Raw genomic sequence first — 144,179 nt, 5'->3', positions numbered from 1 at the left:
GTGGTGGGAAGGACAGCTCAGTGCCGTCTTTACAACCCAAGGTGGATTGTTCTCAGGCTGTGTAACAGGAGGGAAATGAGTGGACTCTGGCCTTGGGACCCTGGCGTCCTCAACAGCTCTGAGGTTATATTTCATCTGTGGATCTGTGGTTGTGCCCAGTTTCACCTCCTTCATGAAGAAGAAAGAAAACAGCCTGCTCTTGAGGCCCTTACCCTCTGGTGTGGAAAGGCCACGCCAACTAATAAACAAGATGATTAAAGATGGAGGTTAAATACTGTGGAGAAGTTGAGGATACAGTAAAGATGCGGGCCAGGGCCTAAATTAGGGAAGGGGAGGGGACATGTAAGAATGGAAGGGTGACAGATCAGAAAAGTGCATTCCAGGCAGGAGGAACAGCAAATGAGAAGACCCTGAGCAGTAAGTGTACTTGGCTGCTGGAAGAACAGCAGGGAGGCCAGTTTTGGCTGAAGAGCAGCTGAGCAAGGGAGAGTGTGGCCCCCAGGGGAAGTTGGAGACATAGGGCTAGATCCCATAGGCCTTAAAAGCCACAGAAAGGAGTTAAGGTTTCATTCTAAATACGAGGAGAACCCACCAAGTGATCTTAAGGAGGGTTGATGTGGTACAACTTATTTTTTAAAAGACCATGCTGACCAAACACAAGCTCAACATTGAAGAAGGGAGCTGAGCTACAATTACTAAAAGATAACGGCGTCTCCTGGATTCCTGGGTGACACTCTATTTTAGCATTGTGTCATTATTTCAAAGGCTTTTAGGTGAACCTGTGGCTGTTTTATGTGCCACTAGGAGGCCACTGAGAATGAGCAGTATTATAGATTAAAACCATCACTAGACCTGAAAAAACACTCATCCTGCCCATACTCAGAAATGGTACCCATCGTCTGTCCTCACTAAGCCCATTCCTTCTTATTTCCTTTTATAGCGTATCTAGCATTGGCTTGTCTGTATAAATCATCTAGAGCCAACCCTTGGTTGTAACTTCTCTAGAATACTTGTTAGCTATATCACTTTGGCTTGAAATAGGATGATACTTTCTGGCCTGTCCCGGCTATGGCATCAGTCTGTCAACAGTGACTAAAATTAAAAAGGATGGCTTTCTTTTCGTCACTGCAGCTGCAGCCATGCTGTGCTCGGGCTTCAGAAGAGGCTTGCCTCCCGCGTACTGTGCTGTGGCAAAAAGAAGGCCTGGTTGGCCCCAGTGAGACCAATGAGATCACCCGCGCCCGTCAGCAGATCCGGAAACTGATCAAAGACGGACTGATCATCCGGAAGCCTGTGACTGTCCGTTCCCGTGCTCGGTGCCGGAAAAACCCTTTGGCCCGCCAGAAGGGCATTGGTAAGAGAAGAGGTAACGCTGGAATGCCTGAGAAGGTATTCTGCGCCAGAGACTGACCACCATGTCTCCCAGCCTGTACCTGAAAGTGAAGGGTTACGTGTTCATAAACAAGCGGATTCTCGTGGAACACATCCACAAGCTGAAGGCAGACAAGGCTTGCCAGAAGCTTCCAGCTGACCAGGCTGAGGCCCGCAGATCAAAGACCAAGGAAGCACACAAGGGCTGTGAAGAGTGGCTCCAGGCCAAGAAAGAGGAAATCATCAAGACTCTGTCCAAGGAGGAAGAGACCAAGAAATAAAACTCCCTCTCTTTCGTCTGTACCTAGTGGCTTTGGCAATAACACAGATCAGTTATTCACTAAAACAAACCTTTATCTGCCAAAAAGGGAAGGGGAGAGAGAGAGATGAGTATTGGCCTCCTGAAAGACAGGGACTTCTGCCTTCCAAAGAAGGACCGAATGTAAACAGGATGTGTTTGTTTTTAATTTTCTTTCAGGCTGAGAACATACTCACTAAAGATGGGTGGAGGAAGAATCTGCCCAGGAGAGCCCAGAGCTAATAGAAGGAGTAGGGAGGAATCTAAAAGACCAGGAAGGAAGTGGACCAACCTGTCCAGGGGAGAAGCTGGGATTACCAGGGAAATGAGCTATTTTGCATCATTAAGTGCAACCGATGTGTGAGGTGGGCAGGATTGGCCAGGAATCCAGTTGTATGAGGGCAGATTCCAGATTAGTGTTAAGGGGGACTTGGCTTAACAGAGAAAGCTTCAAAGGATATAAATTTAATACTTGTGTCTCTGCCTCACTCATTTCAAAAACACCCAAACAAGCAAACAAACAAAAAACAAACCCAACTTTTTTTTAAAGCATGAGTTTCCTCTCTTCTCTTGATGGAGTTTTCCCTTGGTTCCTCTCCCCAATTTACTTGTGTTTATTCTTGGTAATTAAAATGAGGATTGGCTTTTAAGATAAGTTGAAAATTTCCCTCTGTCCCCATTCAACCCAGCCTTGAGACACACACACACACACACACACACACAGGCACGCTCACCAGCAATCTTGAAAAGTCATGCCTAGGCCAAGCCCTACTGAATTTATAGAGTTCCAACTTATTCTTAGGTGTAGGAGCGACACTAACCAACTCAGGCCAAGGTTGTGAATGAATGAAATGTGAGGAGTTTAATCAGTGTAGACTGCCAATGTGAACTTCTTCTGCTATGTAAAACGTTTTCTTCAACTCGTCATTTAATCTTTCTCTGTGAGATAAATTAATCATTTAAACAATTCAGACCTAAAATAAACATGTAGCAGATAATCTAAATTTAGATAGAAAATGTGTTATCTGATTGGAAGTGGAATGTAACCAGTCTCTGGATTCAAAACATTTTATTTCTATTTTCTGGGCTATATCACCACGTTGGCGGGGAGCTCTTAGACCCATTCTGAATATTTTCAGATGGAAGAGGCAGTGTGCAGGGAAGGAATCTACAATCTGAGGAGACCAGAGATACCCTTAAGAAAGTCATATGGACACTGATATGAGGAATTCTTAATCTCAGGAAACAAACTGAGGGTTGCTGGAGTGGTGGGGGGTGGGAGGGATGGGGTGGCTGGGTGATGGACATTGGGGAGGTTATGTGCTATGGTGAGCACTGTGAATTGTGTAAGGCTGTTGAATCACAGACCTGTACCTCTGAAACAAATAATACATTATATGTTAAAAAAAAAAAGAAGAAGAAGATTGCAGGAGGGGAAGAATGAAGGGGGGGAAATTGGAGGGGGAGACGAACCATGAGAGACTATGGACTCTGAGAAACAAACTGAGGGTTCTAGAGGGGAGGGGCGTGGGGTGATGGGTTAGCCTGGTGATGGGTATTAAAGAGGGCACGTTCTGCATGGAGCACTGGGTGTTATAGGCAAACAATGAATCATGGAACACTACATCAAAAACTAATGATGTAATGTATGGTGATTAACATAACATAATAATAAAAAGAAAAAAGAAAGTCATATCGAAGAAGAAGGCAAGTATTTTAAGTGCAAGCATGTGTATGGTTGTTTTTCTTCTTCTCCTTCTTCTCCTTCTTCTCCTTCTTCTCCTTCTCCTTCTCCTTCTTCTTCTTCTTCTTTGGAAAGTAAAAAATTATCATAATGATGACCAAAACGGAGCCCAGCTCCATAAAGAATAATAAATAAATAATAAACGAATGAATAAATAAATGAAATCTGTTTTCTCTGAATCTCTTTGATTGGTCAAATTTGGATGCCAAGTTTAAATTTCCAGGTCTCTCCTGGCTGGTGGTCTGCTGAGAAGCTGCGCTCTGTTAATCCCTACTCTGTGTAGCTCACCTTGTAAGAAATCCAGAAATCTGTGTCACCCAACCACATTTCCTCTAAAACCCAAATGACCACCTGGCAGCCTGCCACCTGAGTTTTCCTCCCCACTAGCTGGGACCTCCAAATGACTGCTAAATCCAAATGTGTTGATCTCCTTCCACCCAGCTGAGCCACGCAAGTTTCCATGAAACTACAAAACTAAGAAACCCTTTCTGCCACTTGACAACAAGAAAGTAAAATCACAGATGCAATAAAAGGGAGGACTATAAACCAGCAAATGAAAACAGAAACATCAAGCATAATGAGAAGAGTGAAATTAGGCCTGGGGCGCAGTCACACAGGCCCGTCACATTCTTTATTGGCAAAAAGACTGGCTGAAGACCAGATCCGCCTCTCGGAATCACCGAAAGGTGAGGCTGGGGAGAAGGCCCAGAAGCACATCCTCAGCTCTCAGGATACGCCCAATGCCATGCTGGAGAGAATCTTAAAATATCTTTCATTCAAGCTGCCAATTCCAAACGTTGGAAGTGTTCTTTGTTTTCCTCGGCAGAAGGCTTTCACTTCCCTGGCAGCTCTTGTCACCCTTCCCGGGAGTGAGCTCTCAGGACGGGGTGCACCCCAGCGGCTCTCACACACACTAAAGGGCCCACAGTGACATCCCCTGGGTAGGAAAGAGCAAGTACCTCTGAAGCCTCGGGGGGATGGGCTCAGTATTCTCTTCCTCAGCGAAGAGTTTTTCTGAAATCAATCCTTCTTGTGCCCGTAATTAAAACACAAGCAGGAGGCTGGTTCTAGTTTCCTCATAAATAAACTGAAAATAATGAAATGTTAGGAACTGCCATTGACTGCCAAGTTTTATGGTTGTCCCCTGATTACTTTGGTACAACACAAATGTATGCATGTCTAAAATAATTATTTGATAACGGTGGGCATAGTTCCTACAATAATTAAGAACTTTAATCATGTATTGAAATATAGAAAAAGAGCTTGATAAATGTGTGCCCTCCTACCAACTAGGTAAGCAAAAGGATGCTGACTTTGTGTATTTTGCCGCTTACATGAATATTTATCATGAGCAGAGACTGGCCTGGCAAAAACAATTATGGAGAGTGGAAAGCCTGACAGGCCTATAAAACTGTGCGGTGTCATTCCTCAAAAGAGGCTGCAACCATCCTTTGGGGCCTGGGGTGGGGAGGGCATCAAGCCACAGGATAAAAGAAGGTAAACACTTGGGATGCTTCAATTTTACTGTATTTAAGGGTGTAGGGAGCACATTAGGTTTATATCAGAAATAAACATGGCAGTATGATAAAACAGAATGCAAATTTCTCAATATTACAAAGACATTTTGAGCTGGGACTTATAGCTACAGGGGCTTGCACAGGTCCCCCTTCATCTTAGGTGTTCTTTGTGCGACCACTGGTGAAGTGCTCATGTAGTATCAGGAAGCAATGACTCACCAAATACAAAAGGAGGCGTTTCTGATGTGCAAGTTTACTCTAGATTAGATTGGATAAATTTCATATCATGTATAAAAATATGAATAATAGGAATCTTTTTTTAAAAAGATTTTATTTATTTATTTGAGAGAGAGAGAGAGCACAAAGCAGGGAGAGCGGCAGGTGGAGAGGGAGAAACAGACTCCCCGCTGATCAGGGAGCCCGATGTGGGGCTCAATCCCAGGACCCTGGAATCATGACCCGAGCCGAAGGCAGATGCTTAACAACTGAGCGACCCAGGCGCCTCTGAATAATAGGAATCTTAAAGCACCTTCTAGATAGCAGGTCCTGAATGGGAGGCAATTTTGCACTCCCCACCCGCACCCCATGGGGTACATTTGTCAATGTCGGAGTAGGGGGTGACATTACTGTCATCTAGTGCTCAACATCCTACAATGCACAGGACAGCCCCCCACAACAAAGGATTTCCCAGCCTACAATGTCAATGGCGTTGAGGTTAGGAAAACCTGCTCCAGCCAATGTGTCTATACACACACAGGAAACAGGTGGTCAGAAGGTCAAAGTCAGGCCGAGGGGGTCGGGGCCCGCAGAAAGCCTACAAAGGCAGGCTCAGGGCAAGGGAACAAGGCATGTCCATCTGTACCAGGGCGGGAGACAAAAACGCCACCTCTGAGACATGGCTTTAGCTAGCTGCTGGGCCAGAGAGAACAGAGAAGCCTGGATTTAGAATTCAGGCCATAAATGGAGCTGTGATGTGGTGTTTGAAGACATGCTTTTTCGGGACTGTGGAAGTCGCTGTACACCTTTGATCAGAAATTTGCCACCTCCTCCAGGAAGCTGCCTTAAGCCCCCGAATGCAACTGACTCCCCCGCTCAGTGCTCGGGCTATAAATGTGAGGCCTTTATTACCTTACCAACCACGACATTCTGCCATTGGTTCCCAGAGTGAGCTGTGAGCTCCTCCAAGACAAGACTTGGGCCTTTTCAAGTATTTCTTTTTGGTCCATGGTATCATAGAACAAAACAATACCCATAAAATAGTTGTTTAATTGACATCAATGCTGTAGTCTCCTCCCAATATTAGAAATGCGGCCTGCACACATGTGAATAAAACACATTAAATGGGAAGGAAAAAAGGAAGTGATCTACTCTTTTCATCTGGGAAGATCATTTAGCAAAATCTTCAAAGACCTGTTTATACTTCTTTTTTGATGTTAACCATCTGTTTGACTGCCTTCCCCCCCTTCTTTGGCCTTTTTAGCATTTTCCAGTAGTAGTGCAGTTCATCTTGAAATTTCACTGGTGCACCTCATAAAAGGGTCACAGTCTTGGTTAACGTTGTTTTAGACACAAATGCCTGAAATCCGAGTAGAGAGCAGTCTGCCTTCTCTACACAACTAAGAATAAAAATAAATTAAAGCTCTATAATTCATTAATTTGCTAATAACTTTTCCCTGTAAAAAGTAGTTTGACTCTGTTCAGCTTTAATTAGAATAAAAAATTCATTTAGGCTTTCTCCTTCCTCTTCATATTTAAAATGAGTCATTCTGTAGACTGAGAAGGAATGAAGCATTTTGGGGATAAAAGGCAATTTTCCACGTTAAAGTACTCTGGGACGGTTCAGTACCTTCCTGTTCTTTAAATTCCCAAGATGTAAGAAACACATCTCAAGCAATCCAAACATCTTCAACTCCACTTACAAAACAAATCAAAGGATTATTCTTCACCTTATAAAATCACTTATCAAGCCAAGAGTCAACCCAAGATTGCTTTCATTCAGCAGCCCTTACTCTCAAACCCATTCAAATTCAGATGGTATTTACACATCTTTTCAGGAACCCCAAGAACTTTCTAAGAGCTAAGAAGGAATGATGAATGAACCCAACCCTTCATTTTGCAGGTGAGGAAACAGGCTCAGAAGTCAATATGAACTCTCAAAGCTTCATAATGGTAACAGCTAAGACTTATCAAGGGCCCATGGCTTCTCGCATCTTTATCACTTCCACCGGGTGTCTGAGCCACCATTATATGGAGGAGTCCTGCTTGTACCCTCCCTCCTGGGCACTCCCCGCCCCACAAAGGCCACTCCACACAGCAGCCAGAGGGATGCATCTATAACAGAGGAAAAACTATGTCACTCCTTTGCTCAGAAACTTCCAATGTCTTCCCCCCTCTCTCAAGTAAAAGCCAATCCTCACATGGTCTATGGGGCCTATTTTATTGGTAATTATTTATCTCTTCTGTCGAAGCACCCAACACTCTTCACATACTTCACCTGGGACTTTTTCCTTGCAGTTCCCTCCACCAGAAACCTCTTCTTCCAGACTTCCAAAGGACTCCCTCCCCCTTCCCTTTCTTCAGGGGTCTTATCAAACATCACTTTACCAGAGGTGGCTTCCCTGCCCACCCCTATGTAAATAACACCACTCCACCTCCTATCTCTCTCTCCCACCTTACTTTCTTTCCTATTTTTTTCTAGCACTTTTACTGCCTGACATATTATGTATTTTTTTTGTTGATGGACTGCCTTTCCCCACTAGAAGTTCAACAGACAAAATCCCTGCTGGATCCCCAGTGCCTGGTGCATGGCACGCACTGAGCATTTTTGCAGAGTGAGTGCTACTATGTGCCAGGTACTATTCTAAGGAAGGTCCAAGAACCCATTTACTTCACCTTCCCAACAAGAAGCCACTAGCATCAGCACTGTCATCTCTGATTCACAGGTGAAGAAATTAAGGCACAGAAAAGCTTAGACACTTGTCCAAGATCACTCAGCTAGTAAACTGTAGAGACAGGATTTGAACCCAGGGCACAGGCTCTTTAACCACCAAGATGTATTCTGTCACACTCAACTAATGACAAAAAAATGACTTCGATGGTTTTTCCCCATACCAGACTCTCAGAAACCGAGATATATCCAAGTGGGCTTTCAAAATGTCCATGGTTTCTTATAACTGCCTATATATTTTAAACAATCACTAAGGTGTGATTTTGAGCTAAGACTTGCAAACAAGATAAAAAATGTGAACCACAACTGTGTTGCATTTGAGTCTCTACTTCAGAGCATACAAAGGATAGGACTGTGGCATACAGATGTGTGCAGGTAATTCTCCCTACTGGACCGAGGTTACTACGATTAGCTCTGGTCCATAAGGGGAAAGCTAAGACCCAAAAGCTGCAGTGATGTTCCAGGCCACAAAGCCAGCAGCACTGGCCGGAAGGGAGCCTGTGAGGGCCCCTCTGGGACTGCAGCATGTCACACATGCTCCCTGCTTATTAGTGTAAAACACCCTGGTGATTCATGCAATGGAATGTTTAAACCAAGATGTCACCTAATAGAGGGTATGTTGATACAGCTTTATCTAAGAAGTTACATAATCGGGTGCCTGTGTGGCTCAGTCGTTAAGCGTCTGCCTTTTTCGGCTCAGGTCATGATCCCAGGGTCCTGGGATCGAGTCCCGCATCGGGCTCCCTGCTCCTTGGGAGCCTGCTTCTCCCTCTGCCTCTCTCTCTCTCTCTCTCTGTCTCTCATGAATAAATAAATAAAATCTTAAAAAAAAAAAAAAAAATACCAAAAAGGAATTTGTGCCTTGGACTAAAAGAGGGGTGTACCCCTGGGAATTACTCCACAGAGGATATAAGGAGTTTCCCAGTGAGAAACTTATTGGCCCACACTGAGCAGGTGACGTGTGAAAAACAGGGCCCAGGGGGGCTGAGGACTCACTGGGAGCGGTTCCGCTTGGTAAGACATAGCCAGACCCCTGTCCTGGAGAGCCTCCAGGGTCGCCCAGGCCTGCCCATCAGTCCACAAGGGAGAGAGAGGCCTATTCTGTATCTAGCCTCCTGGGATTTAAAAAAAAAAAGTCCTTACCCTGAGTCTTCCCTGCCTCTTGCTTTCGGGTCAAATATTTATTTACGCAAATCTAGAGCCCTCTCATTATCCTTCTACCCTAGAGGGCCGAACGAATCTTCTCTTCCACTTTGTTGGAATTTTCTGAAAGAAATCTGGAGCTCTGGAATACCGTCCCCACCCTCCAGTCCTCCCTCGACCTCGGCCTCCACCGTTCCACCTGCCCCAGGACGTGACAGAAGGAAGGAGGTTGGCTGGAAGGGAGGGGCGAAGGTGTCACAAGCACCTGTCACCTGGCAGGCCCTGGTCCTTACTTCCCCAGCCCCCAGGGCCCCCGCCCTCCCGCACGCCCCGGCTGCGACTGGCCCGTCCCTCCCCCTTTCAGCCTCCCGCCACCTTCCAATGGCCGAGGGGCAGGGCAAGCTGAGCAAGCCGCGGCAGCCCAGCCGGGTCCCCGCCCTGTTCCCGGTTCCCGAGCCGGGCCCCGGCGGCCTTTAAATGCCTCCCAGGGCCAGCGCGACGTGGCCCTGGTCACCTTTCTGCCTCGGGAGGCGACAGCAGCACCCCGAGGAAGAAAGCAGCCCCGACTCGGCAGCCCCGGTGCCGGCAGCGGCGGCCACCTCCGACCTCCCGACCCGCGCCGCCCTCCCGCTCCCTTCCCCCTCCACCCCAGCCCAGCCTGCCGGGTCGGCGCCTGGCCCCTGGCGTGCGCGCGCGTGCGCGCCCGAGTGTGTGTGGTGTGTGCGCGCGCCGGGCCAGCCTCGGACCCGCGCCCCCGCCCGGCGCAGGACCGCCCCGGGATCCCCGCCCGCGCGCCGCGTCCCACGTCCCCCGCCGCCGCCGCCGCCGGGCCGCCAGCCGTGCACCCCGGCGCGCCGTGCAAGAAGATGGCGGGATCGGTGGCCGACAGCGATACCGCGGTGGTGAGTGCGGAGGGGTGCACGCGAGGCGCCCCTCTCCCGCGGCCCCGCACGCCGCCGCCTGCTCAGCCTGGCTGCGGCGTAGACAAGGCTGAGGCCCAGCCCGGCGCCCCCGGCGTGGGAAGGCGCCCGGTACCTGTTAGCGAGCGCCGGCTGTGAGTGGCCGGCCTGGGGGGCAGGCGGGGTGCCCCGGGTGCACCGGAGAGAGGGTGCATGGGGGCGGACGGCGGCGTGGGGGTGACCGACTGCCCCCGCGGTGCCATTGCAGCCGGCGGCCAGGTGTGTGCACGTTGCACGTGTGAGTGTGCGCTTGTGCGAGTGTGTCTGGGGCGCGCGCCCCGCGGCCGCCTCCGACGTCCCGGGGATTCCCCCTTGGAAATGGGTCTGGCCCTCGGGCCCCCGAGAGAAGTTGAGAGCGGCCCTGCACCCCAGCCATGTCCCTCAGGACAGGCCTGGGCGACTGCGGGTCCAGAGGCGTTTGCGGTTGAAGAGGGGCCTCCCCTCCTCCGACGCGGGGCTCTGGCTCCCCGGCGTGCCTCGACCTGGATTTTGATCTAGATCTGAAGGTCTGGGGATCTTCAGAAGCTGAGCTACCGGGTGGGAAGGACGGGTTTTGTTCCCGGGCTTTCTGAGGTTATTCAGTGGGCTGTGGGGTGGCAGCAGCCGCAGACACTGCCTGTGTCCGGTGAAGGCTGCTGGATTCAGCCAGATCTGTGTAGGTGCTTCCCCACTCCCTCCCCTGCTCCTCCCAGCCCCCACGCCCCCTAAAACTAGAGCCTCTGGAAAGCCAATCTGTGTGCTGCTATTTTTAGAAACTAGATGATGGGCATTTAAACAACTCCTTGGGCTCTCCAGTTCAAGCCGACGTGTACTTCCCACGCCTGGTAAGTGATTTCGTTCCGGGCTCTGTGTCTCTGCCTGCACCCTTTTCCTTTCTAATTGCATGTTCTGATGGGTCAGGTCCTCGGGATCTGAGGGCTTGGCTCTGCCCCGACAGGCGGTACACCTCCTGTTTCTCTTGTCCTCCTTTGCAGATAGTTCCATTTTGTGGGCATATTAAAGGTGGCATGAGACCAGGCAAGAAGGTGCTGGTGATGGGCATTGTAGACCTCAACCCAGAGAGGTAAGCCAGAGAGTCCTTGTTACCCCCAAAGCTTATCAGGCAGTTACAAGGCCCTGCCCACTCTTGTTGTGGTTGCTTGCTCCTCCTCTTCTCCCTGTGGCCAGTGTTGCTAGTTGGAAGTGCCAAGAAAGTACCACGTTCCCATGAAAAGAATGTGTATGAATCCCAGCCATCATTTCTCCAGACAGCTATTTATATCAGAGATTATAAATATAGGCCCACATCATTTTCTCTTTGACCCTTGAGGAAGCCAAAGGATTTTTTTTAAGGGTTTTTAAACATGGTGCTTGGAGCAAGATCTACCAATATAAATGACAAGCAAATATTACAAGATATTATTTCCTCTGGTCAGTTTCTGGGGCTGTTTTTGAGAATTCTGAAATGGATTAAGACACAGATGTGTGGGTGGTTTGGGGTATCTGAAATCCCTAATGTTAGTCATGTTCAACTCCACCGAAGTTCTTACCACAGCCTCCTTTCGGTATTAAAATACCTGGCTTGGGGGCGCCTGGGTGGCTCAGTCATTAAGCGTCTGCCTTTGGCTCAGGTCATGATCCCAGGGTCCTGGGATCGAGCCCCGAATCTGGCTCCTGCCTCAGCGGGAAGCCTGCTTCTCCCTCTCCCACTCCCCCTGCTTGTGTTCCCTCTCTAGTTGTGTCTCTCTCTGTCAAATAAATTCTTAAAGAAAATTTTGAAAATAAAATAAATAAAATACCTGGCTTCACTGTAATCCTCCTCCTCCATACATAGTCTAATCTCCTATGTAAAGAGTAGTGGCCCATTCAAAGCAGACAAACCCCAAGGAGAAAGAGGAACTGTGGGAGCCTGGGTCGATGATAGCCAAACCCAGAATAAATGAAACGATGTTCTTTTCAGTTTTGCCATCAGCTTGACCTGTGGTGACTCCGAAGACCCTCCCGCCGATGTGGCCATTGAACTCAAAGCTGTGTTCACAGACCGGCAACTACTCAGAAATTCTTGTATATCTGGCGAAAGAGGTGAAGAACAGTCCACAATCCCTTACTTTCCATTCATCCCAGACCAGCCATTCAGGGTGAGTACCTCGAGCGCTTCCACTGCAGCCACTGGCGGGGTGATGGTGCTCTGCTCCTCTGGCGTACGCCAAGAATGCTTTAAGCAGCCACAATTTTTGCATGTCTAGGAAATTTGTCACCTGATGGTGAAAAAAAGAAAAATGATCAAAAGAGCTCTGTTTGCTGATATGAACTAATACTCACCATAGTAGCTCTTGGCTCTGTTTAGCCAGTAGATTTAGTAAATAAACCCACGTCCAGATTGTTAAGAACAAATACTTTTCTATGTAGTACTCAACCTAGTACTAGGCACGTAATCTATACCTGTCCCAAAATATCCTGATTGATTAATAAATAATAAGTGCTAGAAATTTCCTCATTTTTTTTCAACCTATAAGGAGCCCTAAACCTTATTAGTGGTGACTTTTTTTAAGAACAATAGTGATAATCTTTTCATTTTCTCTTGTTACTTTTGCTAATGAGGTCTGGTCCTTGTGTCTCCCTCTGGGTTAAGAAGCCTCAGTCTGTTGTATTGTCACCGGCTGTGTGGCTGGCAAATTCCTTCCCTTGGGCCCGGATGGGTATAACTTGGCTCTCCACCCTCTAGTGGGCAGGAAGCACAGCCCAGACTTCCCATCCAGCCAAGCAACATTCGTAGCACCTTCCTTATGAAGGGCAGTGCCAAGTAAGAGATGCAGGTAATGTGGGTAATGTGTTAGGAAAGGATTTATTGAAATACCAGGCCTGGTGAAGTTGTCTGTATTACACCTGTTAACATCCATCACAATAATAACAGCTCAGTGAGAAGCTCCGTGTTGCATATAAGCCTAATAAAAGCACAACTACCCTTAACCTGTTGCTCTTCATCTAGACATTTACAAGGGCCTTATGAAGAAGTAATAATTTTTCTTCTCATCATAACATGTGGTGGGGGCGGAAAAAGAATCCATGACTTTTAGTCAGTGATAGAATTGAGATTGTTGCCCTTCTAATCATAGTCTGGGGAAGGTCCCCGTACATATTACCCGTGCCCTCCGCCCTTCTCTAGAATAATGGCCCCTTAGGCTCCTCTTGACTATGACAGTTTCTTTCTTTCTTTTTTTTTTTTTTGACTGTGACAGTTTCTTAATGATGAATCTTAATGCGTAGCTCATGAGTATGAGTAACCAGAGCTTCTGTCTGCCAAGAGGAATATAATGCTCCCCAACAACCAAACTGAAATGAAATTGGCCCTTCTTGGTGATATAATTTTAGGAATAATATGAATTAAATGTGACTAATATCACAAATGAAGTCTCTTCTTACATGGTGGCCACCAATGCTTTTAATAAATACATAGCACAGAACCAGTGATTAAAATCTATGGTGAATTCCTTAAGGAAAAGAGGAAGAAAAAGCTTTTACCATATGGAATCAGCATTTGTGTTTGGCCTGACAAAGCCTTGTTAATTACACATCCTTGATCCAATGGTAATTACTTTGTAACCTTCTCTCTGCTTTAGTGTTTACCATGGTTGAGTGCCTGGACTGTTATTACATGCTACTAAGTGGGTGCCAGTTTATCTCTGCGAGGGTCTCCTCTGAGGGTGGGGTGGGTTCAGGGGATGACCGTGGAGGCCTTAAGTGCCATATAAATAAATCTGTGCTGCTTTATGTTACTTCCTGGAGTACAAAGAGAACGGAGAAGTGGTCAAGCATGAACAATTAAAATCTTTAAAGGATATTGAAGAGTGAAGAACAATGGTTCACAAGGTGTGTTCCTCATTCCAGCAATAGCAGCGTCATGTTAGAATGTGATGGAAATGCAGATTCTTAGATCTGACCCTTGACCTACTAAATCGAAAATTTTGGGGGGGTGGCGTCCAGCAGCCTGTGTTGTACTTCTGTATGATCCCAAGGTTCGAGAACCACTGAAGATGTTGCCTTTCTCTAAACTGAAGTATTGTGTGTGTGTTCTCCCCATCAGGGTTCACTGAAATTGTGAATTGAGCTTATGATTTTGTTTCTTCCAGGTGGAAATTCTCTGTGAGCACCCACGCTTCAGAGTGTTTGTGGATGGACACCAACTTTTTGATTTCTACCACCGCATTCAGACGTTATCTGCAATCGACACCATAAAGATCAACGGGGACCTCCAGATCACTAAGCTTGGCTGATGCTGTTTAAACCACCTCTATGTCACATAGGATCAGGTGCCACAACTGTCTGACTGTGGGTCTGGAAGCAGTGTCCTCGCCAGATCTGGAGACCTAAAAAGAAAACAAAAACAAAAAGCAGGCTTCACTGTCTCTTCTTTCTGTGCAGTTTAAACCCAAAACGACAACTTCAAACTGTGGTTTGCCCTTAGGAAGCTGTCAGAACAAAGACACCGAGCCAATATTTCCAGAACAAAGTAATACATTTATGCTGGATTTTATTCAGACTAAACTGACATGGATTTGTGATAATTTGTGATTTGGTAGCAAGTTATTCATCTTTTCAAAGCAAGGGGATACTTAGAAACAAAAGTGCTTGAGACTTACCACCACCGCCAACAAAGATGGTACACCGAGATCAACTCATTTCTGCACTGAAGTGAAGTGTGTAGCACAACCAACATTTTAGTCAGGGTATTTACATAGAATGTAGGTTGTTCAAGGTTTGGTTGGTTTTGTTTTGGATTTATTCTTGTTTTTTGGTTTTTGCACAGCATAACGTTAATTCAGATTTTTAAAGCTTTCTCGTAGTTATTTATTTATACTCAGTGTACGTATTAGAGAATGATTAATGTCTCAAAAACAGCAAGTTACGAACTTTTGAATGTACAGATATCTTAGGTCCAAAGGGGAAGATTACATATTACAGTCATGAAAGAATTGTATCTTCCATACCCCTAAACTTAGGATCTCTTGATATAAATTGCTGTAAGTGCTTTTGGGAAAAGTTTGCAACATTTTGATAAAACTGCTTTTCAAGTAATCGACGATTACATAAATTCTATTTATATCACGTTTTCTCTTTACTGTGAATTAGCACAGTATTGGCTTCCTTAAGACTAATTAACTACTTTTACCTAGGTCTTTATAACAGCTTGTTAAGTTGTTATTAAACTAATTGAAAACATGTAAGAGGTGATTGCGGAGACAATTTTTAAAATAACTATTATATAAACTTTCAAAAGTGTACTATGAAAATGATTCTGGAATGCAGTGTAAAGCAGAAGCAAATGGCCCCAAATAACTTACTTGGAAATAATTTATATCAACTTAAGCTGTTAGCTCATTGTATTACTTTTATTATGTGACCCTCACCAATATCTCTAAGCAGTGCCTTTGGAACTTCAGAGGAGAGGATGCTTCCTACTGTGTTAGCTGTGCTGAGACATTAGGATAAGGGGGGATCCAGATTAGGAAATGATCCAGTTAGTTTATCTGGAAGGTTAACTCCCAGAACTCCAGATCCCTGGAGTCCAGCCCATAGTGTGAATGTTTCAAATTAAGCTGTAGGGGTTTCCCTGCGTTTGTGGAGCTGATCGGACAGCAGAGCATCTCCAGGAGGAGGCAGTGGTGTGAATATCACCGCACGGCAAGGGATGGCTGGAGTCCTGGGTGCCGGGCTTCACAAACTGCACTGGCCCTGGAGAGAAGGACCCTTGGCACTGCTTTGGTCAGGTAGTGGGGAGGGACAAGGGGGAGCTGGGGTGGGGATGTATTTATATATAATTTAGGTTTTGTTTGTACAGCCTACTGCATTATGTTATGACATGTCCTTGTCCTGCTTTGCTTTTGAGTTTTTTTACACAACATGCAGAGGCACGGAAGTGGCCACGTCATTTTCATGTGTCGAGAATGTAGACAGTGTTTCAGTACCAAAGTCTAAGAAAAAAGCAAACTAAAATCGTGAATTTTTTTATAGGTGATATATTTGGTTACTTCTCAACTTTGAAACTATTTAGCACAGTTCCATTGTGTTATATAAGAAGATAACCTTATCCAACAAGACTGGCTGAGCGTTGAAAAGCTTTATGTACCAGCTGACTTAATCAGCCATATTCAGCCAAGAGGGCTGTTCTTTGGCTCCAGGTACTTTCAAGCCTGTGATTCACTTCTGGTGGTTTATAAAGCCGCTAGATTTTGAGGCGTGTTCGTGCGGACACTTCGAGGGTACCCTGAACCGTATTTGTAGGGGTTTTGGTGGAAGACCCCCCACGGGAGGTTTCCTTTGAGTGGCCCTCCATCCCCACACACTGCATAATTCAGCAGAAACCAGAGGAGCTGGGCTTGTGGCTAATTGGAAGTGACACTGTTCTACCTATCAGCTAACCGCTTAGCTGCCAAGCCCTTGGGCAGCTCAGTGTAAAGATACACGGTTAACCCTTCCTTTCTCTGGGAGGCCCAGTGGGAACCTCTTGGTTAAGCCTGTTGGAATTAATCTAAATGATGTGATGGTTTGATTCAGGTATAGCTCAATTAGCAGGGGGTAGGCTGTGTTACGCATTAGCTGTAAACTGGAAACAATGTTCTTGCCTCTCATTGGCATGTGAGGTCTAAGGTGGGAATTCAGGGTGGAAAGTGCAATTTAAAGCTTCACAGGAAAGCATTTCGGTATGTAAGGAGTTATTTCTGACCAGAGCCCTAATTTTGCAACATGACCAAAACCAAGGAGTATAAATAACAATCAGGCTCTGGGGGAATAAAAGGCAGGCTTTAGACAATCTGTCCATTTCTGCATCAAAATTGGAGTGAATGTATGTATCTACTTAAAAACTAATAGAAGTGACTTCTACTTTCTGGGCTGTCCCAGAATTGTCTTAAAATTATTATTTTTTTAAAATCAGAAACCCCATTTCAAATCTTGCCAACCTCAGTTCAAAACCCCCTAAGAAGTCGCTCTGGGAAATGATGGTGGCTTGTTAAAATGGCAAATCCTTTCATTTCTGTTAAGAAGGAAATATCCAAAAAGAGGGAGGGAGCCCTGTTGCCTTGAGAGAAACAGCCTTGGCATTTTCCGGCATTAATGTAGGAATAATGTTCTTATGATGACATATTTTCAAAGAAACACTTTCTTATTTACTGCGTGGTGTAAAATGTTGCTAAATGTGTTCTTACATTATTATGTCACTGCTGAAAGTTATTTGCACTATAATAAAGGAATTTTCTACAAAATGGTTTCCAGTTTATAAAATGCTAAATTTGGTGCCAGGTAGGGTATACTTAGCCTAAGCCATATGGTATGGCAGTGTTCCCTCGCTTTCATGTATACTCCCAAGACCAGTTGTTCATGTTTCCCACCTTCATAAACTGATCAAGGAAAGGAGAGTGTCTCGGAGACCTAATGAGTTTATGTTGTATGTGCAATGGGTTTTTTTTGCTGTTGTTGTTTAAAGATTTTATTTATTTATTTATTTATTTATTTATTTATTTGACAGAGAGCAAGACAGAGAGGGAACACAAGCAGGGGGAGTGGGAGAGGGAGAAGCAGGCTTCCCGCTGAGCAGGGAGCCCGATGTGGGACTCGATCCCAGGACCCTGGGATCATGACCTGAGCCGAAGGCAGACCCTTAACAACTGAGCCACCCAGGCGCCTCCAATGGGGTTTTTTTTAATACAGTTTATATGCAGTAAGTTAGCTTTATTTGGTGTACAATGGGTTTTAACACATGCATAGATTCCTGTAATTACCACCTCAATCAGGATAGAGAATTGTTCCATCACCCCCAAAAATTCCCTTGTGCTATCCTTTTGTAGTTAAACTTGTCCCCCATTCCTCACCCTAATCAGGTAACCACTGTTCTCTGCCCCCTCCCTGTAGTTTTGCCTTTTCCTGAGTGTCCTATAAAGAATATCATACAGTACCTAATCTTTTGAGGTTAGCTTTTTTCCATTTACATAATGCATTTGAGTTCCATGTGGTGTGTGTATCAATAGTTTTTATTGCTGAGTAGTGTTCTATTGTACAGATGTACCAATTTCTTAATCCATCCACCTGTTAAGGATACAGTGGTTTCCTAATAAATCATTAAATATAGTCTTAGCACATTGTATATACAAAAGCAAGATTGCATTTCCCCCATCTTCTCTTTCCTGTGGTTGGAATGATTAGGAAGGGAACTTGATTCCTTGGCTATTCTGCCTACAAGTAAAACTGTGGCTTATTGAAGTTTGCCTAGCTTCAGTTATGGGAGATGCGTAGAGAGTCACTTACTCACAGGCTGTCCTACTTATGTCTTAATTATTTTTATTCCCCTTTTTTTCCATTTTTATTTTTTAAGGATGCAAAGCTAGGAGACTGGTCTCTGTCAGGCTTTTGCAGTTGAGTAGAGGCAGGGTGGCACCTGTTAAGGTGGGGACAATTTGCTGATGCTGTTGGGCGGGGATGGGAGAGCTTCCCCTCCCCCACAGCCTAGCTAAGAGATCCCTTGTGGAATATGACATTATACTTGCTGCGTGACGGCACTGTGGATTAGATGGTGTGGAAGATAACCCTAACTGGAGCCTCCAAGTGCCTCAGACACGGAAGGCCTTCATTCATTCAACAGGTATTTATTGAGCTGTGTTAGTTGCTGTTCTAGGCACTTGGATACATCAATGAATAAACTGACAAAGCTCTCTGGTGGATTTAAAATTTAGTGTGCTTTGAGAATCACCCAGCAATGGCTTAGTCAGTTAGGTGTCCAGCTCTTGATTTTGGCTCAGGTGATGATCTCAGGGTTGTGAGATGGAGCCTCATGTTGGGCTCTGCACTGGGCATGGAGCCTGCTTAGGATTCTGTCTCCCTCCCTCTTCTCCCACATCCCCACCTGGCTCATGCTCTCTCTCCCTCTCTCTAAAAAATAAAGATTAAAAAAAAAAATCACCCAGGAAATCTGCTTAAAGGCAGAAGTCCAGCTTCTCCCTTGGGAGATTGTTTCAATAGGTCTGGAGTCAGTCCCAGGAATTTGTATTTTTAAGAAACATCCTGATGTTGCTCAGCCATCAAAAAGGATGAAATCTTACCATTTACATCGACGTGGATGGAACTGGAGGGTATTATGCAGAGCAAAGTAAGTCAATCAGAGAAAGACAATTATATGGTTTCACTTACATGTGGAATATAAGAAGTAGTGCAGAGGATCATAGGGGAAAGAAGGGAAAACTGAAAGGGAAGAAATCAGGGAGACAAGCCATGGGAGACTCTTAGATGTAGGAAGCAAACTGAGGGTTGCTGGAGGGGAGATGGATGATGGGCATTAGGGAGAGCACGAGATGTGTGAGCACTGGGTGTTATATGCAACTGATGAGTAACTGAACTCTACATCTGAAACTAATGAGGTACTGTATGTTGGCTAATTGAATTTAAATTAAAGAAAAAAAAGAAACATCCTGGATATCATCAGTGGTCCTGGATCCTAAATTAAGCAACTCTGCCTTGGTGAATTCCATTCGCTGTCAAACTGTTGGACTGTATGGGGTTGTGATATTCCAACCCGTGGATGTCTTCCTATGAAAACTGCATTTCCGCACAAGCGGGTCCTGCTCTCCCCACAAAAAATCATGCAACTGTCATAAACCCTACAGCTATGTGACATTATCCCTGATTTAACCTTCTCCTCTCTTCACTCTGCCCCCACCTCAAATATAAGACACTGTAGTAAAAGAAAGTGCCTTTCAACCAAGTTTTATGAAAATCTTCCTCATTTGGGTTGTCTTAGGACCCCAGGAACCCCCTGACACCTATTTTAAACAGTGCATGCTCTGAGAAAGATTGAGGTTCTGGAAGAAGCCTGCCTTCCTTATTGGTAAGCATTTCAATTAGTTATTCATTGGAGAATCGCCAGGGTGGGGCCCAATTTTTCTCTGAGGCAAATATACAAAGTGGCTTATAACTTGGAAAGGGGTCAGAGGGCAAGTGGTAATGGCCCCAGTGAGCTGTTCATGGCATTCTGGAAGTGAATTTAGAGTCTTCCTTTCACAAGAAAACGCTGGTGAGTTGGTACATGACACCGCATGCTTGCCTTGTTTACTAATTGCCATGTTAATTTCACAATGCTTTTTCCCTAAAAAAAACAGTCTCCTGCCCAAGGCAAAGAACTGCCTTGCAAGACATATACTTAATAATTAATTAATATGGGTGTATACAAGATGCCAAAACAATACTCAACCAAGAGAGAAGGGGAAGAAATAGCCACTGACGCTTTCTCTTGCTTTGATACACCCTTCCATCTCCCAGGGAAAGATGGTGACTAGGCAAGCAAAGCCAGAAGGTAAGGAGACATCATTGTTTGATAGGGCAACACAGACAGTCCCTAAATAATAGGCCCTGGGAAGCAGCAAGCCGGCCACAGGCCTTGGGGATGATGTGAGGTTTTGGGGGCCTTCCAAGCTTTCATGAGTAAGAATGATAACAAACGTTTGCTAATGACCCCAGCACCTCCCTTTCCATCAGTATTCTGTCATTATTTCTAAAATGATAAATGCACATAATCGAAGCTTGCCTAAATAGCTGGTCTGGGAAGAGGAGGAAGAGAAGCGGTGAGGTCGTGGTGAGAGGCGGGACTAGGACGCCCTGGCCTCGGGGATTCCTTGTGTAAGCTCAGGTGGACACTTTATTGTATTTAGGTTTTTTTTTTAAAGAAGAATAAAAATGTTTTAATTGTTGAAATACATTGGTAAATTGAATAATCTACATTGCAGTACAAAGCGGCTACACATGGTCATGGTCAGATTAAGAACTTTCCAGGGGTGCCTGGTGGGTGCAGTCAGTTAAGCGTCCAACTCTTGGTTTGGCTCAGGTCGTGATCTCAGAGTTGTGAGATCGAGCCCTCGATCAGTGTGGAATCTGCTTAAGACTCCCTCTCCTTTTGTCCCTCCTCCCCACGCGCTCTCTCTCTCTCAAATAAATTAATTAATTAAAAAAAGAAAGAACTTTCCAAACACCCCACGAACCGTCAGTCACAATTTCAGGTGGGCACTTTAAACTTCCAGGTTTCTTAGCCCTCCCGTGAGAAATAGAAATAATGACCCCTGTGTCATGGTGTTTGTAGAGCTAGAGTTAACAACAGCTTGTGCAGGTATAAAACATTCATCACAACTGAAAAAGCCAGAGTTAAAATAATCATGATGCGGGGGCGCCTGGGTGGCTCAGTCAGTTAAGCTACGGGCTTGATTTTGGCTTAGGTCATGATCTCAGGGTCCTGAGGCCGAGCCCCACGTCGGGCTCCACGCTGGGTGTGGAGGCTGCTTGGGATTCTTTCTCCATCCTCCTTTGCCCTGCCCGCCTCTCTCCCTCTCTAAAAAAATAAGAATCATGATAACAATTTCTGCAACAATCCTCCACAACATTGTAAAACAGTATTAAAAGTGCTAGTCTTTGAGACTGTGTCTAATCCCTTGGAATATGCTTTTAATATTGTTTCATTGAAGTCTATTTTATTTAAAATCTAAAATCTTTAAAAAAAAAGGGGGGGTGGGCACCCGGGTGGCTCAGTTGTTAAGCGTCTGCCTTCGGCTCAGGTCATGATCCCAGGGTCCTGGGATCGAGCCCTGCATCGGGCTCCCTGCTCTGCAGGAAGCCTGCTTCTCCCTCTCCCACTCCCCCTGCTTCTGTTCCCTCTCTCACTGTCAAATAAATAAAATCTTTAAAAAAAAAAAATCTTTAAAAAAAATAATAAAATAAAATAAAATCTAGCCAAAATTAGCAGTGTATTAGGCAATATTTAGAATGATGTTTGTAAAATATAATTAGAGATTTTTTTCTACCCTCAATTATTACAGCTGTTCCAAAATTAGAAACATGGGTTTCTCCTAATGCAGTAAAAATAATCTTTAGTTCAACATAAAATGATTTTTCATGTTACATTAAAAAGTGAACAAGGAAGATATGCACAAAATGATAAGGAACTATTGAAAACATTCTCTTTTAATGAGAATCTTCAGGGAGTAATGTGGTCTGTTACTCTAAGATTCTAATTCACCATTCATTGATCCTATATTTTTAAAATCCTCAAATTAAAAAAAAAAAAAACCTCACATTATGGAACACAAGACCAGTCTCTTTATTTGAGGAGATTGGAAAGAGACCTGCTCTCATAAGACTCTGATTAAAGTCAAATATTGGAGTTACCTCACAGTTTGGGGATTTTTTTTGAGGCAACTAACATTCTCTCTGCTTTTGTAAGCAGTGTAAGTTCTTGACTTGGGATTCCCTTGCAATCCTCAATAACTTCGAAATTATGTAAATGATTTTTAAAAATTCAGCTCACTAAGTTGAAAGGGCAAGTACGTTTATACGGTTTATGCTCTTAAAGCACGTCTGCATAGTTATTCACGTCCACAGTTCCTCTCTCCCGTCAGAGAATCACTGGTAACTGATGCGAATGAAGTGAAGCTGGATATTAATGGAGCACTTTTATATGAAGGCACCCTATTAGGCACTGTGGCTTATAAAAAGAGATAAAAGGCAAATGTCACCTACCTTTGAAGACTTGATGATCTAACTGGAAAGACAGGTCATGGACATATAAAATATACATAAAGATGAATGTCAGTAAATAGGGCCAGACTGAGTGGGCGGAACATTGAATGTTCCAGAGGACAGAGCTTGCTGGGGTGACCCCGGAGGGTGTCTGGGTCCAGAAGGCTTCAGCTGGGCTTCCAACGGCCTGAATGCCCCTCGCACGTCCGTGCTACACAAAACTCAGCAGCGGCCGCACAGCTGCCCGCAGCACCGCGGAGGCCGCCGAGCAGTGTCGGGAGCACAGCTGTCCATTTCAGATGGCTGCGATGATCAGAAGCCTTCGTTTATTTTTATGACTAACACGATTGTATTTATGTGTCTGTCCAACCCCTATGTGGCTGGTCTCCTGTGAACAGTCTTGGGTTCACCTGAAGCCAGTCTTGGAGGAGAACGCAGTGCTTTGTCATCACCTCAAAAAGCCAACCTACTCCAGAAAGCGTTAAGCGGCAAGAGATTTTATTGGCCATTTTGTGGGAAAAAGAGCATTTTATCACATACCACTCAACAAACAGCGGAATAAAAATCCCTACTAGACATTTTTTTCTCCCCAAGTCCCTCTTTAACTTCTAGCTGTCCCCACACAGCTTCTGCATCTCCCCAATTCCCTTTCTTATGCAGAGCTATTTGGCCTGACCAGCTCCCCAAGGGAGCTTTTTAAAGGCCATTTTCTCCATAGGGGAGATTCAGGCCCAAAGAAAGCTAAGAAGTCTCTATCATTTCATTTGCTAGTTTCTTTAATACTGTGCCTCATTTCCAAAACAACTCAAGGCAGCAAAGAGTGAGGACACCAAGACAGGTGGGGAGGAAAATGCCAGAACCTCCGATTCTTTCTATCCTCAAGACTCAGGTTTAATGTCTCCTCTTCAACTTTACCAATAACTTAATTTTAAAGAAGGTGCTTCCTTCTCAATGTTCTCTTATCTCTTTGCTCGTTTAATATCCCTCTCTCCTGCTAGATGATCATTTCCATCAAGGCAGGTACCATATTAATCTTGTTCACTACTGCATTTCAAGCATTTAGCAGGGTGCTTGTCACAATTAATAATAAATAAATGTTTGTTGGATGAATCCATGGTAGCCAAAATGTTGTATGTTATCTATTGCTTTGCCACAAATTATCCCAAAATTTAGAGGCTTAATACAACAGTAAACACTTATTGTCTCACACAGTTTTTATTGTTCAGGAATTTAGGAACAGCTTAAGTGGGTGGTTCTGACTCAGGGTCTCTCATGATATTACAATTAAGCGGTCAACCAGGGCTACAGTCATCTGAAGGCTTGCCAGGGCTCTGTAATTGGGGTGCCTTCTTTGTATTTGACAAAATCTTGGAGAGGAATCACTTTCTCTCCACTCAGAAATACTGTGCAAAGGACATAGATCAATGGAATAGTATAGAAAGCCCAGAAATAAACGCACATTTACATGGTCAATTAATCTTTGACAAAGGAGGAAAGAACATGCAATGGGAAAAAGACAGCCTCTTCAACAAATGGTGTTGGGAAAACTGGACAGCTACATGCAAAAGAATGAAACTGGACCACTTTCCTACACCATCCACAAAAATAAACTCAAAATGGATTAAGGACTTAAATGTGAGAACTGAAACTATAAAAATCCTAGAAGAGAGCACAGGCAGTAATTTCTCAGACATTGGCTATAGCAACTTTTTTCTAAATATGTCTCCTGAGGCAAGGGAAACAAAAGCAAAAATAAACTATTGGGACTAAAACACAACCTACTGAATAGGGGAAGATATTTGCAAATGACATCTCCAATAAAGAATTAGTATCCAAAATATATAAAGAACTTATACAACTCAATGCCCAAAAAACAAATAACCTAATTAAAAATGGGCAGAAAACATGAGCAGACATTTCTCTAAAGAAGAAATACAGATGGACACATGAAAAGATGTTCAACATGACACTCATCATCAGGGAAATGCAAATCAAAACTACAATGAGATATCACCTCACACCTGTCTGAATGGCTAAAATCAACAACACAAGAAATAAGTGTTGGTGAGGATGTAGAGTAATAGGAACCCTCATGCACTGTTAGTGGGAATTCAAACTGGTGCAGCTGCTGTGGAAAATGGCATAGAGGTTCCTCAAAAGTTAAAAATGGAACTAACCTATGATCCAGTAATTACACCACTGGGCATTTAGCCCAAAAATACAAAAACACTAATTCAAATGGATACATGCATCCCTATGTTTATTGCTGCGGTATTTATAATAAGCCAGATTATGGAAGCAGCCCAAGTGTCCATCAATACACACACACACACACACACACACACACACACACACACACACACAATGGAATATTATTCAGCCATAAAAAAGAATGAAATCCTACCATTTGCAACAACATGGATGGATCTAGGAGGTACAATGCTAAGTGAAATAAGCCAGTCAGAGAAAGACAAATACCATACGATTTCATTCATATGTAGAATTTAAGAAGCAAAACAAATGGGCAAAGGATAAAAGAGAGAGAGACAAACCAAGCAACAGACTCTTAAATATAGAGAACAAACTGATGGTTGAATCGGTGTATTTTATACCTGATACGAATATAAAATTGTGTGTTAACTATACCAGAATTTTTTAGAAGTTAATTAAAAAAAATAAATACCGTGCAAAGGAAGAGCATTAGGACAGACAGACTGGGGTTCAAATCTTGCTGCTTGCAGCTCTGTGATCTCCCTGTATAAGTTTTGACCAATCTGAGCCTCATTTTTCTCTTCTGTAATGTGGGGATGCAAAAATCTTCTTCACAAGATTATTGTAAGGATTAAGCAACAGAAGGTCCACAGAGCAGTTAGCATGGTGCCTGGCATGTAACGAGCGTTCAGCAAAGGGTGGCTCTTCGAATACATCAGAATGATGACTCCCTCACCTGATACTTTATATTCTGGACTTCAACTTAGCAGTTCTTTTTTTTTTTTCAACTTAGCAGTTCTGAGGCTACCTGAGCAGCAGAGCTTGCTAGGTTCTCACATGGCAGATGAGAAAAACAAGCCAGAGGGCTTAAGTGACTTGTCCATGGCCACTTGGGAGGAGGGATCCTGGGCAGGGCTTTCTGCGGAGACACAGTGCGAACCAGCTGAGGAAGGGTGATGAGGGGCCCGAGACAGCAATGTCCTGTCTGGGCTCCTTGGGGCCATTCCGGGGTGAGCTGGGACTCTGGTTACTGTCTTGGTTGATTCTTCAGGAGAAGCTTATGTGCTGACCCACCTCCCAGTGACGGTTTGAAGGGATTATTTAGTGGCTGGTGAAACAGCAGTGACAGGGCATCCTTATTCCAATAAGCCACCGAGTGCACCCGGCAGCTAGAGCCAGATGGAAAACAACCACTTAGGCCTTAACGAGCTTGCTCAGCTGTAATTCTGGGGAGTCCTAAGAGCCTTACTAATTATCCCATCTTGTTGTTGGGGTTGTTTAGGGTATTTGGGTCTTGTTTTGTCTTTTATTTGTTATGGGGTTTGGGGGTATTTTTTGTTTTTTGTTTTAAAGTTCCCTCACAGGGCGCCTGGGTGGCTCAGTTGTTAAGCGTCTGCCTTCAGCTCAGGTCATGATCCCAGGGTCCTGGGATCGAGCCCCGCATCGGGCTCCCTGAGCAGGGAGCCTACTTCTCCCTCTCCCACTCCCCCTGCTTGTGTTCCTTCTCTCGCTGTGTCTCTCTGTCAAATAAATAAATAAAATCTTAAAAAAAAAAACTGTTGAAAGAAGAAAGAAAGAAAGAAGAAAGTAAGAAAGAAAGAAAGAAAGAAAGAAAGAAAGAAAGAAAGAAAGAAAGAAAGAAAGAAAGAAAGAAAGAAAGAAAGAGAAAGAAAGAAAGAAAGTTCCCGCACTGGAAGACTTCTGCTTTGATTAGTCATCCACACTTTCCTGGCAAATTTTAAGTCATTTGCAAATTTGAGCTTATGAGAGTGTGTTTGTATTTGCCTGCGTTTGTATTTGCCTGCGTCTCAGGCTCTCTTCAAGCCACCTGAATGGCTTCCATCTTCACTCCAAAGAGCATGCACTTCTTTTTTTAATCCTATCTAGAAAGCTATCACAACCTACCCAGGGCTCTAGAGGAGAAAAGGATCAGATTTTCTCCTTTCCGCAAAAAGTAACTCCCTGGTTAAGCAATGAAAAAAGCACCCAACCTTTTTAGGTCAGGAGGACAGGAGGTCATACCCTGCACAGGCTTTTATGAAAAGCCCTGCATATGAAGCATCACCATGAAAGTTAAATGGGAAGTCGAGCTGTGTTCTCACACCACAATAGGTTAAAAGGAACCCCCTAGTCCACCCACCGCTTAGGAGAGAGAGAAAACTCCTACTTACACACGAAGTTTGCTGCAAGTGAAGTGTCTGGCCACGGTGAAAAAGACCCCTTAGACAAGCAAGTTCTGGGTGGCTGGCTGTTTGCAGCGAGTGGGAGACACCACAAAATCCGGCTCCAGAATTCCACTCACCCACCTGAGGCAGGCTGTAGCGTTCCCAGCAGCAGAGTTACGCTCTGGAGATGAGGCCTGCTTCTAGAAGTCACCAGGGAAGAATTCAAAGAAAAGATCTGGAAAGCCGAAGCTATTGGCCCTGCAGGACTGGGACTTGGAAGGCTAGGTCTAAAGTGAGAAAGGGAACTGACAGAAGACATAGAACTCATTTTTGAGGGGATCTAATACTGCCATTTTACAGATGAGAAAACTGAGGTCCAGGGAGATGACATCAACTGCTTAAAATCACAGTGTGCCCAAGGTAGATGTGGAGCTGGAATGCAGATCTTCTTCTCTCTGGCCCGGAGGCTCTGCAGGAGCAAAGCCAGGAGCAGGAGGAGGTGGTGTGAAAAGTAGGGGTGAGGCGGAGTTCCAGGCTGCTGGAAAGGCCCTGGAAGGCAAGGAGTTGGATACTCCAAATACTTCACATGTTTTCCCAGGATTATCCTTGCTTAGAGAGTAATGAGGGTGGCCCTCTAAGAAATTGAACTTTGCTAGAAGGGTAAGGAAAACAGATACAGAAAGAGAGAAGGGCCTCATCTGCTTACTCAGATGCCCTACAAAAGAGAAGGGCTGAGATGAAGTGCTCTCAGGCGACCTTGGAAAGCTGTCTGCAAACACAGTAGTCTGCTGGAAGCATTGCAGACGGTTCAGATCTACAGAGATGCTTCCAGCAGAAAGTCTGTTGAAAGAGACAGTGATAACTTTACCATCTGTGGTACCCAAGAATAACATCGTTATCCAAAGACAGATGCCAAGGCCACATTTGCCAGACATGCCCACTGCCCACACTCCAGACAGGCATCACTTCGCCGGGATGGCTCACTCATGGGTCCTGGGCTTCTCCGCCTCGTGGAGACCTGTCCATCCCTAAGAAATGGGGAGGGCAAGGGTTCCTGAGAGGCCCTCCAAACTGGGTCAGAAAATGGGGGTATGAGCACCGAGAGGACATGAGGTGGGGACAATAAGAAGGATGGCTAGACCTTAAGTTCCCTAAGTTGAGGCCTCCACTCATATCCTGAAACAGAGTCCTGAGTAGTCCATGTGGGTGAGGGACAGTGCATGTGCTGGGCTCCCTGGCGGGAGGAGGCCGAACTGCCGAGCCCACGACAGCCTTGGGGTCCGCGGCATCTGCCTGTGTCCCTGGGCTGAGGAGAACCGAGAGGGCACTGGATTCTGCATTTCCACATACCTTCCACTAGGGTGTCTGTGGTTCCGCCAGGTAGTCACTTGAGTCCTCACAGGCAGACCCTCCAGTTTCTGGGCTTTTCTTCACCACCCACAGCCCCCCCCCCCCAAAAAAGGATGAGCTTTTCACTTCTCTTCCCAATAACTGACCTGTACCTTCATGTGGGCATTGCAGGTGAAAGCAGACACAAAGGCCAAGTGTTAAGCTGGGTCTGGAGAGAGAAGGTGCTAAAATGGCAGGCTCTGCTGCTGGGTAACTTTCTCTCTCTCGTGCTCCACCAGCCTCCCCATCTTCCTTCACTTTAGATAGTGTGCTGCAGTCATAAACAATCCTTGAATTTTAGTGACTGAAAACAACACAGGTTTGTTTCTTGCTTGTTGCTACATATCTACCTCAGGTTGGTGGACAGTGTTGGATTCCGTATCAGCCTCACTCAAAGATCCAGGCTGATGGGGCCTCCAGTCACCCTGGCAGTAAGCACTTACTAAATGGGCCTAATGTTTTTATTCTAGAGTCTATTTTCTCCCCACAGTATGGTTCTGTTGAAGAGGGTGTAACCCAGGATGGACAGGATACGAATGTTCATCACAGGAGAGTGGAAAGGCCAAACCATAAAGACTCCAGAAACTTATTCTCAATTTTCCAACTGCCAGTTACTAGCTGTGTGACCTAGAACAATTCATATATGCTATGAACAGTTTCTGTGGCCTTGATGTTGGTCATTGTGATGAGTAAATTAACCTCATGTGAATATGCTTTACGATGTAGTTTTATCATCACGCATGATACCTTTTGGTTCTCTGGTCATTGATAACAAGCCTAGTCGTCTAGGGCTTTGGCCCATGCAGGACTCGGGCCCATCTCCATTCCTGTGGGAAGGAGCCGGCAGCAGCCTTGTGCGGTCCTCAGACTCACACCACGCTTAGTAGATGTCACGTCCCTGCAGCCATCTTATCCTGTGGCCCATGGTCTCAAAAGGGCTCCAATTCTGGTGAACAAATTGTAGAAAGAAGTCCCTTTGCTTGTCATACAACACTTTATGGGCTTCGGAGTGTATGAACACTGAGACTTTCTTTTTTTCTGCTCCTTGTTTGACTGCAAAGGGCAGCTTATGGGCCAAGAGGCTGTTCCAGATCAAACCCCCCCCCACCCCTGCTGTCAGCACGCCACCTCCTCACCTCCTGAAGCACTAGAACACCCAGGCCAATGTTTCCTGTCTCTCAGGAGTCTCACCTGGACAGGAAAAACCAACAGACCTTCTAAAAGCATTTGCTAAAGCCAAAGGACACTTTTTAAAAAAATCAGACCTTTGAAAATAGACATTCTCAAACAGCACAGGTAGAAGCAGACATTGGAGCAGGCTTGTCGGCAGGCCAGTGAGCAGAAAGCATCCAAAGTGCGTCCGCCATTTGAGCCAGGAATTCCGCTTCTAGGAACTTACCTCATGGAAACAGCCTAAGATAGACCTAAAGATTGAGATGCCAGGGGATTCATTACAGCCTGCTTAGTGTAGGGAAAAATCTGGAAACAACCTAAAAGGGAGAGCATCGTCAACAAATAAATGTGATCATGGGATGAAATCCTAGACTGTCACTACAAATGATGTCCTAAAATACTGTAAAATGAAAGGAAGAAAGAAGAAAGAAGTGAGGGAGGAAGAGAGGGAGGAAAGAAGATAAAACAGTATGTAGAGTAAAATCCTATTTTTATAAAAATGTATGAAGGACACATTTCAAGAGGTAGTGGTGGAATTATGTGTGAATCTTATTTCTTCCTTATGCTGCTCAGTACTTCCCAATTTTTCTGCAGGAAACAAAGGCGTTCAGTCTTTCAACAAATATATATTGAGTGCCTACTAGGTACCAAGGGCAGGGCTAGGTTGGTCCTGAGAGAGAAGATTCCGGTCCACCAGAACTTTCTGGTCTAGGGCTACTTGTGCAGTTTTTTAAAATTATTTTTTGATCAGACTATTCAGTACTATAGTAGTAATGGTAGCAATCATACTATTGAGTGATCTTTCAGGCCAGAGTCCAGGAGGTGAGTTATAGCAGAGGCTCTCAGATAGTTCCAGTCTTCAAACCAGCTTATAGTGCTCAAAACCCATGGATCTCCTGGGTCTTTCTTTCACACCCTCATCCCTCTTGCCATGGCAAAATCAAGCAAAATCTTTGGAAGGGCAATAGGGAAAACCAAACTTGTTTTTGAGAAGGTTATCCTTTTGGTAAATATAACAGACAATTACCGATTTACGTGGGACACAGAGGGACACTGTGGTAAGGATGAGCAGCTGGAGGAAGAGCCAGGCTGGCCGTGGGACCAGCCCTGCTGAGGCGTCTAGGTGGCTTACAGAAATTCATTAACCTCTCTGGGCCACGCTTCCCTTGTGGGAAAAATGGGAACAATGACGTCTGCCCGGCCTGTGTCACCACCTATATGAAATGAGGGAAAAAACACCTGCCCTGCCTACCTGCATGGGGGGTCGGTTCAGTTCACACTGACCCTCTGCAGAGCCAACCTCACCCCAGGCTGGGCCTCAGCAGAGTGTCTGTAGCCTGTGGCCACCGCTGACTGGACCAGGAGTGGACACCAGTCGCACACAGTGCCAACCAGACTTGCCATGCTGCGATCTTAGAATGGGTACCAGGAGACTCAGGTTCAGTCTGGGCTGGGTTTTTTGAGAGGGAAAAATAAAAACCTCCGTTTCTGAGCTTGGCCACCCCTTGATAGAGGAAGCTGGGTCACAGAAGAACCAGCGGCTGGCTGAGAAGCAGAGCTGACAGTCCTGATGGATTTCCAGTTCTGGAACCCTGACCTGACCTCAGGCTGGCCTTTATGCTGATCTTCAAATCTGTGGCAATGCCCCAATAGTTCTATCATAAATTCCCCAGTTTTGTTAAACTAGCTTAAATGGTCTCTGCTTCTCATAATTAACGGGTTCTAACAAAGCTTCTGTTAGAATCAAACAGACTCGTTTTAGGTGAAGGATTTGAAAACTCCTCTGGAAAGGCTGTCTGCTGACTTTGCAGAGTTAAGGTGGGATCTCAGGGTCTGAGTGTTTTTTTAATCTGAAAATTCAAGCAATTCTGCTAATTGCAACCCCACCCTTACCCCACATTCAAAAGTATCTGTTGCCGGGCATCTGGGTGGCTCAGTCGGTTGAGCATCTGACTCTTGGTTTGGGCTCAGGTCATGATTTTGGGGTCGTGAGATCCAGCCCCACGCTGGTGCATTGGTTCCACGTGCATTACGGAGCCCGCTTGAGATTCTCTCCTTCTCCCTCTGCCCCTCCACCTGAGGGGCTCGCGCTCTCTTGCACACACTCTCTCTCTCTCTGAAATAAATAAATAAAATCTTAAAAAAAAAAAAAAGTATATGTTGCATCCAATTCCTGGGCTTTCCAGGGGTCTGTGGCACAAAGTAACATGATCCTTGGATTCTGCACTGGTTCAAAGAAGTAACCTTGGCTGCTGTAACAAACCAACCCCCAATTCTCAGCCAGTTAGCAAAATGAAGAATTAATGGCTACTTCCTGTCTAGGTCTGACAGTGTCGGCAGGGAAGCTCTGCCCAACCCTATTATCTGGGAACCCAAGTTCCTCCAACCACGTGACTGCAATTTCTGGGGCCTCAGAGTTCTCCCCGGTCTCCTGCTGTACCAGCCAGCAGATAAAGAAAGAGCAAGTGAGAACACAAAGGCCAGGCCTGAAAGTAGCATGCCTTATTTCTGCCCATATTTTGCTCTTCAGAGCTCAGTCACATGGCCCCACCTAACTCTGAGGGAGGCTGGAAAAACACAAGCGAATACATGTCTGTACAAAAATGGGGTTTGGTGAACACATAACCGTCCTTGACTCCATTTTCCAGCCCCATTTCCCCCACTTCTCTTTTTGTTGTCTCTGGCCTGTTGTTTAACCAGTAATACAAGGACTGGCCAACAACGAATGGCCTGTGGGCCATATCCAACCCATGGCTGTTTTTGTAGATAAAGTTTTATTGGAACACAGCCATACCTATTTGTTTACTTACTGTCTGCGGCTATTCTCATGCTATCATGAGAGAGTTAAATAGTTTTGACACAGACCACGTAGCCCCCCAAAACCTAAACTATTTGCTACCTAGACTTTTACAGAAAAAATTTCACAACTTGTGCAAAAATACATCAGCTTTCCAAATTCCAAGAGTGTGTTGACCTCTCTTGACTGTGTCTTTTCTTCTGTTTCTTTCCCCCTTGTGGGTCAGCATGGTACATTGGGCAAGCCACAGGCTGAGACAGCCTCTAGAGAAGAGTTCCAACGTGTTGGAGAAGAACTTGGCTGCTTGTTTACTTTCAGGGTTCATTGGAGGCATTTTGGTCATTTTGTAACATAAATGAAGTTTTTTATGTTGTTTAGGCTTAAGGAAATTCTTCCTGAACTTAATTTCTTTCTCTTATGCACCTGCTAAAAGAAAGTTCCCATACCACCTGGAAGTTTTATATATATTTTCAACTAATGGAACAGAAAGTAAACAATCTGAGTATGATCAACTAAAGGACAAAAAAATGCGTTCTAGGAGGAACAAAAATTGGGAAAGGATGAGAGATATTAAGACAAGTCTCACAGACTGCAACGCCAACTCTTCTCCTCTTGCGTCTTCTTATTTTTACTGAAAAAGACCAACCGCAGAATATGATGTATCGCATAAGTCGTGCTATCTTTATAAATTCAGAGATTATATGGCACTTCCATCATTTTTAGTTAACAACGACCATATGTTGCCTCGTTGTCCTTCATCACAGACAATGTTATTAAACTGTGCTGTATGATCAAGGCTTCCCGGATCCTTTATTTAATAAAGATTTTGGTACTTCAAAAGAAGCTGCATCCTGCTCAGATGGCCTCTTCTCGCCTGGGGTTCCTGTGATTCACAGCAGCACCATCCCACTCCCAGGGGCTCTGCCAAGCCCTTCTGCGGTGTTTCTAAGGACATAGGTTTGATTTCAAAAAGCACCGACACCTCCCTGCCTCTCCCAGCACTCAGAAAATAAGTTTCCAACCTCCTAGTTTGCTGGCTTTGGCCAGAGCCCACGCCCTGTTGCCCTGTTTGCAGAAGGGAGGCTGGGCCCTCTGGCAGAGGCATTGTCCTCTCATCCCACGGAGTCACTGGTGGGGAGGGGGTGTGGAGGCTGCCCTCCCAAGCTGTAGGGAGACTCTGGGTGGGGTTAGGGTTGGAAGATTTGAAGGCTTTCTCTCTGGGCCCCACCTGAAAGAGTAGCTGTAGCCTACAAAGCATCTCAGGAACTTGGGCTTTCTGCTTTCTGGGGCTTTTTCACTAATCCCCCCCTTTTTGTGGATCACTGAGGCCATCTCAATGGCCTGAAATCTGCTGCTCTCCTGCTAAAATCCTTCCTTCATCCCCCAAAGGGTCCTACTAGAATGTAAGCTCCATGAACACAGTGCTCTTTGTCTCTTCACTGATGGATCCTCAAACAGCCTAGTACATATTAGGTGCTCAGTAAGTATTTGTTGAATGAATGGCTCTTAGATAGATGATTTACCTATATGACACTTGGGAATGACTCTGTGTCTACTTACTTGTGTTCCTTTAGAACTACGCCTTTCCTTATTTCCTAGACAAAAGAGCTTTTACTTAGGTAAAGTTTACACACAGAGAAATGTCAGGTCCTCAATGCACACAAGGTTTGAAAAATATATTCCCTATGCAACCAAAACGCCCATCAAGATTTATAATATCTCCATCGCCCCAGAAAATAATGCCCTTTAAAATCAACTTGGGGTCTTACCTCACTTCACATATTCCCCTTTAGGGTTCTTATTTCATTTCACACTTTAGAGGGACTCATGTCTGCCCTCATCTACCAAAGTATAAGCTCAGTGAGGTTGGGGATACCATGATCCACTGTGGCCTCTCCAGAGCTAGGCAAGTGAATAAATGTTGAAGGGCCCTCCTGGATAAGCAGAAGATAAAACTTACATTACAGATGCACGGATGTGCCTATAACTATTTCTGAGTGCAATGCTGGGTGCAGAAGCACAGAGAGGAGATCCTGCTGGAGAAGGAGAAGCTTTTGAAGTTGAAGAAAGAAGAGAACAGGCTTCAAGAAGTGCCCCACGATGGGACACAGAAACCTGCCAGTTTTGCCTCAAGTCAGATCTGCTCTTCTTACGAGCAAAAGGATTCTCTTTCCAATCTTTAAGTGAAAGATTAGCATGGGTCATCTCCACACCAAAACCTACAGCTCAGGTTTACTAGCTAGCAGTGCTTTGCACCCAGCAGATATTCAACACATGATTCTTGAATAGAATTTATTGAATACCTGTCTTATCTCATGATAGAGCTACACCTGGCCTGCAAATAACAAGGGCCTAAAGGACCCTTTAGGGTCTAAGATCCTGGCACCAGCCAATAACAGTGTCATGGTGAAGAACATCAGCTCTGGAGCCAAGCTGGCTGAGTTCAAATTCCAGGACCAACACTAGACTGGTGACTCCGTGCATGTCACTTAGCGTCTCTGTTCATCAGTGTCCTCATTTGTAAAGCAGGATGACAAGGAGAACAAGCTTCTCGTGAGGATTAATGAAAACAACACACATGAAGAGCTCGGCACAAGTCTTGCTGATACTAAGTGCTCAGCAAGGGTGTTCCTTATTAACAATCCTCAGAGAAGGGCCAGCCTTCCAAGAACAGCCCTGGCTGCAGGAAGTAGGTAAAAAGTAGCTAGTCCATTCCAGGGCCAGCCACAATATGGGGGAGACGTGGCCACAGCATGTCAGAGTTCCGGCAGAGAGGAGCCTTGGAGAATCTGGGAGGAGGCAGCAGAACAGCCCAAGGAGCAGGGATGAAAAGCTTGGAATTCGGGGGAGCAGTGGGGATTGAAGAAGAGGCAGAGAGAAATCCTGACGGTGAGGATGGAAACTGAATATGAGTGACTTGTCCCAGAAATGGGAAGAAGTCAGTTCAGCCTTCAACCCTCATACATCCGATTCCTTCTCCCATTTCTTGAATTAGGCTACAAGCGCACACCAGGTATGTGCTGAATATTGGCGTGTGTACAAATACAGCACAGATCTGTCAAGAAGAAACGATGGCGGCAATTGCCATAGGCTATTGAGAATATAAATGGGGGGCAAGAATGTGTGACACGTTTCCGTGGTAGCGGTCTCTGCCGAAATGCGATTGTTGGCTCTATAAATGCGATTAATACTGCAACGCAACTGCAAATCACTAAGGTCCGTGAGAGCTCTGCTCTGGAAAGCGGAGCTGAGTTTCGGTGCATCCCTCGATGAGAGCAATGCAGGGAGGGGGGAGGCGCAAATCAGATGTGGAGCCTCTTCCAAGCAATTTTTCCCTTTTCCACGCTACTCTCCCAACATCACAATTATTAATTATCCAACTCTGTGGTCCCTTTTAGAAGCACCCTCTCCAGGGAGAAAGCAGTTGACCTTTAAAAAATGTAGTCCTTAAGGTTTAGACCTATGACTGTCCCCTCGGTGATGTTCTAAAAATGCTTCTCTGGGCAGTTCGGCTATGACTCATACGGCATAGAAGAGCATATCAGGGAAATTATTTTTTCTCTGTCTCTGAAACCAGGCTCATGGTCTAGTCACTGTTGTAGGTTTCTCTTGCTGGGCTGATGGGACTTCACAGGACCATCTTAGTGATGGAATCAGAGTTGTATCTGCACATAGAACCTCTCCACTCCATCGCCTGTCTCCATCTGGTGTGGCAGGAGAAGCTAAGGCGGAGGTTTTCCACTTTGTGGTGTGGAGGCCTGGGACATCCTCTCTGGGCCCTGAAATTCCTGGTTCCCCTTTCCTGCCAGGATGGGCATCTGTCCTCAATAAACAAGGGCTGTTGCCGGCGCCTGTGGGAGCAGGTGGCCCTGCGTCCTCCCTAGCACGCTCAGTCTTTGATTTAACACAGAAACGATTTGACTTGGAGAGTGAAGAAGGGATTCCTTCCCAGGGGATTTGTTCACCTGGCAGCAGGTCTGGTTAGAAATTTACCTGTTGGCACAGAAAGAAAAGAAGAGAGGAATTCTGTGGAAGCTGTACAATCAAACTGGGCAGCCCTCTCTGAGTGAAGGCCTGATGTTGGAGTCCATGCCCCATGAGCAGGAACAAGTGAGTCTATTATTGGATAAAAACAATTACCTGCATGCCAGGAGGCAGCAGGCTGCCAGGGAATGACCATGCTTTGCTTGTGTCCCAGCACCGTCCCTTCCCTGATAAGTGATCTTGAGCAAGTCATGTCAACTCTCCAGGCTTCTTACCTGTAGAACAGAACTAATAAACACAAAAATAGGGTGTGGGGGAATGACTAAATTAGACCAGTCATGGAAAGTGGCCTGCAAAGTGCTTGACACATAGTAGGCCCTCATTCTTGTGAGTTTTCTAACATATTTCTCTTCCTTGTTCCCTTCCCTTTCCTCCTGGCTCTGATAAAAGCATGGAGAATGGGAAAATAAAAAAAGAAAAGGCATGAAGAATAAAAGGATAATCCAGGCAGGGAAGAATACAAAACTGGAAGGAAAAGTCTCAAAAGGAAAGTTCAGGACATTCAGAAACGAGAACAATGATGGTATTTTGTGTCCTAGTAAGTTCTGTGATGGATATCTCTCCGTTTTTCCTATCTGCTCAGTGTCATTCCTTCTTGTGTTGGTTTTCTATTGCTGTGTAACAAATTACCCCCAAACTTAGCAGCCTAAAGCAATGCACATTTGTTATCTCTCAGTGTCTATGGGTGGGGAATGGGAGGGTAGCTTTGCTGGATCATCCAGCTCAGAATCTCTCACAGCTGCAATCAAACAGTTGGCCTGGGCTGCCTTCTACTCAAGTCTCAGGTGGGGAAGCATCACTCCCAAGGCCACTCAGTGATTGGCGGCAGGACTCAGTCTCTTGTTGGCTCTTGGTCAGAGGCAACCCTCAGTTCCTTGCCACATGAGTCTTTTCACAGGGCAACTTACAACATGGGAACTGATTTCATCAGAATGAGTAAGGAAAAAGGAGGGGGCAGGGGTCCCAGACTTTGGTTAAGCAATGTCCGAAGGGATAGCCCATCAATTTTGCCATATTCTGCTCATTAGAAATGAGTCACTAGGTCAAGCTCACACTCAAGGGGAGGGGATTACAGAAGACCTGGATGCAGGAGGTGGTGGGGATCATCTGGGACCATCTTAGATGGCTTACTATCTCACTGCTCTTCTGATGAGCACCTTCCTTCCTCTATAAAGGCACATATGATTCTGGTAGGGCTGCTCTCCATTATACCTGCCATCTCTACCATACCCCCACATTGGGATAGCATGAGACCCAGGTCTGGTCAATCATCATAACACAACCAGACGGCCACAGTGCTTGGTCCAAGAAGTATCGATGTGACCCAAGTTTGGCCAGTCAGTCTTTCCCTGGGATTTATATACACTGAAACAAGGAGACAGAAGTTCTCTCTTTTATCTAAAATCACTAGCATGAAATGATACAGCCTGGGGTTTCCTGTCACCATACCTTCTACCAGCCATATAAAGGAATTCGAACTGTAATAAGAACAATTGAAGCCATGACATTTTGAAGTAGAGACAAAAGATTTGAGATTAAAAAGACAGCACAAATCAACCAGTGACATTTAAAAAAAATTCCCTGAAAGCTAATATATCTCTGATATCTCTCTCTCTCTTTTTTACTTGAGATAGCTTAAATTGTGTTGTTTCTTGAAGCAAAAAGAATCTTGGTTAACTCAGCTTCAGTTTTTGCATCTGTAAATCAAGAAGCTGAACTAAATGATCTCCATGTTTTCCCCCATATTTCGAGTTCTCAGATTCAAACTTAAATGGCCTGATCCTTTATTAAGAAATAGGTTGTTTAAAAGTGGAGAAAGAGCAGGAGGAGCAGCTTGAAGAAAGAGGAGCGCATGAGAGAGGAACAGGGGCATGCCTGTGACCAATGGGAGCCATAGACCGAGTCTGCCTTCTTCATAATGTAGGCAAGGCTCCAAGATGTAACTCAGAGCTTTAAGAATGCCACCGAAAAGGACTCATGCCTCTAGTGATCCAGAGTAAAACCCAGACATATGCTTCTTTCACATGCTTCTGAAGCCAGAATAACATGGTATAAGGGGCATGGGCTTTATTAGCTAATGTTTACTGAGTGCTTACTATGTAACTGGCAATGTCTCATGTCCCAGCTCCTTGACTTACTAGGTATGTAACCTTAGGCAAGTGACTTAACCTTCCATAAGCCTCTGCTTCCTCATCTGTAAAATGGGCATAATAACAATTTCTTTCTCACAGGGCTGTTATGAGCCTTGCATATCCATCAATGCCAGTAAAGCACCAAGCACAGTATTTGGCATGGCTGTTCTTAAAAAGCTTCTTCCTTGCCTTTTGCACCCAGCTCAAATGTCAACTCTTCCACAAACCTTCCCCAATCGCCCTCCACCTCCTCTGTACTCCCACAGCACTTGGCCTCTGCCTGCTTTTCTAGCCCTAGGACCCCGCCCTGCGTTTCCCTGCTCACATACTTACCACTCCTGGCAGACCATATCTTAGTTATCTTTGGGTCCCTGAAGGCTAGATCAATGCCAAACACACAGTGGGACCTCAACAAATCCAAGTGGATTGATAGACACAATGAGTCTCTCAAGGAGAGGAACAGATGAGCTGATTAGTACACAGCCACACCTTTTGGTTTCACCGCCCCATTGGGCATGAAGGGTTTTTGTCAGGCGAAACTCTGATGTGTGTTTGTAAAAGTGCTTCTCAAATGAAACCACCAATTGCTCAAGTTAAAAGTAACAATTCCTTACAACTAAGAGGCCAGCCCATCAGTCACTGGTGGGGAGCCCAGTGTTAACGGGTGCAGTACTGCTGGTTTGGAAGCTGACCAAAGAGACTGTGAGTAAACATGACGGTTGCCCGGGTGCATAAACACAAAACCACTGTCTCAGCACCTCATCCCAGGGCCACTCCAGTCACAGCATCGGTGACACCAATGAGTGGTTACTTGTCAGCTCCCGTCAAGTGCAGCAACAGGGGCCAACCAGCCCCAGGAGACAGATATTAAGGACAAAAACAGAGCAACAGCAATTTTTATCAGAAGCTAAATACTCTGTGTGTGTGTGTGTGTGTGTGTGTGTGTGAGTGTGTGTGTGAGTGTTCAGAAAAAGATATTTTTCTAAGGAAAGTAGAGAACAAGGGCCTGTGTTAAAAGAGGAAGTATTGTTCTACTTTTGAGAACATACTCTTTTGTCCAGCTAGAGGCTGGGGAGGACTAGAAGGGACATTCTGTTGGAAGTGCCCACCCAGCTGAGTACAGAGGCCCTCTGGAGTATAGTCTGCTAGGCTACACGGGCCTGACCGTGTGGCACCTTATTTCTCATCAGCGCAAATCCTAGGGAAGCAGTCCAAAGTGCTTTCGGAATCTATAAGGAGAGTAGAGGAGGAGATGAGAAGCCTGCCTGGCTGGCGTGGCATAAATAATCGAATAAAAGATTTTAAATACAATTCATATTCCCCTGTCTTGATTGGAATTCAACTTGAGGGCTTACAGGATTGCAGTGGTGGGGTCTCCTATCACAGGACAGGAGTACAATAAAACTCTCTTATTCCCAATTCCTCTTCCCCATCTCTTTGTTTCTATTCATTCCCTCATTCATCTATTCCTACCCTGCCTGGTTCCTGAAAGTAATGCAGCCTCATCCTCTATAGGCACTGGGGAGCTAGCAGTGGTTTTTAAACAGGTGAACTCCATAATCAAATATGACTTTTAGATCATCTGGAATCAGTGTTGAGAATGGAATTTGAGGAGACAGAGGCTAGGAACCATCCAGATGAGTCCTCATTAGTGGCTGTGGAAGGGAAAGGACAGAGAATCATCAGGATTCTTTGTTGCCTCAACGTGGATGGCAGAGAGAGTAGAAAATAAAAAGTTTCTTGTTTAGATGAATTTGTAAATGCTGATGATAAAATAGCAGATTGACAATATGGGAGGGGGACCAGCTTTGGAGAAGGGGAGATAGAAAGCTCAAGGAACTGCTTTAGTGCAAAGTGCCACCAAATGATGTGTCCATTACCAGTGTGGGGGACAGATAACATTGTTCCTGAGGGTCAGTCATGACTCTGGCAGTCCGTCATGGGTTGGTCACTTGATGTTGCTCTGTCCTCCATCCATAGCTTGTCTTATGTGCTGATCATGTCCCATGGCATGGTCACTCTGGGCACTAGAGAAACTTTGAGAGAGCGAGGGAATGGAACAGTACTACAAGCCTAGGGCCACTCTCAGAGACCCAACCAGAAGGCCTCTCCTACTGAGAGTGGGCCCCACAGGGTACCACTTTCACATAGAAATCAGCACATCATGGGAAAGTGAGTACCGGTGGGTAGATAATGTGACTGTTGTGATTTTTCTCATATCCCCCTCTTGAGTCTCTACGCAAATCTGACCTCCTAGCCTGAGGGATGGACAGGAGAGAGGAGCCCTTTCAAATTAGCTTAGTTTTCTCTTTTGCCCAAAACGCCTTCTTCCCATCTCAGAGCCTCTGCTGCTCCTTGCATGTCCCCAGAATGCCTTGCCTTTCCACACTGAACAAATCTATAGGCTGGCCAGCCTCCTGAGTGGGAGGATTGTTATTTGTTGGAGCAACACCACCTCTGGATTTGGTAGGCTGTTTGTAGTACAAATAGAATACTGTCATTCAGCTTGGGAGTTTCTTGTGTATTGCTTATTTACTCTCATCTTGTTTTAAATAAACGTTTGAGGCATTTTGCAGTATCACATTTTTTTTTTCCAAATAAGAACAGAAGGACTGGGGGATGCCTTGCCCCTTGCAGGCGCTAAGAACCTACAGAGCACATGTACAGCTCCCCCTGCTGGCTGGTTTTGCTCCTGCAGCCCTCTGTCTGAACGTGTTAGCCTTGGTGAAGTCCTGTGTCTCCTCACAGGGGAGAAGGAATCACTCAGCTTCAGAGGACACTCTTGCTTTCACAAACAGGGGTTGGTGTCCCTGGGAGACTGACAGTGTTTAAAACTCTTTCCATCCCGGGGCGCCTGGGTGGCTCAGTTGATTGGGTGCCTGCCTTTGCCTGGGGTCATGGTCTCGGAGTTCTGGGATCCGGCCCTGTCGATGGGAATCCCTGCTCCATGGGGAGTCTGAAGAATCTACTTCTCCCTCTCCCTCTGCCCCTTACCCCCTTGTGTGCTCTCTCTCTCTCAAAAACAACAACAAAAAAAAACTCTTTCCAACCCTTTCTGCCCTTCTCTTTCACTGGCTCTTGCACAAATACTCATTTCAGGGTCTTATTTTGTTCGTTTGTGGACCATTTATTGGGCCCTGAGGCTGAGCCAGCCCTTTGCTAGCAGTGGGAACACTAAGGCGAATGCGACCCACTCCCTCCCTGCCTTTAGGAGTCCCCCATTAGCAAAACTGACCTCTTTCGGTACTAAAGCCCCAGTCAGCCAGCGTTGAGAACACTCAGACTGAAGGGGCTCCCTAGCCAAGGGCCCAGATAGATAGCATCTGTCTAGGATTTTCAGGAAATAGGAGTATTTTATCAGCAGTTAACCTCCAAGTTATTGGGGTGGGGGGGGAAGTCCTTACTCTAGGCTGAGACAGAACGAAGCTGCCCCCTACAGGTGGGAGGGAAAGGAAAGGCAGACATCCTGGAGGGGGCAACCCTGGGCTGGGGGGGGGGGCGGCGCTGTGCTTCATCCGGGTGATCTTCATCTCTGAGGGCTTCCCCGCCTGGGCGAGGGGGAGAGCAGTGGTTCTCAACCAGTGATTCCCATCACCTGGGAACTTGTCAGAAATGTAAATTCTCAGCCTCCACCCAGTCCTACTGAAAGGCAACTGCGGGGGGGGGGGGGGGGTCCGCAGTCCCGTCTAGGGGATTCTGATGAACCCTCAAGTTTGAGACCCCCTGGCATGGCCACATCTGGCATCGCTGCTTGCTAGCTCGGCTTCACGAGATGTGGCCCCTCCTGCCTCCTCTCAGCCTCAGAACCACAATTCAGGTGTACCTGCTGCATACCGTTCCCTGACAAATGGAGAACAGTGAGGTAGGACGATGTGTGGTTTGCCGGAGGCCATCCTGTCAAGGCATCTTCCCCCAAGCCTCCCAAATTACAGGAGAAGAAAAGGGAGGCCAGTAAAAATGACTGTCTGGGGTTCCTCAGACCTAACCGCTCATGGTGGTCTGCCTCTCCCAGGCCTTGCTGTGTACCTCAGAGCCCTGGGCCCAGGCCCAGGCTATGTGGCACCCCACCTTGTCCTCTTCTTCTCTCCTCTGGGGCGACGTTGCGTTCAGCTTTCCCCTCTTTGGTCACACTGGTCCTGCCTGCCACTCACTCAGAGATGAACACAAAGGGCCCAGCTGTGAAAAGATCACAACAGGATTTGGTTTTGTTTTTATCCATCCCAGCAGCTAAAACTACTTGTCAATCATGGACAGATGGGAAGTCACTAGAAAGACAGGAAATGTTTGAGGATGGAAACGCATCCCCCTTAGCCTGGTCCTATGGCACAGATGTCTTTTCAGATAAGTGCCAGGGTCCTCTTGGCAGGCTGACATTAGGAGAATGCTCCGCCCCCTGGGCCCCCACAGAATTCATAGGTGTTGATTTTCTAGAAGGGGGGTGGGGGGAGGAGAAAAGGAGAGAAGAATAGCATCTTTATTAATATTAGTATCTTTGTTGGTATCATCAGAAGCATAGGGCCACAAAGGGGAGGTTGTGCTTTTAAGACACAGCTTTCTCTCCAAGAGCAGAAAGATGATCGGCCCCTTTTCTAAGCACCCTATGCGTAGCACTGCGCTCAGCCCCAGACGGTCTTTCTGTACCTCTCCGCCTTTTATGGCCCGTGCAACGCGTCCAGTGTTCCTTTGTTTCAAAACAACACCACAGACACACTTCCATCGCTTGCCCAGGGGGCAGGGCAGGGAGCGGAAGGAACTGCATACAAAGGAAAAGCTATCGTTTCTCACCGAGTGTGGAGGAGTCACTCTCACAGGAGGCTCTAATTGGACGTTGCGGGATTGAGGAGGCGCTGGGGGGAATCCTCCAGTAATAGGACAACACTTTCTCATACTTGCGGTGGGGAGCTGCCCTCCCTCCAGCCCTCTTGGGAGGTGGGCTTTGCAGAAAACCCTGTTCCGTTCAGAGGGGCTTCAGCAGGTATTGGTAGCATGGCTGGACTTTGGAACTAGAATTAAAAGAAGAGAAGGAGAGGAACTTGGTAAGGGGAGCTCACGGTATAAAAGTCTTGCTCATCTCTCTCTCTCTCTCTCTCTCACACACACACACACACACACACACTTATGCACTTAGAGCTGATTCTGTTTTGTTTTCTGGATATCCTACTTCATTGCAAGAAAGTGGCCAATCCTTCTATTTCTTAACCTCAGGAGCACTTGCTAGGTGGAAAACTGATGTTTCTAGAAGATGAACTCTTTCCCTGGCTTAAATGAAAGTTTAATCTCATTGAGGGTACTATATTATTCTGGAAGTGGGCAGTGTCTGGGGAAGGGATGGGGTTGAGCTGAAGGAAGAGGAAGATTCATGGGTTCACTGGTGGATTGGGACCCACTCTCAGTGCCCTGTTCGTGCCCCAGGGCTACGGCAGCGCCTCGAGGAGGAACAGTGTGTCCAGGGAGGATACATCTAGGTCTGGGGACTACCCAGTTCACACAGAGATAGTGTCGTGGTTAACAGAAATCAGATGGCCTGGATTTCAACCCAAGCTCTGTCACTTGCTGGGTACGTGATGTGGGATAGCTACTTCCCTTTGTGTGTCTCAGTTCTCTTTCCTGCAAAATGAAAAATATGTATGTATTCCACAAGCATTTATTGAGCTATATGCCAGATACTGTCCTAGGGGCTTGAGAGACAGAAGTAAACAAAATAAAGATCCTAGCCTTGCAGAGCTTACATTCCGGTAAGGGAGGCAGACAGGAAACACTACTAGTATGGAAATCATAAAGCAGAGTATGTTAGAAGAAAGTGCTCTGGGAAAAAAAGTACCACAAGGGAATGAGATGGGTAGCTGTGGGGGGTGAGGCCCAGATGCAGGGAGTCAGAATAGGCCTCACTGGGGAGGCAATAATTGGGCAAAGACTTGGAGGAGATGAGGGAGAACTGTGAGTTTTCTGGGAAGAGTATGTTCTAGACCAAAGAGTAGTTGCCTCATATGAAATTATTCACGTAAAGCACTACTGAGTCCCTGGCACTTTAGTAACATTCCATAAATGCTAGTTGTTATTATTATTCTGATGCCCAAGTGTGGCCCAGCAGCTACCAGACACCAGGGTACCGTGTGGGCGTGGAAAAGGAGCATATCCACAGTTACCATCATGCCCTGAACTGCGGCAAGCAAGAGCCGGGTCCAAAAGAACAAAATGCGCCGACGAGGATCCTGTTGTAGGACATACCTGGAGATACTAGAAATGACCTACGCATGGCTCTACCAGCAGGGGCAGGGGGAGAGCCTACGTCAGAGGGGCTGGTGGCGACGAGGTGGGGAACAAAGGCAAAAGAACAGTGGATACAGATGAATTTCCTTATAACCTGCAGCCCGTGGACAAATACTGGAGGCAGACAGAGTAGGCCATTCCTCCAGGAGACTCCCAACTATCCTAACGTTAATGCTTTGCTAGAGGAAAAAACAACCTTAGCTTGACAATAGTTAGGCCTCCAGGATCCTGTGAGTCTTTAGCACATGAAGTTCTTTTGGAAACTTCCCTGTCTTTACCTCCCCCAACTCCACGGTATATAATCAGTTGCTCCTCACAATCCGTTTCTGCCCACGGGTCCTGTCCCTGTGCATTAACAAAACCATCTTTTTGCACTGAAGACATCTCAAGAATTCTTTCTGGGGCTCCAAACCCCAACATTTCCTATATCAGTTATAGGGGCAGAGTGGCATGTGACTCTGGGGAAGCAAGTTCACCCACAGTGGAAAATGTTTGGGCTCCATAGATTGAGAGCCTTAATTGTGTTAGAATTCTATAAAGTGTTGAAATCCTGGAAAAGGCTTTGGTGCTTTTCTAATGTGACCCACTCCTTTTTATAAACAAAGGAACTGAGACTCAGAAACATGAAACAACTTGCCCAAAGTCACACTTAACTTGTCAGCACTCTGTCATTCACAGTGACAGAAACCCAGCTCAAACCCAGCTCAAACCCAGCTCAGACCCAACTCAGACCCAACTCAGACCCAGCTGAAACCCAGCTCAAACCCAACTCAAACCCAGCTCAAACACAGCTCAAACCAACTCAAATCCAACTCAAACCCAACTCAAACCCAAAGGGACAGCACTGGCTCCTGTAACTGGGAAGACCAGGACTGGTCCACACGCCAGGATCTAGACAGAAATTTAGGAATGAAATCCAGGCTTTACAGCAGAGACAAGATGAAAAGTAGACTGCTGTCCCAGTATTCTGGGAAGACGAAAGCAGGCATGAGGCTCCCTGAAATAGACAAGACTTTTCTCAAAACGCATTGTGGTCTATTTCCCAGAACAAAATAAATCAAATGTCTACTCTGTGGGAGGCAGAGGACTGCTCACAACCCTAAATGGCACTTTTCTCCAAGGACTGCTCAGTGTCTAAAAGCAAAATTGTAAACTGATGGCTCTTGAACCGAATCAGATCTCCAGGTGTGCTTGGTCTGATTCACATAGTGGAGTGTTTTTTAAAATTCATTCACTTAACAAATAAATGTTGAGCACTATTTGCCAGGCACTATTCTAGGCACTTGGCATACAAAAGCTGACAAATCAAGACAAACACTTCTTGCCCTCATATACTTTGAGTATAGTGATAGGAAATGGGCAGACCAATCAAAATGTTTTTTTAAATTATTATTAATTTAGAAGGTGATAGATAGTATGAAGGAGCGGGGAAAAACAGGGAAAGGGGAGAGAATATAGGCAGGAGGGAGAGGGTGTTGCAATTTTAAAGATGGTGGTCAGGAAAGGCTTTGCTGAGAAGGTGATATTTGGACAAAGACCTGAAGAGAAGAAGGACCAGGTCTTGCAGGTGTCTAAGAGGAAGAACATCCCAGAAGGACCAGCAAGCAGAGACCTTGAGGCAGAGGCATTCCTATGATGTTTAGGAAATAGCAAGGATGTCTATTTTTGGTTTTGACTTCATTTTGTTTTAAATTTGTATGAGCTGCCAACATTTAAATTTTGAGGGAGTTCACATTAACATCCAGATTTCCAGCTTCTCTTGAAAAAATAAAAATTCGGTTAAGACCCGGCAATGCTGGCCCCAAAATATTTCATAAGAGAAAGAGCTAGATCTGAGCCCTGCTCTTCTATAACGGGACAAGCACCTCCTATTCAACAAAGTTCCCCTCCCATTCCTAGTTCACTGATAGCTACTTTATTCATTTTAATTGTCTGCTAGTCAAGCCCCTGCAAGCATTTAAGCCCTTGTAGTCTGCATATTAGGCTAGGCTAGGCTGTGGTCATAAGTAAACCCTGACAGCTTAGTGATTAATTTCATAGATTTATTTCTTGTTTACACAAAATCCAACAGGGGTGGGGTAATTCTTCTAGGCATCTGTCCTTCATGCAGTGACTCCAGGATCCAGATCATTTCCATCTTGTGGCTCTACCATTTCAACTTGTCGGTTTCACAGTCACCACGGACAGTAAAGAGAGAGCATGGAGGGGATACATTTGCCCTTAAATACTTCCCATTGGAAATGATACACATCTCTCCTGCTCACATTTTATTGGCTAGAACTAATCACATGGCCTTTCCTAACTGCAGGGAAGATGAGAAGTGTAGCCTTCAGTGTCCAGGGAAGGAGAAAGAACTGGATAGAGGTAAGAAGTATCGGTCTCTTCCCTACCCCTGTTTAAAACCGTTTAAAGGGGCGTCTGGGTGGCTCAGTCTGTTAAGCATCCGACTTTTGGTTTCAGCTCAGGTCATGGCCTCGGGGTCATGGGATCCAGCCCTGCATTGGGCTCCCTGTTGGGCAGGGAGTCTGCTTGAGATTCTCTCCCTCTGCCCTTCCCCCCACTCACATGCGCACGCTCTCTCTCCAAAATAAATAAATAAATCTTTTCTTTTTTTTTAAAGATTTTATTTATTTATTTGAGAGAGAGAGAGCACATGAGAGGGGGGAGGGTCAGAGGGAGAAGCAGACTCCCTGCCGAGCAGGGAGCCCGATGCGGGACTCGATTCTGGGACTCCAGGATCATGACCTGAGCCGAAGGCAGTCGCTTAACCAACTGAGCCACCCAGGCGCCCAATAAATCTTTTTTTTAAAGGAGAAAAGAAAAAAGAAAACTGCTTAAAAACTGTGAATGTAGTCCCAACCAGAGCCACCTGGTTATATCTACATGATGTGATGTCATTGAGAATTTTCCAGAGAGCTGAGCTAGCTAGCTGATTAATCTAAGCAATCTTTGGTAAATTATACATGACACAGAGGTGAAGTGCATGAGCTCTGGAATCAGACAGCCTCTCTAAATTATGGCTCAAACATTCCTAACAGTGGGACTTTGGCCGAGTCTTTTAACCTCTCTAAACCTGTTTCCTCATCTTTAATTTGCAGATAGTAAGAGTACTTGCCACATGCGGTTACTGTGAAGATTAAAAGGTACTACACATACAAAGTGCTTTGAAGAGTATTTAGTAAGTATTCATCAAGTCTTCAATAAAAGTTGGTATTTTTATTATGAGATATTTTTAAACTTTATATTGTGAAGTAATTGGAGACTGATAAATTGCAAAAGTAGTACAAAGAATTTCCATATACTTTTTTCAAATTCCCCAAATGTTAATATATTATCACACTTTATTATTCTCAGCCTCTCTCTACACACATGCAATTTTTTCTGAACTATTTGAGAGTAAATCACAAACATGATACCCCTTTACCTCTAAATATCTCACTGTGTATTTTCTAAAAAACAAGGACGTTTTCTTACATAACCATAGTATAATTGCCAAAATCAAGAAACTGGCATTGAAACAATAATATTGGGGCACCTGGGTGGCTCAGTTGTTAAGCGTCTGCCTTCGGCTCAGGTCATGATCCCAGGGTCCTGGGATCGAGCCCCACATCGGGCTCCCTGCTCCGCGGGAAGCCTGCTTTTCCCTTTCCCACTCCCCCTGCTTGTGTTCCCTCTCTCACTGTGTCTCTCTCTGTCAAATAAATAAATAAAATCTTTAAAAAAAAAAAAAAGAAAGAAACAATAATATTTAATCTACAAACTTTATTCAGATTTTGCCAGTTGCCCCACTAAAGTCCTTTTTCTGGTCCAGGATTAGATTCTGAACCACATGTCGTGTTTAGTTGTCGTGTTTCTTTAATCCCTTCTAATTTGAAATAGTTCTTTCATGACCTTGACAGATTTTAAGAAGACAGGCTAGTTCTTTTGCAGAATAGTCCTCAGTTTGGGTTTGTCTAATGTTTCTTCATGATTAGATCGAGGTTATGCATATTTGTCAGGAATATTCCAAAAGCCATGTAGTAGCCTTCTCAGAGGTTCACGTCAAGAAGCACATGGTGCCTTTTTGTCCCATTAATGATGGTGTTACCTTTGATCACTTGGTTAAAGTGGTATCTCACAGGTTTCTCCATCGTAAAATGACTAATTTTAGCTTTGTAATAAGTATTTTATGGGGAGATACTTTGAGATTATATTACTATCCTATTTCTCATCCTTCATTTGCTCATTAATTTTTAGCTTTTCTTGGGGTACCTGGCTGGCTCAGTTGGAAAGAGCATTTGACTCTTGATCTCAGGCTTGTGAGTTTGAGCCCCATGTTGGGTGTAGAGATTACTAAACTAAATAAATAAACTTAAAAAATTTTTTTTAGCTTTCCTTGATGAATCTTGCCTGAAGCAGTTATTACTGTGGTGGTGGCCAAATAGCAATTTTCTAATGCTGGCATTCCTTCTACATTCCTCATTAGTTATCATTACATATCAATGCGTCTTGAGCCTCTCGAAGGAATGGGCCCTCTAGTATGAGACTACAAAATGTGCCATTAAATTAAAGATTGTGAACAATGAAAGGATTTGGCAACATCAAAGGACTTGTGGAATGAGCACTGTTGTTTCTATGGGAACTTGTAATTTCCGGCATGAATGAATGTGGCCACCATCACCACCCACAACCTTCCAAACTGGTGAATTAGGGTGGGGTAGCCTGGTGCATGTTTGCATATCTTTCAAATTAATCTAAGATAAACTGTGCCTCCTAGGACGAGTATACTCTTGGTCACATCAGAGGAGGAGGGTGCTTCACCAGGCTTTCCAAGAGCATGGGAATGAAAGAGAAATCAAGGGTGGATGTACTGAGAGAAGAGGAATCAGTATGAAGGGGAACTTGGGGTGTTTTGACTATTACAGCTCATGCAACAGATGAGCCAGTGAGAGAGGAAGACCAGAGAGGGAGGAATAGCATGGTGTTATGGAAACCATGGTAAGAATCTGAAGAAAGAGAAAGCATCCAAGGTTATCTTCCGCTCCTGAGGATAGTGTTGGATTTGGAGTGACTTGGGTGCTTTCGATTAGAAACACTCAGGTTGAACATTTTCAATATGCCTGACTCCATAAAGTAAGCAGGAACCTCCCCGTAGGCCCTGGGATGTCTGTCCAACTCCTTTCCCTAAAACAAAAGTCATACAGCCAGTCCTCTGCCCAAGCAGTGCTGTGCTCAAGTCCACCAGGACGTACAGGGCCTGCTGTTTGGGCTCTGAGGATAGGGCCTGGGAGGCAACTCTGCCCCCTCCAGCCTCCACAAAAAGGAACCAAGCCCAAGGTCCTGGTGTGTCTGACTCAGCTTTACCTCGGTAACGGCAGCTTATAAAAACTGCACCTCCCCTCTGGAATCTCATTTACCTCCTTCTCCCACTCCAACCCCCGTTGTCCTCCTTTCCTAAGCATGGCCCACAGTCAGGAGTATCAAGGGTTACAGAAATCAGCAGCATGAGGTCATTGGGTGTGGTGTTTAAGCAGTGCGTTGATGACCTATAAGAGGCCGGTTTTAATAAAAATTGTGATCGTTCCAGATAAATTGGCTATAGCCTACACTTTCCAGAAAGACAGGTTAGCTAGCAATCTGACAGGAAAGCATAGCTGTGGTATAGGTTTTTGCAGTCAAGACGACAGGGCCTGCTTTCAAGAAGCTAGAGAACAAGAACTTGAAGATGCCAGAAAGAGGGAGATAATGAACAATGGGGATTAAGTGGAGAATCATTGGTAAAAGACCCCCAGGAAACGTTAGCTTTGGGATGAAAAATAGGATGTGGCTTCTCTGGAAACAGATAGAAAGAACTGGGCGGGGCGGGGAACAAAGGATGGATGGTGATGCAGACAAAACTGAGATAGTAGAGAGAAGAGCTGAGGCCTTGACCTTCTCAGTAAATTAGGGGTAGAGGTATCTGTGGCAGTAGGGGGAGGTCAGAAGTTTTGTAAGAAGATTGAGAAGAATTTGGAAGAGCTACCTCGAAGAATTCAATAGAAAGTTAAGAGGACTAAAAAGGCTGCTCCGACAGCAAAATACTTATGAATCTGAAAAACAAACATACCTGGATAATGCAGTGGGTACAGACTGATTTTCTCCAGAAAAGTCTTTACAGGTCTCTGCTGATTGTAGTGCTTGTTCAGTCATCTATCTGAATGTCTAAGTCTGATAGGAATCTTTGGCAGACTAACCAATGGCTGGAATAACTATTAGCATGCACTTCTCAATACTTAGAGAAATGAAATTTTCCACTCACAGTAAGCTGTTAAAATCCTAATTATCCCCTTGGAGCCTGGTCCTCTCAATTTCAGAAACTAGCTCCTTTACAAAGGAAGGAAATCACACACACACACACTAACACACACACACACACACACACAAAAGTACCCATTCATACACACCATGAGTAAAATAAATTGATCTTCATTTCCTCATCCAGTAGGATACTCTAAGTCACTCCTTGACACATTGACTTTCTGGTAATCTCATCATTGATCATTCCAAACACAGTAAGCTTTCTACCCACTCCAGTGACAGCCGCAGCTGGTTTTTGTTAGAAGATGCATTTATGTCAACTATGGAGAATATTTACTCCTACTCCCACTACATCCCATAGCACACAGTGGCCAATTATGAATGAAAGGCCAGTTTCTTTCCTCCTGGGCTTTTGTGGAGAGACTGAGAAAATCATTTCCTGGGGAGATGAAGTCTGAGAGCCCTGGCAGCGAAGGAGACAGATCTCCAGAGAGGGAGAGAAAGAGGTTGGCAGGGAGAAAGATGGAAGGGACTGATGCCAGAAGCAAGGTACCGAATGTGGACAGCACCTTCTTTCAAGCCCTAAAGGGGTTCTTTGTGCGCTCTAGCTTTCAGCAAAAGGCAGCTTGCAGAAAGCAGTGAGGAGAGCTGTCCTCTCTTGGTCTTGAGCAAAACGACTGAGGAACGCAGCCTAGGAAACCCCAGATCAAACAGAAGCCCCATGGCAGGTTGTCCAAAGCAGAACCCAAGAACAGAGTGGACACTGGAGGAGGTTTGGGAAGCAGAGGCATGCTTCAACCAAAAGGTGATCAACAAGAGAAGGAAAGAGGATAAGAGTCTCCTGTGAAGTTATGCCTGCAGAGGAAATGGAATTAAGAGTTAAAAAAAAATAATAATAATAAATACATAACATCAAGAGATTCAAATATACTCTACAAAATTGAGAATTTGCAGCATTTTGTTATTTGAGGGCTTGTGTTAGATTGTAGTTAGATGAGTAGTTTAGCATATAGATCGTATCATATTACAGTTTAACATATGCAGATCATATCATTTTACATATTGCTATAATTATTAGAGTTACTTTGCTCTTTGCAAAATATGCCTTATAGGAAATGACCATCTCCCCAAATACATGATGACTGAAAAAGTGATTCTGTTGTGGGGGGGATATAACTGTAAAGTCAAATGCTTTAGAAAAGTCAGGCTTGGCGGGGAGGCGGCGGGGGGGGGGTGGTGGCGCAAGTGTATTTACCTTTAAAAGTTATGCTAGAAAATGCTGCAAGTGTGCATTATAAATTCACCAGTAGTCAAAAAGAGAAGAAACCAACAGGGCTATGAGGATGGGGGACATCATGGGAACATAGTTATATACAGTAAAAGAGTACAAATAATATGAAGTGAAATGAGTAGAATGGGGCTACCCCTGGAGATAAAAGTAAACAATTGAGTTGAAACACAACCAGACAGGTGATGTATTGTGTTCTTTCCCACAGTTGGCTGTTCTTTAATAGTGCTGTTTATCTCCTAAGAACACTTGAGTGGTCGCAAAGCAAACTTCTGAGCTGAGATCTGAAGTCTCAACTCAAGCACAATCCATTAACAGCTCCCTATTGCTTTAACTCCTTGGTGCACAATTTAAAATCCTGCAAAAATTGGGCTCAGCCTGCCTTCCCAAACTAAGGTATAGAAGAGCCAGTCGTTAGAGCGTTCAGTTGAGAAGAGATGAGTTAACACGGGGCTAACACCATGTTGGTAATTGAATGAATTCACCAGTTGCCTAAAAAGGATTGGGATACTGGGAAGAACAAGACCTACCCACTGATCCAGACATTGTCCCAGCTCTTCTGCTGCCCTCTCCACTTCCTCCTTCCTTCACCCTCACCCCATTTCCAAGGCATCCAGTTGCACTCTGGAGGTGAGTTCAGACTTACTGTAGTCATCATCATATTCCAAACCAGACTTGCAGCCAGCCCTTTGACATGCTCCAAACTTACTTCCACTTTCTATCCCACTCCCCTGATTAAGAAATCATGGCATTATTTGTCACAGTTAAACATAGTAGAGAATGTGGAATTAGTTTGTTTTTTTTTAAATACATAGTTGGCCACATTATGGAGAACTATGCAGCCATAAAAAAGGAGAGAAAAGTGCTGTATGTACTGATGGGGGAAACGTCCATAATATACTTTTTTTTTTTTAAGTAATTAGCTCAAAACTGTATGGGGAGTCAGATGATTCCATCTTTGTAAAATAAATGAAACAAAACAAAACTACATAGATGTCTTGAGATCCCAAAGGTAGGATTGAGGAACAACGGTGATCTGCTTGGCTAAGGCCAAAGACTCTTGCCTTGCTGGGTTGGGTTGAATGTACACACTGAGCGCATCTAGAGGTGATAGTGGTAGAGGACGAGTGCCAGTTCTCAAGCAGGGAGGCTGGGAGGAGGCAGGTTTAGGAGAAGGATGGGCAGGAGAAAACAAAGGGCGAGAGAGATCCCAGAGAGAGAACGACCTTGAGGCTGTCCTTCTAGCTATTCTGAAAGTCATGTGGGGTTGTGGTGTGATAGGCACTTGCCAGAGCCAATTGCACAGCTCAGAATATTTTTTAAAGCACACTGTGGAAGAGACAAAGCTCCTCATTGAGTTTTAGGTTTATAAATTGTCAGAAGAACTTTTATTTATTTATTTTTAAACCCCTGCAAAAGGAAGATAATGGAGCTGGTTCTTGCTGCCTCAAACACCAGAAATCACACTGTATGGTCTTGAGGAAGAAAAACCCAGAGAAAAGCGAGAAAGTAGAAGAAAAAAATGCTTCGAGTGTAATGGAATTTCATATATGTATCTCCCTGTGATTAATACTAAGGTAATTTGTCAACCATCATCATTTCCTATCATTGTTTTACTACCTTCCAAGACTGTATGAGCCTTTATCACAAGCCTTTCTGTCCATATAGATGTTATAAGTTTATATTTGATAAGGATAAGGCTCTGTAGAAAAACCATTTGACAGCAATGGTGATTTTATCCCCCTATAATCAATGACAACAGAGAAAGCTGTACTTTGATGGATATCAGGGCACAGACAAATTTATGCTAATCTGAGACCTTCATCACTATCCCAGTAGCCAGCTAACAAAGGCTTTTTGTTTAGTTCATTAGCTCATTTCAGCTTCTTCATCAAAAGGGCAGGCCATTTTCAACACAACATTGAATAAATAATATATTTTAGATCCAAATGATTTGTTTCATAGATTCCATTGAATAAAAACTGATTCTCCTCTTTTTTAAAAAAGATTTATTTATTTATTTTAGAGAGAGAGAGCATGCATGTGCATGAGCAGGGGGAGGGGCAGAGGGAGAGGGAGAGAGAGAATCTCAAGCAGACTCACCCCCTGAGCTAAGCACGGAGCCCCACACGGGGCTAAATTCACAACCCTGAGATCATGACCTGAGCCAAAATCAAGAGCCGGACACTTAACTGACTGAGCCACCCAGGCGCCCCAAAACTGATTCTCTTCTTAAGGAAAAATACACTTCTGGTTTTTGTTTCAAATTTAAATACGGTCATGGATGTTAACTAGACTTATTGTGGTGATCATTTCTCAATATAGGCAAATATCAAATCGTTACATTGTACACCTGAAACTAATAGTATAATGTTATATTGTGTGTCAATTATATCTCAGTTAAAAAGAAATTCTGGAAAAAAATCGCTGCTTGGGATTTTGATTAGGATTATGTTGAATCTATAGGTTAAATTGGGGGAAACTGCCACCTTAACAATTTAAGTTTTCTGCTGCATGAACATTATATATTTCTGTTCAATTAGGTCTTTGCTAAAGTTTCTCACAATGCTTTATTGTTAGCAGAATAAATGTCTTGCAGATTTTTATCAAGTTTATTCCCAAATATTTTGTTTTTGAATGCTATTATAAGTGGTATTTTTAAAGTTCATTTTTTCAATTGTTTGTTGGTAGCATATACAAATAGAGTAGATTTTTGTATACTAGCCTTGTAATATGCAATGTTTTTAAATTCACTTTTCAGTTTTAGTATTTTTTTTCATAGATTTTGAGAGTTTTCAATGTAAACAACCATGTTGTCTATAGTAAAGGGAGTCTTGAGAAATACCCCACCAGAAAGCGGTTGCCCTACATGGCCGAAAGATTTAGAATTTGCATAAATGTAGATCTAGATTGCTAATCTGTGATGAAGCTGGCATATTGAGTGAACTTCAATAACATTTCTCCAGGTTGGGTGTTACAAAAGATGGGTAACTTGGATTCTCTCAGCAGGAGCATATCAGTGCTCCAGGATTCAGAGTGGACACATTTCTGTAGAAGGTAACACAGACTTAACACTGATGCACTCTAAACATTTGTGCTCATTCATTCAATAAACATGTGAGTATCATATGTACATAATACTGATGGAAGGATAAAAGCACCATAGTAAGCTTATAAAACCTCCCAGGGGCTGGGAACCACCAACACCATTTCCTTAGTTCATGTTTCTTTACATGCTCTCTTTTATACCCAAGTACTACCCAGGATTCAGCCCTACCTCGTCCCAGTCCAGGAACTGCTTTGAGAACAACATGGAAGGAAGGGTCTTGGAACACTGATCCTGAAACACTGATCCACTTGAACTCATGCTCGGGAGTCCTCGGGGGTCTATCTGAAACTCCATGCACCTGATACAGTAGGGAGAAATCGATTCTATGTCCCAGTCAGTAAAGATACAACACTCATGGAATAACCACATCAGTGATAGCTGCCATTGGCTGGTACTTAGTATGTTCCAAGCTCTGTGTTCAGTACCATATTGACAGCATCTCATTTCGACCTCAGATAGATCGATGAGGTAGAAACTATTAATGATTGTTTTATTGAAGTATAAAACATACAGAAAAGTGCACAAAACATGTAAAATCTTTGCATGTACCTGATACCAGGCTGCAGACCCCTGAGGGACAAGGAGTATCTTGTTCATATTTGTCTTCTCAGAACCTGGGACAGAGCCTTAACACAGTAGTTAATGTTCTTACGTGGCTAAATAATAAGCTCATAGCCAAAAGTAAATAAATGGTCCCTTGTCTTAATTGTTATCAACTTTTGGCTCATCACTATCACCTGTGGAACTCTGAAAGACATAGCTGTCTATGCCACAAGCCCGGGGATACAGTGGGAGAATCCTGATTCAGTAGCTGGATTTTTGGCCATACAAATATTTTCATTAACCTTTAACCTGATGCTGTTCTCAAATGAGAACATGTTTGTTATGACTTCACTAAATCATGGCTAGAAGCTTCACAATGTGTATCTGCCATCGCTTTACTTCTAAGATGACTTTTTTACACAACTCTTTATCTCAAATGTCTAAATTAAAGTACTCTAGGGAATATCACTAAAAGGATTTTTTAAACCCACACTTTCAACATTTTTACATCAAAAAAGAATAAAAGTAATCATTGGAATAACAATGAAAATGTCTCTGGCAGTGCACAAAAGGGAGATAGTTGCTAGGTTAAGAAGGAATCCATTAATATTATGGATATCAGTAGTATCCAAAGAATTTACAGTGGTATTTTATAAAAGCAATACTCTAAAATTTGCTCTATTTTTCTTGTCAAGAGAACCTTATCAATGTTCTATTATGACAAGAATGTAAATGGTAAAAAAAAAAAAACCTTAGAAATGATAACTATTTACGTCCAGAGCTGTTATAAACATACTAAATTTCATACCATCAATTTCATTCATTCAATTACTCATTCATCCAACAAATGTTAGATAAACACTATACTAGGCACTAGAGATACAGAGATGAAGAACCCAGTTCTTTCCTTTAAAGTTATGTGTTTAGTGAGGGAGGCAGTTTGGGAAATTGGAAATTACACTGGATGTGATAAGAGCAATATTATAGATACACACAAGGCATGACAGGGGCTTAGAAGAGAAGAAAGAAATTTAAGGGGGGGGCAGGGAGTACAGAGAAGAGGTCAGTGAAGGAGGGGTAATTATTGTGGTTTGAATTTTTTCTTAAGGAACAAATAGAAGCCACATAGTTTAAGGGAGTATCTGTCAGAGTTCTTAGTCACCAGCAACAGAAATGGACATTGACTGATTAAGTGGAAATTTATTAAAATATTAGGTAGCTCACAGAATTTCCTACATGATTCAAGAACCAAGCTCAGAACCCAAACAGCCAGAAACATCTCCCCAAACATGCCAGAGATCTGGTCCAGTGAGGAGGCTGCCGAAACTGGTATTGAGCCTTGAGCATGAAACAGGCACCAGCCACTGCTGCCTCAGAAGCTCTGTGTCGCCAAGCCAGCTCCCATCACCATCAGAAAAAGTTCTCTGTGGTTCTTGCTTCTATTTGTTAATTAGCTCCTAATTTGAAGTCTGGGGAGGGGCATCTGTTCAGCAAAGCCTCGTTTGCATGCTCCACCTAGCAGCAAAGGAAGCTGAGAAAAGAAGTTTCTGCCTGTTTTCGTTGCCAGTTGCTGAGTAACAAACCACCCCAGAACTTGGTGGCTTAAAACAGCAATGACCATTATTATATCTCAAGATTCTGTAGAATGACTGGGCTCAGCTGGTTAGTCCTTCTGCTCTAAGCGGTGCCTCCGGGGTCTAAAAAATCGTCTGAAGGCTCATCTGCCTGGAATGACCAAGATGGTTCACTTGCATGGCTGGCTGTTGGCTGGGAGCTTAGCGTAGGTCACTTCTATCTTCAAGTAGATTGGGCTTCCCACAGCATGCTGCACTCAGGGAGTTGTACATTTTATGTGATGTCTCTCTTCCAGGATGAGCATGCCAAGCAGCAAAGTCAGAAGCTTCCGATCTCTTAATGCTCAGCCTGAAAAGTTACACAGCACCATGTCCACCCATGCTGTGGGTCAAATTAAGCCACAGGCTAGCACACACTCAAGAAGAGCGATAGATGCCATCTCAAAATTGCAGAGTGGCAAAATCTGCAGCTGTCTTTAATTCCCCACATTGGCCCTTTCAGCCTTTATACTGGGAGGAAGGGTTTGCCTCCCACCTAGACTCATAAACTGGTGATTTTCCCAAACATAGGAAAGGGGTTCAGATTCTGAGCTCTTCAAAGAAGAAGAAGGAGAAGGAGATGGAGATGAAGAGAAGAAGAAGGAAAAGGAGAAGGAGGAGAAGGAGAAGGAAGAGAAGGAGAAAGAGGAGAAGGAGGAGAAGGAGAAGGAGGAGAAAGAGGAGAAGGAGAAGGAGGAGAAGGAGAAGGAGGAGAAGGAGAAAGAGGAGAAGGAGGAGAAAGAGGAGAAGGAGGAGAAGGAGAAAGAGGAGAAGGAGGAGAAGGAGAAGAAGGAGAAGGAGAAGAGGGAGGAGAAGGAGGAGAAGGAGAAGAAGAAGAAAGAAGAAGAAGAAGAAGAAGAAGAAGAAGAAGAAGGAAGAAGAAGAAGAAGAAGAAGAGGAAGAAGAAGAAGAAGAAGAAGAAGAAGAAGAAGAAGAAGAAGAAAGAAGAAGAAGAAGAAGGAGGAGGAGGAGGAGAAGGAGGAGAAGAAGAAGAAGAAGGAAAAAGGACAGTCATCCACTGTAAGAAGCAGGAAGAAAGGCATTTCAAGCAGAAGGACCAGTCTTGGAAAGTCAGAGAGGGCTTCAGCTGAGACTGCTGCTTAAATAGTGCACTACTCTTGATAATATAATTCCTGCTGTTCTCTTGCTAACACTGCATTAGAACTGCTCCTTGTTGAGCAGAGCTGTAATTCTACTGTATTTGTGCATATTAGAGGATTTAAACTAATTACAATTGATTTGGAAGTTGCAGTCCTTGCTTGGTTTCTCCTTTCTACATCTTTAAACCCCTTTACAAGATCACTGTTTACAAGGTCTGCTCCAGAATCAGAAATGTGTGTTTAACAATGATTGCCTAGGGAATGCAGTAATTTGGAAATAAATGTAAGGGAAACCCAGACCTCATCTGTATACTTGGGTATTTTTTAAGAGCCTTTTCTCTTACTTCTTATTATGAAATACTCAAAATAGCAGGAAAGTAAAAATAATAGCATAATAAACACTAAGACATCCATCACCTAGATTCAATTTAATAATTTCTAGCATTTTGCCATGTTTGCTTTATCTCTATGTATTTGGGTTTTTTTCCTGAACTGTCTTATTTTTATTTCTTTGTTTATAAAGATTTATTTATTTGAGAGAGACAGAGCAAGCAGGGGGAGGGGCAAAGGGAGAGGGAGACAAGCAGACTCCCTGCACAGCAGGGAACCTGCCATGGGGCTGATTCCAGGACCCTGAGATCATGACCTGAGCCAAAATCAAGAGTCAGATGCTTAACCAACTGAGCCACCCAGGCACCCCTTTCTGAACCGTTTTAAAATAAATTATATACATCATTTCATGTCAGGCATCTCCAAAAAGTAAGGACATTCTCATACATATCCATAACTTAATTACCATATTATTAAAAATTATTAATAATTCCTCAAGACATTTAAGTCAGTACATAGATTTCCTCAACTATCCCCAAAATGTCTTTTATAACCAATTTATTCAAATAACAATTCTATCGATGAACCACAAATTGCATTAGGTTGTAATTTCTCTTAAGTCTCTTTTAACCTAGACTATCCCTTTTGAAGAGAATGAGTTGTTTGTAGAATAATCCACGTACTGGACTGGTGCAATTGTTTCTTAGTAGTCCTGCTTAACTTGTTACTCCGGTATTTCCTATAAACTGGAAGGTAGTTTTAAAGGCTTAGTAAGATTCAGATTAAATATATTTGGCAGGAATACTGCATACTTCTGCCATCTCCATGCTTTCTGTGACCTGTGTATTTTAGCTATGATCTATATCACATCGGGGGCTCATTGTGTCCAATTGCCTTTGTCTTTCAGTTTGGGGAGGGACAAACAGAAATAATGTACACAGGTTGAGTGAGATAAAATAGTCTAAGACAGGATTACAGCAGGACTAAAGGTGTGGAGAGAAGTGATTGCCAGCCCCCTGGGGTTGCTCTCTGCTTCTGAGCCCTTAGCCTAGGGATGACTCGATTACCTGAGAGGAGAGACACTCATCTTGATGGTATTAATGAAGGGAGGCAAAGATCCTGCCTGGAGTCTGAGAACAAGTACCCCTCTACGCTAGAGAAGAGTAAGGTCCCAGCATAGCTCCTGCTCAAGTCTCTCTTGCCTTGTTCTGGGAGATGTCTGGCCTGATTTCCCGTTAGGAAAAGCACCACAGCAACATTTACCTCAGGGGGTCTACAAGCTATAAGAATTTAGGTTCTGACCCAGAGGCCAGAACACCTGAATTATTGTCTCTGTCAGTTCTAACATACCAGTAGAGGCCCAAAATGCCAGTAGGAAGCTCTCCAGAAAACCAGTGCGGCAGTCTGGCTCCGGGAGTGATTTTTAAGTTTGGGGGAGCAGTAACAGACACTTGAGGGAGGGACCCTAGAGGTTTTACAGGGACTGTGAGAATCAGGAGGGATAATATACTGAAAAGCATTTTGAAAAGTTGTACAAATCTCAGATACTAGCATTAGCACAATATGTCAGAAACTCTCTCTAGAATGCTGTTCACAATTCATGGTTTTAAACTAACTAGCTCTGGAAAAACTATTTTTTAACCATGAAAAAGTGAATACAGAGCATGTCAGAGAATTATATAACACACACCCATGTACCCTCCACCTAGAATTAAATGTTAATGGCTTGGTCAAAACATCAATTGTACATCTTAAGTAAATACAATTTTTATTTGTCAGTTAGATCTTAAAGCTAGAAAAAAAAAGAAAAAACTGTAAATGGCTTGTCACATTTGCTTCAGATTTTCTTAAAGATATAAAACATTGCAATGACAGATAAAGTCCACTTTATTGCTCTCTGGCCCATTCCATACTAGCCCCTAATCCATATTTTTATATTTTATTATATAAAATTTATATCCACAAAGTATTGGTTTCTTTTTAAAACTCACAGATACTATAAAATTCATATCACATTTTACCCATTCTGAAACTTCATTCACTCTTGTTTTTATAATCTAACCGTATTGATACCTATAGCCCTAGTTTATTTAAGTGCTGAAAAGTAATCCATCTATGAATATATTATCATTTGTTTATCCACTAAAAAGTATTACTTAGCCAGAAAGTGTTTACTGGGTCATAAAATGAAATCCTAGGAAAATGTGTAGATGCAAAGGACCTTGGAAGTCATCTGATGCAGGGTTTCTGGAGCTGCGGTTCATAGACTTACCTCTTCCATGAATGAGCTTTAGGAGGTCTAAGAAATCTGAACCTCTGTGGGATGAGTATTTTCTGCAGGATGGGCCAAAGCTTTGGCCATATTCTCAAAGAGATATATGTGCTAGTTACTTGTCCTAAAGGAGTTGAGAACCTGTGATCTAGTTGCACTCTCTCATTTGACATATAAGAAGACTGAAGCCCAGAGAGGTTAAGTAATTTATACAAAATCATAGTGGTGATAGACCCTGTTCATAGACCCAGGTCTATGATATTGCTTTTCCAGAACATCACATTGCTGGGGTTTTGTGCTTGTTGATTTCTTATACAATATGAGTTAAGTTCCTTTCAACTTTTAGTCTATAAAGTATAATTCCATCTTTTTTTTTGTTTTAATTATTATCCACTGCTGGTAGGGAGGTGGTAAAATTGGTACATTCCTACATCCTGGTGGCGTTGTAAATTGGCATAGTCTTTTGGAAAATAATGTGAGATGATAAAGTGCCAATAAAACATTAATAGTTTTTGGCTCAATCATTTTTATATTGAGAAAAAAGTCCTACAATTGGACAAAGCCACATGCACAAAATGTTCATCAGAGTATTATTTGCAATAGTGGAAAATATCTACTAATAGGATACTGGATGGATCACAGTATGTCCACTCCATTGAATACCATGTAGGCAATTAAAGTTAAGATTTTATAAAATGTTAAGCAATAGAAGGAAATGCTTACAACATAATATTAAGTGGAAAGTTATGTTTACATAACTTTATTAAGTTATGATTACAGCTTTGTAAAAAATCCACACAGGAGAAAAAACTAGAAGTAAATACAACACATGATAAATGATCATTTACTTTTTCTTTTCTTGATGCAAATTCTTAGGTAATCAAGTTATGGTCATAATTTTTAAAAAGTAAACAAAAATAATACCATCATTAGATCCAAATGCAATGACTTTTTTCCAAATGCAATAAATTTTAATAATTATGTTTCCTACAGATTCATCATCTTAAAAACATTCAGAAACAAGACTGTCCTTTTGTACTACATTTTCATAGGCTTTGGAATGCTGTCTTCAGAATGCTGTGTAAGATTACCAATTACAAGTTGGTTGGTTGCACTCACAAGTCATCTGACCAAATGGCTACTCAATTTCCGTATTCAAAGTTGGACACGGATTTCTAAATTGTTGTCCTTAAGTGAATACAATTGGCTTCTACATTTATCTGACAAGAATCATCATTTTATAATCATATGTTATGTATGGATCAGGGAGATATTTTTCCTAAAGCAGGGTTTTCTTTTTAACGTTTTGATGTTTAAATTCATTATTTCAATTTAAACATTTTCTTGGTGTAGGGTCTGCTTTAGGATTTTATCATATGTTCTTCTTATTCCGATATTTCTGTTTAGTAGAGCTATCAAATTAAAACAAGCATGTGTTCACCTAAAGTCAATTCATTTCCAGTCTCTACACAAACACACACATATATTTTTTTTCTTTCCTTGGTCAATAAACATTTATAGTGACATATACATATATTTTTTTTCACGCTTGCACGCGAGCTACACCAGCAGGGGGCGAAATACAATAGGAATTTGACAAGTCATATAGATTTTTCTTTAGTGACTGAGCAATAACAAAAAATCCAGTACCACCACAAAGCAATTGGTACTCCAATTTAAAGTGATGCAGTCTCCGTATTTCTTACAGCGACTGAGTTGTAAAAAGACAAATGCGAGTCTATTTTAGCGCTCCAAGTTAATTTGTCTAGAACATTGCAGAGGCGGGATAAACCGTGATGAACTGCTTTTGTCCTTATCCTTCCCCTGATTTGTATAATTTCTCCACTCAAGGGGGTGGACACTTCTCTGTGGCTGAGGGGGTGTTTTCCGTCCTTGTTTCTTTGCGTAGCTGTTGAGCTTTGTTGTCTTGGAACTATTACCGGTGCAGGTTTGGCAAAAGTGAGCAGAATGAGCACTCAGCAGGGCTCATGATTTGCAGGGTAGGTACCCCGGGCTCATCATCCCGGACGATAACAATAATCCTTAAAGCCTTGTAGTTTGATTTTTACAGTGGTCGGTGTTCTAACAGATATTTGTGATGATAAAAAAAAAAAAGAGGGAAAGGTTATAAAAACGCAAATGATCAACTGCTCAAGACTGATGATAGAAAAAGAATCCGTTATGACCCCTGCTAGAGAAATGCATAAGTTGATTTGCTATCTTTAGCTTCATTGGATATTCTCCCGCAGCATCTATGAAAAATTACCACCGTCTCCATCTGTTAGCAAAATTCCTTTTTTTTTTTTTTTTTGGTGTTGGGCTCAAAGCCGATTTGTCAGTCTTCGGCGGGTGCTTTCCCTCTTAAGACTGATTTATAACCATCTCTTTGTTATGTATCAACCACCAGCTTCCTCTTCTGTCAGTTTAAATTAAAAAGAGGAAGGGACTTGGACTGAATGAAAAGTCGTTTTTCGGGGCGAAAAGGGCAAGCCGATAAGGGCTCTCCGGTAGGTTTTTGGTGGAGAAGATATGGTTCTGTATTTCAAAATGTTGGCAATTTTATTTGGAGAGCAAGAGACTTAACTCGGTCTTGACTGAACGATATCGTTAACCGGCTGAAAAGCACCTGTCCCTCGCCTGGAGCGCAGCTTCAGCGGCAGGCGGAATGCGGAAAGACGTCTTTCCCCGCAACAGCTTGATGACTCGCAAGGAAGTAAAGAAAAAGGGCAGCTTGCCCACACCCAAAATGGCGGCCGGCACTCTGCACAACCGCGCCTGCGCAGGGGTAAGCGTTCTGTGACACTAATTCCCCTGGAGTGTCCTCCGCCCCTCCCCCCCGCACCCACCAGCGCCCGGCCCCGACCTAGCCACCTGCGCCCGGAAGTGACGTGTCGGCGGCAGCGGTTCCCCCGCTGCATGATGGGAGAGTGTGTGGAGTGGGCGGGGGGTCTCGGCGGAGGAGGAGGTGGAGGAGGCGGCGGCGGCGGCGGAAGAGGGCGGAGGGTGATGGGATGGGGGTCCCGCGACAGCGCTGAAACTCCGGGTGGGCGTCCATGGCGCTGCTTCGCTGACAGGGCTGTGAGCAGCCTGCCTTCCGCTCTCACCAGCTCCGCGTCGGACTAGCCGGTCCTTCCCCGGGGAGCCAGTTACTCCCCGGGCCCCTGAGCCATGCCCATCGCGGCCGCCCCGAACGAGCCAGGTAAGCGCCACCGCTCCGCTTCCCCGGCCGCGCGGGGGAAACAGGGTGCTGGGACCCGGCCGGGCCCACTGGCCGGATCCTTGCCCGGGCCGGGAGCACCTGCCTGCCGCGGAGCCTGGGACTGCGGGGACAGGGACGGTGCCGGCTCTGCGGGCCTGCGGGCTCTGGACTTGGGCTCTGCTCTCTTCCGCGGCGGGTGCGGGGACGCCGGCGGCAGCGTCCAGACCGCACAGATCCCTCCCCGCCATCCCGGGCACCGGCCGGGGAAATGTGAGCGGTTCCCACATCCCCGGCCGCCGCCGACTTGCCCTGCCCCTCCGCTTCCACCTGCCCACAGCTCCGGCCGGCCGCTCCCTCCCGGGAGCTGTAGAGAAGTTTGGGGCTTTGCTCGGGCTTCCTCTTTTTCCCTCCCCCTTCCTCGTGACAGGTGTAAACACTGCCTGCTTCTCCCAGGCCCGAGGCCGGCTGCGACCGGAGTGCGGCTGCTTCCAAGGGTCTCTGAAGCAAGCGGATTTTGAGTCCTCCAACAGGCAGAGGAGAGCCCCAAAGCTCATGCATCCGCTCCTGAAAGGATCTTTTCTGCTCCTTTCTTGCACTCCTCAAGAAATAATCTGTCTCCTCCCCAGATTGCGTTCGCAAAGTTGGACCATTATTCTTTACGCTCCCAGTTTGGCAGGTGCAGTGTCTTGCTTAGGCAGAGGACAAGAGTATAGGGTGAACAGTGGTAGGGTCTTTTCTCCATTAGGAAAGTACTGAGAGTGGCTAGGTTTTTCTCTTAGTGGTTTAGCAAGTTTTAGCTTGGTTTCCCACTGAATCTTCTCTTGGGGGCCGAGGAAAGGACTGACTCATATTTGTAAATATTTTAGTGGGGGCATGGGAAGGGGGCAAATTAAAAGCAGTGGTTCCGTTTCAGAGTTCTCACTTTAGGAGAAGAAAAGTAAAACTTTACTTTTGAACTTTAATCTTCCCTCTTCACTGGCTTTCACGGAGTATTTTCTCATACTCCGAATTGGGTTGTTTGGGTTTTGTTTGTTTTTTATTTTGAGGGTGGGAGGGGGAGACAGATCCTTGATGTTACATTTAATTGTTACTGTTAACCTTTTAGACATTGAAATATATGCCAAACTCTAGGGGAAACAAATGTTTCAGCACTGTTCCATGGATATAATTTGCACAGTTTATCTACATTTTATATGCTTTGCCTGCTTAAATGTTGGCTTTTGTAGTAGTCATTTTTAACTGTTTGCAGAAGTATATGTGTCTATACAGAGTACCTATGGTAGCCTTGTAAATTTTGCCCATGAGGATACAGTACATGGATTTAAAGATCTTGTATAAAATATTTAGTCTAGTAAATGACACCTAGTAAATGCTTATTAGATCGAATTCCTTTATGTATCAATCAGATACATTAATTGATCTTCAAAGTATAGATTTATTTTTAAAACCTTTAAAAAGCTCTTGTAAGAAATTCACTAGAATTCACATAATATGTAGGGCATTTGTTTTTGTTTTCGGATTTTTAACCTAGAGACTATTAAAAAATAATCCTATATTAAATGTGTCCATAATTAGATACTGAGTCCATAATTGCATGGATAAATTTTGCAGAATCCAGTTGTCTTTATGAAAATTTTGTAATCTAGATGAATCCTATTATGAAACATCATTTAAAATTTTAATTTGTTTTACTTGCAGTTAGTTAAGAGTTCAGAAAACAAGTGAAATTTGAGTACCAAATGTTTTATTTTTGTGTGAGAGCTAAATTAACAGTCTAAAAAGTCTTTGAGGGGCGCCTGGGTGGCTCAGTCGTTACCAAAGTGTCTGCCTTCGGCTCAGGTCATGATCCCAGGATCCTGGGATCGAGCCCCGCATCAGGCTCCCTGCTCAGCGGGAAGCCTGCTTCTCCCTCTCCCACTCCCCCTGCTTGTGTTCCCTCTCTCGCTGTCTCTCTCTCTCTCTCAAATAAACAAAATCTTAAAAATAAAAATAAAATAAAAATAAAAAGTCTTTGCATAGCTTCCCATTGAGGAATTACCCCTTCTCTCATAACCCTACCCACCAAAACTCATAAAGGAGGCCATTACGTATTTAGGTATTTTTAAACTGTCATAAATTATTTAAATCAAATGTTTATATTGTAATTTAATGTTACCTGCAATTCATAAGTTAAAAAATAAGGACTTTATTCTCTCTTAGCAGTTTCAGTTCCTCTCTTAGCAGTTTCAGTTCCTCTTTATTTAGTCTAGTGAATCTTTCCAGCCTGAACTTCGTAAGTATTTATACTTTTTACACAATTTGAAAAATGTCTGGCATTATATGGGTTATATATATCTATCAATTCAATAATTAGTCTTTTCTCAGAGTGTGTATATATAATAACAATCACACGTCCTTTTGCAACTTTATGATAATTACTAACACTGATGAGTGAGATACTTATCTAAGTGATTTATTTAGAGTATATTAACTCATTTAATCCTCATAACAACCCTATAAACTCATAGGTGGTATCCCCATTTTTCAGAAAAGAAACTGAGGCACAGATGTTAAGCAACTTGCCTAAGGTCAAACAGCTGGTAACAGAGCCAGGATATAATATGATAGTTTTGCTTATATTTATGTAATTTTAATATAGTTTTTAAAACATGCAAAACTATACAATATATTTTCTGGGAATCATGGAATATGTAGCAAAAGTATAAAAACATTCATTGGAATGATAAATACTAAATGAGAATAAAAGTTACCTCTGAAAAACTGAAGAGGGATAAAGGATCTAGGAAGGGCCTGTGTTTTTCAACCATAGCTTTACTGTTTTTAATATAAATCTGAAGCAATTTCGTAAAAGGTTAGGATTTAACACAGCTAAGTGGTGGGTACTTGATCATTCATTATATTTTTTTCCTAAACTTGTGTGCTTGAAATCATAATAAAATAAAAGGTCAGGTTTTTCATTTTAAAATAAAGTGTCACTTTGTCTTTTAGCATTGTATATTTAAAAAGAGGACAGGGAAGTAGTTAAGTGTCATTTTGTATTGACTTTCCTTTAAAATATAAGGAGGTTCTAACTTGAAAATATTTAAAGAATTGTTCCCCTTCCGAGGTTCCTCTGCAGTAACCTCCCTTGCCTGGGCTCTCCTCTTACTCCTGCCAGCCATCTCCACAGCCCTGTATCACACTCAAACTCTAGTTTCTATTTCTGGCCTTACCCTGCGGTTGGGGCTCGTAGGTCTGGATTAGACCTATTCCCTGGGAAAAGGAAAATGTCAGAAACTATACACTGGGGAGGAAGCAGAGAGGTGGGGAATCATTGCTCATTAGTTTGGGAGAAATGAAAAAAGAAGGAAAATAGGTTTAATACTCTCTCCTTTCTTCTTCAATCTTAAGTAAACCTTGCAGAGATAAATTGCTAGTAAATTAAAGGTTGTCTGTATGCTCAAAGCTTAATTTATAAGCACTGTTTTGGTGAACAGTTCCCAGAGGAAAATAAAGTAGTAAATTAGAATAAATTTACTGTAGGTTCTATTTATGTAAATACTTTAAAAAATGCCATAAGCCATTTCAACTACACTATGGTATTCTCTTTCATTCTTGCTGCAGTATATGAGGCCCTGTTCTAGATGCTGGGGATACTGAAATGAACAAATAAGAAAAAAAAATTGCCCTTATTGAGCTTCATTTTCTTGCATTTGTGTGTGTGTGTATATATATGTGTGTGTGGAGATTAAAAAAATAAAATATAGAGGTGGCAGATGATGATAAGTATCACAAAGAAAAACAGTCCATTTGGAAGGATATGGGAGTTGAGACTTTTTGTCTTAGAGACAGGAGTAGGAGGTTGTTTTTGTTGGGGCTTGCTGTTTTATTTAGGATGGGCTCAGAGAAAGCTGAAGACCTGAAGCTGGTGAGGAAAATACAAGGGAAGAGTGATAGAAGCGGAAGTATGCCTGGAATAGTCAAAGAATTGCAAGGGGAAAAGTAGTATATGTGATCACAGAGTTAGAGGGTAAGAGGGCAGTGTTGCAGGGCTTTGTAGAAATTCTAATGACTTTGGCTTTTTACTGTGTGAAATGGGAAGCCATTGTAGGGTTTTTGAGTAGAGATGTGACATAATCTGTTTTAAAAGGTTCTGGCTAGGGGGAAAAAAAAGGATCTGGCTGGCTGCTGTACAAAAAATAGACTATAGGAGTGCAGGAGTGGAAGCAGGAAGATTCCATTAGGAGGTGGTTACAGTGATATGGACAGTTTCTTGAATTGGAACCTCTAGTAATTTCCCCATTGCTAAATTCAAAAAACTTAGAGGTACTCCCTTCTGAAAATTCAAGGCCCTCACAGCCCACTTTTCCAGCATACTGCCTACTTCCTTCATATATCCTACATTCTAACCAAACTCCTATTATGTGACTTACTGTTCTTTGACACTTGCCCCATACTTTATTTTTAGTGCCTGCTGTTACCTCTGTCAGTTAAAACCCTTTTCATTTCAGATTCTATCTCTACGAAGCTTTTTCTCATTTTCACCATTCTTCCTCTTTGCAATCAAGTAAGATCTTTTTCTTCGAATCCTTGTAACTACATTTTCATTTGATGTTTATATTCTGGCTTGTGTTAATTTTATTGTTCTCTTCTGTTGTTCCCCCTAATTAGTTATAGTTTTCTTTAAGATTGTGACTCCTTTTACTCATTTCTACCTCTTATAGAACCTAGCACAGTTTTGTATGTAGTAGATGCTCAGAAATAGTGGCTGTATATATATATTTTAATTTTTGAAAATAGTCTTTTATTACAGGGGCATTGTAGAAAATTGGCAAGCAAAAAAAAAAAAAAGAAAAGAAAATCACATTCCTGCTATTCAGAAATATCCCGTTAACAGTTTAATGTATAACTTTCCCCACATTATATATGTGTGTGTGTGTATGCCCTTTTAACAAACTGAAGTCTTATCATACAGACTGTTTTGTTTTGTGTTAGTCAACTAAACTTCCCTTGCCATTTCAGAAAATTTTCATCTAAACTAATATTGAAGGCTATATTCAAATTCTTCCCCAGGTGGATATCTCTTTTCAGTTGATTTGTCTAAATCAAATCCATATTATATTTTTTCTGGTTATTAAAATTACGAAAGGATAATATGTTTATTATAGAAGAGTTGGAAGATGTGGAAAAACATAAAGAAAACTGGTATGCCCCTTGATGGCAGGGACTCATCTGTTTTAATGCCTGGCGCAGAGTAACACTCAGTAAATATATGTTAAAAGGAATAATATGTGTTAAAAGGAATATTAGTCATCACACTACAAAGAGATAACCAAATGTTTTGGATTGCATTCAGTTTTCCCGCCTCCCCCCCACCCCCGCCCCTCCGTGGGTATATGAGTGTCATATACACATGTATGTATGAATCATATTATATCTTGGTGAAAAAGTTTGTGATCTTTGACTTTGTTTTTGGTTATTTCCATAGGACTGAGTCTTAGAAGTGGAGTTACTAAATCAAAGGGAAAACCAGTTGCTTTCCAAGAGGTTATAATAAAATCACTTATCTACAAGCAGTGTTTGAGAGTACCCATCTTCCTTTAATCTCCTCAGGTGATCAGTAAAAATGCAGTTTTTAAACTGCTTACCTGAATTTTTTTTTTGGATTTAGGCTTTTCAGCAGTATGGAATATTTGCGTAATTTAAACATTTTTGAGGGGTTTAAAGGGAGATGTGTCCTTATTTGATATGAATTTAAAATTGCTTAATGACATGTTCTTTTTTTTTCTTTTTTTAAGATTTATTTATTTATTTGACAGAGAGAGACACAGCGAGAGAGGGAACACAAGCAGGGGGAGTGGGAGAGGGAGAAGCAGGCTTCCCGCGGAGCAGGGAGCCCGATGCGGGGCTCGATCCCAGGACCCTGGGATCATGACCTGAGCCGAAGACAGATGCTTAACCAACTGAGCCACCCAGACGCCCCTGCCATGTTCTTTTTAAAATAACTCTGATTATGTTAGCAAGCTATTTAAGTACAAGAAAGACAACATTAGGGGCGCCTGGGTGGCTCAGTCGTTAAGTGTCCGCCTTCGGCTCAGGTCATGGTCCCAGGGTCCTGGGATCCAGCCCCGCATCCATCTCCCTGCTCAGCGGGAAGCCTGCTTCTCCCTCCCCCACTCCCCCTGCTTGTGTTCCTGCTCTCACTGTGTCTCTCTCTGTTAAATAAATAAATAAAATATTTAAAAGAAAAAAAAAGACATTATCTTCTGGAACTATGTTGTGCAGCACAATAACCACTGGCCACGTGTCACACTTTTAATAAAGCCAGTCCAAAGTAGATGTGCTCTAAGTGTAAAAAACACACCAGATTTCAAAACTAATGTTAAGATATATATTTTAGGTTGATCATATATTAAGATAATTTAAATGCTTTGAGTTAAGCATATGATTTCATCTGCTTTTTTAATTGACAGTTGGAAGAGTTAAAATTGTATATGTGGCTCGAGTTGTATTTCAGTTGGACAGTGCTGCTCTGGAGCATGACACTGACTTATTTTTATCTATGGAAAAGAAATATAAGATTAACTTCACTACTCTGGAAAGCAGTAAATAAGTTTTTAAAAATCACTTCTTATATTTCAGTTTGTCAGTATGTTTTTCATAGGATGCACAGGATGCACAGTCATTTTTCAAATTATAAGTGTTTAATTACAGACTATAACTTACTGCAGTTCTTATGCTCTGAATGAAATATAGGACTTGGGGGAGGGTGTTAGGAAATTTACCTGAGAAATTGATCCCTCATCTAAGAATTGAAGGATGTGTGGGAATGTTTTAGGCAATAGGACTACAGGTGCAAAGGCCGTGTGGCACAAAAGAATGTTTGCCTTTCAATAAATCAAAGAGGGCCTGGTTTAGAGCATTGGAAACAATAGGGGAAGGGAAGAGAAGGTGACTGGAGAGATGGGAATGGCTTATATAAATTTTATTAAAGATTTTTAAAAAATCTTTATCACCATCAGGGAATCAGTGTGATCAGATTGACTTTTTAAAAGATTACTTGGGTTGGGCATGATTGAAACCAGTCAGGAAGGGGCTGTTTAAATGATAATGGCAGCTTAGACCAGAACAAGTCACAGGAGGTGAAAGGAGGTACAGATATTCTAGAATTGAGGGATTTATGAGATAAAAATCGTTATTTAGAAGATAGGGGAAGGTGAGGGGCTTCCTCAAAGGTGGCCCTCATGTTTCTGACTTAGTAACTAGGTGAGTAGAGGGGCCATTCCCTGAGTTAGAGAGCCCTGGAAGAGGACCAGATTTGAGGAAGAAAAGCTTGAGTTATCTTCCTGTTAAGCTCAGTTTGAGTTGAGGAATTCAAGTGGAGAGAACTAGTAGAGTGTTGGCCTGGCAGGTCTGGAGCTCAGGTTTGAGAGCTGGGCTGTAGGGATAAATCTGGGAGTCCTAGAATGTGGTAATTAAAGCCTTAGGTGGATGAGATTGTTTGGGGGGAAGTTGAATAAGAAAAGAGCCTGGATGAAACCTGTTAGAACTTATACTAATTTGAATATGTTTCATACTTAACAAGAAAATTTAAGTTTGTTTTGAGACTTATTTGTAAAAGTGAAAGTAAGGAGTAAATTGGATCAATTAAGTTAAATATTTCTGTTTGACATGTGTAATCAGACAAGTAATCTAACACAATGTTTATTTGATTATTTGGAAACATACCTTTTTCCAGCAGCAGAAAACAAACTGAGCTTCTTCCCTCACGAACACATTGAAAACAATTATGAATAAGTATTGGGTTTTTTGTTGATTTAACAGATTTAAGGAAAAATTATGTAATTCTCTCCTTAAATACTGTAACTCGCTGCATAAATTTTGAAACTCATTTTTAATTTTTTTAACAAAGCAATTTAAAATAAGAATTATTGGATAGTTCTATAATATGATAAAATATATGTATGCCTCAGATAAAAAATCAGTATCTTAATTTAGGGGGGATACTAATGCCTACTATCACCACTACTATTAGATTTGGTATTGGAGGCATTAGCCAGCGCAATCAATAAAGAAAAAGACATAAGAATTGGAAAGGAAATGGTCAAACTACTCCAGTTTGCTTATGATGTGATGGTAAACTTTACAAGTAACAGGAGCTTTCAATTTTATAAATAGTACTTAGCAGTTAGAAAATAGGATGGAGGGGCGCCTGGGTGGCTCAGTTGTTAAGCGTCTGCCTTCAGCTCAGGTCATGATCCCAGGGTCCTGGGATCGAGCCCCGCATCGGACTCCCTGCTCAGCGGGAAGCCTGCTTTTCCCTCTCCCACTCCCCCTGCTTGTGTTCCTGCTCTTGCTAACTCTCTCAAATAAAAAAATAAAATCTTAAAAAAAAAAAAGAAAATAGGATGGAAGTGGAGATCCCATTTTACATGAGCAGCAAAAAAAATAGATAAATAAAATACCTAGCAAGTTTTAACAACAAATGTAAAAATTCTACATTGCTAACATTGAATTTTTATGTTAAATAACAATTCCATGTTTAGGTAATAGAGGATATCATTCTTAATTCACATCTTATTATTCTTTTAAATGATACTTTTCAAAGCAAGACTTCTAGGAGTAGGATCTTTAATATTTGTATATATCTTAATGAGACCACAGTTATTTAAAGAGATAAAATGAATAATATTTCTGCCTCACCCACCCTCCAAGGGGGGTGTTTTTGGGGTATTTTCTTCTTAGTCATTGCTTATGTTTTGTAGTATTTTCTGTTTTGCTATGGTTAATAATCTCTCATCTTGTTATTTGGATGCAGAAATGTTGAGCTGGACTATTTTCAGGTAAAACACTTTTGCTACAGTGACACTCAAAATCTGAGGCATTGATTTCTTAAGACTTTTGCTTGTAGTAGCTATTTTTAAAAAGTCATGGACCTTCATTAAGAGATAAATTAACTCTTTTTGCACTGGATATTTTTAATAGCATCTTTGTTCCTTAAAAAAACAAAAAACAAAAAACACCAAGAGTTTCAGGAATCTCATTCAAATTTTCTCTTTCCTGAAGCCCAAACTGGAATATTTGACTATTCGTTACTTAAAAAAAAGAGAGAATATTCATGACTTTTTACCTATAGTTAAGTTGTCATTTCTTCTTACTCCTTTCATATTTCAGACGCATTCCTCTATATCATAATGAGCCAGCAGATGACAGCTTTCCATCTCATTAGGTTTCAGAAGTTTACCTGACACACAGTGCAAGTTTCGCACCTAAATAAAAAGTACAGATTTTAATCAGATTACCAGTGACCTTGGTTTCTGGAAGTAGAGAAAAGTTTGTTGTTGCTGTTCACATTCGTTTCTTAACATTCAACTGCAAGTGAAACTGATTAATTTTTTAAACATGATTTTATTTTTTCCAAGGATTCTATAACATTTAAATTATATACATAATTGCATCTGTTTCAAGGATTATGGCAGTAATTTAAATTTGATCCTTTAAGGAAATCTTCCAAGTTTCATTTAAGAAAAATATCAAAAATTTTATGTTGTAAACTCTTTTTAAATCTTGAGTGTGAAATTTCTTTATGATATTCTCAGATAAATGTGTATGACAGAACTTTAAGAAATGTTTGTACGATTAAATCATTGTAAGTAGGGGAAAACTTTTTATAAGAAAAATTACAATTTCATTGATTTACCTGTATCAGTGAGTTCAGCGAAGTTTACAGACATTTATGTCATCCCCAAAGTTATAAAGTCCGGTGATATTCTTATCCTCTGGAAACTTAACTCAGTGGCTCTCAAGCTTTGCTGACAATCAGCATCATCTTTGAAACTTTTAAAAAAATACCAATCTTTAGGTCCACCTGTTCTATTAAAAAAGGAAAACTTTAGGGGCACCTGGGTGGCTCAGTCGTTAAGCGGCTACCTTCGGCTCAGGTCATGATCCCAGGGTCCTGGGATCGAGCCCCGCATCGGGCTCCCTGCTCGGCGGAGAGCCTGCTTCTCCCTCTCCCTCTGTCTGCTGCTCTGCCTACTTGTGCTCTCTCTCTCTCTGTTAAATAAATAAATAAAAATCTTTAGGAAAAAAAAAAAACTTTATTTAAAAAAAAAGGAAAACTTAATACAAAGCTAAGATTGAGTAACATTGGTTTATAGGCTACTAGGGGAGAAAAACATGGAAACAAATTTGATTTATTTTGTCAAATGTAATAAAAGAGGTAGATATAAAGAAGGATTAATTAATTCAGAAAGGCAACCTAACATAATGAAAACACTGGCTGTAATGTTAGAGCCCTACTTTCCATACTTAGTCTGTATGAGACCGTGAGCAGATTATTTGACGTCTCTAAGCCTGGTTTTTCCTCCATAAAAATGAGTAGTTAAGATTAAATTGGATAGTGTATGAATAGCACCTAGCATAGTACCTATGACATAATAACTTGATAAGTATTGGTGATCTCACTTCACAGAAAACTTCATGACTGAATAGGGTTTGAAGGTATAGTAAATGGGTTCTCCAAACAGGTAAGGATAGTAGAAGAAATGACATGTGACAACCTAGAGGTAACAGTGGGTGGAGGAACCAGGGGGTACTTTTGTTTGGCTGGAGCAAAGAGAGAGTGTCTTAGCCATGTTGGATAAAATAGGAGTTTCAAGTAGACTGTAGTAATCCTGGCCAAAAATAATGAGGCCCTGAAATAAGCTATTGGTTGTGGGATGTTAAAACAAATATAGTAAGCAATATAGAAAATTTAATTTGTGGTTGATTTAATTTGTGGTATGGGGGTGGCGAAGGGGGAACGGTCAGGGCTAACACTCAGATTTCTGGACTTAGAATTCAGAATGTTGTATAGGAAGAAGTGGTTTCTGTTCTTTGAGTAGAGGTTGACTTCAGTTTTGGAATTGGAGAATATGAGATCTCTTTGGGACATCCAAGTAGAGATACTCAGAAAGGCATTTGGGTAGACAGATCTGGAGGTTGGGCAGCTTGTAGATAGATAGGGGTTTTGGCATTATGAACATATAAAAACAAAAGGTGGATGAGATCTCTCCAGGATAAGAATATGGGGAGGCCAAGGCCTGGGAAACACTGAAATTTAAGAGGCAAGCAGAAGAAGCAGATCCGTTGAAGGAGGAGAAAGGCTATGGTAAGTAAGAGAATCAAGAGAGAATGCCTTTCAGAAATGCTTTTTTCACTTAAAAATGTGTTTTAGACACATTTCCTGATTAGTAATGTAGCTTTATCTTTTTTTTAATGGCTATATTTTTTATTTACCCTATTCCTTATTGATAAATATTTATTTTCAGTTGCTTTTTAAACAAACTGTAGGAATTAACATTTATGTGGAATGATCTTTGTATACTTGTATGAATGCTTCTATAGGCTACATTCTTGTGGATGAAATTGTTTAGTCCAAAAAATATGCATTAAATTTTTTGGTATATTGCAGAATTGCCTGGAGTATGAACCAACATTTACTCCCACCAGTAGTATCTTTAATTTTATTCTTAAAGTGACTTGCTTTCTAGATTGGGGGTAGTATGAATTTGAAAAATAAATAGTATTTTTTATTACTATATGTAAAATTCTGTGAAGAGAAAAGGAATACTTTCATTTTATCAAATTACTTGGTTCATTCAAATAATGTAATTTAAGAATGCATTTTGTCCTTGTAACCACCAGATCAAGGAGGAGTTCTTTGTTTTGAAAGAAGCTCTGTTCGCTCCTCTTAAATGCTGGAAGCAATAATTGGATTTAGAGGAAGTGGATCAGAAGGAAAGAGAATGATAGTATTATTGTGAGGGGGATTAAACCTTGAACAAAATTGATGCGTGCAAGCAGTTCTTGTTATGGTAGACATACATTATTAACACAAATTCTGTGCTAAGATTTTGCAGAGATAATTTTGAATTTTTTTCTTGTTGTAGCAGACTTTAAGCAATGGCTACAAGACTGTAAAATGAGTTATTCCTATAAAACTGATCATAGGAGAATTGATGTCTTAGAAAATACCCAGAATAGAAATACTGCAGAAGTTTTAAATCACCTTATATCGTGCCGCTTACATAGTTTAAAGGTAAATATATGGACAACTTTCAAATTTTTTTTATTGATTACTTGACATTGTTCATAACATCTATATAGAAGGACCTGCATTTCCCTAACCTCAGTGATACTAATAATATTTAGGGGAAATTTACTGTTAATTTTGGTCATTTTCTTTAAATTCTTCAGTGTCCTTTTTGTCTTTTTTTTTTTTTTTTTTTAACTTTGGGTTATGACCTATTTCTGGTTTATAAATTTAGGTTTGTAAAATCAATTTAGGGGATCCTGACCAGCTTTTAAGAAAAAATGAAACTATCAAGAGTACCCAGAGAGTAAGGGTAAGTACTCTTTGGTGAAATTCTTTTTACCCTTTAGCCTTTCTACCTCTCAGGAGAAAGTAAAACTTTAAACCAAGGAACACCACCATTAAAAGGTCAACCACCTAGAATTTGTTTGCTATGGGAATTCCTTCCATAGTTTCCATAAAGGTTATCAGTACAGGGGGACCTACTTGTGGCATTACCTGTGTATACCACACACACATACACTCTTGAGCACTGTTTTGTAATGTGTTTATATTTGGTTTTTCACATATACAAAGCTTTTGTTTTATAATAACTCATCCCAAGAAGGTCATTATATGTTATTATTTGTGGATGATTTATGACTATTTTTAAGTCTGGTTCATCATCTGGTTTCCTTCTCACAGGTTTCTAGGTTATCTTTTTCTCAGTTGATGGGTGGTCAGGGAACAAATTAAAGTAACAAATATCACTTAGCAAAGACAATTTGTGAGGTAAATCTGCTGGTACATAGGTCATATTTTAAAGCCAAATTTGTGAGTTATAGATTATGTAGGACACTGCATCCTTTCTCATTAGCTCAGATAATTGAATTCTAACTGCATTTGGTTGCAGTTTTAGAACTTTTACTAGATGGTTTTTTCTCTAAAAGGTGAGTTGCTCTCATGGTAGATATTTATAATACAGAGAGTAGCACTATCAGGAAGGGCAGCTGCCAAAGGCCTGCCAACATATATGTATTTTAGTTACAGACTAGAGGGGGGGTTTCCATTTTGAAAGTCCACAAAGTAGGTTTTGTGTTTCTGGTTTTTATTTTTTTCAGAATACCATGGGATCTTGAGGTTTAACTCATCAGTCTTGACCAGAATTTAAATCTAAAGCTTTACAGTAAGAAATTTCTTTCAAAACATGTCAGCTATTCATGTCGGCTGATTGCAAATCTGTGGGAAATTTTACATGGAGTATTAAAGTTGCTGGGAGCAGAGAACAAGAGCAGGGGAAATTAGTTGGGCCATCCAGAGTCGCATCACGCTCTGGAGAAACCAGCTGACACCTCCACTTATGGTGAGAAACTGCCTCAAATCAAAGCAGAGAGTCATACTAGCTGGTCTGTTAAAAACACATGAACAAAAATTTGTCCTTTAGCTGTTTTGTTTTTTTTTCCCCTAGCTTGCATATAAATACTGCCCCTCTCAACATATTCTTTTTTCAGACAGTTGCAGCACAAATGATTGGATTTGCTTTCTTTTTCATGTATTACATTTCAGACCAGCCTCTCTCAGATCACACTTACTTACCTTAACTGAACTTCAGTGTTTCCTAACTTAATTGGTGGAGCACCAGAGCTAGGGTTATAGAAACCTAGTGGGAGGTGGAGGAGGAGACAGTTCACCAGTAGTCAGTGGAGTAAATGCCCCAGCAAAAACAATAATAGTGTATTCAGTTCCTCCTGTGCACCAGGCCCTGAGGATGCAGTGGCCAACAACAGAGGCCTGCCTATTCCTGCACAACATTTCCAGTCTTTTGAGCTCAAGTAAAGTACCTCTTGCAAGAGCAGTTTCAGTGGAGTGGTAGGATAGAAGCCAGATTGTGCTGGGTTGAGGAGTGAGTGGGAGGTTAGGAAGTAGAGATAGCGAATAGATAGGGCCCTTTGAAGAAGCTTGGTGGTGAGGAGGAGGAGAGCTAGAAGGACACAGAAGGGAGGAGTTTGTTTTGTTTTGCTCTGATTTGTTTGAGGTTGGAAGACTCTTGAACATTTACAAGCTTGATGAGAAAGCATCAGTAGTAATGGAGAAATTCAAAGGGTCCTCTGGAGCAAGCAATTCAGATAGAGAACAGAAGGTCCAGGGGTTATCTGTAGACAATATTGTAGATGTAAGCAAGATTTTAGTGAAAGGACATGAAACTGAAGTAGTTCCTGCTTTTAGATTCTGTTTTCGTCGCAAAGTTTCAGGGATATTAGAGGGAAAATTAGAGTGGCTAATTTATTCTGTAACTGTAATAAGAGCAGAGAGTACTAGGGAAAAAACTGTTTCCCAGGGCTAATGCATCCATCCTCTCACTGCTGCTTCTGTTTTGTTGTCTTTGTTATCAACAGTTATCCAGTATCATTTATTCAACTTCAAGTTGAAGTGCCTTTTGGGGAATAATAGCTAGTAATCTCTCAAATATGGTCAGTTGATATGATGAATTCAAGGTAAAGCAATTTCAGATGTTTTTATTTATCTTGTTTAATTTTTACTGTGCAGCCATACAAACACAAATAAAATGTCTTACAGATTTACGTAGAAAGTTAAAATACACAGTAAAAGGAAAGCTCTTTCTTAGGAATTTTTGAAAACTACCTTCTGTAAAATTATTAACTCTTATTGCTATTTAGCAACATTCATTGAAGAGTGAATGTGAGTTGCTGCTTATTGTCATCATTTACCTTATATGTATGATATTTGTACTTTTGTGAATCATCCTTATTGACATCCTTATTTGTGAATCATCCTTCCCCATCAAAATCAGGAAGACAGAAAATTTGGTTGTCATTTTTGGCAGTCTGGCCTTTTGAGGGTGATCAACTTAGTTATAAAGATATTTTGCCGCTTATTTCATTCTTCACCACATTTTTAATACTGTGTACATTAATATTAAAAGAAGACATTCACCTCTTGGCATTTTTGTTGGTTATTAGGTTGTAAGCATCTTTTTTTCTACTTCCAAATTATTGTGGAAGTTTCAGAAACCTTTAAGGTGATTCTTGTAATTTTAGTATTTGCTGTCAATTATTTCTGCAATAAGACATTTTTCGAGTGTTTTATTAGCTTGTGACTGATTCACTGCTTAGTAGTTACACTACCATGAGGGATTATTTAACCTCTGTAAGCTTTTATTTGTAAAATGAAGGTAATAATCTCTACCTCATAGCATAGTATGAGGACTAAATGAGATAATTCATGAGTACTTTTCACATAGTATCAACACATAGTAAGCGTTGAATAAATGTTAACTTGATATTGGTATAAGCACTGGGAACATACTATTTGTTCAACGAATTTTTTTTTTTAAGTTTTTATTTGAGAGAGAGTGAGCGAGAGAGAGAGCATGAGCGGGGTGGAGGGGCAGAGGGAGAGGGAGAAGCAGACTCCCCGCTGAGCAGGGAGCCTGACCAGGGGCTCAATCCCAGGACCTTGGGATCATGACCTGAGCCAAAGACCAGATGCTTAACCAGCTGAGCCACCCAGATGCCCCTCAACAAATGTTTTAAATAATACTGCATGTTATGCAGTTGATGTCTATGATGTCTTGGGTTTTTGTTTTTAAATCGGCAAGTTCGAAGGAATTATGGGATCTCTTAAAAATATTCAGCTTCGGGGCACCTCGGTGGCTCAGGGTTAAGCGACTTCCTTCGGCTCAGGTCATGATCTTGGAGTCCCAGAATCGAGTCCTTCATTGGGCTCCCTGCTCAGCAGGGAGTCTGCTTCTCCCTCCGACTCTCCCCACTCTCATACTCTCTCTCTCTCTTTCTCTATCTCATTCTCTCTCTCTCAAATAAATAAAATCTTTATAAAAAAAATATTCAGCTTGGGGATTATGGAAGTTTGATTAAATAGCCTTGAAGTTTGCAGCCTGTTTTGAAGGGAGTCCTACAAACAAATAACAACAACAAAACTTTTCTCAATTCTTTACTAAAAAGCATCTATTTCTAGGGGCTCTCCTTGTTTTGTTATCATAGAGCTAATATAATAGGCTGAGGACAAACCACTCAGAAAATGAAAATTATCATTCTTGTAGATTTTCAATTTTAGAAGCATGAAAACTTTTGTGACATCATGCATGGTCCAGTCATTTCTAGTTGTATGGAAAACCAGAAAGTTAACTAAAACATATCGCTCAGAAGAAGGGCTCTTTCTGAGACAAGACGATGAGGTGACTCTTAAGCAGAATGTAAGCTGGGCAGATTCAATGAGACTATATTTTGATAGTATCTTAAAACTCCCGTGAGGATATTACAAGTAAAGATTTGAATAATTTAGGGGTGCCTGGGTGGCTCAGTCGTTAAGCGTCTGCCTTCGGCTCAGGTCATGATCCCAGGGTCCTGGGATCGAGCCCCGCATCGGGCTCCCTGCTCTGCAGGAAGCCTGCTTCTCCCTCTCCCACTCCCCCTGCTTGCGTTCCCTCTCTCACTGTCTCTCTCTGTCAGATAAATAAATAAAATCTTTAAAAAAAAAAAAGATTTGAATAATTTGAACTACCGCAATAGCAGGCAACATTTGTAATGCAAATCGATGTTGTTAATTGCTTATGTAACATTTTCGTTCATTTTTCTAAAGAAAATACACATTTTTTTCCCCATCACTCACCCAAATGATTTGACAAGTGACTCATTAAAAACCTCAGACATCATGGTAAGAAGGTAGCAGTTTTTGTGTGTGTGATCCATTAACTAAACCTTGCTGGTGTAGTTTGTGCTACTTAAAGCTTATAGCACAACTTCAGATATGGTTGTCTGTCTTTTCTTTTCTCATTTCTTACCACCATCCTTCTGCTTGTTTGTGTTCTCCATTACCCCCACCCCCATTCCAGTCCAGTAAAACTAAGTTTGGAGTGAAAGGTCCTCAGTAAAGCTGGGGATTGTATTATCTGGGTGTGTTTATCTGGCCTTGAAAGTTGATGTACACATTGATGCAGCTTGGCTGGAGCCCTATAAAACGTGGGAGTTTCTTTCTGGTGAGTTTTTAGCTTGTCTGGAAGGTTCTCTCAGTGTTTGAATCTGGGAAATTCCTAAAGGGCCTCTTAGAGACCCCACCACTACCACCAAATGTGAGCCCAAAGACCCTTAAGATAGTTAATACTCTGTGTGAATGATGGAGGATAGAGGGGTGGTCAAGGATTAACTCGATCTTAGAGGAATATGTAGAATCCTTTCCATCCCAACCAGGTACCTTCTTAGAAGCTTTTATTCTTGTGGTCTTTTCTCTAAATGGATAGTATCTACAGCCAGTTTACTTCAAGTTACTACTGAGGACATCTGGGTTGTATTGTCCTGTTCCTCATCAAAACCTCCATTCTTTTAATAGACTACTATTAACCTCTGTGGTCTCAGTCCTTCAACCTTGGGCATTGTTTCATATTTTCCAGGGATGGGTTATAGAAATTGGCAATAAAGTCAATGTCATGTATCTTTAGTGTTAGTAATATTTTTAAGTGACTTATTCTTTCAGTGACCTTTTAAAGTATATGCAGAGTCATGTGAATGTTTTTGGCAACCAAGCAAACATTGGCTTAGATTTTTGTTAAGGGTAGATTATGGTTTGAACCACAGACTTGGTGTAAGTTAAAATGTAATGGTAGTTGATAACTTGCTGAGGCACAGAATGTGCCAGGTACTGAAGGTCTGTTACCTGTAATCCTCACAACAGCATTGAAAGGGAGGAACTGCTGGCCCTTTTTTATAGATAGGAAACTGAAGCTCAAGGAGGGCAAACTCACATAATTAGTAAATGAGGAAACTGGAATCTGAACCTAGGATCTATCTGACTCCAAGTCCAAGATCTTTCTCCTATACCATGCTACTTTTTGAGACATACATATATTACCTTAAATCCCAGTTAGGCAAAGTATAAATAAGCAAACTTTTTTTTATTAGAATGGTATGCTTATTATTATGGTCCCATATGCATTCACTTGTAATGTAGTTGTTGTTAATCTAAATATATTGATTTTCTGAGAAATACTTTTTGTTTTTTATTGTTGCATACATACAGCAAAGCGTACAAGTCCTAAGTGTACGGTGGGATGAATTTTTACAAATATATGTGCCTGTGTAACTAGTACTCTGATCAAGAGAAAATAACATTCGCACACACCAGGCTCTTTTATACCCCCTTCCAGTCAATACTGTACCTGCTATAGGTACCCCTATTCTGAATTATCACCATAGTTTAGTTTTGCCTGTTTTAGACTTCCTAGAAATGGAATCACACAATATATATTTTGTGTGTATATATCTGGTTTCTTTCACACATCATGTCTGTGATAGTCATCCATGTTGTTGCATGTAATAATAATTCATAATGTACCCCATTTGTGTGTGTGTGTGTATACACACACACACACACACACACACAATGATTCATTTTAACCATTCTGCTGATGGACACTTGGGTTGTTTTAATTAAGAATAAAGTTGTCATGAACAGTCTTGTACATGCCTTCAGTGCATGAATGTACTCACTTTTGTGGAGTATGTACCTGGTACAGTTTTAGTATATACTGACAAACAGTTTTCCACATGTGTATACTAGTTTACACTTGAACCATTAAAGTATGAGAACACCAGTTGTTCCATATTGTTGCCATTGGTAGCTATGATTAAAATTGTTTTGTTTTGTTTTAAAGATTTTATTTATTTATTTGACAGAGAGAGCGCAAGAGAGGGAACACAAGCAGGGGGAGTGGGAGAGGGAGAAGCAGGCTTCCTGTGGAGCAGGGAGCCCGACGCGGGGCTCGATCCCAGGACCCAGGGACCATGACCTGAGCCGGAGGCAGATGCTTAACGACTGAGCCACCCAGGCATCCCTAAAATTGTTTTGTTTTAATTTTAGCTGTTCTGGTGGGTGTATAGTAGTGTCTTGCTGTGTTTTAATATGCATTTCCCTGACGACTTTTCATATGCTCACTGGCTATTTGGATAATCTGTTTTGTGATTTACCTGTTCAGGTATTTTGGCCATTTTTCTATTGGGTTGTCTCACATTGATTTGTAGGAATTCTGTATATATTCTGGCTCTGAGTTCTTTGACAGTTATATGTACCACAGCTTTCTTCTCCCAGGCAGTGGCTTGCCTTTTCACTCTCTTAATTTCGTTCTTTAGGTGAACAGAAGTTTTAGATCTTCGTGAAGTCCAATGTATCATTTTCTCTTTTATGATTACTGTTTTCTATGTCCTATTTAAAACACCTTGCCTTCCCTAAGGTCATGAAAAATCTCTTAAGTTATCTTGTAGAAGGTTGATTGTTTTTACCTTTCACATTTAGGCCTACAGTCTGTCTGGAGCTGATTTTTGTGTGAGTTATTAGGTAGAATCAAAGATTGATTCCGCCTGTGTAGGTATTTACTTGATCCGGCACTGTTTGTTCAAAGAAAAGGCTTGTCCTTTCCCCCTCCACACTGCAATGGCATCTTTGTTATCACATGACATGTAGCTTTAAACCAGGTCTTGATATCTGGTAACTTAAGTGCTCCAACTTTCTTTCTTTTGGGAAACTATTTTTAAATTGCCAGATAGTCTTAGGTGATAGTTAGCCCCATTCCTCCTTTTATTCCTCTGTGTTCCCAGGCCCACCTTTCCACTTGACCCCAGAGGTTTCAACCTACAGACCTACCACCTCTTCTTTTCCATGACCATTTCAGACCTGAGGCTAGAACTCCTTGAGCAGGTGCAACTTCTTTTCTTATGAGAGATTCATACTGAATCACTTTCACCCATTGTATGCCTTGTTGCCCTGGCAACTAATCTGGCACAGGACTCAGGGTTCCACTGCTGATTGCTACTAGGATTGTGGATTATTCCCCTGGCCCCTCTGTAGTCAACTCCTATAATAGAATTACCAAACCCAAGATCCTTTGATTTTCATGGTTTGTAGCCCTGAAGGTCGTCTTTGGCTTGCATTTTTATTTACTATTTTTCACTTATGTTGTCCCCTAGGCTCTGTATTAAGGATGTGATTTCCCATGGACAGATCTCCAAAGTGCAGGAGGTCTGCCAAATTCTCTTATCTGCATGCTCTAACTAGCTTCAGGATACCCCATTTATTACCCAAGCATGAAAGCCCTGTGTCTACTTTTTGTGTATACTATAGCTTGACTCTTTCCTAGATACCCCGATTACTTGTTTAAACAGTTACTTGCTCAAGAGGTCTTGGAATAAGCAGGCATAAAAATGGGAATTTGAACATGCCCTTCTACACACACACACAAACACACACACGTGTGTGCATGTGCTTGTTCAGATGATAAAGAAATTAGAAAACTGATTAGAACTCCTTGTGGTGTGAAGTAGTCCATTAAGAAGGATGAAGAAACAGTAACAGTTATTAAGGTTGCTGTGTGCCAGGCACAATATTAAAGTAGCTCATCTATCCCTTTTTCCTGTTAAGTAGGAATAGCTATTTTAAGTCCATATTTTCTGTGTAAAAAAAAAAAAAAGGCTTTGTCAAAGTCAAACTTAATAAGTTAATTCATCATACAAATACTTCAATTAACAAATAGTACTTCAACTAACAAATTTTACTGAGTTGGAAAATTCTGGAAAGTTTCAAGCCTCCTCCACACTGGCTGGTTGGCATTCTTGACTGAAACTTGAGAGTAGCATTCTCTTAGATTTTTTTTTTTTTAAAGATTTTATTTATTTATTTGACAGAGAGAGACACAGCCAGAGAGGGAATACAAGCAGGGGGAGTGGGAGAGGGAGAAGCAGGCTTCCCGCTGAGCAGGGAGCCCGATGCGGGGCTCGATCCCAGGACCTGGAATCATGACCTGAGCCGAAGGCAGACGCTCAATGACTGAGCCACCCAGGCGCCCCTCTCTTAGATTTTTGAAGGATGAATTGGACCAAAGCCAAAACCTGCTGAAGGGGAATATGTAGCCCAAGTTCTTCCCATCAGTAGGTGACACAGTTTTGAGAAAGAAGGAAATGTTCATAGTCTGGGAGGCTGACAGAGCTTGTTGCATCAAGAAGGAGAAAGAGTACTTTTTCAAGATGTGACAAGAAGAACTATTTTCTGTGTTGTTGGTTTGATTACAAAGTTTCTGATTCAGATTGGTATTTCCTTAACATCTGAGTTTGAAATAAGCCTGAACCAAGTAAAATATTTCATTTTTCAAACAATGAAAAGTTTTAGGAAAAACAGTAGGTTAACCATGAACAGATTCTACCAATAAGAAACATCACAGGTGGTTCTTTAAAAAGTAAAGTATTATGGGCCGCCTGGGTGGCTTAGTCAGTTAAGCGTCTGCCTTTGGCTCAGGTCATGATCCCAGGGTCCTGGGATCAAGTCCCACATCGGGCTCCTTGCTCAATGGGAAGTCTGCTTCTCCCTCTGCCTGCCGTTCCCCCTGCTTGTGCGCTCATGTGCGCTCTCTCTCTCTCTCTCTCTCTCTGACAAATAAATAAATAAAATCTTAAAAAAAAAAAAGGTATTATGGAAGGTAAAATGGTACAGCACTCTGAAAAATAGTTTGGCAGGCTTTTACAAAACTAAACTTGTACTTACCATAGAACCCAGTAATCACACTTTTGGGCATTTATCCCAGAAAATAAGAACTTAGGTTAACACAAAAACCTGTACATAAATGTTGTTAGCATCTTTAATATGTATACTATTTAAATATGCTACTGGTACATATATTATTAATGTAGTTTATGTACTACTTATAATAATAAAATATAGGAGGGGCGCCTGGGTGGCTCAGTCGTTGGGCGTCTGCCTTTGGCTCAGGTCATGATCCCAGCATCCTGGGATCAAGAGTCCCACATCGGGCTCCCTGCTCGGCTGGAAGCCTGCTTCTCCCTCCCCCACTTCCCCTGCTTGTGTTCCTGCTCTTGCTATCTCTCTCTGTCAAATAAATAAATAGAATCTTTGAAAAAATAAAATAAAATATAGAACTAACCCATATGTCATTCAGTTGATGAGTAGTTGAACAAACTGGTATATCTGTACCATAGAATACTACTTAGCAATGAAAATAATTGACCTACTGATACATGCAATAACCAGGATGGACCTTAAGGGCATTATACTTAGTGAAAAAGTCACCTTCAAGAGGTTATATACTATATAATTACATAACACTTTTGAAATGACAGAACTATGGAGACAGAACACAGATCAGTGGTTTCCCAGGGATGGGGTGCGAGGGAGGGAGCAGTTCTGTATCTTGATAGTTGGGTAGTTACACCGATGTGTACATGGGATAAAATTAAACAGAACTACACACAAATACAGGTGGATGCAAGTTTTTTTTTGTTTTTGTTTTGTTTTTTTATAAAGGTGAGGACTGAAGAAGGTTTGTAGTCTAGTTAATAGTACTGTGCCAACATGGTCAATTTCCAGGTTTGCTATTGTACTAGAACTGTATAAGATTCACCGTTAGGGGGAGCTAGGTGAAGGGTGTGCAAGTGTCTTCTATTTTTGCAACTTTATATTAATCTATTATTGTTTCAAAACAAAAAGTTAAAAAAAAAATAAGGTATGTTGTACACCTATGTTCATAGCAGATTATTCACAATGGCCAAAAGGTAGAAGCAACCCAGCAGTCTGCCAGCAGATGGTAGTATATACATACAATGGAATAATATTCAGCCTTGAAAAGGATGAATTCTGACACATGCTACACAAAATGCATGAACCTTGAGGACATTATGCTAAGTGAAATAAGCCAGTCACAGAAGGACAAATGTGTAATTCCACTTATATGAAGTACCTAGAGTGGTCTAATTCATGGAGACAAAATAGAATGCTGGTTGCAGGAGCTGGGAGGAGGGAGAATGGGGAGTTATTGTTTAATGAATACAAAAAACGGGGGCACCTGGGTGCTTCAGTTGGTTAAGCATCTGACTCTTGGTTTCGGCTCAGGTCATGATCTCGTGGTCATGGAATCAAGCCCCATGTCGGTCTCCATGCTCAGTGTGGAGTTTGCTTCTCTCTTTCTCTCGCTCTTTCTCTCAAATAAATAAAAAATAAAATCTCTTTAAAAAATGAGTACAGAAAACATTTTAATATTTTGGAAGATAAAAAGAGTTCTAAAGATGGGTGGTGGTGATGGTTGCACAACAGTTTGAATGTACTTAATGCCACTGAACTGTACACTTAAAAATGATTAAAATAGTAATTTTTTTTATATTTTTAAATAGTAAATTTTATGTATATTTTGCCAGTTTTTAAAAATAAGATACTATATAAGTAACACATTTATTATACACTGTGCACATTTAAATGCAAACATAAATCTCCTTGAATGCTTTTAATTTTTTCATTTTCATTTTGAGATGATCACAAACATAGAAAAAGTTGCAAGTTCAGTACAAATAAGTCTTTTTCCAGAATAATTTGAGACTGTTGCCAACCTGATCTCCCATCTCTCCCAAGTATGTTAGGGTGCATTTCCAACAACCAAAGACATTCTCTTACATAACCACAATACTACCCTCAAAATCAAGAAATTAGGGGCGCCTGGGTGGCTCATTCGTTAAGCGTCTGCCTTTGGCTTGGGTCATGGTCCCCGGGTCCTGGGATCAAGCCCCACATCGGGCTCCCTGCTCCGCGGGAAGCCTGCTTCTCCCTCTCCCACTCCCCCTGCTTGTGTTCCCTCTCTCACTGTCTCTCTCTCTGTTAAATAAATAAATAAAATCTTAAAAAAAAAAAAATCAAGAAATTAGCATCAACACATTGCTCCTTGGACTTTATTCAGGTTTCACAGTCATCCCAATAATGACCTGTATAGAAAGGGAAGCCAGTTGAAAATCAGGTGTTGAATTTACTTGTCATGTCTCTTTAGTCATCTTCCGTTTGGAAGAATTCTTGAGTTTTTCCTTAACTTTCATGACATTGATACTTTTGAAGATTACAGGCCAGTTGTCTTGTAGACTAACTCTCAATTTGAATTTGTCTGAAGTTTCATGAGTAGATTCAGGTTGTGTATTTTGGGCAGGAATATTCCAGGAGTGATCCTGTGTTCTTGTTGCATCTTGTCAGGTGATACATGATTTCAATATTCCCATTACTAATCATGCTCACTTTGATCATTTGATGAAGTGTCAGCCTCCACCACTGTAAAGTTACATTTTTTCCTTTGTAATTGAGTATGTTGTGGGGAGATATTTTGAAACTGCAGTATCTTAAATGTTTATATCAGAGGACTGATAGTTGATTCTTTTATTCAGTGGATTATAATCCAGTATTATCTTTATTTTGATGCTCAGGTTGTCACTGATTTTACCACCAAGAATCCCTTCAAGCTGGCTTTTGTGTCCTTTTGATATGTTGCCAACATTATGAATGCTTTTAAAATTAAAAAAGGGGGGGGAATCATGATATTAATGGCTACATAGTATCCTTTTGGAAGGACAAAGCATGATTTCCTTAACTAATCCCTTTGGAGCATTTTTACTTTTAAGGAAAAAAAAAAGTTTGTATAGTATAGCCAGATTGCCTTCTGGAAGCCTTCTAACTATTTACACACCCACCAGCAGTATGTGTGTGCAAATGTCCTTTTCTCCACATACTCATTAACAATCAGAGTACTTTTAAAAATAGGAACTTCATAATCACAGGGAAACTGTTAGAGGTCAAATTACCCTGTACACCTAAGCATTGGAAGGGGTTATCAAAGGAGGAGGAAAATAGGGTTTATATGTAACTTTTACTGTTATTTTCCTTTTCTCTTTAAATCAGCAGAAAAGTTATCTCAGAAGTAAAGCCATCATTTTCTTCTTTATGATGCTGATTTTGTAAGGAAGGCAGTTTAAAATAGATATATTGCAATGGAGTCTTTTTCTTTTGATTTGTTCAATTTCTTTCAAATAACTCTCAGTGACTGACCAGTCATTGACCTCAAAGAACCTTTTCAAAATTCTGAAGCCATTGTCTACTAACCAGCTGTATGACCTTTGGGAAAGTTGCTCACCAATAGGCCTCATTTTCCTCATGTCTAATTAAATTAAGTGGTTTCTAAGGTACCTTTTCCCTATAGCTGGAGGATCTTATGAATTTTTATTCTGAGAGTTGGAAGAAAGTGGTTGTTTTGTTTTGGTGTGGTTTTTTTTTTTTTTGAATTTATAAAACTGGTTGAATTTTGTAGTAAAATATTTTCTTCATGTATCTAATTTTGCAACTGTGAATTACAGGGAATATTCCTTGGGCTTCAGTTCTTTGAAAGTATCAATTTATGGACTGGTTTTATTCTAGGACTTTTGTTGTTAATTCTCCCTTTGCTTTTAATGTAAATCTGTCTTGTGGCCCTTTTGACTTTTTATTACAAAGGAACAGGATAACCCAGACATAGATTCCACATAAGAGTTAAATGTATATAGAAAGAAGATACCATAAACTAATGGGTATGGGAAGGATTATTCAGTAAATGGGATTATGATAATTGCTTGGCTATTTAGAAAAAAAAAATTGCTTAGACCTTTGCCTTAGATCATATACCAAAATAAATTCTAGATGTATTAAAAACTAAATGCAGCAACAGATGAATCACTGAACATTACATCAGAAACTAATGAGGTATTATTTGTTGGCTAATTGAATTTAAATTAAAAAAAACTAAATGCAAAGAAAACTAAAAGAAAAGTGAATACTTATTAATCTCAAGCTTGTATGAAAGCAAAATAATGAAAATTACTAATGAAAAGTTGATCGATTTGTCCCTTTAAAAATTAACTTTGGAAAACAGTTTGGCAGTTTCTTATAAAGTTAAACTTACACTTACTGTAACCCAACATTTGCACTCCTGAGAATTTATCTTAGAGAATTAAAAACTCATGGTCAGATAACAGTCTGTACATAAATATTCATAGCAGCTGTATTTGTAATTATTTGTGATTAGAAATAATCCAAATGTCCTGCATTGAGTGAACGGAGAAACAAACTGTGGTGCAGCTATACAACGGAGGACTACTTGGCAATAAAAAAGAAGGAATTCTTGACATGCAACAACATGGATGGATCTCAGGGGCATTAAGCGCAGTGAAAAAAAAAAACTTCAAAGAATTACATATTGTATAATTCCATGTACATAATACTTGTGAAGTAGCAAAATTATAATGATGGAGAATAGATCAGTGGCTGGCAGGAGTTAGGGCTTCGGGGAGGGTATGAATAGTGAGAGGTAACACAAGGGAGTTTCTTTATATTGATGAATATTATTGAACTATTTTACAGCAGTTCTTATCCCAATTATAGTGGTGGTTATTTGAATCTAATCTGCACATGTGATAAAATTTCATAACCACATACACAAAACTGGTGAAATCTAAATAAGGTCTGTAGCTGAGTTCATAGTGTTTTACTGATGTCAGTTTTCTGGTTTGGTCATGTACTCTCATTATTTACCGTACTATCATTGTGGGAAATTGGGTGGGATATACATGAGAACTCTATTGTTTTTGCAACTTCCTTTCAGTTTTCTGATTTGGTCATGTGCTATCATTATTTACTATACTATCATTGTGGGAAATTGGGTGGGATATACATGAGAACTCTGTATTGTTTTTGCAATCCTTTAAGTCAGAAATGATTTCAGTATTGAAAGTTATAAAAAAAATTGACTTAAATAAACTGGGATACATCTAGACAATGGAATATTATTCAGCGCTAAAAAGAAATGAGCTATCAACCATGAAAAGACATGGAGGAGGCTTAGATGCATGTTACTAAGTGAAAGAACCAGTCATACAGTATGTTCAGGCTACGTACGATGTGACATACTGTACGATTCCAACTATATGATATCCCAAAAAAGGCAAAACTATGGAGACAGTAAAAGGATCAGTGGTTGCCAGGGGCAGGGGAGAGGGAGAGATGAATGGGTGGAACAGAGGATTTTTAGGGCATTGAAATTACTCTGTGTGATACTATAATGGTGGATACATATTTATGCATTTGTCCTAACCCATAGAATGTGCAACACCAAGAACAAACCCTAATATAAACTATGGACTTTGGGTGATAATGATGTGTGTCAATGTAGGTTCATCAGTTGTAACAGATACACCACTCTGTAGGATGTTCATAATAGAGGAGGCTATGCATTAATAGGGGTGGGGAATGTTTAGGAATTCACTGTACCTTCTGCTCAATTTTGCAGTGAACCTAAAACTGCTCTAAAACAACTGCTTTAAAAAGTCTATTTAAAAAAAAAATTAACTTGGGTCAGAAATAAACATTGAAAAGCAAAGTGAGGAATATATTTGTGGCAATTATTAGAGATAAAATTTTCATGTCTTATTTATAAAGAAGTCGTACAAATCCGTAAGGCAGGACCTGAATCCTCAGTGGACTGGAAAGAGAACTTAAGAGAACAAGCAAGTTCCCCGAGAGAGAATTTTGTAGATACACTTTTGTGTTTATTCCAACTTTTTTGGAAACCTCAAATTCAGTAATGTAATGCCAGTGTTCTTGGAAACATGCACTAGAAGAATTTTTTTTTTTCTTTTGCCATTAGAGCTGTGTAAAGTAATCTAACCTAAGGGAAAAATAATTTAAAAGATACAAAACAGAGCACTGTAAATTTGCATTGTTTTGAAATTGCTTTGAGAGAATTTTGAAAGACCTTATATGTAATCTGTTCCCTCCAAAAAAAAAAAAAATCTGTTCTCTTTTTTTTTTCAGGTGTAAATTAATTATTTGAAAGCAATTGAGCAATGGAGCCAGACATCATTCGAATGTACTCTTCATCCCCACCACCACTAGACAATGGAGCTGAGGATGACGATGATGATGAATTTGGGGAATTTGGTGGGTTTTCAGAAGTTAGCCCTTCTGGTGTAGGGTTTGTTGATTTTGATACACCGGATTATACTCATCCCAAGGAAGAGTTTGTTCCTTCAAACCATTTTATGCCAATTCATGATTTCTCAGAAAATGTAGATAGCCTTACTAGCTTTAAGTCCATTAAAAATGGTAATGATAAAGACATCACAGCTGAACTTTCTTCTCCTGTAAAAGGACAGTCTGATGTTTTACTTTCTACCACCAGCAAAGAAATAATTTCATCTAAAACTTTAGATACTTCCACTGATGACATAGAAAGTCCCAGAAATTTAAATACTATAGTGAAGCAAAGACAGAATGTTGGAACACCTGAAAGTTTCTCTCCAGGAGATTTTAGAACTGATATGAATGTTGTTCATCAGAACAGGCAGTTAGAGAGCTGCAATGGTGAAAAGCCTCCTTGTCTGGAGATTCTGACAAATGGGTTTGCAGTACTGGAAACTGTAAATCCTCAGGGAACAGATGATCTGGACACTGTAGCCAATTCAAAAGGAAGAAAGCCTCTTACCGCTCATAGTACTGAGTATAACTTAGACTGTGCACCTAGTCCTGCTGAGGAATTTGCAGATTTTGCCACATTTTCCAAAAAGGAAAGAATACAACTAGAAGAAATAGGATGTGAAGTTTTAAGTGATAGAGAAGCATTAACCATTCAGGAAAACAATAAAATTAATAGAGTCAGTGAACTGAATTCTGTAAAAGCAGTGTCTTTGGGTAGAAGTTTTGATGATAAAGGAGACCTGGATGGAGAGGATCAGGTTTGTGTTTCAGAAATAAGCGTCATGAGTACCAGAGGTTTCAGTACTGAAAAACAAGGCCTTCCAGCATTGCAACAGGATGAATTTTTAAAATCCAGTGTTCAGTCAAAGCCTTGGAGTTTGGCAGACTCAGCTGATAATTCAGAAGCCAGTATGAGAGAAGAGTGTAAAACTGAGGAACAACTTGATTTGTTTACTTCGAAGTGTGCTGACCTGTGTATGGATTCTATTAACACTTCTGATGCTGATGATGAAGTTGCTTCTTCCAAAGAAGAAAGTAGAAAGTTCACTTATTCCCAAAGCGCCAGCATTGATCCTACAGAAGAAAATGTTCTGGATGATTCTCTAAGTGTAAAAAATGGTGATAGTAGTAACGACTTTGTGACTTGCAATGATACTAACGAGGATGAGTTTGGTGACTTCGGCACAGCCAGTGGCACAACCCCACCTTTTGTTACTGGTACTCAAGATTCAATGAGCGATATCACTTTTGAAGAGTCCTCAGAGCACTTTCCACATTTTAGTGAGCCAGGTGATGACTTTGGAGAATTTGGGGATACGAATGCTGTTTCTTGCCAAGATGAAATTATATTTACTGAGTCCGACCTAAAACAGACTTCTGATAGTTTATCAGAGGAATGTAAGTTGGGAGGAAAGGCTGCTGGGACAGGCACTGATCCTGTTTCAAAATTGGAAATTGGGCAAGAAGGTGAATTTGGAGATTTTGATTCTGTGCCAAATATTCGAGATGACTGCAGTGCTTTTCAAGACTCCGATGATTTTGCGGACTTCAGTTCAGCTGGGCCTAGCCAAGTTGTAGATTGGAATGCTTTTGAGGATGGACAGAAAGATAGTTGCTCTTGGGCTGCTTTTGGAGACCAGCAGGCTACTGAATCTCACCATCGAAAGGAAGCCTGGCAGTCACATAGGACAGATGAAAAGATTGATACTCCAGGAACCCCCAAAATGCACAGTGTCCCTTCAGCAACTTCCAAAGGAGCAGTTGCTGGTGGCCATTTACAGGAAACAGCCACTTCAGTTCAGGTATTTACTGATTTTCTCTATTTTGTATGATACATTAATTGCTGTGGAGGCTTTACAGAAAGTATTTTTAGATTGGGTACCTGTTGAAGGAGTCTCTTACGATACATAATGTTTGCTTGATTTGTAGATCAGTTAAATTTTTCACAACCCTTTGGTGGTAAACTTTACATAGACAGTCCTATAAGAAGTAATGCTTGGTAAGCTTTTTATCTCAGTGAATTTAATATTTACAGAAATTCATCAGCTTGGTTTTTTTATTGACATAAATACCACTTACGTCAAAATTCATTAATTAGCTGATTAACTATCCAATGAATCCTTCAGTTTTTACCTTTACAGTGATTTTTAGAAGAAGGTTAGGGGCGCCTGGCTGGCTCAGTCGTTAAGGATCTGCCTTTGGCTCAGGTCATGATCCCAGGGTTCTGGGATCGAGCCCCACATCGGGCTCCCTGTTCAGCAGGAAGCCTGCTTCTCTCTCTCCCACTCCCCCTGCTTGTGTTCCCTCTCTCGCTGTGTCTCTGTCAAATAAATAAATCTTTAAAAAAAATAAAATAAACTTAAAAAAAAGAAGAAGGCTAAACTGAGGTATAGAAGAATTTTTTTTTTAAGTTTCAGAAATAATGTCTCTTAATTTTGCCCACCAGAAGACCTAGGTAATTGAAGTACAGTTTTTGTTTTTGTTTTTTTTTTAAAGATTTATTTATTTATGTGAGAGAGAGCCCGTGCATTTGCATGAGCTGGGGGAGGGGCAGAGGAAGAGGGAGAGAGAGAACCCTCAAACAGACTCCCCGCAGAACCCATCGGAGGAGGGGCTTGATCCCAGGACTCTGAGATCATGACCTGTGCCGAAATCAAGAAGCCAACTGCTTAACCAACTGAGCCACCCAGGTGCCCCTGAAGTACAGTTTTGAGTACAGGAGAGAGCAAGCAGAATTTGAAACCCCAGCGTCTGCTGAAGGCTGTAGGGAATTGAAGGATAGAGAATTTGAACAAAGCGGATTTGGACTTCATAATTTGACAGCGACTAAAGACCTGGGATGAGAGTATGAGAAGAATTAAGGGTTAGACCTAGAACGAGAAACAGTCATAGGTTGACTTACTGTGGCTGTATTTATTTGCTTATAATTTCCTGCACACGTACATTTATGTTTACACTTCTTGGGGAGTAGGTGTGTTGGGGAGAATATTTTTACCCCCCAGCGCCTGTACTTTATTCTTTTCTGTTGCAGACTATTTCAGAGAAGATTCAGTAAGATTTGTTTTGACCTAAAATAGCTCCTAGAGACGCAGTTTGATATCCAAGTTGTTCCCCAATCCTGAGTTATACCCTGTGTTAAACCTAACCTTTCTTCAACCCCAGAGGTGTTGAAGAGCACTCCCTAGAAAATCACTGCTTTGTAGTGACAGTTGATATAGGGAACACTTGTCTCACCAGCTTCTTTTAAAGGTACTAAGAACAAGATCAGAATCTGCAAATTCTTCCAGTTATCTTTTGCTAAGTAAACCATTTTCAATTAGAAGTATTTCCGAAGTCTGAGTGTTAATTGGAATGGTTATACATCATTGCTTTGATACATGAAGATATTATTATGGTATTACCAGGTGGTGGAAACAGCTAATCACTTTTCATTTGACTTTGAGTGTCTGAATAGCTTAATTTGCTAATTCAGTTATTATACGATTTGGCTAATGTGTATTATTCCTGTTGATTAATTTATTATTGAAGTAGAAGTTTTCCATTTTAAACAAGGAGTAAACTAATTATATAATGCAAAGCCAAGACTGTTGATTTTGACCTAATCCTTTCCTATTTAATTTCATCTTACTGTAAAGTGACACTGGTATTGAATAATCTTTATAGCCCTAGAACTTGTAACATCATGAGATAATGAATTTTTAAAGTATGACCACTTCAAAAAGGAAATTTTGCATTACACAAGTTGATTGAAGTTATTTATAACTTGATAACTGGATGTAAGTAATAAAGTATATAAGCTTTATATAATCTTACAAATCTGAGTTTGAATCTTGACTCAGCCTCATATAGCTTTTTGGGTAAGTTACTTCTGAGCTCAGTTGTTTGAAAAAAAAAAAAAGAGATAATATCCACTTCAAGGGACTTTTGTGAAGATAAAATGACAGTAAATTTTAAAGTGAATGAAAAAAATTCACTGAAAAGTAAAAATTTTGTAGTATGATTCTATTTTATAAAGATAGAGCAAAAACTGTGTAGATGTGGCAAGATACATTTAAGACTTCCTGAGATTTGTTTGGCTCGGTCCTCAGACTTTTATTTTTGCTGAATAGGTTTGGAAAATGATGGATTTTGGAAAGGAGAAATTATTGGAAGGGGCTGGAAGATAAGTTTAGAAGGAAGTTGAGGTGGGGAAATGGGTAAGCCCTGCTGAGTAAATGACTGAATTGGAAGTGATTTTCATTCTTATCCTGCTGTTGTGAAGGCAGTTGTGGCCTGCAGTTTCTTCCTTTTCCAGAATATGCTGGAAAAGTACATTAATCTAAGTCCCCTAGGAGAGGATTAGATTTACTGGTATTTTTCCTAAAATGTTTCTCCTACTTGCTACAGTGTTGAGGACAGCACAGAAATCCTCACATACTAAGGACAGTGAACTCTGAGTTCTTTTTTTTTTTTTTTTAATTAGCATGCACAAGTGTGGGGAGGGGCAGAGGGAAAGGGGGAGAGAGAGAGAGAGAAGCAGACTCTGCTGAGTGCAGAGCCTGACGCGGCACTCCTGAGCTGAAATCAAGAGTTGGACACCTAACCGACTGAGCTACCCAGGAGCCCCAAATGACAGTGAACATTAGGTTTTTAATGGTAAAATTTAGAATGATTTATTCCTCTTGAATCTTACCTGGATGCAACAATTCTGCCCTGAACAGAGTGCAGTGCCTTTAAGTCATTTTGTCCAAATTCTGCTTTGACAGAATGTTGTGAGTCTTTAGAATTCATAGCTCAGTTAATTCAATTAAACAAACATGGGGAGCAATTCTTTGTTTTGAGAAATGAAACAAATGGTGCAGTTGTCATTTCAAATTTCTAATTTTCACTGTGACATTGTCTGGGTCCCTATTTTTTAGTACTTCCTTTTTTCAGGCTATCAAAAAGATATCTTAATATTTTAATAAAATATATCTTCCTTGGGTCAAGAGACAGTCAATTGTTGCAGCTTTATTGTAATAATTTATTACTTAGGGAAAAGTCAACCAAGAAGACATCTTTCAAATTTATAAAATGTTCGGACAAGTCAAACTAATTCTCAAATGTGGGTCTAGTGAAACTCAGAGGTTCAAGCCTTGATGTAAAAGCCATACATGACCATTTATTGAGAAATATTCTTCCCTTTCAGTGAATATTTTTTTCTGAGAACCCAGAGCTCGGGGCACCTGGGTGGCTCAGTCGTTAAGTGTCTGCCTTCAGCTCAGGTCGTGGTCCCGGGGTCCTGGGATGGAGCCCCGCATCGGTCTCCCTGCTCGGTGGGAAGCCTGCTTCTCTCTCTCCCACTCCCCCTGCTTGTGTTTCCTCTCTCGCTGTGTCTCTCTTTGTCAAATAAATAAAATCTTTAAAAAAATAAAAAGAACCCAGAGCTCAATATATTTCATTTGCTTGTTAACATTCTTATAAATTGCAGAAATCAAATAGTGGTATTTCTGTTGTACAAATTGGAAAAGAGGTCCAGACTGTTCTTTGTTTTTTGGGCTAAGGTTCAAAGCAAAATGATAATAACAAAAAAAATTCTCCTTACTTTCAAAGTAGTCCTTTTTTCCAGATTTCTTTATTTCTTTTTTTAACCTGTTAATATTCCAGAAAGGAAATTTGATTGAAATAGCCAAGACGACTTTTTTCTTAGGTATATGGTAAAGGAGGTTAATATTGTAAGTACTCTGAGCTTTTATAAAATTTTTTAAATATTACTGTGGATGTTATTTGAGAATTTAGGTAATTGGTAAGTAATCTCTTTATATTAACTGACTATAGAAAAGGAAGCTATGAGTAATTTTTTCTTATTAGCCATCTACTTGATAATGCTACTGGGAAAGTGTTCCTAGATGAAGATTGGTTTTGAGAGCCTTAAAAATTAAGAGTATCACAAAGAGAAAAAGGAAGAGAATTATGAATACTTTGGCCTATTTTTACTTTTAAATTAAATTTTGATTTGTTCACCAGAAAGTCAGCATTCTCAAACTGACTCTAACAAACCCCACATTTTCACCTTTGTTTATTTAATCATCTGCCTGAGATTTGTGCAAGTTTTCCTTTCTGTGGATGAACACCTGAACTTATTGAAAACAGAAGTAAGCAACCAAATAAAGAAATTAAGTGGTCAAAAGATACAGACTTCCAGTTATAAAATAAATAAGTCCTGGAGATGGAATGTATAGCATGGTGACTATAGTTAATAATACTATATTGTATATTTGAAAATCTCTAAGAAAATAGATCTTAAAAGTTCTCATCACAAGAAATGAAAAATTTGTAACTGTGTGGTGATGGATGTTAACTAGACTTATTGTGGTGTCATTTTGCAAAATATACATATCAGATCATTATGTTGTACACCTAAAACTAATATAATGTATGTCAGTTATATCTCAGGTTTTTTTTAAAGAAAGAAATTGAGATTTTGGCTTTATAGCTCTTTGCTTACTTGAAGTATCTGCATAGCAATTTCTTTTGTTTTTTTTTCCCTCAGGAAATTCTGGTCTTTAATTTCAAATAGGTAGAAGTACTTTATTAGATTTATCCACAAATTGTACAGAAGGGCCAAACCATCTTTTTAGAACATGGTGAATATTACAGTTGGTCACTCTTCTTACATTATAGCTTGAAATTGGGAATTGATAAAGTGTACAATTGTAGATCGTACTTGATATCTTACTTAATATTTAATGGTGGCAAGGCATAAGGTAACCTCTTAAATGGAAGATTAAATTACCCAGTGGATTTTATGTTTCTTCTAAACTTCCACTTAAGAGCAAGACCTAATGCTATCAATGTTAAAACTATTAACATTAATCAACTTTTGTTCCAAAGGAAGAAAAGAAAACTTAACTAGAAATATGTTGAAGGAACTTTAGGAATTACCTTAAATACAAGATACTTTCAAGAAGATAATGCATTTGAGTGGCATAAGAACCAGAGTCTAGGATCCTAGGTGCTGGTCTTATACACCCCTTTGGAAAACTGAATGAGATTTTCAATACACTTTTTATACTCCAGTATAGTTATTTATAAAATAGAGGTATATTAGGGTTCTCCAGAGAAACAGAACCAGGAGGAGGGAGGGAGGGAGGGCTTGGGAGATGGGGGGTGGGGGTAGAAAGAGAGACTTATTATAAGGGATTGGCTCAGGTCTTTATGGAGGCAGAGAAGTCCCAAATACAGTCCTAAAGCTGTCTTCAGTTGATTGGGTGAGGCCCACCCATATTCGGAAAGACAGTCTGCTTTACCCAGTCTACCAATTCAAACGTTAAACTCATCCAGAACCACCCGCACACATATACCCAGAATAACATTTGACCAGTTGTCCGGGCACTTCATGGCCCAGTCAAGTTGACACATAAAATTAACCATCAGAACAGGGAGTGCCATTTGTCCCTGTATAGCTTTCAAGATTTGGGAGAGACTTGTAGCCTGTTTGTGACTGGGGCCTACCAATTGGGAAACTCTGCATTCGATAATATGACTTGTTTGCATCAGTGGGTGAAATGAAATGGCTGCTTATATACCTCCTACCCTAAACATGGAGATATGACAGAACTCAGAATGAGAGTGAATTCATACATGATGCTTTGCCCTCATTGATGAATTAAAACCATTGGATAGTTGATCATTTGTGCTTTCCCAGAAATCATATCAGGTTTGAAAAAGTAATAACTATTATTATAGAGACATTCAAGGTAATAAAGGACCCTGATAGGAAAACAAATATATGAGAAATGAGAAAATTGGGAAAGATAAAAGCCAGTGTACCTTTGCGAGTAATGTAGCCAGGGCCGCATATGACTTTTATGTGTCTTACCCATAAAAGATATTTAAAATTCTATTTTATAACTTGGTATAAAGATGAGTTTGTTAAAATTAGCTCTTGGGGCGCCTGGGTGGCTCAGTCGTTAAGCGTCTGCCTTCGACTCAGGTCGTGATCTCAGAGTCCTGGGATTGAGCCCCACATCTGGCTCCCTGCTCGGCGGGAAGCCTGCTTCTCCCTCTCCCACTCCCCCTGCTTGTTTTCCCTCTCTCGCTGTGCCTCTCTGTCAAATAAATAAATAAAATCTTTAAAAAAAAAAAAAAATTAGCTCTTAAAACATTTTCATGCATTCCAGGGGCGCCTGGGTGGCTCAGTCGTTAAGCGTCTGCCTTCGGCTCAGGTCATGATCCCAGGGTCCTGGGATCAAGCCCCACATCGGGCTCCCTGCTCAGCAGGAAGCCTGCTTCTCCCTCTCACACTCCCCCTGCCTGTGTTCCCTCTCTCGCTATGTCCCTCTCTGTCAAATAAATAAATAAAATCTTAAAAAAAAAAAATTTTTTTCATAAATCCCTAAATTTATTGTGGGCCTTAGGCCCTGGCCCTGGCAGTAGTATAGTGCTTAAAAGCAACGCTCTGGAGTCACACTGCTAGATTGAGATCCAGGTTTCAGCACTAACTTGTATTAGTCACTTCCCTGAACCTTAGATTTAGAGAATAGTAATAGCAGTTATTTAAAATCTCTCACTCCGAAGGTAAAATGAAATTATATGTATAGATGTGCTTACCACATTGTCTTGCACATAATAAGTGCTCAATAAATGTTAGTTACTGAATAATCTCAGAAATGAACTTCTTGGAAAATGGTCTGTAAAGGTGCAAAGAAATAGTGTTGGCAACTGAATTTTTTTGGTGAATAGCAGAAAGTAATAGTAGGGGGGCAAATGAGAATTTGTGTGGGAGTAACATCTAGTTCTGGCTGTATACTCACCTGTCAAACTATTTTGAGAGGAAAGCTGCTGCTTTGGGCTGGTTTCCATTCGCAGAATAGTTTTGACAGATTAGGACCTCTTCTGAGTACTAGTGCCCTCGTCCTTTGTCCTAGCACGACGTGAATAGAGAAAATAGAGAAATCTGCCTTGAATAGCATTTGACTTTCAACTCTACATTTATCAGAGCCCTCGGTTCTTACAATGTGTAATGGCTAGATGTGCTGCAATTTGCCAGGCTGAGAATTTGATGCACGTGTGAACTGGTTACATAGCTGGTATTCGGCTAACCAGTCACCAGTTCTCTAAGTCCAAATTCAAGGGAGAACTGATGACTACTTTTCTTCTTTGACTTTGGAGTTAAAGGCATTTAAAAGTCAAGTAATTATTGTGACTATTATTTCATTGTTTGCTATTTAGTTACTATTGGAACCTCAGCTAACTACTATGCTAAGTGTGTGGGCACTCAGCACCTTCTCATTAATTTACAGTGTAGTACTTTTTAGTAAAAATTTATAATTTGCTTTGTTGAAAACTATGAATTGTAGTGTTAGATGAATCATTGCTTTCTTAAGTATAGTCATCACCTCAGCAGTTAACAGCTGAATCCCTTATCTAATGGCTACAAATGTTTGAAAAACTACCAAAATTGGATAAAAGCATGATTTGGTGAAAAGAGTATAGGCTTTGGAGTCAGACTTGGGATCAAATCCTTGCTGTGCACCGTACCAGCATGAGACTGTGGTTAATTAATCTCCCTGCGCTTTAGTTTCATCTGTAATATTGGAAACAGTTGGGGTTTTTTGAAAAAGATTCATAAAGTAATATATGTAAGTATCAAGAATAGTACCTAGTATGTAAGGGATTCAGCTATTATACTTGTTACGATTATGTAAATATATCCAGCCTATGTACAAAAATGGTTTAGATGGTTTATAGTAAGATATACTTTCATAAGTAGAACAAATATGCCCCCTGCAGTCTTAAATAAAAGTGAAGTGTGTTTTGTTTTTTTTCTTAAATCTAGTGCACAGTGAACTAGCTAACATTTCTGTATCAGCTATGTACAGGAACCTAAGTACTGGAGATTCAAGATGAGACGTATTCCCTGCCCTCAAAGCTCCTATAATTTTTAGAAATTGAACTTAGAACTGCTTTGATGACAGCTTAATACGGTGTTTAAGAACACAGACTGAAACTATACTAGATTAGGATTCAGCATGTAATATTCATCTGACTATGGGCAAGTTAACCTCTTAGTGCTCTCTTTTTCTCATCTAGAAAATGGGGATAATAATATGACTGTTACCTCCCTCCTGTGGTTCCTCTGTGTTCTTCTGTGAGCTAATATTTGTAAAGCATCTAGAATAATGCCTGGCATGTGGTGAGCACTGTGTAAGCATTAAATAAAAAACATAATGTGCTTTATCAGGCTTTTGCAGTTTTAACTATGTTTCAGGGAACATCTTGTGATATTTTACTGAATTTCGGCCCTCACTTTCTTGAACGGATTAGGGTTATACTGATACTGTTTGCTATATGCTGCCCTGTCTGCCTAGGGAAACTCAGTTAGCCAGTCTGACCTTACCTCTAATTCCACATAATAAAATACAGTCTTTTAGAATTTTATATCTAATACAAGTCCACATGTACATGTTAATAAATATTACTATTTATTATTAAATATTACTGTTATTATATATCGTTATATTATATTATTAAATATTACTATTTAATTCACATCTTTTTCTGAGTTAATCAGCTACAAGGAGTTTAAAAATGTGTAGTGTCCCCATTTAATCAAAACCAGGAGTAGATTGCCTCTTATGGCTAGATATACTCTATTATATAGAAATAAGAATTCTTATAAGCAGGGTAATAATAAGTTCCTTTTCACTTACACACAGTAGAGTAAGTCCAAGTTTAAATAATATATCACTTTGTTGACCCTAGTGTTGATGTAACATTAATTTTGTTACTAATTTGGTTTAAGGCTGTTGTATGTATTAAACTGGGCACTGGGCATGGAGCCTGCTTAAGATTCTCCCTCTACCCGCCCCCCTCCCTTACTCTCCCTCAAAAAAAATTTTTTTAATAAAAAACAAAATCCACAAAGAGTAGCAGTAAGAGGTTCTATTTATGTAAGTGGCTCTTAATGATAGACATTTTTAAAGTGGTACTTATTTTCCAATTCAGTAGGAGGATCTTAGGGAGGGTGCAAAAATTTGGATTATTTAATTTCTTCTTATGGTAGAAATTGATAGATTGAAACAAGTATTTTCATAATGATTTAGAATGCTAAATCGTGGCAGAGAAACATCCCTAGTGAGATTTGAACCTAGTTTTGACATTTATTTTATTCCTTGGTAGGCCACGGTGTTTGTGTGTGCTGTCTGGATACTAACAATAGTAGTGATGAAGTTACCACTTCTGAGGCACACACTGGGTGCCAAGTATTTAATCCTGTAATTCATCACCCACCCTGTGAGATTGCCCCTGTTTCCAGTTTATAAATCCAGAAACTGAGTCTCACCTCTGGGTCCACAGTCCTCCGTTGAAGTATTCTAGTTTATCAGCCACTTACTTCCTGGAATTAACTAGTAGCAAATGAAATTTGGATGTATTACCATGAACAACATATTAGTAAGAAACTCTTTTTAGAGGATTCCCTTTTACCATCAGACTAGCCTCGTGGATTTGTGGATAGCTGGAAATTGATGTACTTTTAAAGGAAAATGTCAGGAAATTTAATTTGCATCACAATCTTTGTTAATTGTTAGCTGCTTTCTTTTTTGAATTGTTAGAGTTCCTCCTTGTGGTGGGTGGTGTGCTGTTCAGTTAGTGGATTCTGATTATTTGAATCTTTTTTATTGCTCTACCTCAGGGGTCAGCAAACTGTGGCCTATGAGACAAATCTATCCTGCCACCTGTTTTAGTAAATAAAGTTTCATTGGAACACACCACACTTATTTGTTTATAGGTGGCACAAAACTGAAAATACTTACTAGCTGGCCCTATATTGAAAAAATTGTTAAAAGAACAGAAAGAATTGCTGACCCCTGCTCTACTTCATTCAACAAAATATTTCATTGAAGCAATTGAGTGTAATATCTAACTGTAAAGATAAATGGAACTTTCTTATAAATTTTTCATGTAATTTACATTCTGTATGAGAAAAGGTTAGGTAAGAAGTAAAAACTTGAGGTGAATGTGATGTTCTGTTTGTTCACGTACATTCCACTGATTTGAGCATTTGCTCACTGGTGTGCCTAAGACTGGTAGTTAGGTATAATATTGCCCAATTGACTAAATGTGTTTTGGGGTCATTTCTTCCTTCCTTTGATAAATATTTTTTCTTTCCCATTAAAAGGATAACAAAGGGGATACGAGAGAGATTCGGTTTTAATTTACAGAGAAGTAAAATTTGGTCATATGTGAGTTTTTGTTTACCTTCCCTGCCCAGAAGGAGCCAGCGCTCATCATGTTTCCAATTAGATGGTTATCTGATCCCTTTAAAAGTAATGTCTGTCCATTCCCTCTGTTGAAGCAAGTAAGTGCGGGTCCCCTTGACACACTCAAGTTTCACAAGCCTTGGGATCTTGAGTCTACTCTTTACTGTAGGTTTCATAATTGATACTGAGAACCTTTTCCCATATCACACACACGAATATAATGAAGGTGTTAGGGTAACTTTTGTAGAGATAGCGGAAGAGTACCCTGAGACTAATTATTCAGTGTTAAGTTTTTTGCTCTGATACTGCTTCCAAAAGAGAGATTTTGGTTTGGAAAACATGTTTGTGAAGATTTTTCCTTTTGTTTTTCATTTTCCTGTTTGCTGACTCTGCTAAACAACAGAAATCAGGCGTTAACTTGTTTTTGTTACTTGGCGAGAAATACCACCATGATGTGGCATTTTCTTACACACTCGGTATCATTTCAGGCGTACACTTCCAACAATCTTTAACTTAACAGTCTGTATTCCCCTTTGATGTTTAAGTAGTAAATTGAGCTAAGTTGAAAATATTTTACATGTATCTGACATACAGTTAGGAAAGTGGGAATAAATGTTATTGTAGGCTGCACATGTAGAATAATATAGTAGTACCCCCCCAAAATGTAGGTTAATCTCAATTCAACAAGTTTCAATTAATGAAAATACTCCAAAATGCCGATGTTCTCAGTGAAAATGCTCTAGGGAATATCCAGTCTTTGCTTGGAGGAAAGGCAGTGTTCTATTCAAAAATATACACACCATAGATAGAAGAAGAGAGAAATGGAATTTTTAAAAGATAACACAGATCATCAAAATATTAAATGAGCTATTGAATTTCTTAGTAAAAACTGAGACATTCTTTCCTACTTTGGTTTGTTCTATTAGCAGCAGAGATATTTCTAAAAGGCTTTTAAAATTCAAATGTTTATATTCAAGAAAAAGGTTCTGTTCATTATAATAGCATAATACTTTTCATAAACATTCAATTTAATTATTCTTAAATCTAGAGTACATGAGTGGTAGTAGGGAACATCTAGTGATAGAAAGAATATGAATGCTGCTTGTTTTTCTGAATGTTTCTCTTTGTTTTTATTTTTGCTTTGGGTAGATTATTCACACTTTGAGATTGCTTTCTCACTGTACAATTGAGTAAGAATTTCTTCTTTGGGAATTCTGTAGTAGATTACATAAGGTAATGTTTGTAAAGTACCAGATATGTTGCTTGATATAGAACTACATTTGTCACCCCTGTATCACTGTGATTACTTAATGTAATCATTTAGAACAGCTCCTTTGAGTTAGTTATGCACCTTTCCCTTAGTGTTTCCTGTACCTGACTGGTAGTTAACCTCTCTCATAGGAGTGGACAGGGTTAGAGGTGTGTGTGTGTGTTGATGATAAAACACATCATTAAAATTAGAGAAATGAAAATAAACTTTTGGGGTGTGTTTTGATGCAGACAGCTTTACTAAACCGCCTGGAGCGAATTTTTGAAGCATGTTTTCCTTCAATATTTATCCCTGATACTGAAGAGGAAGTTACTTCCCTGAAGCACTTGCTGGAAACAAGCACCTTCCCAATAAAAACAAGAGAGGCCTTAGCTGAAAGTGGGTAAGTAGTAGACAGTTTTTAGACAGCATGTGTATTTGTTACTTTCAACTATTTTAACTTACAAGGTTATCTTAAAGCATCAAGGTTCTGAAATGTTCTTGTAACATTGTATTGAAGTTTAAAAAGTAAGATTGTGCTATAAAAAAAAAAAAAAACTCCCTGCTCCATTTTTTAACGCTTTTAAAAATATTTCTAAATCAATATTCTCATCAATTTTATAAATTATCTTTTGACTTCTAGTATGATAGATGAGAATTTAGACTTTACATCTGCTATCCTCCTCCCTTCGTCGTCCCTATTTTTTTTTTTAATTTTTTTATTTAAATTCAATTTACCAACATGTAGTACATCGTTATATTTATATCATAGTTTTTCATTAAGTTGATATTTGGTATTTTCATGATTATAATCATGTAAATAGTGTTCACTGTCCATTATTAGAGCTTCTTCCTGGACGTATAGTTGCCTCTCTTTTTCATTTACTAAGTCTTTTCCTACCCTCCAGCAGCCTATTAGTACAATTTTACTTGTGATCAAACCTGGCAGGCTAACCATTCCATTTTTTTCCTGAGTCCTCCATTGTCCTATTCCAATCTGGAATGGATTCAATCTAGAAACACATGTTGTCTTGGGACTTCCCTTCACTTAGAGCCCATTCTGGTGGAGCGCATCTTCTAATAGCCTCCTGAGAAATAAAGTACATGGGTGGTAAAATTTTATTTTATTCTACCCTCACATTAAATTTATAATTTAGGATTTTTTGTTGTTGGTATTCTGAAAATTCACAATGAAGTGTCTTGATAAATCTTTTCATTCATTGGACTGAGCACAAGGTGTACAGTCTTTCAATCTGGAGACTTCTGTTCTTCAGTATTGGGCAGTTCTCTTGTATTGACGTTACCTTCCCTCCATTGTCTGTTTTCTTTCTGGAACTCCTATTAATTATTAGATGTTAGAGGCTCTAGATTGATTTTCTAATTTTAATTTCAGAGTTACTCTTATTCCTGTACTCTTCTCTTGCATTTCATTACTCTCCACCTCTGGACACATTCTGTGCAAGTCTCTCCTTCATCTCTCTTTGTAACCTCAATGCTTGTGGTGCAAGGTTTTAAGTACCTCTTAATTTCTTTAAAGATGAAGATTATGATTTGCTTCTTGGTTTTTTGGGGGGGTGATTTCTGAGAAGAAAAGGGGACAAAAACATTTATGCTTTCCCATCTTAAAACCATTTAGATGTGTTATTTAAAAATATGCTAGTTGTCCAAATAGACCCAGGAATCTCTCCAAGAGATTCATTTTTGGGATATAACACAACTCTACAACAAAACACACCATAAAATACAGGAAGATATTTTTGCCTTAACTAACAATAGGAGCTGAATAGTAAAACAACTTATTTAAACTGTAGGATTGTGGCCAAATAAATAATGATGCATTCTGTCTAACAGAACGTTACACAGCCATTGAAAAAGGTATACATGTAGATGAAGAAATGCTTAAAATCTGAAAAAACACAAAATTCTCTATATAATTGCAGCTGTGTTTGTGGGTCAAGACTCAAAGAGGAAAAAAGCACAAATATTAAATGGCTGTAGTAATATGGTGGAAGGTTGAGTGATTTCTCCTTTTAAATATTTTTGTTTTACAGTTAAAAAAAACATACTAAATTTTGGTTGATTACTGGCATATTGTTCCAAATGAGTTTAACTTAGTCACTTTAATGACTAAGCGGTGGCTGTTGATTTTATTCAGATAATAGTTGTATACTCACGTTAAATGCAAGATTAATTGGAATGTATAACATTTCACCATCACATTAAAACTAGAATTCATGGTGAAAGCTATTCAGTAACCCATTGTTGGTGGCTTTGTCATGACCTTTGCAGGGAACTGCTGGATGTGTGGACCGAGCTACAGGATATCCACGATGCACATGGCTTGAGATATCAGTGGGGCGGCTCCCATAGCAACAAGAAGCTTTTGTGCTCCTTGGGTATAGACACCCGAAACATTGTGAGTTTTGTTAGTACCTTGGAAAATCCTTTAGTGGACCTATAAGTGTTTTTAAATACTGTTACAACTTCTAATCAAGCTGTGATAAGCTAGTAGCTCAGAAAAATAATTATTAGTTGTCTTAAATGCTCATGTATTTTGAATATGCCAATTTTTAAACATAAATCTATCTAAATTTTTCTCCAGTCAATATTTCTTATTTTAAGAAAAGGTTGTTTTCAGTGTTTTTTGTTCATTATAAAATGAAGGGATTGGACTAAGAGATCAAAAACATAATCTCATATGGGCAATTTAATAATTTGTTATACTTATGTTTCACAGTGTATATAATAAAGCATTGCAAGCATATTTTAACTGTTTCATTATATGCCGTAGCATTCTCTAAATATGTGTTCTTTTTCTCTAACACATGTGTGTAGCTCTTCACGGGTAATAAGAAGCAGCCTGTTATAGTGCCCATGTATGCAGCAGGATTGGTAAGTGCAAAAATGTCTCTGTGCAAATTTATCATTGCTGCATTCTGTTAAATTATCTTACATGGCATGACATGGAAAGTATATTTTAAGGGGCACTTAGTGTGGGAACATTAAATGAATAACTATTAATTTCCTTTTTGATGTCATAAATCCCTTCAAGTCTTGATTTAAAGACATTTTTCTATGGGCGCCTGGGTGGCTCAGTCGTTAAGCGTCTGCCTTCGGCTCAGGTCATGATCCCAGGGTCCTGGGATCGAGTCCCACATCGGGCTCCCTGCTCGGCAAGAAGCCTGCTTCTCCCTCTCCCATTCCCCCTGCTTGTGTTCCTGCTCTCGCTGTCTCTCTGTCAAATAAATAAATAAAATCTTTATAAAAAAAAAAAAATAATAAATAAAGACATTTTTCTATATTCTATTAATTAAAAACACTTTTGTTTTACATTGAAGATTATTTTTATCCTAGTAACATTAGTGCTCTTAACTCCGTAATATGTACCTTTGGAGGTCTTGCTCTTCTTTTTTTTTTTTTTCCTTTCTAAATTTGCTTTTAAAAAGTGGAAGCAGAAGTATCTGAAGGCTTAGATATCATATGTTTTAATCCAGTTGTGATAAATTTTAAATGTTGCATTAGTGAAGCTATGGATGTGTATAAAAGCTTGGGAATACCGTATGATAGTAATTGAAAATGAGCCAGGACCCATAATTCGTCCTCAGTTTTTCCATTAATTTTTTAAATGTGTTGAATTTTGTTTTTTCAGATATGCCAGGTAGTCCAGGATAACTGAGGAATTTTCTTTCTGTACCTTATCAAGACTCAGTCACACTTTAAAGTTTGATGTATTTGTGTTTTTGGTATGTCTTTGAGTTATTGGTGAACAAAAATGTTCTGTCTATTAAACTAAAAATATTTTTAAATTTTTTCACCAATAACTTGAAAATAAGGTAAAAATACAATGATTAAGAAAAAAAATAACTAACTTGGTATGGAATTTAAATCATACAACCCTTTATGTGCATGTGAAAATGAATTTGCTGTGGAACTTGACCTTCTTTAATTTACAAACTTTTTCCCTGAATAAGCTCTAATTATTGATACTGAATTGGAATGTTTTACTTTGTTTCATTCTTGTAGTTTTGTTTGTTTTATGGAATTAGACAAAAACTTTTCTGTGCTTCAGCCTTTTATTCAGTTTCTGCTCCTTTATAAATGTAACTTATCTGGTATTTTCAAAACACCTTGATTATCCTTATACTTTTTTCTGTTGTGGTAAATATAATGAAGAACATTCTTTAACTTTTTGGTTATTTGTATTTCTTTTTTCCTCAAGGAGTAGCATTCTAGAGATTGTTGGTGTTACTGTCACATTCTGAGTAGGAAGTATGAATTTGTAGGGGTTTTCATTCAGCACATTGGGAGCAATAACTACTTAATCCTTATGTGTAGGCTTAGCACATTAGCCAGTTCTTTAAATTTAGTGAGGAGGGCGCCTGGGTGGCTCAGTTGGTTAAGCGACTGCCTTCGGCTCAGGTCATGATCCCAGGGTCCTGGGATCGAGTCCCACATCGGGCTCCCGGCTCAGCGGGGAGCCTGCTTCTCCCTCTGACCCTCTCCTCTCTCATGCTGTTTCTCTCTCGCTCACTCTCTAATAAATAAATAAATAAAATCTTTTTAAAAAATAAATAAATAAATAAATAAATTTAGTGAGGAGTTAGAGACTAATATTTTTGCTTTATTTTCCTATCTTAATTATAATCTATTAGTAATAATTTCACCATTTTTATAAGCTTTTAATACCAAAGTTGATTTAGTAACTATACCTCTCCTACTCCATCTTTATGATGCCTTACATTTAGAAACTTATTCTTTTTCATATCTGGTTTCAAAATTTAATTATACCTGAATTTTTCCCATGGTGCTTCACACAGATGAGGTATTCAGTATCCTTTGGTCTCGTCTGGAGGAGTAAGACCTGAAATGATCACTTAAGTCACTGGTCTCAGACCTTAATATGCATCAGAATTGCTTGGAAGACATGTTAAAACAGAATGTTGGGCACCACCCCCAGAGTTTCTTATTCAGTAGGGGTGAGGCTGTTCATCTGACAAGTTCCCAGGTGATGCAAAAGCTGCTGACTGGGAACCCCTTTGAGAACCACTGATTTAAGGGATAGTTCACATTAGAGAAGTTGGCTAAGGCTGGGAATTGTTTGCTGAATGCTTTGTCTCTTTATATAAGGGTGCACTAGATAGAAAGCCTGTCTAATATATAAGCTACTGAGTTAGACCATGAATTTATTTTCATACAAGCTGCTAGAGTAAAGCCTTTCACAAATACCATTGTTAAGAATTCAGTCTGTAAACTGCTTTAGTTAGCATTTGCCCTATTTTATGAGAAGAGGGAGGATTGTCCTGAAAACTTGTTTTTGGGAATATACAGATTCTGACCTTACTGTCTTAGCCACTTTAATATTTTTCCCCCAGTAAAGGGAGACTTTTGTGTGGTCTGGTTGATAAATATTCAAGAGTTTATTGAGTATTATTTTAAAATGTATTAAAGCTTAGCTTTTTTTCAGACCATTAATTGATGATTACCCATTATTATTAGTGTTTGGTAAAGTATTGATACAAAATGCTGGGTTGTTGTTTTTTTTTTCCTTCTTTCCCTGAACGCCTTCCTTTCTTACTCAGAAAGTGCATTAGATTTGTAACACACCTAGAGGAACATGTAAGATGTTCTCCCCCCTCTGAAATGGCTGTGTCTCTGCTTTGCTAGTCCCAGGAACTAAGTGTTAAGGCTCCCATCCTTTAGTGGAGATAGGATCAAATACTAAATTTACGTTGGAGCATGTAGACAGCATCACATTAGATGCCATGTTTTAGAATTCTCACTTCTCCAAGCACCACCATGGTGTAAAGGGTACAAAGGATGTCCTTTTCTGCAGTTTCCATGTCTGGACTATCATAAAATTGTTGGAGTCTTAGGGCCTGGATATAATCTGTGGTGCTTGCCTCTTCCCCACCCCTGCCATCCCAAATTCTTATGTTTTTGTGTAACAGTGATAACTAGGTACTTTAAAACCAATCAGATTTAAAATACAAGGTCTTCAAAAAGTTTGGATTCCAAAGGTACTATTGTAAAACATTTTCCATTATAGTGCTAGAAGATTGTCTCTTTAAATATTTTCCATTATAGTGCTAGATCGTCTCTTAACAAAATTTAAGAATAGTTCCTTTTTGTCTTTAGTACTTTCCAAATGACTTGGTTTTTACCTTTCTGCTAGATTGACTTTCTCATAAAGTTTGAGTTGGTTTCTCACCCCCTTCCACTAATGGCTAATATGCCTTTTTCAGGGTATGTTAGAGCCCACCAAGGAACCATTGAAACCACTATCTGCTGCAGAAAAAATCGCTTCCATTGGTCAGACAAACACCATGTCACCAGAAATGAACACATGTACATCTGACCAATTCCAGGTAAAAATATCTGTACATGTATTGATATATTTATGCATGTATACACACATGTGTCCAGACACAGTGTTTCCCGTAATATGTAACTTTTAGTTTAAAATATTTTAAAAATTGATTTAATGATGGACATTATTTTGATTACTTATTAACATCCCTTGGAATACAATAAATAAGCCATCTTTAATTTTCAAAAACGGCACAATATGAGAACTGGCTGGTTACCGGTAAGTCCTTAAAACCTTTCTAGGCCCTAGTTTCTTTACCTATAAAATGAAGACTTTGCAGCAGGCATCTCTAAAAGTCCCTTACAGCTTGAACATTGTATAATCATAATTACTGACACACCAATCTGGTAAGTACTGATTTTCAAAATAATTGGGAAACACTGCATTTACACCAGCTCTTCAAATCTGCTAATATGTGTTTTTCCTGAAGCCTTCAGATTTTATAAAGTAATAAAATTAGGTGTGTTTATTACATCAAAACTCTTGTTTTGAGAGTTTGAATAGAAGTGTTACTTAAGTTGAAAATGATGTGGCCTTTTACAAAACATTATTTGGATTAAGAAAAAAAGAAAGCTGTCTTACCTTTCTTATTCTTCACCACCTTGGCACCATTAAGCACAAATTTTTTTTTCAGTCTAGTATGTTTATTATCAAAGCTAACCCCTCACTTTTTTATCTGGGAAAAAATTTGCTTACTCTTCCCACATCACATTAGAAACTGACTCAGTGCTAGTTAAGCATTCTTTTTAGAAGATTAATATTTTTAAGTGAACATTACCATTTGTAAAACATTTTCTGTGTTTGTCACTTCTTACCTTCAATATCATCTTCAGTTTTATCTAACACAAAAATGTATATTTGGACAGCTGTTCCCAAAATGTGTGTTCCATTGAACGCTAATCCCCAGAGATACTCCACTAAAGAAGGGTTCCAGGGGGAAGTAAGTTTGGAAAATTTGTCACATCATACCCTGTAACCACCCTTGGAGATTCTCAGCACACATTAAGGACTCTGGAGAATCCAGCAGTGAATAACCCTATTTAATTTTAATTATTTCTTAAATTTACTTGGCCACAGGACCCTTCTCTACAGGGACCAGGGGAAAAGAGTCATAACACCCATAGAACTAGTATTTTAAAGAATATACTTTAGAAAATGATATAAAGCAAAGTCCTACCCTTTCACGTGTGTTTCAAGCAACATCTAATATTACTGCTGTGTACCAATGTGGTTTATACTTGAGCATAGCTTAAACATCCCTTTGAAGCCAATTTATTACTAGCACTGAAATAGTGGGCAGGGAGGCCTGAAGCATAAGATGCCTGGCCTTGTTGATAGTTGGGCAGCAGGCAAGGAGGTTTGGGCGAATTGGTCTCCATAGGTAGGCTGTCCTTAGTTATCTTCCTTTAATTGCCCTTATATGTTCTCCAGCTATCAGCTTCCCTCCCAAGCCTGCCCTACATAAGCAGATTCCAAAATTACTTCTCCCATAGCACATTCCTACTTCAGCCTTAAGCAACATTTTTCTTGCAGCAATACTGGATGTTAGGAAAGTAATTTGAACTACCTGGTTCAAACTACCCGGTATGTTTACTGAAAATGAAGCCGCTCTTTATTTGAGGCCACTTGTTGCTAGTTTTGCTTGCCGATGCCGACGCCTCCTCTTCTCCCCCATCCAAGCACTTCTCTGTGCTACAGCCCCATGAGCTATTGCTTATTTTATCATGGTTAGCTCTCACCTGTCATTTTTGCCCCAGCTGATTTAATCAATCTCATATATTTTATTCTAGTCACATCTCATGTTTATATCACCTTTCTTACAGAACTTAATTATAAATGACTAAAAGTCTAGATGATCTAATAAAAAAATGTTAATTTAGTGGAACTTTTAATGGAAATTAATGTGTATTAATTTAATGGAGGTTAGTCATAGCTCCATAATACGTGTTTAGCTGCTGCTATCTCTTTACATGTACACACAGGCCTCTAGATTTATAATCAAAGGACTACTGTCCCCCTATTCATAGGCAAGCATATCTGACTTTTGCTGGAAGATGAAACTTTGGTCTCTTGCTAATAATTATATAAAAAAAACTTTTTAATCACATCCTTTTATTCTGTTTAGTGCACACATCTCTCTTGTTAATCCAATACTTATGTGTAATTTTAAAAGTTTATTCTGTACTTTTTTGTGGTAGTTTGTGATCCTCATTAGCTTTCACTTTTAGGCTTTTTTGGGAACCAATGAAAATAGTATTTCCCAGTGGAAGTTGTTGTTCAAACTGATTCTGAATCAACTTGAGCCTCTCTAGGACTTCATTGTAACATACACACAATTAAACTGAACATTTCAGTATCCATATCAGAATTTTGTGCTGAGATGCCTGACCTTCTTCACTAAATTATATGATCTTTGCTTGGCCCCGTACCCCTGAATCAGGTTAAAATATTTTTAAAACCTCTAAAATGCATTGTAAGATTCTCTTAAAGCAATATTTCTTACCACTATTCTTTGGCAGTCAGTGTGTATATTATTTTTACTTTACATTTTGGCCATGCAGTAATACTATTACATCTTCCCCCTAGTCATAATATCCAGAGGAAATAGCCATAACCTTACTTTTATGTTTTTATATTGGCACCACTGTGACTTTCAAACTTAGCATCATTGTTTAATTCTCATTATGACTAACTGCTTTCTGATCTGTCTGTTCTGTCTGTTTTGGTACCCATTGGATTTTTATTATTTCTTCCAAATTTGTTTGTACTCATTACTCTTGTAACCATTGCATCTCTTGTTTAGGAGCTGGATGACTTACTAACAACTGTTCTGGTGTTTTTTCCAGGATACTCTTACTTGGAAAGACAGCTTATGGGCAAAAAGCAGTAGTGATACTTTTGTTGTTTTGTTCTTTAAAAAATCTTTATTCACTGAATTTCAAGGTCACATCATTCATGGTGCCATTACTGATTCCCCTCTTGGTAAGATCAGTATGTTAACCATACTTTATCCACGGCTGAGTAGAGTCAGCTCTCTGGCTAGCAGTTATCTGGCTAGTCACTACTTATCCAATTTCCTGCTACTTGATGTGGCTCTTTCATTTGTGAATCAGAATTTTAAAGTTAGAAGAAAGAAAAAAATGATGATGTAGCATTGTGCTCTCTTTTTACATTAAGACAACATATTTGGAAAGGCTAAATGATGTACCCAAAATCATTAATCAGTGGTACATCTAAGACTAGAACCCAAGTCTGTGATCTCTAGTCCCCATTGGTTTGGGGGGCAGGGGCGGGGCAGCTCTTTTTTCTTTTTTTTTTAATAGGCATTCTTTGTCTTTATTCATAAATGACATGATCATCTACATAGAAAATCCCAATGAATTTACCAAAAAAAAAGATGGTAATGCCAATAAGTGAATTTAGCAAAATTTCAGGCTATCAGATCAATATATAAAAATGAACCTATATTTCTATATATACTAAAAACAAGTGATTAAAAGCATGTTATTTTCTAAAGCGACAAAACCGTGAAATACTTAGGGATAAATCTAAATGTACTTAATGTTTCTCCTTCCATTTTTTTTATTTCAAGTTTTAATTTAAATTCCAGTTAGTTAACATATAGCGTTTTTGCTCTTTTTTATTATGACCTTATCTTCCTTAGTGCTTTTAGTCGCTGTAGTAATCATTCATACCACATTGCTTGAGGTTGTTCTAAAATGCTTCATTTAGTGCTTTCTCTTTAAGTAGCCTTCCTCACCAGTGCCGTTTGTTAGCTTATAATTGCTATGGTCTTCTGTTTTACTTCTGTCTTATTTCCATTAAATGTTGATTCGTGTTTTAGCACCTCATTATTATAATATTGGCTATGTCTTCAAAATGCCGTACACCTGTATAAGAATCTCAAATTCCAGCAAATCAGTGAAATATTTCTAAGCAACCAGCTACTTGACATCATTTAGATAAAACATGTTAATGAAAGAGCTTTGCTCCATTTAACCAGAAATTTTGTTATTGCATAAACCTGGGTGTTGTCCATCCTGTCAGTATTCAGTAGGACTAAAGGTTTCACTGATCTCTAAGGAGAATAATAGGAGTTGAATCTGTGGGAATGCTTAGAGGTTTTTGTTTGTTTGTTTTTGAGATCAGCTAAGGAAGATATTTCCCAAATGCTTATTAGTCTTGCAGGTAAGTTATAAACTAGATTTTCACCAGCATTATTTTTAATTTTATTTGAAATAATTATAGATTCACAGGAAGTTGCAAAGATCGTACAGAGGAGATGCTTTGTACCCTTCAGCAGTTTCTCCCCCTAATTACATCTTAATTATAGCATAATATTAAAACAAGGGATATGACTTGATTATTACAATATGTGTGTATAGCTCTATGTCATTTTATCATATGGGTAGATTTGTGTAACCACCATCACAATCTAGATACATGACTCTTCCATCACCATAAAGAACTATCTTAATGGCCGTCCCCACCCCCACTATCCTATAACGCCCTGGCAACCACTAATGTGAGGATTTTGCTTTGTTTATACCTCCCTCCTCAACCTCCAGGCCTGACCTGATTTAGGAAAGACTAAATCCATAATAGTAACATGCCTGTCATTGATACCCAGTTATCAAGACAATTGTATTATAACGGAATTAAACTTTCAAAAATAATCAGTTCATGCTCCTTTCCTACAGGGAACAAGTCTTTATCTACACACCAAAAAACGAATGTAAAGTTTTAATAGTACCTACCTTACAATAAAGCATAGTGGTAAGCAATACCAGAAAAAAAAAAAAGGACAGCAAACATGTTGGTATTAAGAGTCTGTCAGAACACAGGCTATTTCAGTAAGTGTTGTCAACACCACCCCAAAATAAAAGAAGAAAATCAGGAATCCCAATTTTTTCTTACAAAATTTGTTCTTAAAGCAATGATCATTTTTTAAATGTTTTGTATTATTTTACGTCTTACATGTATCATTTACTCAATTTATCTTTATGTGTTTGGCAGTCAACAAAATTTAAAACCTTGAATATTCAGATGAGCTCTGAGTATACTTTTAAGTACATTATTTTAAAAATTAAATTCTGATACTGATTATAAGTAATTTCTAAACTAGAGAAGTTGATTTAAATTTTTTTTTTTTAATTTTAAATTTAGTTCCTATTTACTGGCCCATACTTTTACTTTGGGAAATTGTAAAGAACCAGAGACTTTGGACTTTAAACCTTCTCATTTTATATACAAAGAGACCAACTAAATTAAGCTACACCTGGTCATACAACTAGTTATTTAGTAGTTATTTGGTCTTGAATAACTCAAATCTCATTTTCAATATGGTACCTTCTCTATTGCATTAGACCGTCCACTGAGAAATTTTAAGTGGCTAGTCATTTAATATAAAGTAGATCACTCTTTAGTGATTAAAGTCAGTGATTTTTTTAATATTTGAATTATAATCTAGCCAATAGTTTAAGTCATAACTTGAGACTAGATTGAAATCTTGACATAGAATCAGTCCATAAAAATCTGTTTGAAAATGTAAAGTGAATTCCATTTCTCAGACAGTTTTTTAATATCAATAAACTGTATTGTTTGTCAATTTTTCAGTTTTGGTTTGTGTTCATATTTTTAGGTAACCTTCTGAAATTGTAAATTATCCCAATTTTGTCTTTTAGGTACTTTATTGCCTAATGATCTTGCTATAATAGTTTTTGGTTTTGTTTTTTTTAAGGATTCTTTATGTTGCTACAGCCTGTACTGATTAATTTTGATTTTTTGGTTTTCAACTCTAGGAGTCTCTACCACCCGTCCAGTTTGACTGGAGTAGCAGTGGCCTTACTAACCCTTTAGATGGTACGTCTCTCCGTAGAGCCTCTAGCACCAGAGCTAGAGTTAAGAAAGCTACAAAGTTCAGACAAACTTCTCTCTGCTGATTTCCTTTTTTGTTTGAACATAACTTCTTATTCTTATCTTTGGAAATTCAGGCTTTCTTTCTGAACAGTAATTGCTCAAAAACAACAGCTGTTACTATTATTAACAGTATTAATGTCCATAAGTAGGTAGCAGTAGCTAGGTGAAATTTTAATTTCTTTATCTTAAGTCAAAAACAAGCTTCTTTATGTTTTACAAGTATCTAAGTAGTTGAAATGATATTTTAGGTAGGACCAGTTTACTTGAAATTTGTTTCTGTAGATTTAATTTATGGAATTTTCTTGGATGCAAAGTCTTGTGGCTAGAGGCTGCTTAAAAAAAGCACAAAGCACAATTATATAACCAAAAACAGTGTGCAAATAGATCCGTATTTATTGACTTAAAGTAGTTTTCAGATTTAATAATATTTTATAGAGCACTTATTATGCAAATGGAAAATGAATGATTTTCATGATCCTTTTCTAAAACTTATCTCAAAATACTAGTAGGTAGTTCCAGAAATAATTGGTTTCTCTCAAGGCTTTAAGAGAAAATCCTGAAAAGGAATAACTTATCCTAGTAATGTGGGTCTTTAAAATAAATGACACAAAATGCTAGTTTTCCCATGTGTTGACACCACAAATTTTAATTGGACCCTAAGATAGAATTATTCTTATTCTTTATACTTCATAAGTTATTTGAGCCATTGTCTAAAACACCTGTCATTCTATCAGCTTTGCCTTAGACTGGGGGTCCTAGGACATCTGGAAAGCATCCAATTGAATAGCAGTGCTGAAGGAAAGCCTGGATGCACCTTTTGCTGTTGTCTGGTGTCTCGAATATTCAGTCAAATCATCATGCTTTTTATTAACAAACAACTTCTTTAAAACTGTATGCTATTTCTGATTACTGTTTCAGAGTTAAAGGGGAACAGTACAGCTTGAGGTTGCACATCAGGGTAGGGCAGTTATGACAGTCCTTATTAATGTTATTTTAATTTAAACCAAGTTAATGTATTGGTGTGTGTCCTGAAACTGACAACTTTGTCACTTTTTAAAAATCATTAATTCGAAACCAACATTACTAACACAGAAGATTGATTTGGGCATGTACAGTGATTTACTGTTGGGTTGAGATTAAAGTATTGTTTCCCTTTAACGGGTACACTTTCCCCTTGGTCTCTCTGGTATGGCTTTGAGTTTTGATTGAAAGAACTGAACTCTTAACTAAAACCTTACTAAGTGTTAAATTATTTACTTTGTACATGAGAAAATGTACATTGAATTATTAAATTGTTACTTTAGAAATGTCCTTAGTAATGAAAAACTAATACTGTACACATTGTTTTAATGTTGATTTTAAAATATGTAATGACTACTAATTATAACCTGCATGTTCAAGTGTGTGTCTTACCCCTTTTTACACATAACCCCTCCTCCCTTGGCTTACCTTCTGTGTGGCTGCCTACCAACACGGTCACTGAATTTCAAGCTAGTGGAGGTTCCACTCTTCTGAACCTTGATTTCTTTGGGCCCGTGGATGACAGTAGCTCTAGCAGCAGCACCACAATCCCAGGTCAGCAGAGTGTTAAAACCACAATTCTAGTTTAATACTAAAAGCATGACCACATCACTTGACTTTCCTATAAACAAGGAAACAAGTAGTTGTATTCTCTATAATATCTTTCTGATACTTTTCTTTTATCTATCTATTGTTATTTTCTAGTATCTGACTATAACAAATGACTTCTGTGAAATGTGTTTTAAGGAAAGCTTTCTCAGTGTACCAGTCAGAGCTGAAAGTAGTTTCTAGGAATAAAGTAGCCCTAATGTCCTTAGACAATTAAAGGCAAGGTTTTGGGGGGGGGGGGCTCCTGTAAATGCAAAATGTGATCTTTTATATGCTTATTTTTGAAAGCATATCCTATAAAGCCATTTGAAAAAATACAGGTTTAGAGATATAAGAATATTTTAGTATACAAAGATGACTTTACATTGTAGTGCCTGTGGTAATAGAACCTCTACAAATTCTAGCATTCAGTTAGTTGTTTATTAATGCCAAGTGTATAATTGGGTTCCAAAATGTTAGAGTCTAGCACTAAGTTCTATATAGATCCCACATAGAACTTACTATGTAGTTTTTATGTAGCTCTCAAATAGAAAGTATTCTGTTAGATTTCCATGGAGAAAAAAGAAATGTTACAGAATAGTAGAAAATAATTGCTATGAGATATTAAAAGCTAGAAATTAAAACTTACTGGAGTGCCTGTTAAATTAATGTTCAGCCCTGCGAAGTTCAGTTTATTGACCAAAGGACTAATGTACTTTGTCATTTTTTAACTGAATAAAAGATTAAAATATAATGGCATTTATATGTTTACATTTTATTTGATATGATTTTAATGAGTCCCTGTCATCCCTTGTGATCTGGTCATCATGCCCATTGATCACCGGACAGCTGTCGGGGTACTATATAGATGCCGATGCCCAGAATGCATAGCGAGGATCCCTGTCTATCCCCACTAGCAGCCAGTTAACAGCCAGCCTGGTTCCTGAGAATTTGCTGGTTTTATTCTATTCCGCTTGATACCCTGCCACCCACTTCCAGCAGTTCAGGAGCCATGGTGGGAAATGGGGGAGACCATAAGAGTCAGATAAGGGTGAGCCTGGAACCCAGAACATCCTTCTCCAAAATCTGGTTATGGAAATCTGATCCTGCTGTAAGGAAGTTCCAAGGCCATTTGGTAGAATGACTGGATTTCTCAAATCTAAGCCCCTGGTTATCATTTTCATTATTTCCAAGGTTTTGCAAGCATATGAAAAACCAATCTGTGTCTGGTTTTGACTTCAAAATGATATTTTACTATTTACCCAAATTACTTCTAAATATGTTTGAGCTATGGAATGACCGGGGTAAGCCTAATTAGCTGTTTTTAAATACTTAATTGGGGGAAAAAAAGACAACAAAAACTTGTGTATCAGTTTCCTTATTACTATACTCCCAAGAATGAATTACCAAACTCCCATTTTAAATTTGCTCTCAGATTTGTTTTGTCATGAACTGTACTATAATTTACATGAGGTCACTATTTTTAGACACCTAAAACCTGGTTTAAGTTTAATTTTTGGTTACATCTCAAACTCAGTTAAGAACACAAATGAAGTACAGAAATTACGTGATAACCAGGCTCAGTATACACAGCTTCAAGCAGAGCAAGTGGTTTCAGAAGCTTAGAGCTGTAATGGAAGTGAAATTAGCATGCTCAAATGCAGCCCTCCTTACTTTGGAACCTTTTAAATATTTTTGTTCCGTATTTTCATTAATATGCTCTAGCTGCTCTATAAACTTGATTACTATAAATTTGCTGTGGCTTCTTTTTATTGCTATTGGGTTTTGTTAAAACTTACCATCAACCTACAGGTATCAACACCTTTCTCAGTGTTCCATTTCACCACTTGCTTGCACTTTTTCTGACTTGTTTCTGGGAAAGTCATTTTGTCTTAGCTTGCGGTTATTTAATTATTTGTGTGTGAGACTTAGGAGGTTGGCATAGAACTTGGTTGGCTAGCTTTAGTTATGTAACTAAACTGTGCCTCATTAAGGTTCTGTAAAAAACAAACAAAAAACCAAAAAAAACACAAGCAGACTCTTCCATTAAAAAAGAATTACTCTCCAATTATTAGTGTAGAGTAAGTAGTTACCTTGTTTTTGAAAAATGTAAAATATAGTCATGGTACTTTCCTGGGGTTCTTTGTTTTCTTTTGTTTTGGTTTGGTTTTTTTGTGATGGTGGTGGTTTTGTTTTGGGCAAGGGGGGTTGGGTTTTTTGTTGTCTTTTTTTTTTTTTTTGATCTCCCACTTTATTCTTTGACAGCCAAGTGGCCAGTATTTTACAAACCTGACCAAATTTTTACTACCACTTTTTGTTGCCAGTCAGAATGCAGTTGTTTATTCTGTGCTGTATGTTAGACATCAGCTTAAATTTTGTGGTTACTTGGAATCTAACCTTTCACAGTGGAGGAAGGAGGTACTTTGGGTTCATTTGGTCCCCTACAGGTATCTACAATTTTTTAGATTTTAATTGAAACGTATATCCTTACAGAGATACAAAGAAAGGGTCTCATTAAGTATTTTTTTGAAACTGTACCTTAATGAAATATTAAGAACTTGGGAGAGTCAACGAACATTTTCTATAGCCTTCCTTCCTTGTTGGACATGATAACTGTGGAAGCTGCTTTTGCTTGTTTGATTTCTGTAAACATCTGAGTCTGTATTTACATCTGCCAGTCATCTGCAAAGTTGGTTAATAGAAGGCAGTTCCTGATTTTTTTCTTAACCTTAAAATATCTTAAAAGGAGGAAACTTGTTAATAACATTAGTATTTACATTTATGTATAATTTTCTCTGCTGATCTTCAGAGCTTTTTTAGAAACAATAAATAAAAATTGATGAAACTATAAGACATTCTTCCTTACAGTCTGCTTTTCTGCTATACTCTGAAACTACTAAACTTTTTACCTCAAGTAATTTGCTGGTACCATAGAGAGCAGAGGATTAATTTTTTTTTTTTTTATCTGAGTCTCTATTACCCAAAATTGAGCCTGAGTCAAAAATATTTAATTGTTCTTTTAAGTGTTTTTATAGTCATTGTTATTTAATACAAATCTATATTCAAGGGAAATATAAAAATATATATGTATGTTTTAGTGAAGTCAAATAAATCTAACTCAGCTTCATTTTGAATTCCTTAAAACCAGCTCGGATATGAGACCATAGAAATATAATTAACCCCTGAGACAATTTTCATTTTGTCTAAAAGTAGTGCTTTTATTAGTTTTTCTGGGAATATTTTACCCTCCCTACTTCGAAGAAAGAACAATGTGGTATATAATTTATCTTTAGTAATAATGTGATGCTTTGAGGAATATTTCATGTCCTCACGTGGTCAGAATATATTTAACCAAGTCATTTACCATATTTGAGACTTTAGCTTCTAAATCTTTGGGTGTGGAAGAGAGTGTAATGGAGATAGAACAGTTAGAGAGGTGTAGAGGGAGAGAAAATATCAAAAATGAGGTTAATCAGTCCATTTAAACATTGAGGTATCATATAACAAATCATGTGTGCTCTCTATAAAACACTGATAACTTTCATGTCACTAATCCAAAATTGAGAGAATTTTCTACAGCAGATAGAAATTTTAGAAATATTTGCATGATACCTACTACATAAATGTTAGATGAATTAAGGCTGTATTTATACCAAAGTGAGATTTTAAAAGTATTTTCCTTCTTTATAAAAATTCTGAAAGGTGGAATCTGTAATTTAAAAAATAAATGCAATATTACAGTAGTCTAAAGATGTGTTGTGCTCGTAAAAGACTCAGATGTTTACAGAACGAGTGCCTTTTGCATTTTGGATCGTGGCTGACTGAGTAACGCACTGCAGCTTGCCCTCACTGACTGTCATTTTATACTATAAGGTGTGGATCCAGAGTTGTATGAGTTAACAACTTCTAAGCTGGAAATCTCCACCTCAAACCTCAAAGTGACTGATGCATTTGCAAGACTCATGTCCACAGTAGAGAAGACAAGCACATCTACCAGGTAAGCAGATAGTGTTCATTACACCCTGTTTTGAATTCTGTGTTAAAGAAAACAGTCCAAATGGGAAAGCAAATAAGTTGACAGTATTTCAATAAATTGTATTAAAATTCACTTTGTATTTATAAAAATCAATATATGATGCCTAATTCCAGAAAACAGTTATCAAATTATGTTTAATTATGAACTTTATTAGAGCGGAGCTATTTCATAAGAGGCTGGAAAGGGCTGACAGATGTGGTTTTCTCTTCTTACCCCCTCTTCCCCCCGGCCCCGCCAAACTTTGTGGAGAAGAATTCTGATCAAGTATTGAGATCATAAGCCACTGTAGAAACAATCCCTTCTTCCCTTCATAACCACTGAGATGATCATCTGTGGGAACCCACTTTCATGCTCCCAGAGTCACTTAGGTTAATCTTTCTACTCCTGACCTAAGCTGGAATAGGCGATGGCTACTATTTTATTTTCTGCATTTTTGCTGATGTACAACATCTCTGAGTTGGGATGTGAAGCCTTGCTTTGCCAAGCTTTCTGGGAGGCCCTTCAGGGACGTGGCCTTTAGAAAAGCAGTGTTGGAGCCAGACAGAAGGAATGTCACTTGGGCCCTGTGCTCAGGATTCGATAAACCTTTAGTTTTACATAACTAGGCACCAGAACAGTAAGCCATTGCTTTGACATGTTAGCCGTAAGAATAGGCCAGTTCCTAATAAGAGGTAGTCATTGTGAACCAAGAAATCACTGCCGCGGGAGTAAATACTGGTTGATAGGAGCGCCAGCTTCACTGTTGCAAACCCATTGTCATCAGCATTTTCAAGTGGAAATACTTACCTGCTAGTGGCCCACTTTGGCAGAAGTATTATAGCCCTTACTCCTAAATAAATACCTTCTGTTTCCATGTCAGATTCAGGTTTATCTTTTGAATCAATTCTTCTGTAGAAAAAAAGCCATTTATAAAAAGTCTTTTTTTCTTATGAATAATAAATGCTTACCAGTCTTAAAACTTTGATTTGAATTATCCCATTGCCTTTCAAACTGTATTGTGTACTTAAATATCCATTCATTCAACAGATATGTATTATTATTAATATTTATAATTATGAAAAGGCATTATTATCTTATAATTGTGGATATCCTTAGCTTTTCCTTAGAATAATTTACAACATGCACGCACCACAGATTCTCCTGTTCTCACCGTTCCCGTGTCTTTGTGGTAACACCTGCTGGCACTGGTAAAGCATCCTCTTTAGTGAACCTATTTGTAAATGAATCCTCTGTGGATTCTTTTTGCTCACTTTCTAATTTTTCCTCTCCCCAAATCATATTTTCAAATTGAAATTCTTCTCATACAAGTTTCTCGTCCATTTTTTCTATATATGTTAGCCAAAAGCTGCTGCACATTTGACTTTTAAAAAAAAAAATACTGATGCTTTTATTGTTTGGGCTTTCCCCTGCCATTTTTAGGGCAACCTTTTCTAAGGACAGTCCTACCATTTCGTTACTTTTTTACTTCTGCAGTCGCACTGAAGGAACTGTGGTAGAACTTTGAAAGTCCCATGATGAGAATTCAGTCTTTGTGCCATTAGGAGGAGCTCTACACCACATTGTTAGCTTGCTTGCTCTCCTAACTTTGTAACTCATCCTTGAAACATCCCGTGTACACCAGGGAACTTGAACAACTCCTGTCACTTTAAGAAATTATTTTCATTGTTTCCCTTACTCTGTACTATTACGGAATGAACTAGAACCATTGTGTGTATCCTAAGGTGAGTGTTGTAACTGCATTGAATTGCTCTCTCGTATCTGTCCAGCTTCGTGTTTAAAACACAACAAATCGGGGCGGGGCGGGGGGGGGCGGAATAAAACCACCAAGTTGCCAACTCTGTCTTTTGTTTTGAGGAATTATTTGAAAATGGTAAGAAATGCAAATATTCACGTCTTACAATTAGAAGGTAATACCATAAGGTGTCCCCATGAATGATTCTCGGTTGTACAGGGTGGATGAAAGGTGGATGGCATGCATCATTTCAGAAAATTTCAGAGTCTTTGTTGTTTTTACATTTTGTTCTATTTTTCTTTTTGTTTTTGAATTAAAAAAACTACAGAAAGTAAAGCTCAACAAAATCTTCTTGACTGTTGACAACTGTACACAAAAGGTAGAGTGACTGTAGGGTACCACAAGGTTAAGAAAGGAGGAGTAGGTAGAGGAAATTGACGTGTAACAAACACATACTCTTTTCTGAATGCCTTTGCTGCATATGTAGGAAGAAATGCATGTGCTCATCTCTTTCCGTACCCAGTTTGTTAAAGTAACTTCTCACTTTTTAAAGAAATGCAAGATCTTAGTTTTAAAATAGTTCCTTCTTGCTTTACCTTTTCTAATCCAAAGAAAAATTACTTCCTTACCTTAATCAGTGGGTGACCACCTTGTTAGTAGCGGCAGACCTCTGACTCAAGTTTATACAAGCCAAACAACTATTTGCCAAAAGGGATACATACGTCTTTTTTTTTTCTTTTAGTTGGGATATAATCCACATACCATAAAATCCACCCTTCTCAAGTATACAATTGAGTGGTTTTTAGTATGTTCACAGCATTGTACAACCATTACCACTATCTAATTCCAGAACATTTTTATCACCCCAGAGAGAAACTCCATACTTATTAGCAGTTACTCCCTATCTGCCACTTTTCCCAGCCCCTGACATACACTAATCTGCTTTCTGTCTCTAGGAATTTGCCTGTTCTGGTTATTTCATATAAATGGAATCATACAGTATGTGACCTTTTGTTCCTGGCTTCTTTCTCTTAGCGTGTTTTCAAGTTCGGCCATGATACTGTGTGTATCAGTATTTTTAATTCCTTTTTATGGCTGCATAATATAATATTCCTTTGTGTAATTATACCACATTTTACTTATCCATTAATCAGTTGATGGATACTTGGGTTGTTTTCGCTTTTTGACTATTCTGACTAATGCTGCTATGAACATTCATGTACAGGTTCTTGTGTGGACAGATGTTTTCCATACTCAGAGTGAAACTACCAGGTCATATGGTAACAGTATGTTTAACTTTTTGAGCAACTGCTGAACTGTTTTTCAAAGTAATGCCACCATTTTACATTCTTCCAATAATATGTTAAGGATTCTAGTTTCTCCACATTCTCACTGAGGCTTGTTTTTGTCTGACTTTTTGGTTATAGCCATCCCAGAAACCATTGCCTACTTCAAGGTCAGGAAGATTTACACCTATGTTTTTTTCTGAGAGTTTTACAGCTTCAACTCTTACATCTAGGTCTTTGATCCATTTTGATTTAATATTTGAATGTGTTGTGAGGGGTCCAGCTTCATTCTTTTACATGCAGATATCCCACACTGTTTGATGAAAAGACTCTTTTTCCTCATCGGTGGTCTTGGCACCCTTATTGAAAATCAGTTTTCCATTAATATATGGGTTTGTTTCTGGACTCTCAGTTGTATTGCACTGACAAAAAGGATACATCGTAGCTAACGAGAATGTAAATCAAAATTAGGTCCCTGCTTTTGTATTTGAGAAAAGTTCATGATACAACTTTTTATTTTCAGGTTCTCCTCAAGCATTTTCTTCTTATATTCCAAGAAACTAGATCACATCAATGCACAGTGACTACAGATAAATACACAAACTGTCAACTCTGTAAACTTTTTCAATTTCCTGTTGCCTCTGAGTAGTGCCTCTGAAGTAAGGGCATTAGTAGAAAGTCTATAGAGTAATCTTTACCAACCATTTCTTGGGTAAAAGCTTCTACCTTGCTCTACTTTCCCACACCCCAACTGCGTTTCACAAATGAGGAAGTTCATTAAGGTGCAATTTTGTTATTGTGTTTTGTTTTGTTTTAAGATTTTATTTATTTGAGAGAGCACGAGTCGGCAGGGAGGGACAAGGAGACTCCCTGCTGAGCAGGGAGCCCGACACAGGGCTCAATCCCAGGACCCCGGAATCATGACCTGAGCCAAAGGCAGACACTTAACCGACTGAGCCACCCAGGCGCCCCTATTTGTTAGGTTTTTTTTTCTTTAATTCAGTTAGCCAACATATAGTACATCATTAGTTTTTGATATAATGTTCAGTGATTCAATAGTTGTGTATAACACCCAGTGCTCATCACATCATGTGCCCTCCTTAATGCCCATCACCCAGTTATCCCATCCCCCCACCCACCTCCCCATCCACAACCTTTTGTTTCCTGGAGTCCAGAGTCTCTCTGTTACTGTTTTTAATAACCTTCTATCATTACAGAAGCAGTAAGATATAGAAAGTTAGAAAATACAAAAAATTAAAACTTAGTTTCACATCCTTACCACTCAGATCAGTATAACTCCTTTCAGATCATTTTCTATGTAAATAATATATGTATGTGTGTTGTTTTAACCAAAAATGAGATTTTATGGTCCATGCCAAATTGAACTTACCTCTGCAGTTTGTGATCTCCATCTGTCAACTTAAGTGCATTTTTATTCCATCTGATACCGAAGCTATGTTCAGATGTCCCCTCAACTCAGTATTGGTTTCAGCAAAGCAGAGAACTGTTGTACCTGGCTGTTACGGCTCCTCAGCTTCCTTTAATCCAGCTTATCTACCCCCAACCTTTTTGTTTGTTTTCAGTTTTAACAGTAGCTTATTAAAAAGATCAGTCCAGATGTCCTGCAGAACATCCCAACCTCGGGATTTATATGTTGGCTTCCTTCAAGTAGTAGTTAATATATTTCTCTTTTCCCCTTATTTCCTGTAAGCTAGGAATTATATCCACAAGTTTAATGAATTCGGGTGAAACGTTCTGGCTGGATTCCAGCACAGGTGTTGTACTGCATCAGAAGTTGCATAATAATCTGGTTGACTCCATCATTAGTGATGCTAAAATGGACCACTGGTGAGAGGCTGGCCTTTTCCATCATACAGACACTTACAGTGTTTCACTTTACTCTCTGGTTTTTCTTTTTTTTTTTTTTTTAATATTTTTATTTATTCATTCGAGACACAGAGATCGAGAGAGAGAGCATGAGCAGGGAGAGAGGCAGAGGGAGAGGGAGAAGCAGACACCACGCTGAGCCAGGAGCCCAATGCGGGACTTGATCCCAGGACCCTGGGATCATGACCTGAGATGAAGGCAGACGCTTAACCATCTGAGCCACCCAGGTGCCCTCATTGTCTGGTTTTTCTTCATCAAACACCCACCTAATAATTTTGCCACCATTTAAATGTAATTAAAATTGTAGATTTTAAGCAGAAAATACTGGATTGCTATTCCATTCTTCTGAGAACCCCTAGAACTGAGTACTGGTTGATCTGATGGCTTCGGTGTGCCTAAAGCCCATCCCTTGTGGAAGAACTTCGGTCCTACAATTCTGATGTTTGATTTTTCCGTCATTCTATTAAATCTTTTCATTTCAGCCTGAATTCAAAAGTGATAACAGAAAATCTAGGTATGAAATAAAGGCCCATATTTGTCTTTCCCCTCTCGCTTCTTCTCCTGACGTCCCGTGCCCCATCACAACGACAAAGAGAATAATTAGATGGAAGAAATAACTGGTGTCACACCTAATATACTACCAACTATTTTACCATGAAAGAGAATTGGGCTTTTTAGAATCTATCAGCAATTTTAAATGAACTTTGGTCTAAAATTAGTATCTGTATGACCGCAACTATTCTTTCAATATATTTAACATCTTGGGAAAAATCAGGGTTGGGTTACAGTCATGTGCTCAATTTGAGCCACATTTGAGGCTCACTTGGCATTTCTGCAGCTCACCTCCTGGGAAGCCCTGGATGAAAAGGAGTTCTTCCTGTCTGTGTTAGGCGCTAACCTGCTCACCTCTGATACCGGGGCAGTGAGTAAAATGGACTTCGTCTGCAGAACCCCTAGGATTTTGAGATTTCCCCTCTCCCCGAGCATGTCCAGCCTGTGTCCATTCTCAGCATCCAGAACCAGCTCCCGTGCTGCCCCTCTTGGACCTGCCGCCTGTGTCCCAGCGGGGCCGAGACTGGGGGTTTTTGAGCCGAGGGCTTTCTCTCCTGGAATTCCCCATGGGGAATGAAGAAAGCCCAGGTTAAAATGACTTACAAGATCTTGTGCCAGACATAAACTTTGTTTTATGTTGAAGTAATTTTGGTAGTTTCACGGGGGTCAGGGAGAAATCTGGTTGGGTGAACTTTTATTAGGGCTCCAGCATTCTATTTCTGCTTAGTAACATTTTAAAAGTGTGCCCAGGTAGATGCTGCGAGCCTTCGGCAGGTCTGTGAGCCGTACATGGGAACATGGGAATGTCTGTAGTCCGAGCCTGGCCGTAATGAGCACACACGACTCGGGCATGCATCTCTGCGAGAGATTCGGCATCTGGCACGGAAGCACACACACAGGGATTATGAGGTTCAGGACCTGGCAGAGAAGTCCCCACAGATCTCTAACTCTCTACCTTGAGAGTGGATTTTCTCCCATTTGACCTACAACAAAGTCACATTAACACGGTTCTCGTTTTTCATTTGTCAATAGGAAACCGAAAAGAGAAGAGCACCTGAGTGAAGAAGCCATCAAGGTGATCGCTAGCCTTCCGGACTTAACGTTCATGCATGCCAAGGTGTTGATGTTCCCCGCCACGTTAACACCTTCCACAAGGTCCCAAGAGAAAGCAGACTGATAACTGATGTGAATTGGACAATTTCAATTGCTTTCCCTTACCTCCAGCCCTTCCCTCCCTTCCATCAAAAGCATACCTGCTCTAATTAAAAAAAAAAAAAAAGTTCAGCTGATTTGTTGGTAAGCCGCACTAGAAAGGTATACATAGTAATGTATATTTATTTACATACTGAAGTCCTAAATTTATATTAGAAAAAAATGTAAATAATCGGGGATGAACATTTTTGAAGATTTATTCTTTTTGTGTTGCTGGGGTGTATACATTTATGTCTTTGTGAAATACACTGGTGGTGTCCTTCTTACAAAACTTTTGAAATAAAAAAAAGAAAATTAAAAACTCAAATCTCCACTGTCTGTGAAATCCCCTTCAGTCTTTTTCAGATTGCATTGAATGTCCTATTAATTTTTCATATCATATGTTGAATTAATTTTTGCTATCATAAATAAGCTCCAAAGTCCCCATTTAATTTTTTTTTTTTCAATTTTATGTGTAGTGGGTTTAAGATCTGGCTTTTAACATTTTTGCGCTCTTTTTTAATCTTTTCAATCTGGCATATTGCTGTTTGACCTTTTGCAAGGTACTTTATCGATTGCTCTTTTGTTACAGGGTGTGGATCATTGTCAGAACTTGATTGGAGGGGTTTAAAGAGATTGTGTCTGTTTTAAATCAGTTTGGTTTGGAGAAGGACCAAATTACATGAATGTCTTACAATGAGATTTACTTGTTAATGATTTTTTGTTTTATCGTACCACTATTTTTTGAGGATTTTGCACAGTGTAAAATGACATAATCATAGATTGCTATGGTTTAGGCTGTATATACAGTAAAAACTATGGGTTTTAAATGTTCGGGGAAATTCCTATGGAAAAAAGAAAGACACGTAGAAGAACCTCTGACAAGGTTAATGTGCATGCCCAAGGTCTTTTGAGATTTCAGTGTGTAAATTTCCTTTTAGCTTACACAAAAATAAAATAATTTAAAAGAAATTTAGCCTGGTGTTTTTGTACTTTGGTATCTGAGGGAAAAATGATGAGTTTGGATGGGAAGGTTTATTCCATTTTAATGTATTTCAGTCCAGAGGAAATCATTTGGTAGGTCGGGCTTCCACTTTTTTGAAAGCAGAAAGAATTGGGATCTGGCCCATAGGAACTGGATCAGTACTGAGGCGGAGCTATTTTTATGTAGAACATGAGATCATAAAAGAATTTCCCATGATTCACTATAATGTATCTTCTTCAGAACTGGCAAGGTTAAATAAGCATTTCTAGGGAATTTTTTTCTTTGCCAGTAAATATATGCATGATACTAAGGTGAGCAAGAAATTTCTACGAGGTAATTTTTAAATATTGCTATCGGCTATTGCGTCAGAGTCACAAGACATAGTTCATCAGAAACGGGCAGCCGGCCCGACAGTAGTCCCTGTCGGCCTCCTGCGCTGTGGGAACCCCCTGCCCCTCCCGCATGGACATCCCTGTGCTGCCAGCTTATCACACAGGCCGTGGGAACCGCTGGTGAACGTACTAGAAGTATGGCCTGGAGTGACCGTGCCTGTCCGACCTTTTTGTTGTTGTCATCGTGGTTTCAGAGAAGGCTCTCTTTCAGAATAGTCCCAAGTCCCCAGTGTCCAGTGACCCTTCCGAATGGAAGGATAAAAGTATTCCTCAGCAGAACTTTACACGTTTTGGTAATTGAGGCTGAAAGGGCTGCTTCTGCCGTACGACTAGACTATGATGGCAGCCTTTACCAACGAAAGTTCAGAGCCCATCTATTAGCTGTGTTACTGAGAGAAAGTTAATCAACTTCTCTGAGCCTTAATTTGAAAATGGGAATGATACTGCCTTCCTGTGGGGTTGATGTATTAAATAATAAATGTAAAACACTTGTCACGTGAGGAAAGAGTCAATAAATGGTAGGAGGAACGTAGAGTCAGCGAAACCTGTGATGGCCCCCGGAGTCCCAGCGGATTCAAGAAGCAATCATGGGAGAAAGGATCCCGTAAAATAAGTGATTGCATTATTTAGACATGGTCAAGTGGGTCCTCCTCATGAAAGTGACCCTGCTTTAATGACACACAGGATGGATATTTCATCTTAGAACCACGTTTAGATAAGCCAGATTTCCCTCTTGCTTGTCCTATTGGCCTTTGATGTTTTAATCACAACAGGCACATCAGTATTGGATTATCACAGGTTAAAGTCAGTACTCGCCTTAAGGACAAGAAGTGCTCGCCCCAAACCAGGGCTCAGGTTGCACCCGAAAGCAGGAGCAGTGGCTGGTGAGCGAAGAGCCTCAAGCGTCTCTCTGGGTCTCAGCTAAGGGAGGGCCCGTTGGCTGCACAGAGCAGCTGCCCATTTGTCTTGCTCAAAGTCAACCGGGTGGGCCCTGCAGAGTTGGGGAGAAGACACCAAAGCGGCAGAGACCCTAAAAGCCAGTCACACGCAGTGGAGACTGGTTTAGCAGTCAGCTTTGTGTCCTCGACACCTTAAAGCCAGCTCAACTCATCCCCTAGAGTCTCCTCTCACTTGATGGCCAAATCCAGACTGGGAAGTATAGGAGAAATGTCCCTAAATTGAGTCATGTGTCACTACTATTTTTGTGAGTCATTCTTTTATATAGAAACTTGTTCCTCCCTCTACATGATTATCATGTTCTTTATTTAGAACTTGCCACTTTTCGTTCCCTCATGTTTCTTGAATCAGTTAGGATTAGGTTTGGCTGTGAGTAACAAAAACCCAAAATACTGCATTCCATGTAATAAGATTCATACTTCTGTCACATCTGAACTTCTCTGAGATTGGAATGTGCCCCACAATTGGAGGGGCTCCATTTCACCCGCAGTGGGTTTTCTGTTAGTGCTGAAAATAGTGCTGCCTTACAGCCAATGACCAGAATTGATGAAACGTAGCAATGGTGGCTTAAGCCATAGAAGTTCATTTCTCTTGCAGTCTAGGGCTGGTGAAGGGGCTTCATAAGATCATCGGTGACTGAAGCTCTTGACTTATCTCGTTCCACCAGGACCCACACATGGTGTCTACCTCATGGTCCAAGGGGGCTGCTGATGGTTCAGCCACCATGCCTATGTTCCAGCCATCTATGAAGGAAGAGCGAAGAAGAGCATTCTCCCTCTCATTAAGAACACTTTCCATAAGGTATACAAAATATTTCTAATTACTACCTCGCGGCCAGAACTTCGTTGCAGCGCCCTATCTGGCTACAAAAGAGACAGGGAAGTACCTGTGTTGTGGGCAGCCATCTAACCGGCGTTCTAGTAGTAAGAAGGAGAGGACAGATACTGTAGGACCACTGCAAAGCTGGGCCTCACTTTTCACTTCACATTGCGTACACACAGTATTTCATTGAGCTCAAGTCATACCTAGAGAAATGAATTCCGGGATTGTTGTCTCAGGGCTGGATCTGTTGACTTCCTGGTGTTTCCTTATAAGAGGGGAAGGAATCTATAGAGGGCCGCACAGGTTTCCTGGGCCCTGGGAGGAACCTGTGCTAAGACAAATCGTGGATGGTGGTAGGGAGCAGCCGGGGGAGGTAGAAGGGACACCGGATTAGGCTGGGAGTTGTGTCTTCTAAATACAGTTCTCCACTAATGAGCTGGAAGATGTTGAATAAATCCCTTTTCTAAGGCTCCGGTACTTCAGGGTCTACAGAACTGAAAACTAAGGTAGGAAGAAACCTTAGAGAATCATAGAATTCTAGAGCCGGAAGATGAGCCAGTCGGGCGCCCGCAAACCACCCCCAGGAGCCCCGCAGCGCTGGCCCCGCAGTGATGAGGATGGCCACTACTAACTCCCTGGGCCTCTGTGTTGGGGGACAGGGGTGTTGCAGATCACAAATCTGACAAAGCCAAGGATGATTCCCTTCTGCAAGCTGAGGCAGTGGGAAGCCTACACAGGAAACCGACTTGCACAGCATCGTGCATCTATAACCAGAAAGGCAGGACCTGACCGCAGTTTTCCTGACTCTCCTGCGTCTCCCCTCCGAAGGGGTGGCCAGGCCAGCCCGTGAACATTCGTGGGGACCTCGAGCGAGCTCCGAAGCTCGCTTGCTTGGATGGCCAGCACTGGCCGGTGGGACTCCTACTGAGCGGACACCAGGGTCCCCACAGCCTCCTGCGGTTGTGTTCCTGACGGTAAGTCAGCCTGACCTCCAGAGCCCTCCGTGTCGGTTATCCGTTGTTTCAGCTGATCCTTTGGGCCTGGGCTGTCGCGGAAAAGAGCATTTCCCATCACATCACGTAATATGTGTGAGTGCGGCACAGCATCTGAGACCACCCTCTCTGCCCCTGGGCTCCTGGGGACCGACCCGGGCTCGCGCCTCTGCCGGGAATGCGCCTCCTCACCAGCCGGCCAGCACCCCTCCCTCTGGGAGCCTTTCTGGACGCCCCCCACCCCAGGCCCCACCCCGGGCCCCACCTCACCCCACACAGCTGCTCTACGGCCTCCCAGAGTGCTCAGCAAGCCCGTCTGATGATGGAACACTCGTACGAAACCTAGTATACATCGATTCCGAGCAGTCTTGAGTGCCAGACACGGGGGCTTCGTGCACATTCTCTCCCCGAATCCTCCCAGGAACCTAAGAAGTTCCTGACTCCAGTGTACTGGTGAGGAAACCAGGACTTGGAACATGATGTCATGTCCCCAAGGTCACTCAGCCAGGAAGAGGAAGTCTAGAACCCAAGTCTGTCTGATCCCAAAGGCTGAATGCTTCCCCGCAGGGTATCAGCCTCTTGGCATGATGAGGGCCATTAGGGCACCCGTCACCTTGCTTTATAATGACCGATGTGCTCTTCTTTCTCCTCCAGGCTGTGAGGTCCTTGAGGGCAGGGTCAACGTTTGGCCCAGATTTGTCCCCCTGGCCCCTGGCACAGTGCCTGACACGTAGGCGAACTCTCACCTGGTTTGCTTCCTAAACCAGTTTATGCATAAGCCTCTCAGTGAAATGGATGGGGATCCTTCCAGAATCTGTGTTTTGCCTTTGCCTGCAAATATCGTAAACCCCACCTCAAGCCCCATCTGAATTTTTTCCAAAACACACCCTATTCTATTGATCACTGACTCAATCCTTCAATCTCTGAAGCAACCCCCAAACACTACCCCAACCCCCTGGGGCTTCCATTTTGCCAAAAGCTATTTGTTTGGGTTTGGTTTTGCTTCCATCCCTGCCTTGGGCGAGCAGCAAGTAAGGGCTGGACATATGAGGATCCGGGCCGCTCCTGGAGCACAGCTCTGTGGCCTACGCCACCAGTGGCCCCTGGCTGAGAAGTACACGGCTCTCTGGGAGACTTCCAAACCTAGAATCAGCCTGACCACTTCCCAGAGGGTGCCCTGAGCAGATGGTTATCTGGGACATGGGAAATCAGTAAAGATGCCTCTCAGTCTCTGAGCAAGGCCTGACGTGACTCAGAGGGGCTCACGTGACCACACCGTTGGGTGCTGGGTGCTCAGACAAGCTGGATAGCCCTGAAAGCGGATGTCACACTGATAATCATTACCCCCGAGGGACACAACGAGGATGCCTTCAGGCATCCTCCATGATGAAACCTGCCGGGAGGGCCACCCACTTTCCCACTTAGCCCACCCCTTTTCTTCTGTCCTGTCATCTAAAGCAGGACTTCCGCTCCAGAGCTGGCGGCCATGCAGGCCTGGTGGGCAGCGCGGGCCTTGCTTCTGACCATGTGGTTCTGGGCCCAGGCTCCCATCATGGCCCCAGGACCCCAAATCCAGCAGGATTGCCACCAGAGCAAGCTACCCCAGGGGCTCGCCTTCCATTAGAAACTCGAGCCTCCACAGAAAGCAGACGTTTCACTGAAATCAGTACTTTTACTCTTCGGGAGGAGAGAAGTGGACAAGGACCGTCCAACTGCCCCCTTCAGGCCCTGTTCATGGGAAGCATCTGTTTGATGGGTTACAATTTGTTTCACTTTATTTTTGCTGAGTTGCCTTGGGAGCCTGAACTTTGATCTGGGCGGGAGTCACTAATTGATCGGCTCCAGAGAATGACCCAGACCAGCGTTCCGCCTCTTGTCAGAGGAAACTGCTCTCCCTGGGTCCGAGAAGAGGCCAGAACTCCCTCTGCAGCCACCTCTGACCAGTGGCGGGCCCCCCTGCGCTCCGATCCCGTCCCTGGGCGCCCGGCCCCGCAGCATGGCCCCAGCTCCGACCCAGAGAACAGGGAGGCCTTGTTTGCCTGCAGCTACTATCTTGTAACTCCCTCTTAATTTACAATCTGTTTGCTGTTTCAGATGTTTGGAAAGAAAACTCCTTAGTCAGCAGCTCTGGAGAGCTTCATTTTCAGTGAAATCTGGACTCTTCTTTCCCACCCCAGATTTTTTTTTTTTTTTATTCTGGTTTTGTGGCTGGAACCTAACATCTGTGAGGCAGGCAGGACCTCATGGGCCTGTGTCACCAAACACCTATTGAAAGGACGCATCCAAGGGTAGCAAATCAGGGCAGAGCCAACCGGTGACAACTGGTATTTATCTAATATCGGCCTCGGCCCACCAGCCGGCCCCAGGAGAGGAGCAAGGATGAAACACAGTGCTCGGTCCCCGCTCCGGTGCTCCTGGGGACCCGGCAGGAATGCCTTGCCCTCGTGACAGACAAGAAAGCCCAGGGTGCTTGAAACATGGCTGTTTTCCCAGCGGAAGGGGAGAGCCCGCCACCACGGGTTCGTATCTGCAGCGGCCGACGTCCGCGGAGAGGGTCCCCCCAGACACTTCCATAGAAGGTGACACTTGTCCGTCTGCCCGATGGACCTTGCCTTGTGGCGGCTCCCGCAGGACTTGGAAGGGGCACGAGCTATACCATTCCAGCTCATCGGTACAGCTCGGAGCTTGCGAGGTGCAGCCCCGGGGCCCTGGGGGCTGGCGCCCTTCTTCGCTAGCTGTCTCCACGCGGTCACCAGCCCCACGGCACGGGACTCCTCGGGCTTCCAGGGCCACCAAAGAGGCGGCCCGCACATTCCTCCCGGGAGACAAGCAGCAAGCAGGCAACCAGAGTTTGAGAGTCTGAATCCCGCTCTGGCACTTCCTAATTGTGAGACCACGAACCCGTGTGTAAACTGCAGATGGGAACTCGAGTAAAAAATACCAACCCAGGCTTCTTAGCAGAATTAAAGACATTAATTCTGTTAATGTTAATGTTAAACACTTGGCATGACCCTTGGAAATACTAAGTGCTCAATAAACGTTAGGTATCTTTAGTATTATTATTGAGGATGCCAAGTTCTCTCGGGCCCCTGCTGTGTGCCCTGCCTGACTTGGGACCCAGGCTGCTAGGTAGGATGCAGCCCCTGGCTCAAAGAAATCATGAGGGACCAGCAGGCCATTCTACGTCCCGGTGATTCTGAGCAACCTCCTCTCCACCTGAACAGGGAGGCTCCAGAAATAACTGGGCTCCATGAGCAGGCCTCCGGGAGATGCCAGAGGGGCTCCAGGGGAGGGCAGAGGGCAGCAGGGCCTAGAATTATCCAGAGAGAACTCATAGGGCGTTTCCATAAAAAGTGACAAGTGGAAGTCTGCCCATGTTTCTCCTTGTCCTGTGGTGGGCTTCAAGGGTAGGTGGGAGGTAAACGTGAAGGAGGGGGGGCGTTCAGTCCCACAGAGGCTATCCACACACTCATTCATCTTCGGTTAAGCAAGTGAACGCCAGGTGCTGGTGCCCAGTCCCTTCCCGGACACACGGGAAGTGCACAGGTAGGGGTCTGTCAAGCATGGAGGGCCCAGCCAACTCCAGGAAGGTGAGCCAGGGCCCGTGGGACACTGCATTCTCCCTCCTTGAGCCATCCTAGACCTTAGATAGCTTAGATTTTATTTACTTACCTAGCTGAACAATTTCAGAATAAATTGTGGATATCATCCCATGTCCCTCTCCCACACACCGTCATATCAAAATACAAAGATATTCTCATCTAACTGAATACTATTATCACACCTACAAAAACGAACAATAATATCTGAATACCATTTGAAAACCAGTCTATTTCAATTCCCCAAATCATCCCTAAAATGTCTGTCATAGCTTGCCTGTTCAAACCAGGGTCTGCTCAAGGAGGATGCATCCCATTTGACTATATGTTCCTTTTAATCTAGAACAGTTCTCCCATCCTCTTATTTTTTTTACATTTTTTTTTTTTTTTTTAAGAGACCAGGCCAGTTGTGTTGCAGAATGTCCCACATTCTGGATGCACCTGTTTCTTCCTGGTGTCATGTAGCTTGTTGGTTTCTCTGTCCCCCATATATCCTCTATCAGCGTCTGAGTCCCTTCAGGCTGCTTAAACAAAAATACCATAGATGGGGGTGTTTGTAACATCGGGAATTTATTTCTTACAGTTCTGGAAGCTGGGAAGTCCAAGATCAAGACACCAGCTAGGCTAGGTTCTGGCGAGAGCCTGCATCCTGGTTCATAGACAGCTGACTTTTACCTCATCCTCACATGGCAGAAGGGGTGAGGGAGCTCTCTGGGGTGTCTTAGAGGGGCACTAATCTCATCCCAAAGGCCTAATCACCTCCCAAAGGCCCCACCTCCGAATACCATCACACTGGGGCTTAGAAGTTCAACAAAGGGATTTTGAGAGGACACAAACCGAAAACATTCAGTCTATAGCAAACAGTATAGCCTTTCTTAAGGTCAACATCTTGAAATATCACCAACTCCATCCAGCTTTCAGCAGAAATCTTTGGGCTCTGCAAAGTGTAGGTACAATAGGGAAGGTAAGGCTCTGGAAGAAACATGCTCTCAGCATGGCAGAGAGACCCAAGCACACAGCCAGGAAGGACCTATGTGCCCCAGGAAAGCTTCCAGCAGAGGGTGGGGGACCATCCAGAAACCCCCAGCTGTGGGAACTGGCCCTTGGGACCTCAGTCGTGCTGGGCTGTCCCAACCCAACCAGGATTGGCCACCTGGTAGATGGCCTTCCTTCCTCCCTGGGACCTCCCCAGACCTCTGCATGGCTCCGGGCCTTTTCCTTTAGGCCTCAGCTCAAAGAAGCCTTTCCTGAGCACCAGCTAAAATAGTGTCCCGCGACCCTGTCTAGCCACTGGGTGCCGTGTTTTTCTTCTCAGTACACATTACCATCCGACATATATTTACTGTTTATTTGGTTATCTAGCTCTCCTGCCAAGACCAAAAACTTCATTAGGACGGGACCTTTGCTGCCTTGTGCACTGCTATAACTCCAGTGCCTAGAACAGCTCTCATGTGTGGAAGGCACCTAATAAATCTTGAATGAATGAATGAATTGGGCTCTACAGCATACAGCCCTATTCCAAGCCCACAACTGACCTCAAGTTAACAGATCTTGTTTGAGGTTATCATCTTCCCAGAAACTTGTACGAAAATTTCGAAACTACACTTAACCGTAAGTAGATAAAAAAAAAAATCACACCAATCGTGAACAATAAAATCTCCCCTGCAAGTTGTCTGATCTCCCTACTCCCGTGTCTTTCCTCCCTGCTGCCAGAGTTTGGGCAACTCCTGAGTCGCTCAACTCGGGGTGAGTCCAGGGCCTGTTGGTCATAAATACCGTTTAGTCCCACTCAGCGAATAAAAGCGTCATGAATTATGGCGTTTGGCTTGGAGGACGATTCCTTCTGTTTCTCTATCAAAGTTGAGTCTTCTTCTTTTTCTTCTTCGCCCTCAAATGCTGAACAGGTGCTGTTTTTAACTCCTAGCCAAGGGTCGAGGCTTGGAGTAGGCACTCAGTGATCCAGGGGGCCTGGGGAGAGGGATTGGGGGGGCATGGGAGCCAGGGTGGAAGCCGAGGTGCCTCCCACTGATGAGTAAAGGAAGAGGGGCAGCTTTGTTTTGTTGGAGTAAAACCAACAAACAAGACATGGAGGGTGTCTCATCTAAAGAGGGCGCCTGGGTGGCTCAGTCGTTAAGCGTCTGCCTTCGGCTCAGGTCATGATCCCAGGGTCCGGGGATTGAGCCCCGCATTGGGCTCCCTGCTCCGCGGGAAGCCTGCTTCTCCCTCTCCTTCTACTGCTCCCCCCTGCTGTGCTCTCTCACTCTGTCAAATAAATAAAATCTTTTGAAAAAAAATAAAGAGGGGCTTCTCACCCTGGCCTTCAAGGGCTCCGCGAATCCCCTAAAACCCTGTGCAACATATTGTGACTACTTGCTTCTGAGCACCTTTCTGGGGAGACGGTCCAGAGCTTTCATCAGTTTCCCAGCAGAGTTTGTGACACGGCCCCAACCTCCACTTCCACCGAAAAAGGGAAAAAAAAAAAAGGTAAGAAAAACACAGGAGGGCATCTGGCAGCTTTCTGGATGGTGAATCAACAAAGTTGTGTCAAACTCCCACCGCATGCCCCGCCCACCCAGGAGCGCAAGCTAACCGGGGAGAAGGCCCCCGAGCGAGGAGTGGGGTTGGGGCGTCAGGGCTCATTTCCTGCGGGTCTGCCATGCGCACAGCCAGCGCTCCCCTCTCTACAGCGGGCGCCCCCCTAGCACGCGGTAAGGGCCAGGCACCGCTCAAAGTGCCCTCCGTGCGTTCGCTCACTTATTCTCCCAGCAGTCCTGGGAAATAGGTGCCACGCTTCTCATCTCACCTTATAGACCGTAAAACTGAGGCCCAGAAAGCTCAAGTAACTTGCCCGAGGCGCACAGCAGACTGGATTGAAACCTGGAGTTTAGAGCGCATGCGCCGTTGCTCAAGCTCTGATCTCCTCTGAGCCGCCCCACCACCCCCTTGAAGTATCTACCATGATGATCTCCATTCCACAGGTGAGAACACTGAGGTTGGGTAACTTGCCAGTCGTCACCTTACGCTTTCCAGACCTCCTGCTGGGAGGGCCAAGAGCCAAAAAGAAAGTCAGAGAAATTCCAAGGGGCGAGAGGTCACTCTGGGCAGGGGTGAGCGGGGGAAGATTGGGCACGGAACAATGGGACACTGGAAGGCCGTCCAGCTCGCTGAGGGTGCCTCCAGGACAGCTCCTGGGGGCCACCAGGTAGGGCTCCTCGCCCTGGCCCCATCGCTTTCCCTCCTTCCAGAGCCCCCAGCCTGGAAGAGATGACTTGTGAGGTGGGGCCCCAGGGTCAAGTTTAACAGCCCCTCTCGCTCCTTCTTTCGCGCAGGGTCTTCCCAGGAGTGCCTTCCATGGGGAGAGAGATGCACAAGCCTCCCCAGCCTGCCCCCGCCTCAACCCTCCTCCTCGGGCCGCTGTCGCACTTCCGCTGACCGGGTACCTATTTACAGTTCTGCAGGAGCGGCCTGGCTGAAGCCGGAGGGGCCCCCGGCAGACCTTTCTCAAATGTTCTGTGTGGTTTGCTAAGGATTCCCTTGCTCTAGATGTTCGGAGAAGAGCAGCAGTGAGACCTCAAGTCGCGAAGCTTGGGAGCTGCCCTCCGAGTCCCTCTGCATTCAAGACCCATCACATCCCTGCCCTTCCTGCTGGTATTTGACCTTTATCTAGATTCTGTGAGACAAATATACATACAAAATAGTATACGTATTTATACATTCTATATGTATATATATCTTTTTTTTTTTTTTGACAGAGACACAGCGAGAGCGGGATCACAAGCAGGGGGAGTGGGAAAGGGAGAAGCAGGCTTCCTGCAGAGCAGGGAGCCCGATGTGGGGCTCGATCCCAGGACCGTGGGATCATGACCTGACCCGAAGGCAGACGCTTAACGACTGAGCCACCCAGGCGCCCCTGTACATATATCTTTAAACTCCTTGCAGGGGCATTTTTGCCACTTGCAACCAGACTGTGTTCTATTCTTCTCTGAGCCATCTGGACATTTCGTAAGAGCCTCCCTTCTTGCAGAGGAGGGTAGGGGTGGGCTGGGGAGCCCATGAAGGCCTCTGGGTTAACGTGTTGGAAGCTGCTGCCACGCTTATAAATTAAGAACTAGTGTCTTTAAACTCCTTCAGTAAATCTATAGGAAAATGGATTTAAGTTGAAAATAGTGTCATTTCCAGCCAGTCTTGGGAGCACGTGCGAAGCCTCAAAGCTAAAGGCTCCCAGACTCTGTGCTCAGGAGCTCCCAGCCCGGTGGCAGCAGCAGCCCTGGACGGGGCTCCGGGACCCGCGGGGCCTGCCTGTGGTGCAGGGGCAGGGGCAGGCCCCGCTTCGGCCTCAGCGGGAGGGACAGCCAGGAGCTGTCTCCTGTCCAGCTGGATTTTCCAGTCACGTCCGCACGTTCCTTCCTGTTCCTTCCCTCGTCCCCCGGCAAACACGTGACTGTAAACCAGGCACCCAGATGGTGAGGGGATTCCCACAGGGACCTCCCCTTTTGGAGGCCAGGAGGCCAGCCTCCTGCCTCATCCTCCTTCTCTCCCCCACTGCACAGCTCCCTGCCCAGCCTCAAGCCCTGTTCTCCGCCCCCCTGCGGACCCCATCGCCCCCTCACCCACTTGCACGGTCCAGGTGGCCAGTCAGAGCCCTGGACAGCGGGAAGGGACCTCAGAAACCATGCCCCTCGAGGCCAGGTGCTTTACACAGGAGCAACTGAGGCCAGAGAGGTGAAGGGAGCTGTCGAAGGCCACCTCGCTGTGAGGAACAGCCCCGGAGATAGGATCCCGGTGGCTGGACCCGTGGTCTGGGGCTGCATGCCCTTGAAGCCTCCGTCTCGTCCTGTGGGCCAGGGGGCGAGCCCCGTGCTCCAGCCACAGGCAGCTGGGGAGGAGGAAGGGCTCGGGAGGCCCCGGGCCCCGCCGGCGGGGCGGTCCCCAGGGAAGCCTCAGCCGCCGGCCCCCTGCGCGCGCCTCGGTCCCGCCACGCCGGGCTCCGGCTCGCCCGCCCCGACCGCTCCCCTCGGCGGGCCCCAGCCCCCCCCCCCACCCCCCCACGCCGCCGGCTCTCCGCCCGCTCGCGCGCTCCCGCTCGCCCCGGGGCCCGAGCCCGTCCCGCCGGCCGGGGGCGCCGCTGCCTCCCCCGCCCCGCCCCGCTGCGCTCCCGGGCCGGACCCCCGGGGCTGTGGGACGCGCAGGCTCTCGGGCCCGCCCGGGCTCCCCCACCCCCCCACCACACACCGGCATCCGAGTCTCGGCGGCGCGCCAGCGGCGCTCCGCAGGCCCGCGGGAGACCGTCACGTCCGCGGAAGTTTGAGAAGCGCGGCTCTGGAGCGCGGACACCGCCGCGCCGCTCTGTCTCCCGGGGACGCCGCTCCCGCCTTTGTTCCCTCCGTTAGCGGGCTGTTGGGCGCAGCCGCTCACGTCTGCGGCTGAGTGACCTCGGGGCCCGGGAGAAGTGTTCCTCCACGCAGCCCTGGCTTCTTTAATCAAAATCGTCTTTCCTGGATGATGAGCAGGAGGGACTTGGAAATTGACACATATTTCCTCAAAGAATTGATCCACTGAGCATCTCCCTAGATTGAACCCCAAACTGTTCACAGTGGAGCTGGAAGAGCACTCGGACTCTTGTCCTCCGTGGCCTCTGGGGAGCTCCCGGCTTGGCTCGTCTATCCAGCCTTCTGCTGGGGACGGTGGGCCGCTGCTGTATGGGGGTCGTTCACAGGCAGAACGAAAATCTATGCAAGAGGAGATTGGATACATTCAAAGATACTGATCTAAAAGCTCATTAAAGGTTATTCCCATTTCACAAGAAGAGACTACTTCACTAACCTAGAATAATGTGGAAGAATGAAAAAGAGATGGTTCATATTGCATCTTTTTTCCCAGAATGGTGTTTTCAATAAAATTTTAAACATCCATGACTCTGTAAGGTGTCCCAATCCCTGAGGCCCAAATCTTGGCTATTAACCTAGTGACAGAGAAGGGTAGCCTAGTAGCCATGATTTAGGGGGAATGTCTTCAACCGGGAGACATTTTACAACCAGCAAACTTTGAGCCACACTGTCCTTCACCCAAGGAATAATACCGAT

At 41.4% G+C, this 144,179-nt stretch overlaps 2 protein-coding genes, 1 long non-coding RNA gene and 1 pseudogene across 11 annotated transcripts; 3 read left to right on the top strand and 1 right to left on the bottom strand.

The window, feature by feature from the left end:
* The first annotated feature begins 1,107 nt into the window (after positions 1-1,107).
* On the top strand, positions 1,108-2,769 carry LOC118546011 (large ribosomal subunit protein eL19 pseudogene; annotated as a pseudogene).
* A 6,677-nt stretch (positions 2,770-9,446) lies between these two features.
* Positions 9,447-17,220, top strand: LGALSL (galectin like). Of its 2 annotated transcripts, none has more exons than XM_036108639.2 (5): positions 9,447-9,922; positions 10,732-10,803; positions 10,954-11,042; positions 11,919-12,096; positions 14,089-17,220. In XM_036108639.2, the coding sequence occupies exons 1-5, from the start codon at positions 9,887-9,889 to the stop codon at positions 14,230-14,232; spliced, it is 519 nt and encodes a 172-aa protein (XP_035964532.1). In that variant the 5' UTR covers positions 9,447-9,886; the 3' UTR covers positions 14,233-17,220. The 2 variants fall into 2 exon arrangements, with proteins under 2 accessions (XP_035964532.1, XP_035964533.1); XM_036108640.2 differs by lacking the exon at positions 9,447-9,922 and adding an exon at positions 9,973-10,198.
* A 46,691-nt stretch (positions 17,221-63,911) lies between these two features.
* AFTPH (aftiphilin) lies at positions 63,912-131,321 on the top strand. 7 transcript variants are annotated; one of them, XM_036108643.2, is made up of 12 exons: positions 64,184-64,418; positions 76,334-76,479; positions 76,709-76,786; positions 92,137-94,100; positions 106,023-106,174; positions 108,061-108,187; positions 108,607-108,663; positions 112,014-112,136; positions 117,940-118,000; positions 119,549-119,632; positions 123,539-123,662; positions 130,191-131,321. In XM_036108643.2, the coding sequence occupies exons 4-12, from the start codon at positions 92,169-92,171 to the stop codon at positions 130,333-130,335; spliced, it is 2,805 nt and encodes a 934-aa protein (XP_035964536.1). In that variant the 5' UTR covers positions 64,184-64,418; positions 76,334-76,479; positions 76,709-76,786; positions 92,137-92,168; the 3' UTR covers positions 130,336-131,321. The 7 variants fall into 7 exon arrangements, 6 of the variants coding, with proteins under 6 accessions (XP_077912600.1, XP_035964536.1, XP_035964535.1 ...); XM_036108642.2 differs by having other exon boundaries at positions 76,331-76,479; XM_036108644.1 differs by lacking the exon at positions 76,709-76,786 and having other exon boundaries at positions 76,331-76,479.
* Positions 131,322-138,647: 7,326 nt separating this feature from the next.
* LOC118546015 (uncharacterized) lies at positions 138,648-143,540 on the bottom strand. 2 transcript variants are annotated; one of them, XR_004922368.2, is made up of 5 exons: positions 143,329-143,540; positions 141,053-141,134; positions 140,409-140,550; positions 139,873-140,064; positions 138,648-139,033 (listed from the first exon to the last, which is right to left on the bottom strand). It is a non-coding gene; the product is annotated as an uncharacterized LOC118546015 (long non-coding RNA). The 2 variants fall into 2 exon arrangements; XR_013442187.1 differs by having other exon boundaries at positions 140,481-140,550.
* Positions 143,541-144,179: the final 639 nt, after the last annotated feature.

The sequence above is a fragment of the Halichoerus grypus genome, chromosome 10 (genome assembly GCF_964656455.1).
Source record: "Halichoerus grypus chromosome 10, mHalGry1.hap1.1, whole genome shotgun sequence".
NCBI classification, from domain to species: Eukaryota; Metazoa; Chordata; class Mammalia; order Carnivora; family Phocidae; genus Halichoerus; species Halichoerus grypus.
Note: the sequence above shows the minus strand (reverse complement) of the source record. Positions and strands in the feature narration are given on the sequence as shown.

Bases quoted from the DNA above. Each gene is read 5' to 3' on its own strand.
- AFTPH (XM_078056474.1), top strand. From the start codon at position 92,169: ATGGAGCCAGACATCATTCGAATGTACTCTTCATCCCCACCACCACTA. The intron at 108,188-108,606 runs GTGAGTTTTGTT...ACATGTGTGTAG, and splicing joins GTATAGACACCCGAAACATT to CTCTTCACGGGTAATAAGAA. The intron at 108,664-112,013 runs GTAAGTGCAAAA...TGCCTTTTTCAG, and splicing joins CCATGTATGCAGCAGGATTG to GGTATGTTAGAGCCCACCAA.
- LGALSL (XM_036108640.2), top strand. From the start codon at position 10,133: ATGGGGGCGGACGGCGGCGTGGGGGTGACCGACTGCCCCCGCGGTGCC. The intron at 10,804-10,953 runs GTAAGTGATTTC...CCTCCTTTGCAG, and splicing joins ACGTGTACTTCCCACGCCTG to ATAGTTCCATTTTGTGGGCA. The intron at 12,097-14,088 runs GTGAGTACCTCG...TGTTTCTTCCAG, and splicing joins TCCCAGACCAGCCATTCAGG to GTGGAAATTCTCTGTGAGCA.